Source organism: Ictalurus punctatus, chromosome 4 (assembly GCF_001660625.3).
Source record: "Ictalurus punctatus breed USDA103 chromosome 4, Coco_2.0, whole genome shotgun sequence".
Classification (NCBI taxonomy): domain Eukaryota; kingdom Metazoa; phylum Chordata; class Actinopteri; order Siluriformes; family Ictaluridae; genus Ictalurus; species Ictalurus punctatus.
In genome coordinates this window covers 17,170,381-17,277,658 of record NC_071284.1, presented here as the reverse complement: position 1 = coordinate 17,277,658, position 107,278 = coordinate 17,170,381, and the positions used below count along the sequence as shown (strand labels likewise).

Below are 107,278 nucleotides of genomic sequence, written 5' to 3'. Positions count from 1 at the left end.
TTTCTAAACTATAAAAATGTAATTCTGACTATTCCTGAAAACTCAGGAGAGTGTAAACGGCATTGAGAGCCTTCACACTATGAGAGCCAAGCACCACAGGGGATCCTAGAGGAGATTATGATTACACAATTGTAACTCCTAGGGCTCTAATGTGGACAGGAGATGGGCTTCATACATGCTCAGTGTGGTTAGCTTTAACGTAACCTGCCCCAGAGCAGGTAACCTGTAAGAATACAGTTGCCACGGTGATCTACCCAGATAAAAAGGAAGCCACCTTTATGGTATGGATAATCCAGAGATTAACCCAATTTAGATCTCTAATTTTGAAATCCTGCTTTGTGGTACAACCCTCAAGTGAATGAGCATGAGGATGTGTCTTTGATAGAGACTACAAAGCACTTCTCTAAGTTGTTGGGGATAAAGGCCTCTCCTAAATGCTGCAAATGTACAAAAAACTAATAAGTCGTTTAAACAAGTAAACAACAATTAAGAAATTTAAAGTTGACAGTATAATCCATTCAAATTATATGACTGGAAGCCATTCAATCAAGGTTTACATTAGTAAGTCTTCTTGTTTATAAATTTACACACACTCAGTAGGATACAAAAGTTTTTACAAAATTACAGGATCTTCGAAAACAGAATTTCATTTGTAAATGCTTGTATGAACAATTTACAAATACTTAGTCAAATATTTTGTTTAAGATTACGCCAGATTACCTGATTATTGTAATACCCTGTCATTTGCTGATTCAGAATTGGCAATATTTTTATCATAGAGGTGACTTGGAAAAGACAATTAATGTAAAACTATCATTTGTAGAAGGGATATACTGCCTCCTTATTACTAAACAAATTATGCCTGAGAATTGTTTGAGGCTAACATGAAAGAGTGCATACTGCATTAAATATTCATACTGCATTTTCATGAATCTGAATTAATCCAAACTCTGAGGCCATATATACTTTATGAACCAAAGCACAAGCTAAAGCAAATACAAAATGCTTGGACTGTATAGCGTAGCATTGTTATCATTAGTTACTAATTTAGTAATTAATTTCAGTCCTTGGTTTTCCACAGAAAGAACTCAGACAAAACAGCTGTAATTGTACCATGGTTGTCATAATATATAATGACAGCTATGCATCTGTATTCAAGCATAGATTTGTGTGATCCACTGTAACCAGTGTGGAATTTGGATCCATTCCAAAACCATCTTTGTACTGTAGTAAACTTTCGATATGAAATATTATTAGCTACTGTTTCTTTAATATTACCTTGTAAATGGTGCCATGGAAATATTCAAACTTCAAATAAACAAACAAAAAACTTGTGTACAGTGTGGTTTATTTCTTAGGATTTGTTCAAACAACAGCTTAAATCAATTTCATACAGTAACATGTTTTATGCCACAGATGCATGTGCTATTAGTATGAAACAAAATTTAAAATTGGATTCCTAGACTTGCAACTTGTCATTTTAATCAGGTTTCATATATTTTTTTTATTGGACTTTCATTGTTAATCAGTGTATGGTGCTTTTTTGATGTTAGAAATCTGTAACAAAACCAATAGACAAAAAAACAACAAACTGGATTTAATTGTGAGGGAGTATATATCAATGACTCTACACAAAATAGTCCATAATACTGAATTCAATAATTTGCCAAATATTTTTTCACTCCCATTGCTATGAAACCACTAAATTTGTTCTAATGTGAACAGTTGCCATCAGAAGTCAAACAATGAGTTGAATGGAGTCAACCTTTATGCAATGTTATCTCAATATAAATACACCTCAGATTCTTGATCTTGGCTGACAGCAATGGAACCAAATGCAGCCTTCTGCTGTTGTAGCCCATCCACACTTTTCTTAATTCTGATTTGAAAATTAACTGAAGCTATTGACCTGCATCTGCTTGATTTTTTTTGCATTGCACTGCTGCCACATGTTTGGCTTATTAGATAACTGCATGAATGTGCATGTGTTCCCAATAAATTAGACGGTGAGTGTACCTAAACAATACAGTGGCGCTTGAAAGATTTTGAACCCTTTAGAATGTTCTATTTTTCTGCATAAAAATTACTTAAAACATCAGATTTTCACATAAGTCCTAAAAGTAGATAAAGAGTTCCCAATGAAACAAATGAGATTACATATTGGTGAGTGGCAAAAGGATGTGTCACCTTTGCTTTCAGTATCTGTTGTGACCCCCTTGTGCAATAATAACTGCAACTAAATGTTTCTGGTAACTGTTGAACAGTCTTGCACATCAGCTTGGAGGAATTGTAGCCCATTCCTTAGAACAGAGTAGCTTCAACTCTGGGATGTTGGTGGGTTTCCTCAATGAACTGCTTGCTTCAGGTCCTTCCACAACATTTCTATTGAAATAAGGTCAGGACTTTGACTTGGCCATTCCAAAACATTAACTTTATTCTTCTTTAACCATTCTTTGGTAGAATGACTTGTATGCTTAGGGTCGTTGTCTTGCTGCATGACCCACTTTCTCTTGAGATTCAGTTCACGGATAGATGTTCTGACACTTTCATTTAGAATACGCTGGTATAATTCAGAATTCATTCTTCCATCAATTATGGCAAGTCGTCCAGGCCCAGATGCAGCAAAACAGGCCCAAACCATGATACTACCACCATCATATTTCACAGATGAGATAAGGTTCTTTTGCTGGAATGCAGTGTTTTCCTTTCTCCAAACATAACGTTTCTCATTTAAACCAAAAATTTGATTATGGTTTCATCTATAAACAAAACATTTTTCAATTAGCCTGAGGGTTTTTTTTATGAGGTCCTCAGAAATGTCCTTTGTTCATGCCATTATACACTTCCACAAATATGTGTTGTGAAGATCAAACTTATGATAGATCCCTGTTCTTTAAATAAAATAGGGCTCTCACTCACACCTGATTGTCATTCCATTGATTGAAATCGCCTGACTCTATTTTCACCTTCAGATTAAAACTGCTAAACCTAGAGGTTTACATACTTTTGTCACTCACAGATATAATATTGGATCACTTTCCTCAATAAGAAATGAATGACCAAGTATAATAATTTGATCTAATATATTTAATTGGGTTTATTTGGCTGTTTTAGGTCATTTTTATGCAGAAATAAAGAAAATTCTAAAGGGTTCACAAACTTTTAACCTCAACTGTATGTATGTATATATACATACATAATATACATAATATATATATATATATATATATATATATATATATATATATACATATATATATATATATATATATATATATAGTGCACTATATTTACTTCGTTACATGAACTTGGGTAACTTTTTGAGAATGAAAAAAAGTACTTTTAAGAGTGGGATTAACTGGCCATGCTTATACTCTTAGCTTATAAAAGTAAATTTTTAATCACAGAAATGTACTTTAACTTTGCTACATTCTGGGACTTTCCTCCTGTTGCTGTAAAATGTTAATGAATATATGCAGCTTTAATAATATGTTTATGTTACTTATAATGAGGTCGCGAGTCATGCAATACGCTGCAGTGGTCTGAATGTGGACACAACAGCAGCTCACTTTTTTAGCAACGCAGTCCTGAAGAGGGGGAAGAAACGAGCGTGTCGAGGGAGGCAGAACTCTCTCTCTCTCTCTCTCTCACACACACACACACACACACACACACACACACACACACACACACACACACACACACACACACACACACACGCATTGTGACACTTTAATTGCACACAGGTGGACTGCATTCAACCAATTATGTGATTTTTTATTGTAATTGGCTGCACCAAAATGAATGTGTGTTTATACAAATGGGGTGAATACTTATGCAGTATATATTTTAATATGACCAATTGTGTTTTCTTCATATATGCTGTGTAAAGGACATTAGACACTGGATGCTTAATAACTTCCTTTTACTTAAGTCTGACAAGACAGAAGTACTTGTACTAGGACCACATCCAGCTAGAAGTAAGATTTCTGATTACATAGTAACTCTGGATGGCCTTTCCATTTCATCATGTGCAGCAGTAAAAGACTCTTGGTGTGATTACTGACCCCAAACTTTCATCTGAAGCTCATGTAGATATTACTAGGATTATTGGATTATTATAATGACTTACTGGCTGTTCCAGTAGGTGCATAAACAAGCTCCAGTTAGTCCAGAATGCAGCTGTTCTAGTCCTTACTAGAACCACATTACCTCTATCTTATCCACACTGCATTGGCTCCCAGTAAAATTTTGCATTGATTATAAAATACTACTATTGACGTACAAGTCGTATTGTCTTACTAAGGTAAAGGGTGATCGCACATTTTCTATGGTTGGTGACAACTCTGGAAAAGTCTCCCCTTTCACGTGAGGTCCACTCTGTAAGAAATTACAGACTGCCTCTCAGCAGATTCCACCCCAAATCTATGTTAGGATAAGCTTGTTCCCACAAAAGGCAGAATTTTCAAAGGGACAGTTCATCTCAGTCTCAGCAATATGTGCATAATACCACCTAAAGTGACATTCACACAGTTATAGCATGGGAGCGGTGGTGGGACATCAAGAACGAACCCTGAACAAAGGGCTACATGACTGTAATTAGCATTCAGAAAGACATCTGTCTCGATAAACCTTCCCACCTCACCATTTAGGGTCACACCTATAACAACATCTGTACTGTGAGAACGGAAAGTGATCACATCAAATATTCTCCTTAACATTACATACATTTTACATTACATACAGAAAACCTGGTTCGAAACAAAGTATAAAATATCTGTGCTGATATAGTTCGGGGTTCACTTTGACTCCGACGAACCCGAAGTGCTTCATGTACTTTGTCACTTCCTTGCTGTAATAAAGTTATTCTTCATTGAGGTCTTCAACATCCTCTTCATTTTTTATTACAGCTCCATCTCTAGCTATTTTTAAATCTTCTCTTAAAACTTATTTTTATTCTGTCTAATGATGTTATTTAATGTGCTATTATATGATGTTTTGTACAACACTTTTGATCAACTACTGTTGTGTTTAAACGTGCTTTATAAATAACATTTGACTTGACTATTAAGCACTAAATGGTCTTGTGCCACAGTACCTGAGCAAACTTTTGGTCTTTTATGATCCACCATGTCAACTTCGATCAAAATGTGCAGGCTATTTGTTGGTACCTCGAATAAAGATGGCTACAGCAGGGGGAAGAGCTTTCTCTTACAAAGTTCCACAGTTATGGAACAGCCTTCCAATTAGTGTTCGGGACTCAGACCCAGTATCAGTCTTTAAGTCTAGGCTGAAAACATATTTGTTTAGTCAAGCATTTTGTGAATAGTTTTTTTCTTAGGTAAAGGAGCAGATCAAGAGGACTCATGGGCATAGAGTGTTCTGGGGAACTGGGATGTTTGAATGCTGTCACCCTCCACTTTATCATGTTCATCCAGGTTTTTTGATGGTGGAGTGGCTGGCCGCCATATGTCCCAGGGTGCCCTTATATCTGTGTTATCTTGCAGGAGTCCCTGCTTGCACTCGTGCAAAGTACATTGTCCTTAAGCATTATGGGACAATAAGCATACCTCTCTCTCTCTCTCTCTCTCTCTCTCTCTCTGTGTCAAGCTACACGCGACCCCTTCTGCTCTGTGGACCTGCCTGATCCATCCTGATGCCCTGCTTCTGGTTGTAGTTATCATCAATTGGAAGTCACATGCTGCTGCTGAGGATGGCCCAACATGGTACAGCCTAAAGATCACTGAGATTATTGAAGATGGTACCACTTATAAACCATAAAGATGGCTTTGGACCTCAATTCTAATGAACAGTTTTGTACTCAAGTCTCCCTCAGTGAACAGTGGATAAGTTCAACAAAACAGACTTCATGTAAAAACTGGTTACACAACAGCACTATTTGTTCATGTAGTATTATCACATTTATACAAGGAATGTCACCCAGATGAGGATGGGTTCCCTTTTGAGTCTGGTTCCTCTCAAGGTTTCTTCCTCATATCGTCTCAGGGAGTTTTTCCTTGCCACCCTTGCCTGTGGCTTGCTCATTAGGGACAAATTTATACATTTAAAATATATTCTATATTTAAATATACTCTATATTCTGAATTTATATATTCTGTAAACCAGCTTTGGGATGATGTCCACTGTTAAAAGTGCTATACAAATAAACCTGAATTGAATATATATATTTTTTATTTGTAAAAATCCTTTGCAAACTATACTGATCCCCCCACAGTCTTCAGTGGTTCATTGGTTACTTTGTGTAGATTCATGGCATAAAATCCCAATCAAGTTTATTTCAGTTTGAAGTTGTACCACTAAAATGTGTAAAACAGTAATGGGTAATAAATGGAACTGATCATTGCATCAAAGTTCTAAATTTGTTAATCATTTGTATCAGGGAATATTTTAAATTTCTTTAATTCTAAAAGTAATATAAAAGCAAATAAAAAAATCTGTTGTTTCCATAAACTATACAGTTCAACACAAACTAAATACAAAATAAGGGCTTAATATATACAATAAGAAATACAGGCAGAAAAAGCAGAATATATATACACTTTACAAAAATACACACAGTTTAGCTCAAAGAGAAAATGCTGTGCTTTTGGACTCAGCCAACTTGAGAGAAGGTAGGTCTGAGGAATGGACGCTCAACACTCTGAGGGAGGGGCAGGGCCATGAAGCCAGGTTTCCTCTTTGCTGGAGCTGAAGGAGCATGTTTAGAGACTCGATCTGTACCTAGGTCTCTTCCTTTAGATGAAGACCAGTTTCCACTGCAAAATTAATCCAAATTGAAATGTTCCATATTATTTTGAAAATTTAAGTCTTGCAATATTTCAAACAATTAATCATTAGAAAAATTAAGCTACTTGTTGTTTGGATTCATCAACCTTTAAATATATCTAATTCTATGTAAAGAGATGCTTTCCAGTCACAAAGTCCCAAACTTGGACACATTTCATAAGAGCATAAAAACTGGGATCAGTTATGCAGTGGCATTGTGATAACAATTGTCAAGCTGATTGAGTGTTGTATATGAAGTGATCTAAATCAAATACTGACCGTTTAGAAGAGTTCTGGTTGTTGTAACCCCTGCGCCTTTTGGGGTTCTTTGATAAATGTGTTTTTTTTCTCTTTTCTCCTTGACCTTTGCTGCTCCTGAAGTAGGCAGACATGCTTCCATCTTCGTTATAATAATCAATTGAATGAGAGCCCTCAGCCTGCTCCTCAACTGCAGCGGGAAAGAAAATAATTGTTTACGTATATGAATTATTAGAGATTTGTGTCCGAAACTGTTGTGTATTAATATTTAGAAATTTGAGGCAACAGAACCCCACCTAAAATGAATGAATGAATAAATAAATAAATAAATATAAGAATTTCACTTTTTATTTCCTGATATTTACATCTAGATGTCTTAAACAAGTTTTGTTTGAACCCACCCATTTTTCAAGTGATCAAAAATATTGGAACACGTGACTGACACGTTTCTTGCTGCTCAGATGTGCCCTGTTAGACTAAATGTTTAAACAATTAAGAGCTCTGAATTTCTACTCTTGGTTTGAGCTCTGGATTTCAACTGTGAAGACTGCATTTGTAGTTAAAAAAGATAAACCAACATAAAGATCAGACAGCTGTCTATGGGAGAAAAACAAGTCATTTTGAGCTTAGGAAAGAGGAAAAACCAATCAGAGATGTTGTACATCTGAAATTGTACAAGCACTGGGCATAGCCAATACAACAATCTGGAATGTCCTGAAAAAGAAACAAACAATTGGTTTACCAACAACCAGACAATCAGTGACTAGGGTTGTACAGTATACCGGTACTAAAATAGTATTGCAATACTAAAGCTTCAAAATACTAATAGTACTGTAAATACGGTAGTACCATAAGTAATATTGTCTGTGCGGCAGTTAATACTATTTTCACTAAAACGACACATCTCACTGCTTTTGCAAAAACACAAAGGTTAGTGACACTTCATTTAACCTAAATTCTCCTTCCCCTACTTCACTATCATTAAAGATATAACCTATCAAGTGACCCAACATACTCAAACTAAGGAAGAGACAACCCAGGTGTTGGTCGCAGAGAGCCGTAGGGGAATTTTGTTCCATGCGACTTATAATCCCATGGCTGGTCATTTGGGCCAGCATAAGACACTAAACCCTCTAATGTATCATTTATATTGGCCACCACATTCACAGTGATGTTCGCAGGTGGTGTGTGACATGTCGCGAATGTCAGCTGGTGAATCCAGCAGCCATCCCAAAAGCTCCATTACACATTATCATTAATTGAGGTCCCCTTCAAAAGAATTGGCACGGACCTCGTCGGGCCATTAGAAAGGTACATGTTAGGATAGTCACGTGTTAGTCATAGTGGATTATGCACCGCGATATCCGGAATCAGTGCTTTTTTGCAACATATCAGCACATAGCGTTGTGGAGGAACGCTTCCGTGTTATCTCATAAGTCGGGATCCGGAAAGAGATCCTGACCGATTAGGGCACTACGTTCATGTCACAGACACTTCGAAAACTTTACGAATTATTGGGGATTAAATCGATTCACACCAGCATTTACCATCTGAAGACAGATGGGATGGTCGAACAGTTTAATCACATGCTTAAAAATATGATTTGGAAGTTCGTTCATGATGATGCATGAAATTGGCACAAGTGGCTCCAGCCCTTGTGATTTGTAGTACAAGAGGTCCTACAAGGCTCCAGAGGGTTTGAATTATTGTAGGGGTGCAAGCCTCGCAGTGACTTAGTTGTTATTAGGGAAGAATGGGAGGAGGGACCTTAGAGAGAGAGTTACTTTGTATATTTTGTAAGCTACTAAAAATCACTAATTGGATGTGACAGGTCTAGGTCAAAGGTCATCATCATCATCCTCATCATCATCATTAAATATAGTGATGACAGGTGAAAGGGTCATCATCATCAATCATAATCAATTATAATTATGTTGGTATGTCATCATCAAATATCATTATGTTAAATCCGGCTCCGATGCTTTCCAGACACACACACACACACACACACACACACACACACACACACACAAGTTCTTTCACATAGATTGTGAAACACTCATGAGTCAGGCCTAGGTCAAAAGGTTAATGTTAATTATTGTTGCATGTTCATTCCTATAGCTTTCCCACGAATATCCCCTGTTTAGGCTAACATTCATGAGTCAGGCCTAGGTCAAAAGGTTCATGATAATTATCGTTACATGTTCATACCGATAGCTTTTCCAGGGATATCCCGTGTTTAGGTTGTTATTTGCTTTCCTGAGTTAGGCCTAGGTCAAAAGGTTAATGTTAATTATTGTTGCATGTTCATTCCTATAGGTTTTCTGGTGCATTCCAGACACACACACACACACACACACACATACATAAGGCTGATGAAAAATAAGTAAATGATTACTGATGAATTTCCATACACATCCAACCAAAAATATGACACACACAGACACACACACAGAAAAATACACACTTTTTCCACATTATTTAAAAGGAATTTAAGTGTTATGTACTTAATTGCTATAATTATGAACACAAGTTTTCCAGTAGAATACATCCTGTTAAACCAGGAAAAATTACTAACTTTAAGTTGTATAACAATAGTAACTAAAATCCGGTGTAATTTACAATACAAATATCATGCCAAACATCTCTGTAGATTTTATAGACATAGAAACACTGAATAAAATGAGCAATATAGACAAAAAAGAAACACTCTGCATCTTCTACTTTTGTCCCACTCATAGAACTATCCACAATCCATAGGCTGCTAATTCTGGTCAAAGAGCAAACTGACTACAATGGAACTAGATGGCTATATGTGTGAATGACAAAAGATTTTAAAAAATGTAAAAATAAATAAATAAATAAATAAAAAATTAGCAATACATGAAATTAGATTACACAATGTAGCTAACGTTTACGCGAATAAGCAGAAATGTAATCATGATTTTCTTTCCTATAGCACAAATGAAAAGTCCTCTCTAGATGAGAGGGCTTTTCTAAAGCAATGAATTTGGGACATATCCTCGATTGTGATATGACCAATAGTGGACTCGTGGAGCAGGCTACACCTGCTAAGACAGTTGATAAGACTATTTTGCACTACTATACATAGCTAATGCTAGTTATATTTAGCAGGGTAATTTGAAAATCTACTCTTTATTTTACCGTAGCAGTGGAAAAGAATGAAAAAGTTTCATTTGACAAATCTGCTCATCTAGAGAGGGCTTTTCATTTGTGCTATATGAAAGAAAACCATGATTACATTTCTGCTTATTCATGTAAACGTCAACTACATTGTGTAATCTAATTTCATGTATTGCTAATTAAAAAAATATATATATATATATATATATATCTTTTGTCATTCCCACATATAGCCGTCTAGTTCCACTGTAGTCAGTTTGCTCTTTGACCAGAATTAGCAGCCTTTGGACTGTAGATAATTCTATGAGAAGGATAAAAGTAGAAGATGCAGAGTGTTTCTGGATTTTAGTTACTATTGTTATACAACTTAAAGTTCGTAATTTTTCCTGGATTAACAGGATGTATTCTACTGGAGAAAATCTAATTGGAGCAACGTAATTTTTAAAATGATTGTCAACTTAAAAACTTGCGTTCATAATAATGGTAATTAAGTACATAATACTTAAATTCCTTTTAAATAATTTGAAAAAGTGTGTGTCATATTTTTGGTTGGATGTGTATGGAAATTCATTAGTAATCATTTACTTATTTTTCATCAGCTTTATGTATGTATTTGTGCGTGTTGTATTTTTGGTTGGATGTGTACGGAAATTCATTATTAATCATTTACTTATTTTTTCATCAGCCTTATGTATGTATTTGTGTGTGTGCATGTGAGTCATATTTTTAGTTGAATGTGTATGGAAAATCATTTGTAATCATTTACTTATTTTTCATCAGCCTTATGTATGTATGTGTGTGTGTTGAATGCACCGTAAAAGCTATAGGAATGAACATGCAACAATAATTAACATTAACATTTTGACCTAGGCCTAACTCAGGAAAGCAAATAACAACCTAAACAAGGGATATGCCCGGAAAAGCTATCGGTATGAACATGTAACGATAATTATCATGAACCTTTTGACCTAGACCTAAGTCATGAATGTTAGACTAAACAGGGGATATTCGTGGGAAAGCTATAGGAATGAACATGTAACGAAAATTATCATGAACCTTTTGACCTAGACCTGAGTCATGAGTGTTAGACTAAACAGGGGATATTCGTGGGAAAGCTATCGGAATGAACATGCAACAATAATTAACATTAACCTTTTGACCTAGGCCTAACTCATGAGTGTTTCACAACCTATGTGAAAGGAAAGAACTTGTGTGGGTCTGGAATGCACAGGAACCGGATTTAACATAATTATATTTGATGATGACATACCAAAACAATTATAATTGATTATGATTGTTGATGATGACCCTTTGACCTGTCATCATTATTCTATTTAATGATGATGACCTTTGACCTAGATCTGTCACATCCAATTAGTGATTTTTAGTAGCTTACAAAATATGCAAAATACCTCTCTCTCTCTCTGACCTTCTAAAAGCAAAAATTAAATCCAGTACGTTGTTGACCTCAGAGCAAAACTCAACAGAATGGGGCAATTAACACAGGAGAATTTGCTACAGGAGCAAGAATCCCAGCTGTATAACATGAGAACTCAGCTTCAGTACTTGTCATTTCTGCAGCTCCTTTAATGTTGCTGTTGATCTCTTGGAAGCCAACGTCCTGTTCTTGGTAACGTCACTGTGGTGCTCCATTTTCTCCACTTGTTGATGATGGCCTTCACGGTGTTCCATGGTACATATAATGTTTTAGAAATTTTTTTGTACCCCTTTCCTGATTGATTTCTTTCAACAGTGAGACCCTGTACAGGCTTTGTCAGCTCTTTGCAGACCATGACTTCAGCAATCTGATGGTCTTTATTTGGGGTTAATCAGAATAATTGAAATTCATGACAACTGTATGATAATTATTTTTGAACATGAGATTGAATGTGATTGGTTCATTCTGAACACAGCCACAACCCCAATGATAAAAGGGTGTGCACACTTATGCAACAAGGTTATTGTAACTTTTATTTAATAATGTTTGATTGTTTTTCACTTAATTTTTATACGTTGTAATTTCATATTGAGGGTAGGAAAAGTTCTGACATGATTTATATTTAATTTATTTAATCACAAAAAAAAAAAAAACTTAACAGGGGTGTATAGAATTTTGATATACACTGTATCTTTATGTTAGTTGTAACGCAATCCTAAATGCATATACGTAGCAATATTTACCAACCCCTTTACCATAAAAACTGTGGTGTAGCGAATCAGTCATTGAAGGAAAAACTCCCCTGAATAGTTTGACACCAATTCTGTGATGAAAGGGCAAAAATCCTAGGATAAGATCTCAAAAGTAGGTTTAGCATATTATGCAAATTAGAAATGAAATCTAAGTAGGTGGAGCTGAAGGGTTCTTGTTGCTTTTTCCCAGTTATGGAGAATGCAAGGAATAAGTGAGGGAAAATAATTTTCACTGTAGCACTTATGATTTTTGAAATATGAGCCAAAACTTAAAACAGTTTTAAGTTACAGTGCCACTATAAGGCCCATTGGGCTCATCTCTCTTCCTGTGTAACAGGAAGGAGTACTATATACTGACCAAGTTTCATATCTGTAGGACTTACAGTTTGCAAGGTCTGCAAGGTCAATTTTATCGGGGAAGAAGAATAATCCTAATTAAAACAATAGGGTTCTAAGCATTACATTCTTGGCCTCACAATAAAACAAAACTATACAGATCTAAACTAAACTAATCTGTACTAAACAGCTACAGATAGTGACATTGTGCATAAGATAACCAATCTTTTAAAATAACCAATCTGTTCAGCTTTTCAAGTCCCCACCTGTCAGTTGCCATTTTGAATATTTCTGCAGTAGCTCAATGAGCTCAGATCCATACTTCACCAGTTTGTCCTCAGTCACACCATCGATTTGCAATAGCACCTCAGGGTCAGCAGACAGAGTTTCTGTGCAGCCAAAAAATATATATAAATAAATAAATTAATAAATAAAAAATAAAAATAAAAGTAAAACCATTACTCTTTATGCAGACAACTAATCAAGATGTTGGGGGAAATTTGTCTGTTGAAACAGGAAGCACTAGTAATGCAAGGTACATACCAGCAATATTGCTGCATCATTATAAATTTAATTAATCACTCTAATAAAATCAGTCTTATTAAATGATCCATTTCATAGAATATCCCATTTTTTATTTACAATTTTAATCAGAAATTAAAATAAACCTCAATTGTAGCTGAGAGAAATAATAATCAAAGACATGGTTTCTGAAGGCTTAATGATAAGTTTACTGTAGGTTAACACTCTTCTCTCTCTGTTCCCTCGTTAACACTTTTTCCTCACTGTTCCTTTATTAAGTCTTCCACTACTGCACAAAACCAGTTTCAACCAGGTACGGACAGATAAAGCCCCTCACCATTTGCAAGCATTCATTTGTCTTCTCAAATACCATTTGCGTGCATTTACGTATCTTCACGAATACCATTTGTGCGCATTCCTATGTCTTCCGAATACCACATGGAGCTGTTCCTCTCTTACACTGATATGCTTCCTGTTTTATGCAAATATGCCCTTCCGCTTAGCTAATCAATAGTTAACCCAGTGTCTCTGTTGTGTGTCAAGCACGATACATATACTCCGTTTTTCTTTGAATAAAGAGAGATCTTGCCATTTGAATTTTGTGTGTTTCTGTGTGTCATTTGGCAACTCTCCCAAGCGCTTGATACAGGAAGTTTGTAGTGGGGCGAGGGTGCATTCTTTTATTGTGTACTATAGCTTTCTCTTTTCTTAAAAATCTCAACCTGAAGATCACATTCCTAACAGTTTTCTGGGGGCTCATCCAGGATATATACTGAGAGGTAAGAATAATTTTGAATTAGTTTGTTCTGCTTTTAAATAGATACATCTCATTTATCCCAATTGAACTATATAAATATAATTATATTATATGTATTATGCGTTGCATAAATATTCACTGGTGTTCTATGGAAGCAATTGGGAGTAACGGTTAGTTGAATTTGAACGTGAAAAGGCTCTGGCTGCTTTGGTGGTGGGTCCCCCAGCTTTATTGTGAAAAAGGCTCCGACTGCCATGGTGGATTCCCCCTGGCTTTAAAATGAAAAATGCTCCGGCCACCGTGGTGGGGTTTTCCCTGGCTGTATTGTAAGTGCTTGTTAATATAACCTTATTTTCAAAGAATGTTGAAATAGCAGGATAAACTGAGTCCGTCTCGGTCACGCACTATTACTTTCTTTATCTCTGATCCTCTTGCTGTTTGAACATACTTTACCACCGCGCTGCACCTCCCTGTTGTCTTTGTTGTGTGTTCTGTATGTAAATCATTAGACATGGGTGGAAGTGGTCGATCTAAATCAGTGATTGCACTCAAACTGACAATTTTTCAGGAAGTACAGCTGACTCCATTACAGTAACTCAGTAACTTTGACACTCATACTCAGTCAATCATTCTGGCAGCATTTGTCTAGGTTCATAATTGTTTGGTGGACGAGATGGCTAAGTGAGTTGCCAAAGAGGGTTCACCCTCTCCTCATGTCCATGACGCCACATTCAAAGTCTCAATTATCTCCTTCTGAAATCTTAATCTTAGTTGGGAGTTCGAAAACTCCACACACATCGTAGTGGGTGGCCAAGAACAGAAACTACACAAATATTTCTGATGACAAAATACAGTGCTGTGAAAAAATATTTGCCACATCCTGATTTCTTCTGTTGATGTGTAGACCTCAAACTAAATTGTTTCAGAAATTAAAACAGAATCTAAGATAAAACAAAGACAACCTGAGTAAACACAAAATACAGTTTTTAAATGATAGTTATTAATTGAAACAAAAAAGGTCATCCAATTTCAGCTGGGCCTGTGTGAAAATGTATTTGCACCTGTAGTTACTAATTCCCAAAATCTATGAAACTGCATTCATAATGGGGTTCGGCTGGACTAGATGCAACCAGGCCTGATTACTGCAAACCCTGTTCAATCAAATCAACACTTAAATAGAACTTTTTCAACAGCATGAAGTTGGTTAAAAGGTCTTACCCAGTAACACACTATGCCAAAATTGAAAGATATTCCAGAAATGATGAGGAAGAAGGTGATTGAAATACACCAGTCTGGGAAGGGTTACAAAGCCTTTTCAAAGGCTCTGGGACGCCAAAGGACCACAGTGAGAGCCACTATCTCCAAATAGAAAAAAGCACAATAGTGAACCTTCCCAGAAGTGGCCGACCTTCCCAAATTACTCCAAGAGCACAACAACTACTCATCCAGCAAGTCACAAAAGAGCTAAGGACAACAAAGGATCTACAGGCCTCTCTTGCATAAATAAAGGTCACTGTTCACTATCAGAAAGACACTGGCCCAAAATGGCATCCATGGAAGGGTGGCAAGGTGAAAACCACAGCTAACTGAGAAGAACATTAGTGCTCATTTGAATTTTGACAAAACCCAAATCAAACCGTTTGGGAGAATGATCTGTGGACTGATGAGGCAAAAGTGGAACTGTTTGGATGACAGGGGTCCCATTACATCTGGCATAAACCAAACACAGAATTCCACAAAATAAACATCCCTACGGTCAAGCATAGTGGTGGAACTGTGATGGTGTGGGGGTGCTTTGCTTTGCTATAGGGCCTGGGCAACTTGCAATAATTTAGGGGAAACTTGAACTCTGCATATTTTTTTCCCAAATCAAATAGAGGGGGGGGGAAATTATCACTCAATGTTGAGGAAAATATTATGGAATTACCTTCTAATTTGGAATTTCTAAAACAAATACTAGCATATATCTAAAATGCAAATTAGTCTGCAGTTAAGAGAGTGCTTACAGACCTAAACCTTTGACTTTTTGAAAGGAAACATGGCCCCAACAAGAGAGTTGTCGATTGAAACAACAAAGAATTATAAAACTTGTTCAAGAATGAAATCCAACCAAGAATGTGGCAAAAGATGTTGGTTGCTCTCAGTCAGCTGTATTTAAAATTTGGTGCAAGTAAAAACAAAACATATATATGAATAAATATAAAATAAATAAATAAATGAGTTTTTATTTTAGCACTTCCATCAGTGAAACAACTCAATACAGCCTTGTTCTGTCGTGTTGTTGCAATGAGAGACAGCCTGAGGGCGCTGTGGGATTGTATTGTAACTGCATCAAGCAGAGAGGAGAAGAAGTGGATAATAAAGAGATGGAGTTAAACATGGTCGCACATTTCTCTCACAAATAATTTATTTCTTTTACAATTGTAGTATACCACAAGCCTGTAAAATGTTGACAAGGATGCAATTATTTGTTTCATTATTGTAACCTCCCCAATTTTACAAAAATGTATAATACATTTATCGTAAACATCAATGTGACCATCACAGTTTAACAGTTTAAGCTTTGATCTCTTAGCAACTACATAAGGCAATGTAACTGCGAGAGATAACAGTGGAGAAACAATGGTAGCACTGAAAAGTAGATGACTGAAGGCCATCCTCCATGTTCAAGTAATTTAGTAATTTCTGGTTATCAACAGAGAAAACTGGCACCAAATATCTATTTTAATTCATATTTTAGGCTTTCCAGGGTGGCTTGTAGAACACCATGTTTTAGGGTATGGTTTCTCCACTGACTCAATAAAGCTATACATTAATTTTATTGATGTTATTATAACAAACTTTAGCTCTCAAAATGATGGAAAAGTTGAAAGAGAATAAAAAATACAAATTTTGTTTGCTTCAGGGGTCTTAAACAGCCTTTAGTTTCAGAGATGGAAAAGTGAGGAATTTGTGCTGAGGCAGTGTAAACTTACCAGCAATCTTTTTTAGAGTGGCTGTGGAGAAGATGTTGTAGTAATGAAGACCAAACACTTTCCCAAGCTTTTTGCACAGCTCATTAAGCTCTTCCAGACATTTCTTCACCATTTCCTCCCTCTTAGAGACACTCTTAGTCACAGTGGCTTTCTGCTTTCTAATGCTAGAGGCACTCTCAGTCTCGTGGAAATTCACCTGCAATAAGAACATGTTTAAAAATAAAAAAAAATTAAAACCGATTTAAATAAATAACCAAGGAACCAATTAGTATAATGTAATTGAGACCATGGAAACAAACAAACAAACAAAAAAACTCGGTGTTGCTTGGATTAAATTTTTCTTTCATTAAAAAACAACTGGAAACACTTGCAATGCACTACATAGAAAAAAGTTGATAAAATAACAATGTGGTTTATTAAAGCCTGTGCCTCAAAAAAATAATAATAATAATAAAAAAAAAAACTAGTAATAATGCAACTACTTCCAGAGCACTTCCTAAAGATAAAGAAGTCCTAACCTGCATGATGCCACTGAGGACGTCCATGGCTTTAAGGCCAGCTGATATGTAGGCCACAGCTTGTCCATTATTAGTAATGTACAGGTCCTCCATGAGAATGTGGTCCAGCACTAGTTTCTTAAAGAGCCTTTCTGCATTGTGTTTGGAGTACGCTGCTCCAATCCCATACATGCCTGACTTGATTCGGGCGCTTTTCAAGCCTGTGGAGAGTTTACTGTCAACATTTATTATATGTAATTTCACTGAACTTAAGAACACTAACTGCTGACACACTTACCTAGAAAAATGTCAACCAGCATGTTTAAAGTGAGTCTGCTTTGCTGGAAAGATCTGACACGTTTGCCACCGACCTTCTCACAATTTTCCTGTATGAACCGCACAATCTTCTTCACATCCTCAGTCACATTTCTTGCACTGTATTGCTAAAAGAACAAAATTTATACAATTTTACCATATACATCAACTATCATTTTTATACCAACTACATATTTAGTAAGATATATGAAAGAAATATGATCAAAATAAGCATAGAGAAAACTTTCCTACACATCCCAACCTTTCCCTTTGGTTCTCCGACTCCCATCCAGTTATATTTAAAATCAGGGGAAATAGTGGGTGCTTAATTAAATAAAACAGCAGCCTACTTTCTAGATGACTTAAGGGGCTTACCTGTGGTCGGGCACAGTTGTCACAGATGACCTCTGGATGCTGCTTGCAGAAATCCGTATTAAATTTGTGCTCTCCGAAGTATGCAAGAAGCTGGATCCTCCTACACTCAGTCACATTTTCACAGAAATGTACCATGCTGTGCAGGTTGTTTATGTGAGTGGCTTTGGATTGGTGGTTGCCTTCTTTGTCCACTGAAGTGAAATTATGAAACCATTGTTATTACAATACCATGGTAATTGATCGTAATAAATTATCTGACAGTGTGTGTTTACTATTAATTAGACCACAGCACAATTGAATACTTGAATCAGTTTAGTCAGGTGTGGATTAATTTTATACAACAGTCCTAGCTGTCACAAACAATAGGTTTATAAATGTTATTGTTTCTATAGTAACAGCTCATACACAGGCACTAATATGGTAGACAGTCCACATAATATAAGCCTAATAATTATATATTTAAAAAAAAAAAAAAAGTGTGGTTTAACAAAAAATTTTTTATGAGCATTATGAGACTTTTTTTAAAGAGCCGTTTACGTAACATTTATAGAAGGAGCCTCAGGTATCAGCACTATGTAATGGTCATGGTAATTACATACTTTGTAAATTTTCCAGTCATGTGAAAGATGTTCACACTATTTCTCTGTAAAATTACAAGCCACGTATTTTTGGTCTTATTAACTTCAAGACAGAATACAGCCTGACACTGGGTTGCTGCACACTTAGTAAAATCTAATTCAAGACTTTTTAAGACCCAAACAAAGAAAAAACAATACCATTTTTGCACAGCAGAAAAAACAGCCAATAACACAGGTTTAACATATTAATTTTATTTAATAAAAATTGTTACATAACATCAAAACTGATACATCTCAGCATTATATTTTCTCGTAGCTCAGAAGCCTTTCTCTCAATTTCCTTATCAAAGTCATCTAGCTCCTCTCTCTTCTCCTTGCAGCGTCTTCTCAGTGTTAGACTTTGTAATCAGTTCTGCCATATTTGTCCCTGTCGTACTCTCAGCTTTTTCTGAAAAGCTGTCTACATCTTTTTCTAGGGTCTCATACACTGTGGATGGTTTTTTTCTTCCATAAAACTTCAAGTTCATCTTCAGCCATTTTTCTTCTGTTGATCTTCAGGTGATGAGGTGCTCATGTGCTGATGCAAAAACATGTCAACTCTACAGTTTGATTCTGTGAGATTGAAGTCCTTGAAGCTTGCTGCTCTGGCCTCATTGAAGAGGAATGTCTCAAACTGCTGTGCAATCACATGACCTGTATTTAAAAGAAAGAAAGTCAATATTGGCAGTTGCTTACACGTTGAACCTATTCTAATGCAAAATACTAACCCCATTAAAACTGTTAAGAGCAAAATTCTTTTAGAAACAGTATCCAGACTGTATTGAAAAGTATTTCAAAAGGCAGAATGAGTAGGAATTTCCAAAAATGCAACGTACAGACTTGTACAAAAGTAATCTCTCTCAACCATGACCGACTAGAGGTGTATGTGGTATCTGTACCTCAAGAAACCCTGCCCTCTGCCTGTATTTTCTTACTTTGCTGAGTTCTAGATGTTTTCTAAAATTAACCCTAAAATTGGGAACACAACTTGTTTATATTTTGGCTGTAATTTTCTTGCAGTTTGAGAGTCCAACATGTTTTGCAAAATATATGTATTTCTGGCTTACCTTGAATTTGTCCAATAACTCCTCAGCTGTGGAATGGTCCAGGTTCTGAGAACCATAGTAGCGGGAGCAAGTGTACGTTCCCTTTTCATCTGTGGCTTAGTGGTTAGCATGTTTGCGTCACACCTCCAGGGTCGGGGGTTCGAGTCCCACCGTGGCCCTGTGTGTGCGGAGTTTGCACGTTCTCCCCGTGGTGCGGGGATTTCCTCCGGGTACTCCGGTTTCCTCCCCCAGTCCAGAGACATGCATGGTAGGCTGATTGGCATGTACAAAGTGTCCGTAGTGTATGAATGGGTGTGTGAGTGTGTATGTGATTGTGCCCTGCGATGGATTGACAACCTGTCCAGGGTGTACCCCGCCTCATGACCGATGCTCCCTGGGATAGGCTCCAGGTTTCCCCGTGACCCTGAAAAGGATTAAGCGGTATAGAAGATGGATGGATAATGACGAACGATTAGTCATTAACTTTTGTGGTCAGTTGTCTTTTAATAAATGGTGCCATACCAAAGCTGGCTATGTATGCGTTTAATCTCTGCCACAGGTGAATGTCTTTACATGTTCCGAATCAGGAAACACTGTCCTGAAAATTGTGTGCATATCAAAGTTTGAATTGTATGAATTGTGTTGGCTTATTGTGTGCAGAACCCACAACACTTCAGCCCTCAGAGTACCAGCCTACGAAAAACTTGACAAAATACTTGATTGAACACTAATTATTTCTTTTTGGATACACCTGTGCTGTTTGCGTAATTGTTTGATATACATGAGTGAATTTCTTGAACCAAAGATCAAAAGGTTAAACAAATAATAAAATATTTCACAGCCTTCTTTGCTCATATTTACCAAAAGGTGCCAATATTAGTGGAGAGCACTGGATCTCTGAGCTTTAAACAGTCTCACCTTAGACTTAATTTGCTGGGATGCTCAATCCTGGGAAGATTGGCAACTGTCTTGAAGGCTCTCCATTGGTAAACAAACCTCACTGTCGAATGGTGAATTTCAAACCGCTTGGAGCTGGCCTTATAACCTTTCTGTAGTGATTTTTTACCAATGATGTAGTGCGTTTCGGTCACACGTAACTTAAGGTGGGTGTATTAGTGTGACAGATGACCCCTCCCTCCATTTACCTCAGGGCACCAGCTAAGGAATTTCACCTTAGCAGTGTGAGAACAATCCAAAAAGACTGTTCAATAAATTAGAATTAACGTGAATTGGAGGGAGGTTGCCAACTGACTTATCTGAAGGATTTGTGAGATTCTGGATAACTGATAGAGCCTCTGATCATCAACACAAGGAAAACACAGTTGTAAAAAAATTAATTGTATTAACACTGGATATGCAAGAGTAAATATCACAACTACTAAAATATACTAATAAATGAATATGCACTGCTAATGAATAATAAGCTAATGACTAAACAAAACATGCCAAATTAACATGAAAAACAATACATGAGGTGAACACAGAATGGATAAATGCAATGCTGTAGGGTTGAATGTAGCAATGGAAGAGAATTATATGGTAGCAAACATCTTAGGGAAACCACTTAAAGGTTCTGGCAAATGACGATAAATAAATTCAGGTTCGAAATTAAGAACGAGGAGGTGCCGATCGGGGACCTACCTTTATCCCTTTCTGATTAGGAGGAGATTATAATCTGTTGCGTTTCCATTCACGCAATGTGATTGGCTGTTGTCGCCAGAAATGGCACCTGAGTGCTCCAGAACACCAAACTGCTACAAGTTCTGCTTTTATAGAAGTATTGACACTTTTTGATTAATAACTAATCTTGTGCACTTCATTAGTAATACTTGACTAATTATGGTCTTAATGATTATGGAAGTAGGAAGGGTGTACTTATTTTTCTCCCACCTGGCTTCTGAATGTTGGTTTACTTTTTTGGGGGAAATAACACTGAAATCTGTTGGGGGTTTTTTTGTCACCAGAGGTTATTTGTTTGTTTACAAAAGGTGGTGAGGACCACACAGTATGTCATACAATAATGAATTAAAATCTGTAATCATTAGCAAAACCCTGTGGTATGACACACAGGAAAAACACACTTCAGACCATGCTGTTGTATGAAAATAATATACTTTCGGGTGGTAAGGCATCACAGCATAATTGAATTGAAGCACCATTTGCAGGAGACTGCTTTTTTCTGATGGGTTCAAGCTGACTCAAATAAACACTCTTTAAAACTGGGGTGCGCAGAAAAGTATCTCTGAACACACAACACGTCAAACCTTAGGTGGATGGGCTACAACATCAGATGATCACATCAGGTTCCACTCAGCCTAGAACAGGAATCTGTGGCTACAGTGGGCACAGGCTCCCCAGAACTGGACAGTTAAAGATTGGAAAAAGACCAGGTGGGAGTTTTCCCCCCAATTTCAACTGTCCAGTTTTGGGGAACCTATGCCCACTGTAACCTCAAATTCCCGTTATTTGAGTTACCCGAGCCTTCCTGTCAGCTCGAACCAGTTTGTCCGTTCTCCTCAGACCTCGCTCACAAAAAGACATTTCTACCAGCAGAAGCGCCACTCAGAGGATGCTTTTTGTTTTTCCCCTCACCAATCTGTTTCTGCATATTTTTTTTAATGCATTAAACTGCTGCCCCATAGTTAGCTGAATAGATAATTGAATAAATCTGTAGGTGTAACAAATAACCTATTAATCTCTAAGAGAGACCCCAATTACTTACCATGAACTAACAAAGAAAAGACAATCCATATGCCCTCCAAGAGACAAGGTGAAAGATGGGCCTAATCAGATGGATCCTACGGAAATGACAGGAAAGAATATGGATAATGAGAGGAGCGTGGGGATATGTGGGTGTGGCTGAAAATCGTCAAAATCAGAAAAGAGGGACCAAAAGCCAGGTTGAAAACCACAGCGCCAATGGACCCATCATTGCTGAGGGAAGGCAGGTGGGTGAGGAGGAAGACTCTGTAGTGGAGAGCGACCCATCTTGTGAGCACCAAGGAAACACACCCACATATCCCAATAGAGCAGAGCCAAGAAGAGCAGGCATCAGCTAGGAAGGACAAAATCAAGTGGCCAAAGGGTAGTGAGGCAATTGCATGGCAAAGACTGAATGCGTACCTTAGTGGAATACCGGAGAGATTACTGCAAGGGGGAGGACATCTCCAAAATAATTGGAGGTAGGCAACACCGGGTGAGAAAGAAGGGCTCGAAGCGCTGTGGAAGAATGTCATGCAGAGGCTTGCCAGCCTGTGGAGTGCTGAGCACATCCAAAGGCGCAGGAAGAGGAATGAGAAGGGATGCACCAATTTCTACAAGAATCCCTACACGCATGCCAGGCAGCTGTTGGAGGAAGCAACGGTTGGGAAGCTAGAAACAACCAGGGACAAGCTTGAAGAATACATCAGAAGGCAGTAGAGACCCAGCAAGGAATGAGCCATTATGTTCACCAGGGTACATACCTCGTCCAGCCCTACCCATGTCTCAGTTTAACATCTTGCCCCCCAAGCGGAGCAAAGTCAGATAGATCGTTAAAAAAAGAGGCCAGATCATCAGAAGCTCCAGGCCCCAATGGGATACCCTTCAAGCTCTATAAGAACTGCCCAGCGGTGCTGAAGCTACAGTGCTCATGCAACGACTGGCAACAGCTGAGCAAAGCCAGCTTCCAGGAAAGTTCAAGGTGTATCAGAATAATGTGGCCATTGAAATACCCTTATCCACAATAAGTAAGATGGATGGGAAAGCAAACTCTCATCCAAAAGTGGCTGGGCTTGAAACTGAAACTGGTCTCTTTGGAAAGGACATCTTACAGCTGCTGTTGCAATCAATCAGCATGGGCTACAAGCAGGAGAAGACCAGGCTAGTGCTGGAGCTGAGGGAGTCCACTGACCAGGCAGTGTGAGATGCAAATGTACAGGTTCACACAGGCCGCAAGTGGAAAATCCATGCTAAAGTCTATCTGGCAATTAGCAGGCAGCAGCACAAAGATCATCGGCAGAGTCCAGACAGGAAGAACAGGTCTTGGGTGGGGCTCCACATGTGTGGTCCAAGGCCAGCAGGAAAGAGAGGATGTAACAGGTAGTAACAACTGGTAGTGTCTGAGGTGAAAAGGATGGAGGATGAGTGCTATAAGATCAAGGCTGTAGCACAGGGACAACAGGGTGGCTGGACAATGTATGAAGGCGTTGTTGGCAGAAACATCAGCATGGCAAATCTGGGACCATCCCACAAGCCAGGCTTAGTTTTCTGATGAGGGCAACATAGAACACACTCCCCTGCCCACTGAACCTGCACCAGTGGTAAGACCAGGAAGAATGCTGTCCCCTCTGTAGCAGTAAAAAATGTAAATCTCTAGCACATCTTGTCAGGCTGCAAGATTGCACTCTCCGAAGGGGAGAATCTGTCCTGAGCAGATTGGCCCAGGTGCTGGAGGGGAACAGACAGGTCATAAGCAGAGGTCATCCTCCACCAGTGTGTCAGGACATCCAATTTGTCAGAGAAGGTGGGGGCAACACAAGCACCATTCCAAGAGCTCCATCAAGGATAATTCCTTTAACCCAGGACTGGAGAATGCAAGTTGATCTTGACAAAGCTCCAGTTTGCTAGTGAGAGCACCAATACAAGTCTCCACCCCGATATAGTGATGTGGTCCAGTGTTTAAAAAAAAAAATTAAAATAAATAAATAAATAATTAAAAAAAAAAGGGCCAGATCATCAGAAGCTCCAGGCCCCAATGGGATACCCTTCAAGCTCTATAAGGACTGCCCTCCACCCTGATATAGTGATGTGAACCATCATCTACCAAATAGAAGTAGGATGCCGTGGCTTTTTTGGAACATCAACTGTTTGCCTCCTGAGGGATATGGACGTAACTGGAGCAAACCAGCAGAAGGCCCTAAAAGACCTGGTTGAAGAGGAACGCAGCTTTTGGCTCTGGGTGAGGAGAATGGAGAAGTGGTGGGGTAGTAATATCTAACCCAAGGTCTAGTTGCAGGGGGTGGCAGGGAGACGTCCCTGCCACTGCTCTGCCATCAGGAGATGTTCTGGAGTTAAAGAAGTGAAATGTTGTGCAGTGGTACCCGGCTGATGACCCTACAACTGACCTATGCCATATGGAACCAGTGGCACTGAGCATGTGGTGCCAGTGGGGCTTGTCATAGCCTTAGTTATTGGGAAGGTCTGTGTGGCACTGGTTGTTTTAGGCCAGCATTCCAGAGTGGTATTAGGTGTAACAGAATCCATATGGAACCAGTGGCACTGAGCATGCATTAACAGTGTCAGTGGGGCTTGCTACAGCCTTAGTCTCTGGGGAGGCCTGTATAGTATTGGCTGCGTTAGGCATGGTGGCAAGGCTGAAGGAAAAGCTTGTGGAGGTGCCAAAGGCAGTAATGCCATAGCAGGTCAACATCTACCTGTGTAATCAATAAAGTGGCCGGTAAGTATATGTTATATGTGCACTAAAATTGACTATGTATTAACACATATAAAACTTATAAAACGCATAATACAAAAAGGCATATCTCTGGATTGCGATAAGACATTCTCAGGTTTATGAGCTCAATTTCCTGTTGATTGTCATCTCTGAAGGTGAGCAGCATCTTACATGTACTGTACACTTTCCATGATTTGTGCATACATAATGTTTCTATATACCTATTCAAAGTTATACATACAGAAGGCCCCAAATGCTTGAAACACCTGAAATACAGGACAAAAACCCTAATGAAATAAAGACAAGAACAGTACAACTGTCCTACTAAAGTGTAGGTGTACATACTGGCTATTAGTCGTTTGATGCGAATTACATCTGTGTAAGAATAGAAGAGAATGCAGTGGGAGATTTCTCCATCCCGGCCAGCTCTGCCTGATTCTTGGTAGTAGCCCTCCACTGACTTGGGTAAGCTGGCATGGATCACATAACGTACATCAGGCTTGTCAATGCCCATGCCAAATGCAATGGTGGCACATATGACCTATATAGGATGTAAATTAACCAAACAGATGGCAAATATTAGTAATTTAGATCCACATTAACTACATTAGCATGTCACTTATTAGATACATAGTAAACTTGAATCACATTTGCAATGCATGACAAAAGTTCCATGTCCATAAACATTGTATACACACAAAAATGGATCTGGAATGCATGTACGCAACATCCCAAGCAGAAATTGGGATTATAAAGACATAATTGGAACAAGATTAGGCATATGTATTTATGGAACCTAAGACCCACGCCTAGAGCCATGTGTAACCGTTATTTATATATTTAAAAAAAAAAAGGAAAAAAAAAGGGGGGAAGAGGGAAAAAAAAAAAAGAATTAGCAACTCTCCAGGGATATATAGAGAATTACAGCTAAATGCACAAATCACCACTCTCATTACACTTCATATAAAATTATGCAGCTCCATAATAACTGTATATAGGCTACTTGGACATGAGAAACTTTAAAGCACAATAGCATTTTTGAGTTTCTCTATTATCAATTTGTGTAGACTGGTTAATTAACCTGTTTCTATGTATTGATATTAATTGCTCCAATTAACTATTTGCAGTCTATAGTTGTTTTTTTTTAATCCCCTCTCTGAACAAATAGTAAATCGATATATATTGGTATTGTGAGTAATTGCAGGCTGCAAACAGTTGTGAACTAATTTCACACATTCACAATATAATAATAGGCTATATAATGATCTAAATAGGCTCTGTCTTTACCATAGACAGATCTAAAACGGTCTATGGCACAATGGCATTTCAAGTATTGTTACAAGACCACACCAAACAATAAGATAAGACTGTCACAGATATCCCACCCATCCATAAGCTCAATCATGTCAGTCATATTGGGTGGCATAATTAAATTGGCAAATTGGTACATCAGAGCTCCTTAAATGGTGAAGGAAGAGGTCACCATCAACACACAGTATGCAGCAATGTCTGGTTTTCCAAATGTAATCAGAGCAAATGACTGCACTCCTCTTGCTATAAGGGCACCAAGTCAGAATTTCAACAATTCAAAGCAATTTAATTATATAAATGAGCAACTCATTTTAATTCCCTAACCCAAATAGCGCACAGGACACAAGCTACAATGATGCGCACTCTCTCACACACTCAGGCTGAATCACTGACCTGCTTAATGTGCAATGCCGCTGTCTAGATGCAACAGGTGGAAGAATGCTATACCAACCAGCAAAAGTCTACCAGACTGTGAGATCATTTGAGGTGCTACACAACATGGCCCAGGAGAAAGGGCTCTCCCTCTTCAACTAGATTAACCAATACACATCTCCACCCTCCAGATGAGTGTAATTTTCTCGTTGTGAAACTGTGTGAAAATGTCATGCTTACCGTGAATAGGGAAGACCAATCCAAAGGTATATTTTTAACAAAGTTGCAATTTATGGGTATTTGTGGGAGGTAAGCTTGTAGGGTTTTTCCAACTACACACATTTTCAAGAAGACGGATTTATAAAGCTGAAACTGCATGCAAGTGTGTGTACGCAAGATTTTATAAATCAGATTTCTTTTGTAAGTGCATTCCATTTCCAGGTTTGAGTGCACACTTTCACTCTGGAATCCACACAAAGTTTTAAAATTGAGGCCTCAGATAACATTTGTGTGTAAATAACCAATAAATCAAAAGCCTATTACTTGGCAACCATCCTGGTTGATCCATTTGTTTTGGACATACTCTCGGTCACTGTCATTTATCCCAGCGTGGTATGCTAGTGCTGCAATGCCTGCCCTCTGAAAACTATCTGCCATGCTGTCACAGTCATTCCGTGACAGACAGTACACAATTCCTGAGTCATCTGTGTATGTGAAGAAGTTACATTAATTAGTGTTGCAAGATGAATACAATGGAAAAACCATTCATATTACTTGACTGCTAAGCTTTAAATGCATCATACTCACATGGATAGTGTTTCTTGATCCAGCTAATACAGTCCTCGTCAACTTTCTTGGGTTTTTTAGGTACTATAGAATATTTAAGGTTGTGCCTGTTGAAACTCATAGAGAATCTAGGGTGAAAGCAAACATTGTGATTGACAGACATGCATCAAGACTCTTCTCAGTCCAGGCACTCAGGTGGTAAAATGACCTCCCCCTGGATGTCTTCAAACAAATTTAGACTATGGACCTAGCTCTTCACCAAGCACTTTATTTCGATCTACTATTCATTTTTTAAAAATCACTGTCTTGTGTTTTCTTTTAGAAAACTCCCCAACAGGGTATTTAGACTGATGGTACTCGTAGTCCCTGACATAGTGAACTAGAGGCTACAAAGCACTTCTGTAAATCACTCTGGATAAGAGCATCTAAAGGTTGTAAATGTACAGTAAAAATGTATGCTGTAATTATGAAGACCCTATCTTTGCCTGAATGTTTTTTTCAAGACACTAAGAACAAGTTGACCATAGTACACAACTGTGGAAGAATAATGACCAATTTCCAGTGTCATCCAGAAGAGGATGGATTTCCTTTCAAGTCTGGTTCCTCTCAAGACCCCTTGTCATTAATCTCAGGGAGTTTTTCCTAGCCATTGGCTTGCACATTAGCGATCTAAATCTAGAGCCCTGTTCGAATGGGATTACATTTTTATGGAGTCCTGGGGTAAATTCCTATTTTAGAGGTGCCATTTTATTTCCAAACAGATTGGCCATGTTAGTATTTACTCCATCCTTTGAGAAATTTACAGGCCATACTACCTACTGTTTTTTTTTTTTTCCCCATCTGATCATTTTAGATTTGTGCAGATACATGTCTGTGATTTTCTATGCAGATGTCTTTGTGCGGGGAAAAAAATTGGCTTGACTGCTGCTACTTGCCATATTTGTAGCATGCATATCACACACATCAAGAACTTAAGTTTTTTATAAATAATTACTAGTTGCATCACTGCCAGCTGAATTCTAATGTTAAATGCTTAAAAAAACAACAACAACAAAAAAAAAAAAGTTATATCGCCGAGTAGACGGGTACCTTTTTTTTTTTTTTTTTTTTTCCCCTTTACATATGCCCCCGCGATAAACTAATCCAATCTGAATAAGGATTACATCTGGATTTCTGTAAAGCCACTTTATGGCAACGTCTACTGTTAAAAACATTATGTAAAAATGTTTTTACTGAATATTGAGCACTGTCCAACAAGGAGACTTACACTTGTGGTCGAGTCATAGACAATTGGTTAAGGATGTCCTTCTGGACCCGAGGCGTGGCTGTGGCAGTCAGTGCCATGATAGGAACTTTGGGAAACTTCTGGCGCAGTTCATGCATCCGCTTATAGTCTGGCCTGAAGTCATGTCCCCACTACAAACAGCATAGGATTAAACAAACACTGTAGCATTGCCCATCATGGTTAAAGTGCTACCTTTACTTAGCTATAAATTTATTTAATTTTTTTTTTTTTTTTTTTACATAGAACTTAAAATTTCTTGCATAGCGGTTTTTTTTCTTAGTATGCATAAACACACACACACACACACACACACACACACACACAGTGTGTACAGCATTGAAGGTGCACAAAACTAAAAAAACAAACCAAATCAACAAATGAGTACTGAACTGTGCAATATGCATCTTGTATACCTGGCTCACACAATGTGCCTCATCGATGACAAAACGAGCAAGCAGACCTCGTTCGTACAGATTCTGCAGAGCACTGATCATCCTCCCACTTGCACAGATCTTGGGGCATGCATGCACACATACGCAGACAGGAAGAAGCATAAAATAAGCATAAAAACCCTATTAAAAATCTGCTTAAAGTGTTTAGAGCAACATGTAAAAGACTAGAAAGTTACTGCTTCTTACTAAGAATAAACACAGCATAAACACTATCCGGTCCCTACTAAAATTTGTTTGCACCATTTCTTTTGTCTGTAGTATAATTAGCAATTTTGGTACACTTCTTAAAATATTGAACCTTTTCAGGAGTGGCATAAAGCAGTTTGATGACTGGATCGTTCTTAGAAAGCTGCATGTAGATTCGTCCTGCCTCGTAGTCGCTTTTTTCCCCAGACAAGCTAGTGGCAGGGACCTTAAATTTTTTTTTATAAAATTAAAATCATCAGTCACTACACATTTCCAATATGGCCAATATTGTATTTACTAATCTTAAAGGAGAAGTTTACATCTAAAGTTGTAAGCTTCTGAACTTGATCCACAATAAGGGAACGAAGTGGAGATATCACCACAGTCACTCCAGCAGAGACACAGGCAGGCAGCTGATAGCAAAGGCTTTTACCCCCACCTGTAAAGGGAGTTTAAATTGTGAAATAATCTAGTCAATGGATTTGTATGAAAATAAATAATTTCCACCATATGTAGCCATATTTGTTGTTTCCTTATTTGTTAATTTATTTGTGCCACTAACTAGTTCTTAATTTAGCAGGGGCAGCTGTGTCTGAGCTGAGGTTGTTAAGGATTACAACTCTCAATACATAAAACTGAATCAAATCTGCTAATATACAACAGATGTATTCATATTTGTTACTAGCACCTCACACTGGAAAACAAACCTGTAGGCATTAACACAAATGTGTCCTCTCCCAATAGAGTAGCATTAATGGCTTCTAGCTGATTGAATCTGAACTGATGAAGACCAAACTTCTTGTGGAAAATCTTCATCATCTCTGGAGAGTGGGGAAAGTTGAAGCCCCAGAAACAGCCATGTGCTGGATTTCTGGATGTAACCTCTACAGAGACACACTGAATTCTGTTAGTACTGCAGACGATTAGAAATTAATACGCACAAAGGACAACACAAAAATATATTTTTTAAATATTTTATATATATATATATATATATATATATATATATATATATATATATATATATATATATATATATATATATATATATATATACATACATATATACATACATACACACACACACACACACACACACACAAATGAATTGGCCTTGCAGTTCCAATAGTTTTTAGGGGACTGTTATCAATACTAACCAGGGAAACATGGTTTAGTAGACCTTACAACAGCAGTAGGGTTGGCAACACTCTTTTTATCACAGGAGTTTGAGTGTCCTCCTTCACAAAATTGCTGTGGTAGTGCACTGGAACTCCCAGACACAGATAAAGCTGCAGGTTCCTCACAATAATCTGGCATATCATTTTCACTGAAGTCATCAATGTCAAAGTCACCTATGCAGAAGTCACCCATGTCATCTGATTCCCTGTGATCCTGTAAACCAGCCCCACCAACTAATGTGTCTTTGCTGTCCACATTCTTTCTGTCTACCTCCACTGTATTCTTAGGAGAGATGTAATGTAATGTTTTCTCTTGATTCACAGTCTGAACATTTGACTTATTGAAGGACAGACTCAAGGAACATTCTCCTGTTTGAATGTTTCCATTACCATTGTTCAAGCCTGAAATCTTTCCCTTGTGTTGATTCACAGCATGTATAATGGAAGGATTCAGGCTACAGGCATCTCCCTTAATCACATCACTGATAATGCAGTCTGAATCTTTAAAGATACAATTGTTGTAATCCTGGGACATAACAGAAGCATTGGATTTACTGAGTTGACCGTGTATAGATGAATGGTCGCCTTTGCTTGTGACAGCAGAACTTGCTTTGTGAAGTGATCTGGGGTGAGGGTTGGTTCCTCCTTCTGACTTCCGCTTTTCCACCAATGCAGCACCAGTGATGATGCGCTTCCTAGGGAAACCATAACATATTTCATGCCACTACAAACTGTGTTCAACTGTGTTGATTTGTGTAGCTTAAGACTGCTAAGAATGTGATAAAAGCTAGCTCTAAAGCAAGTACTTATTCTTTTTACCTGTGAGCCCTCAGTAGAAGCAATTCTGTGCCACAACTAAGGGATGCAAGCTCATGTTCAGGGATTGTGTCCATCAAACAACAAATAGACTCCATAACACTGAAGAGGGTATCATCAAACCCTAAACAGATCAACAGATTTAGTCACACACACAGGAAACAAGGATAAGGGGTATAAATTAAACTAGAAGGCTAAAGTTCCTTGAACAAACTTTGATGTTGACCTGAAAGTGTTTTGTTGTCACTGATTTTAAAATATTTAACAGTTAAGTTGATAAAGTTTAAAAGACTAAAAGTTTCTAATCTGTAAAGGGTAACCTGTTAAAAATGCTGTAACATGTTTATATGTTACAGTAACATGTTGTAAATCAGTTCCTCAAGGATTTTGTAATTTTGCAATTGTAGAAAGTAAAGCAAAATCAAGCAAACTCTAATATTTGGAGAAACTTGAAATTTCTCAAAATTATCACAGATTTTTCCACAGATTTGGGCCGACACATCATGTGACGTCATCACAACATGCATTCAGCCAAAGCCCTCTTCATTTTACGTGGGTCAAACATGAGCATAGCTAAAAGGTCTCATTTACCAACAATCATCACTGCAAAGGACCATGCAAAACAATTTTGGCTCTATAGGATCTATGATTGACAAATGTACTTGTTATACATAAAAAATTTTTTACCCATGAAAACAGAACAAATTTGCAGAGAGAATAACAATAGAAAGAAGATTAAGGCTATGTCCACATTAAGCCAGATAAATTTGAAAGCGCATCCTTTTCTTTACGTTGTGGCCACACCGAGATGGCATATTTGTCCAGCGAAAACTGAGCTTTTCAAAAGCACTATCAAACGCTGTTTTCATGTTGTAGTGTGGACTAAGAAAACGTAGATATTCAAAAACATTAACGTATTTTTAGTTTAGTTTTGACCCATTCAACCTTAAACAAATAAGATGGCAGATGTTGTTGTACTGTAGTTGTTATGCCTGCTATCCAGTTTGATAGTGTTCATATAGATTAATGATTTTTGTACAACCTTCAGATTGCCTTTTTTCAAAGTGGACAGAATGTTCACTCTCAATTCCAAGAGACAGAAAGTGGGCAAACGCCAGACAGAAATGACGCAGGCCAAAGGGCCTTACATTTTTACGCATGCACAGTATAGTATATGTAACATTTTCAGACATTTCAGTGTGGATGAGCAATTTTTGGATAACGTTTGAAAATGGCAGTGTAGATCAAGAGCGTTTTAAAATAAAAATGCAGTTTTCAGATGAACACTGCCTAAGAACAACATCTGAAGTCTGAGTACCCTTGATTTTTGTGATGTCTAAATTATTCCATTTATGATCACTGCCTGCAAATCCAAACAAACATGCATTTTCCTCAGTTAACCCCCCCTCCAGCATTGTTATTACTCAAAGTGATAGATATACAAATAAAACAAACCCAACACATGAATAAAGAGTGTCACTGACCTGTTGTACAGTTGCAATTCCCCTCAATTGTATCCGTAGGCTTAATGCCAGTGGCAATGCTTTTGTCACTTAGCAGTAACTTGTGTTTAACTGAAATTAGGCGACCAATTGTATTGATGGGGGATTCACCATCAGTATGTCCTGACTGGGCACCAGGATCAACAGCAAGAATTTCTGTTGAAACAACGCAAGCTTCATCTGACGTTCCAAAAGAATGTACTAATGGCAAGTCTCCATTCTCAGTGTTGCAGGTCTGTGCTCCAGCACCTTTAGGTGACGGATCTTTGTCTGGCCCTGCTCCTTCTCCTTTGACTGGAGTTTCAAAATCATAGCGGTCCCAGTCATCCAAGGGAATAGCAGACAAGATGTAATCCTCAGCTAATGCTACAGCTTTTCCAGCAGTGGTGCCTGTGATTCTATTATTTCGTGGTTTTTGCAATCTGCTGATGGATGGCTCAACAAGGCTAGGTTTGCTCACTGCAAATGGGTTGGCTACTGGGTTGAATGTCTGTGTCTTGGCCTTGCACAGAAGCTAAAGAAGAAGTAAAGAAGCTAAATTTTGGATGTGTTCTCTCTGGGTTTTGAAAATTTCAAAAGCTTTTTTTTTTGTTACTTTACAGTTGTCAGGAACATAGACACATTCACACTAATTACCTTTTGAGGAACTTCAGCTTTGGCACTGTCTGGTGTAGACTTCTTTTTAAAGCAATATGACCTAGGAATGAAGGAAGCAAATGGGATATAAAACACAGTGGGTGCTTGAAAGTTTGTGAACTCTTCAGAATTTTCTATATATCTGCATAAATATGACAAACAATATCAGAAGTCCTAATAGTAGACCCAATTAATAGTAGACCCAATTAATAGTAGAGAACCCAATTAATCAAATGAGAAAAACATTATACATGGTCATTAATTTACTGGCTTAGTGGTTAGCACGTTCGCCTCACACCTCCAGGGTGGGTTTGATTCCCACCGTGGCCCTGTGTGTGCGGGGTCTGCATGTTCTCTAAACATTTTGTTTCCTCCGGGTATGCCAGTTTCCTCCCCCAGTCCAAAGACATGCATGGTAGACTGATTGGCATGTCTAAAGTGTCCGTAGTGTATGAATGGGTGTGTGAATGTGTATGTGATCCCTGGGATAGGAGCATCGGGCCAGGGTCATTCCCTGTGACCCTGCTGGCATATATATGCATATAAGTATTCTTAACCTCTTATACAAATATTAAAAAAATAAAAATAATCTGGGTCTTCCCATAAGAATGTGAATACTATTGCTGTGATTTTGATATAATTCAAATCATTACTTACTTAAATAGAGTATATTGTTTAAAATGAACTTTAAGGATTTAAATTTAACGAAACATTTGTTGCAGTGGCCAAATTACCAAATACCTCACATTTCTCAAAAGTGCATATGTGCTTTAGCCAGTTTGCAAAAAGTTTGTGAACAGCTTAAAAGCATAAATACTGGCTCTCTTCTTCTTCTCAGTGATAAGCAGGTGTCAGAAACGGAAAGTTGTGCAGTACCACCTTGTGTACCGGGGTATTTCTGCTTTTCAATAAGCACCATCTACTGTCAGGGAGTGAATCTGCACTTTCATTCAGTACGTTGCTCGCATTTAACGCGTGGGTGTGAACAGGGAAAAAAAAAGGTCTGAAAACTGGACGGTTTAACACACCGTGAAAAACGTCCTGGTGTGAACAGGCCCCAAGACCCTTAGATTACCCGCTATGTCTGGTGCCCTGGCTCCCGGTATACACCTAACTACAGCTGCCGGAGCCCCTAAAGGCTAATTTAACGTGCCTTAAGATAAGAGTCCTATATCCAGAGTTCTTTCAGATTTCTCAGCTGGTGCTTCACTGAGGAGAGCAAACCAGTTAGACAGGTGAAGTTGAGACGAGTGATGTTCCCATGGGCAAGCCTTAGAGTCAGCTTTGGCTTTGCAATTATGCCACCAAGTCTTCACCCATTCATCCAGCAGTGAGGGCTTTAATGTCAGAGTTGGGGTATTGCTATCTCTGCCTAAGGCATCCAGGCTTTCCCCTACAGAAACTACACTGCTCTCACTAACCATCTCTAGCATCTGGATGCACACCTCTAATACTACAATCATCTCAGTCAGAGAGTTTACTAATATACACTTGTCACAAATAAAGCTATTACTAACGACGGAGGAAGAATGACTAAACATCCTGCACTCAGCACCCTGCACAAGCTGAATGTTTGCCATGTTGAGTGTTTAACATATCTTAGTAAGATTAATTGAGATTATGTAAGAGGGATCTGACATGGATGGCCTCCGCTTGTTGTCTTTAGACAGTCACCACAGTCAAGGTAATTAATGGGAAATACTGCAGTAGCTCTTCTGTAAGAAAGTATGTTGCATTAAAGGTGCATGACATGATTTATATAGTTATTAGAAATAATTTCCTAGCTAAAGTTTTAGCACATTAGAAAGCAACCTCTGACAATCTAAGATTAAGAGGTTAATATTTGCAAGTTTAAATGAAACCTGTAACAAGTATATAAGAAAGGCCTATGCTTGCATGTCAATAGAAACCTCTGAGCTAACAAGATAAATGTTTAATAAGCAAGTTATATAAAAACCTTTGATGTAGAAACATCATTTTATAATCCACTTAGCATGAAATTGTTTTTAGATGAAATATAACTGTACACTGAGATTACAGTTCTATGTATAGCAAGAAGATTATTCTTTGGAATCGGTAACATTAACATAGTAAAATGAAGTTAACACTTATTATTAATTGGAGATAATTAATTAAACGTATACGGAGTAAGATACTTAAGCCATAAAGTTGAAATACATATTTAACCTTCGGCTGCACCTATCCGTCCTCGGTCATAGGAGAGAGTTTGAATTAAAACCCACCTTGCAGTGTTAGTAATATTATTCATTTACTCCGCCCGAAGCCACTGTGTCTACACGAGCAGGTCACAGGTTCAGGTCATTTTGCGTGATCAATAAAAGATGGCAGTTTGTGAGATCTGGCAAGTTGAGAGAAGCAGATAATATACAGTGTTACTTGTCATCATAATGGCTTCTTTTCAGTATTTGCACACTTGTTCGGTTGACTGAGGTGATGAAAATTTTATGAAAGGCAGTGTGAAAGTAACTTGTGCGGTGTAGATGGATTTTGGAGTTGTAGTTTTCATTCCGATTGTATTATACAATTATATTATAACTTCGAACAGGTCACTTGCACTGGTGCAACTAAATATTTTTTCACAGTCACACAAAGTACTTTTCAGTCGCAAATGCAAGTGAAATGGTCGCACTGTAGAGCCCTGCCCAATAACAAAGGGAACTCCGGACACTAGATATGAGTGGTATGAATAAAACAGGCTCCAACTGCACTCCCTAAGCAGGTTCTAAATCACTGGCACCCAATCTTGAACACCTGATTCTAATTAAATGGATTTGAAGGTGTGATAAATGTAGGGGTGTACTTGCTTTTTCCATATGACTCATCTGTTTTTTTTGTTAATTTAAATTGTGAAAATTACTGCAAAATGTCAATTTTAGGTGTCATTTGTAGAGCTGCAACTAACGATTATTTTCATGATCGAATAGCAGGCCGGTTATTTTATTTATTTATTTATTTTCCGATTAATCGGCTGGGCGGGGGCAAACTTTCAGTAACATTTTTTTGTTTATTTAAAATAAAATCCACAAACTGAGTGTTATAAATATAAACTTTATGCAAATATAAAAGCACGACAAGTTTGAAGTACCATCTTCGTACGAAACACGATTTTGCTGATGTTAGCAATGATGCTAGTACTGAGACAGGGTCAACAAGCCGTGCTCGTCAAACGACACTGGCGGAGTGCAGCCGGGGCAAGTTTGTCAACAAAACAACAACAGCAAAGCTAACTAGCACAATCGCTAAATGGATCTATTGTTACGAGAATACATGAACTGTACAATGCTGAAAAAGTTATGAAAGTGAGGCAGTTGGAAGAAGGTACTTTTATTGCACTTACTGGAGACCACCGGGCATCAGTAAGTAACCATTACTACCTCGGTGTAACAGCACACATAATCGATTACAACTGGCAGCTGCACTCATTCACTTTAGGCATGTTAAAAACAGAAGAAAGGCATTTTGCATGCGCTAGCCAGTTTCTCAAAGTTGCAAATGAGTGGGAGATAATGGGCAAGGTCACAACTATAGGAACAGACAGCGCCCGCAATATGATTGCCGCTGCAAGGAGTCTACCATTCGAGCATGTGCCGTGTGTGGCGCATGTGATACAAAGTGTGATCACCGTGGCTTTACGGGACAGCGGATTTGACAGCGTTTAAGCCAAGTGCCGTAAAATAGTAGGACACTTCAGACACAGTCCCGCAAACATAGCAGAGCTGAAAGCTCAGCAAGCCTCTCATGCACTAATAGACGAGTCCCTCGTCCAGGGTGTACCGACGCGCTGGAATTCAACTCTTGAAATGATAAGGTGGATGCAACACAACAAAGATCCACTGAAAGCAACACTGGCATAGGAGAAGTTCAACTTCGCCATGCTAACCATGCTAAAATTTGGAAACGGTACTGGAACCCTGCAGGTAATGTGATTTCTCCGTCTTCTCCAATTTTCCTGATAAAAATAAGTAATCGTAAGTCATCTAGACATAGTTTAAGGCCTATACCCTAAATAGATGCCATCTGAATGAAAACTGTAGTCATTAAGTCAATTGTGTGGTGCTCTGTTTGCACTGTAGGTACATCACTGAGCTCCTAGGTGATGAAAAGTATGTATCCTGCTCCATGGTGCTACAGCGCTATGTCATCTCCTGCATACAATGGAGGTCTGTGATGTTGACCCTGCCTACATAGCGTGCTTCAAGGCTGCATTCACAAAGGACCTCAACAGGCGAAGGGAGAACTCAAACCTGTGGTTAAAAGGAGGCAACCGCTCGAGATCCTAGGTTCAAAAACCTTAGGTGCTTGCCCAGGGCAGAGAGGGGAGAGGTGTGGGAAAAGCTGAGTGAGATGCTGAAGGATAGAGAACCTACACCGCAGACCTCTGGAGAAAAAGTGGAGCCAGAGCCACCAAAGAAGATGGCCCTCCTACTCATGGGATCAGAGTCGGAGTCTGATGAAGAGGTACTATCCACAGTTAAATATCTAGAGAGGTACAAGGCAGAGCCCTGTGTAAGCACAGAAACATGTCCACTACAGTGGTGGTCATCACAAGCAGGTACATATGGTAAGCTGGCCCATATTGCAAAAAGGTACTTGGCTACACCTGCCTCAACAGTGCCATGTGAGAGACTGTTCTCTTTGGCAGGCCACATTCTGCAGAAGAACAGGCCAGCTCTATCATCTGAAAATGTGAACAAGCTAGTCTGCCTGAGCAACTGGTTGAAAGAAGAGTAGACTGTATGATTGGTTGACAGGAGGCATGTTGCACAGATGCACAGTGACTGAAGTAATTATCTTTAACCAAGAATGTAGAGATTGTTCACTCTGTCTCTTCACAGACATTATGGCATTCCATTTCTAAAATAGGCCTACTTATTGTTGCATTCATTTGAGTTGATGTTACTATGCAAAAAAAATTACAGGCAAGTTATTTGTGACTTTGTAGCAGACATTACTTTGTAACAGTTGTTGGTTTCTGCTAAATATGTCTGCAGTTCAAATGGGTGCCTCAACAATTTAAGAGATTGTTATTGAACAATTCTTAAACATGTTAATGGTTTCAATAATAAAACTGAAGAATCTGTTTCTTTAAACCAGTTTCTCATGCATTTATTTATTTCAACACTGCACGTTTACAAGTAAATCTTAGTATTTTAAATTTACGATTACTCATGATTAATCAGCCCATGACCGTGATTAACTCGATTATATATATATATATATATATATATATATATATATCACGAGAACTGATACTTCGGTACCAATGTGGTACCAACATTCATAATTTTTCTGCAATAGTTTTTCTGCATTGGTAATGAAGTTACCAAGGTTGTAATTCTTCCGGAACTTAAGGGGGCAGCAAATACGCTCAAGTGTTTTAGTCGGTCCACAAGTGGTAAAGAACAACGCCTACAAGCACATGGGAAAAACTACAGAAGATGGCGAGAAATTTAGCTCCGCCCCGACTCGTTGATAGGAAAGGTGGGAAGGGTTAAATATGTAAACATTTCGCATTCGGGGCGGATGACAACAAACATAACCGATGCTATCGTTCATTTCAAACAAAGCGAGGAAACACCTCGAATTTGGCGAAGCACCTGAAAGACAGGTCCTATATTATGTTTGTTTGAGGCAGCTGCATTGTGCCATGAAATCAGCTAACATTATGCTCCATGTAATGTTTGCGTTAACCAGTTATTTGTTCACGACGATAACGCATTGCAGTGTTATAAACTACCTCCTACTGGGCCACCATGCATCGCCATTCAGCCCGTGTCCTGTCAGAAAAATGTAGCCTAATGTCACAAATAATTATTCAAATGTTCATGCTTTTAATAAATCTTTTTGGCCTGCCACCATATCAGTGAATTTAAACTAATGCTTGCATTCAGAGTATAAGGGGTGTGTGTGTATGCGCGCATTTAGGAGTGCACCTTAGAATTTGTAGCCTCTACTCTTTTATTAGTCACAGTCAGACAGTGATTGATAACTAAAATATCCTCCTCTCACTGCCAGTATCAGCCAGAGGAGGATGACCTCCAGGAAAGTTTTCAATTTGATTTTTTACATTTTAAAAAATTAATTTTTATATCACACTGTGGTATCGACTTTGGTATTGAGTACTTTTGGTGGTATCGGTACCCACTACTAGATTTTGGTATCGTGACATCCCTAATACACACACACACACACACACACACACACACACACACACAACTGTACGACTTGTGTAATATTGTACTAGTATCCTCCAAAGTAGATGACTCATCTTGATGATAGAGGACTATCACTAAAGTTTAGTTTCAGAAAGCTTTAAGAGAAAATGTAAATATATATTCAGTTGTATCTGGCTGTCTGCCCACTCCAGTGTAAGAAAAACATTTTGTATACTGAATATCCCAATATAAAACAAACCTCACTGCGGTATAGAGACTAGCCATTTAACGAGTGACCCTGCATTCCAAATGGCACAAGTGATGCCTTTGGAGTAGGGCTGCACAATTAAATGAATATCGATCACGATTTTGACTGCCCACGATTAAATGAACATGATCAACCGCAATATTGATGTTTAAAGTTCGTCCTCTGCTAATAGAAAACTCAGCTGAAAACTCAGATCAAATCAAGCGCTTCCTACACTCACAGCCAATCACCATAGAGCGGCGCAGGGATGACATCATTTTATAGTGCCAAAACCCCGAAACGGATTTAGCATTTTAGTCCTCGAGCTGCCAGCTTCGCTTCGAGCTCCAGCGCTTTGCGGGAGAAGAAATCATAACATTAACATGATGCTAAATAGCACTACAGAGGTTATCTTCGACATTAAACGTCATCACGCCGAACGGGAAATAACTTTGCAGATAAACTCAGGGCTCTACAGTGCGACCATTTCACTCACATTTGTGACTAAAAAGTATTTTGTGTGAATGTGAATAAATATTTATTCGCACCAGTGCGAGTGACCTGTTCGGAGTTGTATAATACGATAAAAGTACAACTCCAAAATGCATCTACACTGAGCAACAGTTACTTTCACACTGCTTTTCATCTCCTCAGTCAACCGAACAAGTGTGGAAATACTGCAAAGAAGCCATAATGAATGAATGAATGCCTTTTTATTGTCACTATACACATGTACAATGAAATTAAGAGCCACTCCTTTTTTTTGTTCCGTGCCAACATGTACATAGAATAAACAAGAAGAATAAACAGATAAATAAGATAAATAAACAAGATAAATAACAAGATAAACAAGATATTGGGGCCAATGGGGGAGGTACTATGAAATGCACAGTTTTGAGACACTATATACATATGCTGTGAACTCAGTACATGTATGTGTTTAGAATGGTAATAGCTTTTGGGAAAAAACTATTCTTAAATCTATTAGTCCTTGTTTTGATGCACCTGTAACGTCTCCCTGAGGGCAACAGATTGAACAGATCAAAGCCAGGGTGAGAACTGTCCTTAATGATGGTTTTTCCTCTGCTGAGGCAACGGGAGGTGTAAATATCCATCCGGGAGGGGAGAGGGCAGCCAATGATCTTCTGTGCTGCTCTTACTACTCTCTGAAGCCTCTCCCTGTCTCCTGCGGTGCAGCTACCGTACCCACCGTGATACAGTATGTCAGCAGGCTCTCGACAGACGAGCGGTAGAAGATCAGCAGCAGTTTGGAGTCCAGATTGTACTTCCTGTGAACCCTCAGGAAGTGTAGCCGCGTTTGAGCCTTCTTGATAACCGCTGTGATGTTGTCCGTCCAGGAGATGTCTGCAGAGATAAGGACGCCAAGAAACCGGAAGGTGTGGACCATCTCCACACACTCACCATTAATGAAAAGGGGGGCCAGCTCAGTGTTGTGCTTCCTGAAGTCTACAATGAGTTCCTTGGTTTTCTTGGTGTTTAGAGCCAGATTGTTCTTTGAACACCAGGCTGCCAAGTTTAGGACCTCCTCTCTGTAGGCTACCTCATCTCCTTTTGAGATGAGTCCGACCACTATGGTGTCGTCAGCAAACTTGATAAGATTATTGTTGTGGACTGGACTACAGTCATATGTGTAGAGACAGTACAGGAGGGGGCTCAACACACAGCCCTGTGGAGAACCTGTGCTCAACGTGCGAGTGGAGGAGAGGTGGGGTCCGAGTCTCACTGTCTGAGACCGGTTGGTGAGAAAGTCCTTTATACAGGCACATGGGATGGGGGGGGGCAAGGGTGACCAATTTGGTGATGAGAATGTCCGGAATTATTGTATTAAAAGCCGAACTGTAATCCACAAAAAGCATCTGGACGTAGCTCTGTTGCTGCTCTAGATGTCTCAACACGTAGTGGACAGCTACGGCGATAGCATCCTCTGTGGATCTGCTTGCGCGATAAGCAAACTGATAAGGATCGAAGTCTGGGGGGAGGTAGTCCTTGATGTGCTGAAGAACCAATCTCTCAAAGCACTGCATGATAACTGGAGTGAGGGCCACAGGACGATAATCATTCAGGCTAGTGGTGGGCGACTTCTTTGGCACTGGGATGATTATGGCTGATTTTAGGCAGGGCGGGATGACTGCTTGGGCCAGGGAGAGGTTGAAGATTCTGGTAAAGATGTGGGCAAGCTGGTGGGCACATGATCTGAGCACCTTACCAGGTACACCGTCTGGGCCAGCAGCTTTCCTGGGGTTCACTGCCAGAAACATCCGTCTAACATCGTGTTCCCTCACAGTAAGTAGAGTGGTGCAGGAACCAGGAGGGGATGGAGGCAGGGTTGGACTGGTACGGGGGCCAGATGAGGGTGGAGGTGAGGCTCGAGCAGATGAGTGCTGCTGTTGTGATGTTTCAAAGCGAGCAAAGAAGCAATTTAGCTCTTCTGCCAGCATCGCACTCAGGTCTCCTGTTGTCGCATCACGGCCTCTGTAGTTCGTGATGTTCTGTATGCCCTGCCACATCTCCCGTTTATTTTTGCTGGACAGGTGGGACTCTATGCTCCTCTAAAGAAATAATACAAAAATAAACAAAAAAAATAATAAAATAAAAAATAATGATGACAATAACTCTGTACATCATCTGCTTCAACTTCCCGATCTCACAACCACCATCTTTTATTGATCCCGCAAAATGACCTGCACCTGCGACCTGCTCGTGTAGATACACGGTTAATTCAAACTTCTTTATCAAAAAATTCCTCACCAATCATAGTCAAGAGTAGGAACTGTTGAGTCTGTAAACATAAAGTACACTGCGGCTCTCCTTCACCAACTCCAATTCACTTCATTTAAACTCACCTTTGGCAGAAACAAACAAAAATAGAACTACTAAAATGTAAAGACAGAAAATGTGCTTAGTTATAAATAAATCATTTAATATAAAATATATTACAATAACTTCATAAAACATAAATATACTGAGAAATGAAATAATGTTTAATTACTATGGGTTGCATTTAATATCAATTTGACATTAAGCTTTGTAAGCTATATCCTTAGAAAGCTATTAGCCTTTTTCCTAATATGGATCATTTTTGTGCTACTCTACTTTTAATTAGGACTTACTATTGTTTTTAAGATATTTAAAAATAAATATTTTATGCTCGTTTATACATCAATTAACCAACAGTATCTCACTGCTATTATTTTAACTCAATTAACAGTGACCATGAGTAGAGAGCTTACATTTAACTATTTGTGATAGACCGCCTGATTAACCTCTTTTACTGGTAGCCAAAAAATGGCATTTTTGTCTGTTTTGGGGGTACCTGTGTTCAGCATTGATTTGTTTTGTGATCTCACACACCACAGTAATGGTTAATGGCTCATATGAAAATAGACACTTAAGACTTTAAGAATTAGCAGTTATTTCAAGTATTTCTTCTTTGACCTTGCCTACCTGGGGCAATACATTCAGAATTTTTTTTTTTTTTTTAATTATTAAAAACATTTTTTTTTACTTTTAACACAAATGTTATATCTTCACAGCAAATGTTGATATCAACCCCATTCCTAGTCTCAAATATGCCCCAAGTACTTGTCCATGAACACCCAAAATATGAGGAAGTTCTCTAACCACTAAAATTGTGTGTAAGGTTATCCAAACACAGGTTAAAACCTCTCCAAAATGGCACAAAACCTCTCCAAATGGCAACAAACGTCCCCAAATGACATAAAACCTCTCTAAATGACACAAAGCTCATAAAAATGGCACAAAGCCTTTAAATACTGCAGACTTCTAGAAATAGCAAAAAAAAAATTTTTTAAAAGGCACAAAATAACCGCTCCAAATGGCACAAAATAAAAACAAATGGCATTAGCATGAACTCTGTTACACAATGTGTACTTTCACACACAAAAAAAAGTCTGAAACATACTTATAAAATATAATGTTTATTAAAAATAGTGCCAGAGCCCCAGGTGAAGGAGCACTTGCTCTCCGAAATGGCTCAAATGATAGACACACAAGTGACCCCTCTCCTCTGACTTCTCTAGGGGGTAGATAGAGCCCCTCAACTCAATCCACATTGGGAGCATGCCGCCGCTATAAGACGCTGATAAATCGTACGCTGAGCGAAAACCAGCAGAAAACTAGCAATCAGAAAAAACTGCCAAACATGCAAAAACCTGCTGTATAAAGTTTTGCAGGAAGATGCCATTTCCTGATAGTTTCTCTGCACAGCCCTGTAGCACTGTGCTGATTGGCCTGTACCGCTGACACACAACTCAAGATGCACGCGTAAAAGGTTTGGTTGTGCCGAATACGCGTTTGATTTTATCAGCCTCTGAGTGGTCAATCATGACGGGTTTGGGCTTGTTTGAAAGCTAGAAGTGTCTACAATTGGTCCAAGTAGGTGTCAATCAAGTTTGACTGCCCAATTAAAATTTAGGAGGCGGGTTGTTCAGCATAGCCAAAGCAGATTAGCTTTTTTTAGATGGTGTCTCAGGTTAGTTTATGACTAATTACTAAATTCCAGAGGGGTGGGATAACAAAACACTTAATGCATTTTGAAGAGGACATTTGTGACTAAATATGGAACTTTGCATTTGTTTTCTTCAATAAAGCTGATGGACTTTATACCGATGGAAATGTGCATGATTTATAAAACCGCGCGCGAACTAGATTTTCGTCTATGTAGGTAATGTAAGGTAGTAAACATTTATACAAGTCCGATCTTTGGTTTAAATGTTATAATTTTATTGTGGCAGCTGTATACGGTGTTTTACTATCAAAACAGCTTTAATCGCCCGCTAGTGTCGAGGCGAAAGAGGTTAAAGTTTAAACAAAAAAAGATTGGTATCTGGATCGTTATCGGCTGTAAAAATCCTGGTCAGAGCTTCAGTAATGAACACCATTAAACTAACGCGCTTCCCATCTGATGGGTAAATGAACTAACCCAATCACATTCTATATGAGATTATTCAGATATATACACACAGAATATACACAGAGTGGTTCGAGAACTGAATCCAGCCCAGAACCATGACAGTGGAAAATGTCTAATAGTGGAGGTTTAAATATATTTAAGAGGAGCAGACTTCAAACACTGAACATTAATGTTTATTGTATTTGTTTACAAGGTGGAATAAGTTAACGGTTGTTTTTTTGCATACAGCCTGTAAAATTAACTGAAAATATTACATTTAGTTCATCAGAAGGTAAATTAATTTGTCATGGCTCACCTATGTTCCTAAATTCTTTCATAATTGACCAGCTCAAGTTTTCTCATGCCTACTTGTGTGTTATATCGTGGCATGAGAAAACTTAATGAATGTGAAAGTGCAATAAAAATATGTTGTCACTAAAATCAATTAATAATCATGATAAATAATCAAGACCTCAATATTGATCAAAATAATCGGGATTATCATTTTGGCCGTAATCGTGCAGCCCTACTTTGGAGGGTGCTTTGAAGGGAGAACAATCATGAAACTCATGCTTTAAGATTATTTCAAACTATTTCTAATAAAAAATTGTTGATGACAAAGTCTTTGAAAAGAATTGGGCTAGGATTGAGATAGGGATGATCACTTCTGATTGAGGTTCTCTACAGCCTGTTGCAATGGTTTAGCATCATCAGTCAAGACAGCCCAGGGATGGTATAAATTTGCATGCTGTCTAAATGTTTGGTTCAACATTTATATTAAAATACATACATATACATACATATATACACATATATATACACACACACACACACACACACACACACACACACACATATATATATATATATAAAAAAAAAATGTGTGTGTGTGTATATATATATATATAACATTTGCATTTTACACTTTTATTTAGGGTTATATTAACATTTGATTTAACATTTAAATACAACATTTATATGTATTTTTATATTGGAGAGTTACAAAAAAACATTTAAGATTTACATTTAGATTTAACATTTAGATTTAAATAGAAGATTTAGATAAAACATTTAGATTTTGTGTTGAAGTGATAAAATTGTAATAAAAATGGTACAATGCATACTTGCGTAAATCTTGCAAAACTTAAGTCTGACTAAATTGGACCAGTTTTTTATTACACATTTTATTTTACAAACAGCACCCCATATTCTGCACACCACGGTTGTAAAGAGTGATTATACAAGTTACTATATCCTTCCTGGCAGCTCAAACTAATCTGGCCATTTTCCTCTGAACTCCCTTATCAACAAAGCATTTCCAACCACAGAACTATCACTCACTCAATGTTTGTGTGAAAAGTCTAGAGACTGTTGTGTGTGAAATTCCTAGGAGATCAGCAGTTTCTGAAATACTCCAACCAGCCCTTCTGGTACCAGCACCCATGCCACAATCACACTTTTGTTCATTCGATTGTTGTATGTGAACATTAACTGAAGCTCTTGAGCTGTATCTTTATTTTATTTTTGCATTGAGCAGCTGTCACATGATTGGCTGATTAGATAACTGCATGAACGTTCCCAATAAAGTGGACAGTGGGTGAATACCTTGGCATCTACGCACAGGCCACACATTGAAAAGCATACCAAAATAAGGTTAAGACAAGTTTACAGGGCAGCAACTATAGCCGAGTTTATACTGTACGATTTTGGCCACGATTTGGTCGTCTGAGACAAATTTTGAGAACCCTGAAAGATTCCTATAATCCTAGGCCAAAATCTGTAGTCTTTGATCGCTAGTTTGACATGTTCTATGACAGCCGATTAATGGCCGGTGCGATCAAACTTTTCCTCTGATTAAATTATGGGAGTCTCCGAAGACTTTAGGCACAGTCCTGTAGTGTGGCTTCCCTACACAGTAGGAGTCTTCTTGCATGCGACCTTTTTTCGCGTCTTGACTGTCATTAAGTTGACATTGACTGTCATTAAGTCATTAACTTGACATGAATGACAACTGAGATTCTACTGTGTGACATGGCTCGAGTTTGTACAATCTGACAAACAATAGTCCCAAAGAACTATTAAAAATCGCATAGTGTGCACCCAGCTTATCCCCAGTAAACTTACCCAGACTTTGCTTTGGCCAGAGACTTGCTTCTGGCAGCTACGCTGCTGTGCCGCTCGAGCTGTTCTTTTAAATTGTTCAGAGGAAGTGTAGGCATAGCGTGGGCAGCGATGAAACTTGCGTGTAAAAAATAATGATGTTACACGGTAACTATAACATAAAATACGAATTAAATAAAGAAGAGATGCAAATAATCATATCATACTACACTTGACATTTGCAGAAGCTAGCTAAATAGCTAATCCAAATGCAATTTTTGCATTCGTGTTTGCTAACTGGCTACGTAACAGACTACCGTTAAAACTTTTTCCACTGATGCAAAAATAAGAATCACTCGCGACCATTAATGTAATATTCTATACCGAAAAGACTGACAGAATTAATATGTGAATTATTATTCATTGCGAACATTCGTTAAACATATTTTCCCATTTGAGCGTGGTTATCCGCATTCCCTGTCCGATTTTAAGGTTTACAGCACAAGTCAATCTGCTGCGCGTGCGCGAAAACGTCGCAGGACGTCACACTTGAGCGCCACAAAAATGCAAATCCCTGGCTACGTTCGAAATCGGGTTGGAGGAAGGCGCGACGCCGTTTGGCAACAGCTGGACTGTGATTGGGCAGGAGATGGCAGAAGGAAGTGACGAGTCAGGAAGTGAGATGGGGTTCGAAGAGGATGGCGGGAGAGATAGGAGTGTATGGAACACTGAAATAGAAATACATTGAAATAGAAATGGCCGTAGGCCATAGGATTAGGATTCCTGGCCGCCATCTTGCTCAGTGCTTCATAGAGACATGGAGGTTTAATCTGCAGAATTTTATTCCCATTCATTCTAATCAAGCAGTCTCTTGACCATTCAGTTAATATGTACATATAATAAATATTAATATTATATGCATAAATATAAATCAGTATTTATACATACTGTTATTAATGTGCATATTATTAAATTATCCATTACTGATATGATTTGTAATTAAAAAAATGTTTGCATGACAATGTATAACATTTGAAAATGGAGGGGAAAAATTATTACAGAATGTCTGTATATACTTCAAGGACCTCAGCAAACAGACTAACTTATGTAATACAAGCCATCAGGGTTGGTTAATAAGCAATAGATTCAAAACATTCAGACAAAAATCTCACACATTTCTAAGGCACTACCTTGTGATAAAACCTTCCAAGTGACTTTACAGACTACCTTTAGCTATTGTATTAATCACATTTTTATTTTCATGTTCATATTGTTAAATGAAACCAAGCAATATTGTGATATTCATCTGATCAGTACTAACATGCAAAAATGGATGTAAAACTTGTCATTTAAATTAGTGTATTTACAGTTCACTGTCCTAGAAAGATAACAGTCCTATTCAGGGTCTGTCTCACTGATTGATTTAATCCAAGGTTCTGAAGTTGGGCAATGTGACGATGTCTTAAAGTAAAGAATATTTCTACCAGAAGCCTGATCAGGTAGATGGTATGATTGGTATGATTGTCAATGCCATCTTGAGTTTCAGCAGCATAGTCTGCCATGTCATTTCCAAACACACCCCTGGCTCCAGTATCTGACAAGACTCGGTACTGGACATGGGAGAAGACACTGATCCTTGGTAGGACATTGCTATCTGTTAGTTCTCTGAGATGCATTTCCGCAGCTCTCACTATGGTAATGACTCCCTCAAATGGCATAATAAGTCCTCCATTGATCTTCAACTGAATAAAGTAGTATGAGGAGCTGTATCTTGGAGGTGGTTCTGAAGTGCCACCCTGCAGGTGGAGCATGAGATTTTCAGCAGCGCCTTCCTAACCACCTAACCTCCAATGTATACAAGGAGGTTGTCCAGGATTGCCAGGACTTCCTGGTTTGGGAGAACAAAGTCCTGGTCCATGCACATATTTTCTATCTCCTCATCTCGCCTGTTAAACAAGAAAGTAAAGTAATGTCTTATATTATGATATAATATGTTAGCTAGTTAAGTTTTTAACAGACATAGTAGTCAAATATTTAAGTTTTTTAAGTAAAGTTTAATATGGGAATCCTAGGTAATAGTAGGTGTAATTATTGAAACTAGTTCTGCAGTGTTTCATTAACTGATTAGAGTTGGAGGCACAAAAGAGCTGGTTCCTGCCTGTACCAGGTCAGTAGAACCAAAGGATAGGCAGTTCCCTGATGATCCTGCGGCTAGGGCCCCACATCTTGTGATCAGACGTTTAAATGTGGCTTTGAAATGTGCAGCAGCGGGATTGTTACACCAGCCTCCTAGAAATTATGATGCAGGTTATAGGTTCATATGTATGTTAAATATATATCTGTATTTTTCTACATTTTTAAATTTGAAAATCATTATGTATGATGTACATAACCAATTATCACCAATGAATTATAAAACTTAAATTCAGGATATTTTCAAGTACTGTTAATAAATTAGACTATACCACCTCTTATAACAGTGTCACTCCTTTGTAAATGTTTATTGTTATCAATGAAACTTATCATTACAGTTTCAGTATCTTATGGCTATACTTACGTTATTATACTGCAGATATCTTCCTTTGTGTATGTATATGTATATATAACATTCATCAGTATAGCAACTTAAATCAAAGATCAAATGTTAAAATAACAACAACTGAAATTATAAATCTAAGTTCCAAATTCAACGTTAAACAAATAAACTTGGAATATATGAAATTATAATAATTTGCTTACCACAACATCATACCACATTGAAAAATAATTCAATGTGGTCTTGGCTAAATTTGTACTTAAGGATATCTCTCAATATCTCAATATCGCAGTATAAAGGATATATCCATGTAGCACTGAGCAAGATGGCGGCCCGAGATCTCGCCTCCTTATCACCAGTTGCGCTATGATTGGCCATTCCAGTGTATTTCTATTTCCAGTGGTATGGAACATAATACGATCGAGAAAAAGGAAAAAAAGGAAAAGGGAACGTCTAACACAGAGGAAACAGATAGCGAGCAAAGTGTTAGCTTAGCAACAAAACAGGAAGAGGAACACAAAGTGATCATAAAATTATCTCAAGAAGGGACAATGTTTGGTGAGTGGAATCCGATTCAGCTAACAAAATAGATAGACAATCTGCTGGGTGTGTTTAAAAGTGCTAAAATATTGAGAAGTGGATCACTATTGATTATTTGTAGAAATAAAGTCCAGCAAGGGAAAGGAATGCAACTGAATAAAATAGGTGGTAAGAGAGTTATTTGTTCGTTGATTTGGTATAAAAAATGGGTTCGAGGAGTTATTTCAGGAATACCTACAGGTGTTACAGAGGAACAAATAAAAGACAATGTTTCAGGGGCAGACTAGAAGTAAAATGTCTTAAAACAACTAGAAATAGGGAGAAATGCGACAGCCTGGCTGTGATGTTTGATGAATCAAGACTGCCAAGTAAGGTGGACATAGGATAAACGAGCTATGAGGTCAGGTATATTGATGAACCACTGAGATGCTTTAAATGGCAGAAATATGGCCATATAACAGCAATATGTAAGGGCAAACAGAGATGTGGTATGTGTTCAGGCGAACATGAGTATGGGAAGTGTGGAGAAAGAGTAAAGCTCAAATGCTGCACCTGTGGAGGAGAGCAAAGCTCAGCTTACCATGGCTGTGAAGCCAACAAAAAGGCAGTGGAGGTGCAACAAGTGAACACAATGCAAGGAATAACGTATGCGGAAGCAGTTAAGAAAGTGTCCAGAGAAAGGAAGGGCTATAAACCAGAAAATAAAGATTAGACCTTGCGGGAGCTGTGAAAAGATTGTGGTAAAGAAAGATATGTTAATTATGAGTTTGTATTGTTTATGGTTGAGTTTATAAATTACTCAGCACAGACAGAGAGAAAGACTGAAAAGATCAAAATAGTAGTTAAATCAGCTGAAAAAATACCTTGGTATTAAAGGACTCAGCTGTGACTTAGTGGAAGAAATGCTAACTACAGGAATCTCTTAACTCTCAGTCATGGGCTGTCAGTTTTTCATGATCCTAGTTATATTGCAGTGGAATGCCAGGAGTCTTATAGCTAGTGGACAAGAATTCAAAAAGTTTGTGACTGATTTATTAGATAAACTGCATATAATATGTGTGCAAGAGACATGGTTGTGTTGTGGATAAAAATGGCATGAAATAAACACGAGGGAGACCTAGTATGAGTAATATGTAATTTTATTGAAAATTCACAGGACTGGTTGGATTCACACTTTAAGATCTTTAAGAGTAACACACTATGGTTTATTAGTCACAGAGAAATATAAGAGCTGAGGAGGGCAGCCTGAGAAACACACACAGTCTCGTACAGTCAAGGGCGGGTGTGCAGACATAACACACACAGAGGCCCCAACGCATATACATTATGAGATAACTACATGAGACTAAGGCCTCTCTAAAATTGTTTTCTCTCTCTCCCACTTTCAATCCTAATGGTAGTCAGAAAGTCCTCTTTCAAAACATCATGGTAAATTTGATAAGCCTTTTTTTAAACATCATGGTAATGTAGGTGGGCTCTTTTTAACCCTATTGGTATTGAAATCATAGCCTTTCTAAAATATATTGGTTATCTACTGTGTAAATACAGCATAAATACTGGAGCTTGAACTCCAGGTGTCAGATCACTTCTGAGAGTTCTCATTGGTGTGGATCTCGTGAGGTGGAAATAAAATCTGGACCCTTGCTTCTTCTCACTCACGGCTGGTGTCTTTTTTTCTATCTCCAACTGGGTTCACAGATGTGAGTATTTGCTTCTATGTTGAATTTTATGTGTCTTTGGGTAATAGGCTAAATTTGGGCCAGCATTTGAAACCACAGTTAGACTTTGTAATTTATGGATATACTACAATCAGAAATGATAGGGAAATGGGTAAAGGTGGAGGGGTAGCAACTTTTGTAAGAAATTATGAGGTATAAGCTAATCAATAAAGGGAAAGAACATGAATCTGTGGTAGTCAAAATATGGACAGGAAAAGACAGTATAAGGATAGTCAACTTTTACAATCCCTGTAATAGTCTGAGCACTGATACACTGAATGCAGTATGTGGGTTGACACAAGGGAAAATAGTATGGTGTGTGGATTTTAATGCACACAGCACAATATGGGGGAGTGAGAATACAGATATAAATGGATCAGTAACAGAGGAATTTATATAGACCATAAAAATTTGGTATGTGTTAATGATGGGAAGCGCACATGGTATAGTAGTTCCCATAACACAGAAAGTGCTATTGATCTGACAATAATATCAACTGAAATTGCAGGAATCAGTGCATGGGAGGTTTTAGACCAGTCGACAGTAGGTAGTGATCATTATCCAATAATAACCAGGATTGGAGTAGATATACACCAGGATATCAAAGTGAGAACACTAAGGTGGAAGTTAGATAAAGCTGATTGGCAGACATTCCAAATGCTGAGTGAAATTACAGTATCTCACAAAAGTGAGTACACCCCTCATATTTTTGTAAATATTTGATTATACCTTTTCATGTAACAACACTGAAGAAATGACACTTTGCTACAATGTAAAGTATTGAGTGTACGGCTTGTATAACAGTGTAAATTTGCTGTCCCCTCAAAATAACTCAACACACATTAATGTCATTAATTTATAAACCCCTGGCAACAAAAGTGAGTACACCCCTAAGTGAAAATGTCCAAATTGGGCCCAAAGTGTCAATATTTTGTGTGGCCACCATTATTTTCCAGCACTGCCTTAACCCTCTTGGGCATGGAGTTCACCAGAGCTTCACAGGTTGGCAGTGGACTCCTCTTCCACTCCTCCATGATGACATCACGGAGCTGGTGGATGTTAGAGACCTTGTGCTCCTCCACCTTACGTTTGAGGATGCTCAACAGATGCTCAATAGGGTTTAGGTCTGGAGACATGCTTGGCCAGTCCATCACCTTCACCCTCAGCCTCTTTAGCAAGGCAGTGGTCATCTTGGAGGTGTGTTTGGGGTCGTTATCATGCTGGAATACTGCACTGCGGCCCAGTCTCCGAAGGGAGGGGATCATGCTCTGCTTCAGTATGTCACAGTACATGTTGGCATTCATGGTTCCCTCAATGAACTGTAGCTCCCCAGTGCCAGTAGTGTGACGCTTACAAATGTATTGTCACAATTGTTAAGTTGTTTTGTGTATTGGCCTGTATGAAAGGAACAATTTGAATGTATTTTTGCAATGAATTTTTGAGTAGTATTTTTGAGGGTGCAATTGCTTGAGTATGCCACAAGTTCATTTATGTGAGCACTAGTAAGGCTGCGCGATGCTTCCGCTTCTCAGACAGAGAACAGCCTGCTGAGCGATCACAATTAACATCTCCTGTGTCTGATTTTCCCGTACAAAATAGGACACAATATCTGTTTACAGGTTACTCATGCTTGAGGCCTGTAACAGTAGCACTCATGCAGCCCCAGACCATGACACTCCCACCACCATGCTTGACTGTAGGCAAGACACACTTGTCTTTGTACTCCGCCACACACGCTTGACACCATTTGAACCAAATAAGTTTATCTTGGTCTCATCAGACCACAGGACATGGTTCCAGTAATCCATGTCCTTAGTCTGCTTGTCTTCAGCAAACTGTTTGCGGGCTTTCTTGTGCATCATCTTTAGAAGAGGCTTCCTTCTGGGATGACAGCAATGCAGACCAATTTGATGCAGTGTGTGGCGTATGATCTGAGCACTGACAGGCTGACCCCCCACCCCTTCAACCTCTGCAACAATGCTGGCAGCACTCATACGTCTATTTCCCAAAGATAACCTCTGGATATGACACTGAGCACAGGCACTCAACTTCTTTGGTCGACCATCGCGAGGCCTGTTCTGAGTGGAACGTGTCCTGTTAAACCACTGTATGGTCTTGGCCACCGTGCTGCAGCTCAGTGTCAGGGTCTTGGCAATCTTCTTATAGCCTAGGCCATCTTTATGTAGAGCAACAATTTTTTTTTTCAGATCCTCAGAGAGTTCTTTGCCATCAGGTGCCATGTTGGAGTGTGAGAGCGATGACACCAAATTTAACACACCTGCTCCCCATTCACACCTGAGACCTTGTAAAACTAACAAGTCACATGACACCGGTGAGGGAAAATGGCTAATTGGGCCCAATTTGGACATTTTCACGTAGAGGTGTACTCACTTTTGTTGCCAGCGGATTAGACATTAATGGCTGTGTGTTGAGTTATTTTGAGGGGACAGCAAATTTACACTGTTACACAAACTGTACACTCACTACTTTACACTGTAGCAAAGTGTCATTTCTTCAGTGTTATGACATTAAAATGTATAATCAAATATTTGCAAAAATGTGAGGGGTGTACTCACTTTTGTGAGATACTATAAATGTGTGGAATTAGTGAATAAGGATGTAACAGATGTAGAAGAAGTGAATGCAAAAGTGGCAATTATACAAGCAGGTGAAGAAACAATTCCAAAAAAGATAGGAAGTAAACGAAGAAAGAGCGTGCGATGGTGGGATGAGAACTGTAGTATAGCAATTAAAAAGAGAAATAAAGCTTTTAGGCACCTCAAATCTCACCATACACTGGAAACTTTGATTAACTATAAAAGGGCACAAGCAGTAGTTAAGAAAACAATTCGATCCAGCCAAACGTATATATTGGAGACAATTCTGCAATAAAATTGGAAGAGAAACCCAGCTATCAGACATAAGGAGAACAATTAGGAAAATCAGCAGAATAAAAAACAGTGTGGAAATACCAGTGTTAAGTAACAATAATAAAAATGCGATTAGCAATGCAGAAAAAGCAGAACTTTTGGTAAACAGATCCACAGTACTGAAAATTTATCCTCAACAGCCAAGCAGTACTAGACACTTGCCCAAAATCCAGGGATAGTAGAAATAAGGACTACATCAGGGGGAGAGTTGGACTTGACATTTACTCTATTTGAAATAAAAAGAGCTATATTAAATGCACGGCAAACGGTATCAGGGAAAGACGGAAAAGTTAAGTCTCATGAGAGACATCACACTTGATGTAGTATTAAGACTGTTCAATATGGTATGGAATACAGGAAAAATCCCACTATTATGGAAACAGGCAGTTATAGTGCCAATACTCAAACCTGGCAAAGACCCATCAGATCCATCAAGTCAGTCAGGATTTCATAAAGGGAAGGGGAGAATGGATTCTGTATTATGCCTGGAGTCAGAAGTCAGGAAAGCTCAAACTAACAAAGAAAGTGTAATTGCTGTATTTTTTGATGTTGAAAAGGCATATGATATGCTTTGGAAGGACAGACTTCTTATTAAACTCGACAAATTTAGATATAAATGGTAAGATATATAATTGGGTATTAGACTTCCTGTACAGAAGAACAATAGAAGTTAGAGTAGGTGCAGAATATTCAAATAGATATGCAGTGGAAAATGGTACTGCACAAGGCAGTGTATGTAGCCCAATACTGTTTAATATTATCATTAATTACATATTTGATCTAGTTGGAGAAAATATAAGAGAGAGATAGTTTGTATATATTGTAACCGTAGTTTTGACAGGTATAGGTCAAAGGTCAAAAAGATACACATTCTAACTCTCTATATCTAGATCAAAGGTCATGATCATAAAAATATGAATAGTTATGTTAAATCTGGATCACATCCATTCGTGACCATATATGGTGCTGCCATGTGTGTTTTTCCGCCCCACACACGTTGCGCACACATGGTACATCTTTTCACATAGAATATGAAACTCTCTGTGGTAGGTCATAAAAATATATATAGTTATGTTAAATCTGGTTCACATCCAAATCGTGACCATACCTGGTACGGCCATGTGTGTGTCCCCCCCCAACCCCCACCCCACCACACACACACACAAGTTGCACACTCATGTTTTTTTCTAACACTCTGTGGTAGGTCATAAAAATATATATAGTTATGTTAAATCTGGTTCACATCCATTCGTGACAGAAACGTTACCATACCTGGTACGGCCATGTGTATCCCACATCCAAACAAAAATATCACACAAACACACACACACACACACACACACACACACACACACACACAAACACACACGTGCATGTACAGACAAACGCATGCATACGAACCTGCTTATAAAAGTTGAGCATCCCTCTAGGCTTTATAATACTCTGTACTTAGAACAACGTGTGCGATCTTACAACATGGCTGATGTTTGTCCTAACGCGCCGAAAAAAGCTCACCCTTTTTTGGGAATAATAGAAAAAATGTTAGAACATGAAAAGATTCAATATTGGGTAATGTCAAACGGATGTACAGCCGGGTTTTTTTTCGATGCAGAAAAAGGAACCGTTTTGCTTTTCAAGTTCTCGGTCCCGGGAACACATGATCTTTTCCTTTCACGTAGAATATGAAGCACTCCGAGTCAGGCCTAGGTCAAAAGGTCAACAACGTAAAACCCCCCTTCTGATGCATTCCCGAGCACAAACACACCCCACACACACACACTCGAATGCATACGAACCTGTTTATAAAGTCGAGCACTTCGAAAGTTTTAACATCGGAAAAGGTTCGACCGAATTTCCAGAGTCAGTTCTTCACTACTTCGAAAGTTTGAACATCGGCAAAGTTCAACAGAATTTCCAGAGTCTATCCTTCACTACTTCCAGACACCATGGATTTCTCGGCAGGTAAAAATTTGTATTTTAATCAATTAATAGTTAAATATAAATTGAAATACAATGTTTATGTAATTATCCAGTAGGCAATGATATTGATATAAACTTAGAACTAATCATTCTGAGTACAAAAATCATCATCCTTATCTGGTCATTATGTAATCTGGTACGATACTTTATCTAAATTGTAAATATTCATTACATTTATATTACAGTGCAAGACCGAGTTAAGCTCATCTGATTCTAGTGTATAGGTAATTAAAATTTGTCTCTTAGATCTATGTAGTGATCTAAAATGAGAATGTTAAGTTATTAAAAGTATGTTTTACTGTTTTATAGACAGCTTGGTGATTATTTCTGATGATGAGATTCCCGAAACAACCACTCATGACCTTTTGAATCTGAGTTCCACACGTAAGTCACAACATAAAATTGTGAATGTTTCATGCTGTAAAAGTCTTTCATACGTGAATATAACATTGTTTGTATCATATTCAGAATTTGAGGGAAACGTGACTAACAGTGATTATGACGGAGATATTTCAGGTGAGTTGTAGTATATTTACATTCTATTTACACAGCACAAAAAATAAATAAATAAAAGCTCTTTCACATGTTCTGTGACTTATAGATACGAGTGCTGCAATAGAAGACCAAGAGGAAATCATCTCGGAAACCGACATTCAACAAGACATCGAACTACAACAGATCTGCGCAGTGTGGCGTGAATTCTTCGAAGCAAAGACTGATTTATTGGAAAACTTTGGACAGATTGATTATACACTTGATTCTGGTCGAGGTACAGATTTTATCCCTTTACTGTACAGCACGCTTGAAAATGTGAATAGATGTCTCACAGTGAGCATAAAGTTGATTAGAAAATTGTATGATAGATATGGCGCAGAAACGACTGAAATGCAGTTCGGATATGGAGACTAAAAAAAAGAGAACCGAAAATTCTCCATTATCACATGATTTCTTTTATGACGGAAACCAGAGTTTTTCAAATGATTCGCACACACCCCTGAACCCATGTTTAACTGAAGCGATCAACCGGCTGAACGAAAGTTTAATTCCGTCACACCAAGTCGTTAGTGAGAGACCTAATCAGAGTCCAAATCACGTCGTATCAAACACAACGGTGACGCCAAATGATATATTTTCTGAATTAAATCAATGTCTGTTAGAGTTGCATAATAACCTAAATGAACACGGTCATTCAGTACAAATAAACCCTGATCTAATCGATGCAGTCAATCAGGTGAATGAAAATTTAAGATCGTCAGAACAGAGCAATACTCAAAATGAAAACCCCAGTCGAAATTCCATTCAAACTGTATCAAGTACACCGGTGACGTCGCACGACATATTTTTCGAATTAAATCAATGTCTGTTAGAGCTACAAAATAACCTAATTGAACAAAGAGAATCTATGCAGATAAATCCATGTTTAATAGACGTGGTGAATCAAATCAATGAAAATATGTCATTATCTCCCGTTCAGAATATCGTCTCGACTCCAGAAAACGCTCAGGAACCTAGACCGTTATGTTCTCATGATATGATACACGAACTTAATCAAAGTCTTATGAGGATAAGTGACGGTCTTGTTAACTTAATCGAAAACCCTGACAATATTGCACAAAATTCGGAAAACGATAATGAACGCAACCGCCCAATGGAAAACATACACTCACCTAATACCCAAGATTCTCAAATGGAAAACACACATTCGCCCGATACCCAAGATTCTCAAATGGAAAACTCGCCCGATATCCAAGTAGAGCAAGAGGGTGATGGATTAGATCCTAATATTAGAACAATTAATCGGGAAAGATTCAACAACACTGAGATTAGGAGAAGAGTGAATTTTTCTTCTATCGCGAACGTTGACAGCTTTGCAGATTTTTATAATTATGTTTTAGAGATTTTAAACAGCGCGATTGAAATCGCTAACAATTTAATTTCTGCCAAGGATGTAGTCACCGTTGAAATTAGAGGTGATACGATCAATGTTTCATCACGCGTTCAATTAGACAATGGTGTCATCGATTTAGGTTCTTTTCTGACCATGCTCGAAAATGCAATTCAGAGTAAACGTGAAATTTTTACCGATAATACCCTTGAAATAGTTGTCCAAATCGTTCGACCACCTCGGGGTGGTGGAATTAGAAGGAAAATAGGCCATATATTCAAAACAGAAACCCTGCAGAAGAAAATGCAGCATCTATACATTTTTCACAACAGAGACAACATGTGCTTCGCCAGAGAGAGAAATAGTTGGTATAGATTGTAACCGTAGTTTTGACAGGTATAGGTCAAAGGTCAAAAAGATACACATTCTAACTCTCTATATCTAGATCAAAGGTCATGATCATAAAAATATGAATAGTTATGTTAAATCTGGATCACATCCATTCGTGACCATATATGGTGCTGCCATGTGTGTTTTTCCGTCCCACACGTTGCGCACACCTGGTACATCTTTTCACATAGAATATGAAACTCTCTGTGGTAGGACATAAAAATATATATAGTTTTGTTAAATCTGGTTCACATCCAAATCGTGACCATACCTGGTACGACCATTTGTTCCCCCCACCCCACCCCACCCCACACACAGATACAAGTTGCATACTCATGTTTTTCTAACACTCTGTGGTAGGTCATCGACCATGTGTCGTCCCCCCCCCCCCACCCCACCCCCCACCCCACCCCACCCCACACAGACACAAGTTGCATACTCATGTTTTCCCTCTTCACATAGAATATGAAGCTCTCTGTGGTAGGTCATAAGAATATATATAGTTTTGTTAAATCTGGTTCACATCCAAATCGTGACCATACCTGGTACGACCATTTGTTCCCCCCCCCCCACCCCACCCACTGCACCCCACCCCACACAGACACAAGTTGCATACTCATGATTTTCCTCTTCACATAGAATATGAAGCTCTCTGTGGTAGGTCATAAGAATATATATAGTTTTGTTAAATTTGGTTCACATCCAAATCGTGACCATACCTGGTACGGCCATGTGTATCCCACATCCAAACAAAAATATCACACACACACACACCCACACACACACACACCCACACACACACACACACACACACAAACACACACGTGCATGTACAGACAAACGCATGCATACGAACCTGCTTATAAAAGTCGAGCATCCCTCTAGGCTTTATAATACTCTGTACTTAGAACAACGTGTGCGATCTTACAACATGGCTGATGTTTGTCCTAACGCGCCGAAAAAAGCTCACCCTTTTTTGGGAAGAATAGAAAAAATGTTAGAACATGAAAAGATTCAATATTGGGTAATGTCAAACGGATGTACAGCCGGGTTTTTTTTCGATGCAGAAAAAGGAACCGTTTTGCTTTTCAAGTTCTCGGTCCCGGGAACACACGATCTTTTCCTTTCACGTAGAATATGAAGCACTCCGAGTCAGGCCTAGGTCAAAAGGTCAACAACGTAAAACCCCCGTTCTGATGCATTCCCGAGCACAAACACACCCCCCCCCCACACACACACACACACACACACTCGAATGCATACGAACCTGTTTATAAAGTCGAGCACTTCGAAAGTTTTAACATCGGAAAAGGTTCGACCGAATTTCCAGAGTCAGTTCTTCACTACTTCGAAAGTTTGAACATCGGCAAAGTTCAACAGAATTTCCAGACCCCATGGATTTCTCGGCAGGTAAAAATTTGTATTTTAATCAATTAATAGTTAAATATAAATTGAAATACAATGTTTATGTAATTATCCAGTAGGCAATGATATTGATATAAACTTAGAACTAATCATTCTGAGTACAAAAATCATCATACTTATCTGGTCATTATGTAATCTGGTACGATACTTTATCTAAATTGTAAATATTCATTACATTTATATTACAGTGCAAGACCGAGTTAAGCTCATCTGTTTCTAGTGTATAGGTAATTAAAATTTGTCTCTTAGATCTATGTAGTGATCTAAAATGAGAATGTTAAGTTATTAAAAGTATGTTTTACTGTTTTATAGACAGCTTGGTGATTATTTCTGATGATGAGATTCCCGAAACAACCACTCAGGACCTTTTGAATCTGAGTTCCACACGTAAGTCAAAACATAAAATTGTGAATGTTTCATGCTGTAAAAGTCTTTCATACGTGAATATAACATTGTTTGTATCATATTCAGAATTTGAGGGAAACGTGACTAACAGTGATTATGACGGAGATATTTCAGGTGAGTTGTAGTATATTTACATTCTATTTACACAGCACAAAAAATAAATAAATAAAAGCTCTTTCACATGTTCTGTGACTTATAGATACGAGTGCTGCAATAGAAGACCAAGAGGAAATCATCTCGGAAACCGACATTCAACAAGACATCGAACTACAACAGATCTGCGCAGTGTGGCGTGAATTCTTCGAAGCAAAGACTGATTTATTGGAAAACTTTGGACAGATTGATTATACACTTGATTCTGGTCGAGGTACAGATTTTATCCCTTTACTGTACAGCACGCTTGAAAATGTGAATAGATGTCTCACAGTGAGCATAAAGTTGATTAGAAAATTGTATGATAGATATGGCGCAGAAACGACTGAAATGCAGTTCGGATATGGAGACTAAAAAAAAGAGAACCGAAAATTCTCCATTATCACATGATTTCTTTTATGACGGAAACCAGAGTTTTTCAAATGATTCGCACACACCCCTGAACCCATGTTTAACTGAAGCGATCAACCGGCTGAACGAAAGTTTAATTCCGTCACACCAAGTCGTTAGTGAGAGACCTAATCAGAGTCCAAATCACGTCGTATCAAACACAACGGTGACGCCAAATGATATATTTTCTGAATTAAATCAATGTCTGTTAGAGTTGCATAATAACCTAAATGAACACGGTCATTCAGTACAAATAAACCCTGATCTAATCGATGCAGTCAATCAGGTGAATGAAAATTTAAGATCGTCAGAACAGAGCAATACTCAAAATGAAAACCCCAGTCGAAATTCCATTCAAACTGTATCAAGTACACCGGTGACGTCGCACGACATATTTTTCGAATTAAATCAATGTCTGTTAGAGTTACAAAATAACCTAATCGAACAAAGAGAATCTTTGCAGATAAATCCATGTTTAATAGACGTGGTGAATCAAATCAATGAAAATATGTCATTATCTCCCGTTCAGAATATCGTCTCGACTCCAGAAAACGCTCAGGAACCTAGTCCGTTATCTTCTCATGATACGATACACGAACTTAATCAAAGTGTTATGAGGATAAATGACGGTCTTGTTAACTTAATCGAAAACCCTGACAATATTGCACAAAATTCGGAAAACGATAATGAACGCAACCGCCCAATGGAAAACATACACTCACCTAATACCCAAGATTCTCAAATGGAAAACACACATTCGCCCGTTACCCAAGATTCTCAAATGGAAAACTCGCCCGATATCCAAGTAGAGCAAGAGGGTGATGGATTAGATCCTAATATTAGAATAATTAATCGGGAAAGATTCAACAACACTGAGATTAGGAGAAGAGTGAATTTTTCTTCTATCGCGAACGTTGACAGCTTTGCAGATTTTTATAATTATGTTTTAGAGATTTTAAACAGCGCGATTGAAATCGCTAACAATTTAATTTCTGCCAAGGATGTAGTCACCGTTGAAATTAGAGGTGATACGGTCAATGTTTCATCACACGTTCAAATAGACAATGGTGTCATCGATTTAGGTTCTTTTCTGACCATGCTCGAAAATGCAATTCAGAGTAAACGTGAAATTTTTACCGATAATACCCTTGAAATAGTCGTCCAAATCGTCCGACCACTTCGGGGTGGTGGAAATAGAAGGAAAATAGGCCATATATTCAAATCAGAAACCCTGCAGAAGAAAATGCAACATCTATACATTTTTCACAACAGAGACAACATGTGCTTCGCCTTGTGTGTTAGCCAACTTTTGAATCGTGAAAAAAATGATTTTGAAACCGAACAAATCGCTAGAAAATTACAACACGATGTGGGATTATCCGTAAACACCGCGGTCAGCTTTGCTGACGTACCGAGATTTGAGAGACATTTGAATTGCAAAATCGTAATCGTATACTGTTCTGCTAGCAAAGCCGGATACTCTTTCTTTCAAACTAGCAAGACTCCCCACGAAAAAACCATTTACTTGTTTTTACATGACAACCACTATTATGGGGTTAAAAGTATCACCGGACTTTTAGGAACGAGTCATGTTTGTCATTTCTGCCATTCGGGGTTTGACGTTTTATGGAAACATAAATGCGCTTATAGCTGCAACGTTTGTCACGACCCCGATTGTTACAAACACCCTAAGAATGTTACTAAATGTCCAGAGTGTCAGAGACTGTGTAGCTCCCAATACTGTTTCGAGAGGCATAAAGCAAAGATTCAATCGCACAAAGGCGAATATTCTATGTGTGAAACGGGATTCCACTGCGGTAAATGTAAACGTGTGATAAGGGATAATCCTTCTAATCGTGAGAATCACGTATGTGCCCATTCGAAATGCATACTCTGTGGCCAAAAACTCGATGAGGATATCGAGCATAGATGTTTTATACAGAGGGCCAGGAAAGAAAGCGAAAATACGGATTATGTGTTTTACGATTTCGAAACTAGGCAGGAAACAGGAACACATGTAGCTAATTTCATATGCTGTATTGATTTTAAGGGAGAGGAGTGGGTGGCTGAAGGGGATGATTGCGTCAGTGCCTTCTTTAAAAAGTTTCGGTGTAATGCATACCACGGATACAAGTTTATAGCCCATAACGCTAGAGGGTTCGATTCATACCTTTTGTTAAACCATTTAGTGAAAGAAGGAATCACACCTGAAATCATAGCACAAGGCGGTAAAATTTTGTGTTTCATCGATACCGCGTTTCGTCAGTCCTACATTGATAGTCTATCGTTCTTACCCATGAAATTGAGTAGCATCCCAAAAGCCATGGGTTTTTCGGAAAGCAAGAAAGGCTATTTTCCCCATTTCTGGAACACCGTAGAACATCAGGATTACGTAGGGCCGTATCCTGACCCTAAGTTTTACGGTGTAGATGGCATGATGCCTAAGGATAGAGAAGAATTCTTTAAGTGGTACAGAACGGTTTCTGACAAAGTGTTTGATTTCAAGAAAGAGATGGCGGAATACTGTGTGAACGATGTAGAAATTTTGAGAAAGGGTTGTATAGCTTTCAGACAAGAAATTCTGGATAGTACAAAGGTCGATCCTTTTAAATGCATAACGATCGCGTCTGTGTGCATGAAAATCTTTAGAACCAACTTCCTGCGTAAAGACACTTTAGCTATTCCGCCTCTTGATAATTACATCACCACTCAGAAATCTTTCTCAACACCATCCATACAATGGCTCGAATATGTTTCAAAAACGCAAAACCTACCCATTCGCCACGCGTTGAACGAAGGTGAAGTCAGGTTCGGTACTTATTACGTAGATGGTTACTGTGAGGAAGGGGAAAACCGTAAGGTTTTTGAGTTTCTTGGGTGTTTTTATCACGGCTGTGAAAAGTGTTTTCCCTCAATGACCCCGCATCCTCTTACCAAATCAAACGCAACCTTCGGAGATATCCGTCAAAAATCGATGGAGAGAATTAAGAATTTGCAAGACACTCTCAATTTGCAAGTCACTCTGATGTGGGAACACGAGTGGAATGAAATGAAGAAAAACGACAATCTCGTGCAAAATTTTCTAAAAGACTTTGACTTTCCTGAGCGTTTAAACCCTCGAGATGCTCTTTACGGCGGTCGAACAAATGCGTTAAACTTGCATTATGTAGCTCAACCCGGTGAGAGAATCGATTATTTCGACTTTACCTCGCTTTACCCATTCGTAAATAAGACAAAGACATACCCGATCGATCACCCTATCATCATTTATCGTGACTTTCAACCTCTGAAAAATTACTTCGGTATCATTAGAGCAAAGGTATTACCACCTAGGGGTCTGTGGGCACCTGTTCTACCATTTCGTGTAAAAAGCAAACTCCTCTTTCCTCTATGTAGAACGTGTGCCGAACATCAGTTAAAACATTGCGATCATACGGCTCAGGAGAGAGCTCTTATCGGAACATGGGCATCTATCGAAATTGAGAAAGCCGTCGAAAAAGGTTACAAAATTCTAAAAGTGTTTGAAGTGTGGCACTTTCCTAAAAGGTCTGATAAGCTTTTTACGAGATATATTAAAATGTTCCTCAAGACCAAACAGGAAAGTTCAGGTTATCCGTCCTGGGTCGTTGATGAATCATCTAAACGTGAGTACATTCGCAAATATGAGGAGAACGAAGGGATTACGTTGGATCCGAAATTTATCACTGTTAATCCTGCCAAAAGATCCGTGGCTAAACTCGCACTAAACTCGTTGTGGGGTAAGATGTGTCAAAGACCAGACAGATCGAACACGACCTTAATTCGAGATCCTGCCGAGTTTTTACAGTTCATGTTCTCCGATATTTATAATGTGAGTCAGTTCTCTTTTTTGAATGAGGAGGTGGCGATGGTACAGTGGCGTTACGCAGACGAGAGATTGATTAAACCGCTAAACGCTAATGTATTCATCGGCATTTTCACTACAGCGTACGCTAGACTTGAGCTGTACAATTTGATGGATCGATTGGATCAGCGTTGTTTGTACACAGACACAGATAGCGTCATTTTTAAAAGTAAGGAAGGTGACTGGATGCCACCCTTAAGCGATTACTTGGGTGGTCTTACCAGCGAACTAGATCAAATCGTGGAATTTGTAAGCGCAGGTCCTAAAACCTACGGTTACAAAACCATGAAAGGAAAAACAACCATGAAAGCTAAAGGCATTACTTTAAATTATATCAATTCTGAAATTGTCAATTTGAAATCACTAACAGAACTGTTGGACGAGCGAGTGAAAAATCCGGATCATACAGGTCATCTCATAACCACGCATAACCAAATCGTGAGAGATAAAAAGGGGTTTCATTTGAGAAACAAATCACAGTTGAAAAGGTTCAGGGTTGTGTACGATAAGCGTGTTTTATTATCTGATTTTACAACTCTCCCTTACGGCTATTAAGACTATTCTTGTATATATGTGTATATAGTTTCTGTTGATGTGTTTTGTAAAGGAAAATATGAACGTGACTGCTTTTGACGCTAGGATGCAACTTCCCTTTTCATGTATCGTATGTGGACCGAGTAATAGTGGAAAATCTTTTTTTATCAAAATGCTGTTGGAAAACTGTAAAGAGGCAATGTCGGTTGTTCCGGAAAACATTGTCTGGTGTTATACGTGTTGGCAGCCTCTGTACGATGAATTATTGACCAGAATAAAAATAATTTTTCTTCAAGGAATCCCTGATTCTTTGTGTGATGACGAACTATTTCCTCCAAATAAAAAAAACTTGTTGGTAATCGATGACTTGATGGAAACCGCCAGTAAAAATGACGAAGTAGAAAAGGCTTTTACAAAATACACACACCACAGAAATCTGAGCGTCATCTACCTCGTTCAAAACTTGTTTTTTCAAGGAAAGACCAGTAGAACAATCGACCTGAACACCAACTACATGGTTCTTTTTAAAAACCCTAGAGATAAATTACAGATCAGCATACTGGCTCGTCAAATGTATCCGGGTAACAGCAAGTATTTTTTAGAATGCTTTCTCGATGCCGTCTCTAGACCTTACGGGTATTTATTTGTTGACCTGAAAGCACAAACGCCAGAAGAACTTCGTCTCCGTTCAGGGTTGTTTCCGAGGGAGAAACCGGTTGTGTATGTTCCGAAGAAGAAGAAAAAACTTTAAAGTATCGACAACAAATGTCTGAGCGATTGAAAAAAACCCTCCCGTTGCTGAATTCATTACACAGGTCTCCATCCCGAAGGAGAAAGGATATATTACGCGATGCGCCCACAGATCTCATCCTGAGCATATGTGAACTAGCTTTAAACGTGCTCAGGGGAAACATACCACTGACGACAAAACAGTATCGGGTTTTAAAAAAACAAAAAAAATGGATCAAACTATTTGCTGATAAAAGAGCATCCGTTGAAAGAAAAAGGAAAGTTATTAATCAATCCGGAGGATTTCTTCTGCCTTTGCTCAGTGTAGCCATTCCTTTTATAAGCAGCTTAATCGCGTCCCGCAACAATTAACATGGAGACTGCTGAGAAAATGTATTTAGTCCCTCAACATCAGATCGATAAACTTAGAAACATCACCGCGGAGAAGGAAACCATAAGAAAGACTGTTGAAAACAACTTGGACGATGCAATACGTGGTATTTTATCAAGGACTGATCTGAATGATTACGATAAGGCAAAACTCTACGCGTCTGTGCTGCAAAATTTTTTAAACTTGGTTAAAGTAGGAGAGCAGGAAACCGCCCAATTGACCCTGTCTCTACCTAAAATATCGGAAAGCAAAACGGAAGCAGCTGTGACCGAACACCCCAAAGACGAGATCGTGCAAGAGGTCCTCGCTAACATTTCTGCTAGAAACAAAAGAAACGCTTCGTACGTTATGGAAAAACTTTTAAAAGCCGGGGCTGCGTGGAACGATAGCGGTGAATTTATTTTTAAAGGAAACACTATCAAAGGATCTCACATGGTGGATTTGCTAAAAAATCTCACGGCCCCTCATCGAGTATCCGACGAACGGAGGCCTTTAGGTTGGAAAGAGTTCTTACAGACAGTAGCCAACCTAAATATACCCTTTTCAGCAATACCTAATGGCGGTGTTCGACGCAAAATATCTGACATAAAAAGATCTAAAGATATCTCTCATCTTGTTTCCCCACCTAAAAGCAAAGACTACGATTCTGAGCCAGTTTTCAAATCCCCCGTTTTTAACCGTACTGACTGGTTTGATTTTTGAAAAGGACGAGGGACAAAGCATGTTATGTTATGTTATGTTACCCTTTATTTCAATAAAATAACTATTGTTTAACATTTTTCTTGTGAAGCATCGTCATTTAACATTCCACTACATATGCAAATGAAACATATCTAGAGAGTTAACACATTGTACACATGTAATTGAATGCTTTTTATTTACTCTAGGGTACATTTTTTTAACGAATGACACAACAGTGTTATCATTTCTAATTAAATCTTTGCTATACATAGACATAATACGGTTAAATGAATAACCTTTAGCTTTGTGACACAGAAAAAACACACAGTGTTGCCCGCAGCAAACCGACGTAATGTTTTGAACTTGTACAGGGTTATATTTTATTTTGCAACAGTTCTTTGTCAAAAAATAATGAATCGATCGAGGAAAGAGTTCGTAGTCTGGAGGGTTTCCGTACGAGTCAAAAAATTCTCCTGTGTTTTCGTCATTAAGGCATAACGCTAGCCAGTGCTCACCCGGCATGTGTCTCGGATGTGTGTTTACGATGAATAAAGCTGGAAACTTTCTCAGAGTACTTGTAGGTAGCTCGTCACAGGCCATCACGCCATGAAATATTTTATCTATTTCAGGACAACTTCTCATAACCTCCGTTAGTTCTCTGGTATCCATGAGTTACTGGTAATCGATGAGCACGTTTCTTCGATTGTTTATTTCTAGAATGCTGTCAAAACTGGCATACACTATTAGATTCACCGTGATCGGAAGTGGTTGACGAAATCTGAGTTCCAATCGCATATTGCCCGATTTTATTAATGACAAATGTTGCCCACAATAGTCATCGGGATTCATGTTGAAAGCGAATAAAGTATATCCGTTCAGGTACTCTTCTCTGTTTATCGACAGTGCCTGATCTTTCAGCTGCTTTCCTGATGCTAAAATTAGAGAATGGAATTCACGGACCACGTTACCGGACTGAAAAACAGGCTGAAACGGTTTTGCGGGATATTGCGTACCATCTACGTACAGCGCGATAAACTCTGCATCGTAATGTTTAAAATTAAAAGGGTTTTTATTGTACGACCCGCTGAAGGCGTCGTTGTCAACCATCCCAAAGATAATGGTTTTAGGTAAGGGACCGAGGAAGAGGTTCTCTTGTGAACAAATGCGGCTCCCTGCAGCTAGACTGAAGGTCTTCAAACAGACTCTTTCGATCGGATACTTGGCTGTGGCGGTGAGGAGTGCTTGTCCGTGACCGATTTTTACAGACGGTGAGACGGTTACTTTCTTCACAAAAAGAGAAGCGTTGAGTATTTTCAGATTGAAATTTGCATTTCCTTCCTTCATCAAACAGAATTCAGCTTTGCTGCGAACCATTTTAATCCTCAAATCGATCCCGTTCAGTAAAAGTTTATCCTGAAAAAATATATCCGAGTGAATGTGTCCAATCAGGTCGAAGGTGTTGCTTTCAGCACTGAAACTGGCCCTTTTTTTGAGGCCTTCGTTTCGTCCGTCCGGGTCTGTGGCGTCCATATGCCCCGCTGTGTCTTTGTAGAATAGCCCGGTGCAAAATTGTGTTTCCAGTGTATCTTTTCCATAGTTGATAAGACTTTCAAAGGTGGCACGGTATGGGTATGTACTGCTAGATTGAGAAATAAGACGATCCCCGAGCATGACATCCACTTGTGAAAAAAGTGAGGCTACGGGGTAGTTAACGACCCCAACCTTTGCATCGTTAGCTATATTGGAACCGTCGGGGTTCACGATTTTACAGGTCAGATGTAAAAAAGTGTTGTTCAAGTCGAGGTAATCCTCCCCGTTTCCAGCCACATAGAACTCCAGGGGCCCGTTGTCAGTAAGAGCGGAAAGTGGTGGTATTTCGACATAAGTGTACTTTTCGATACTCGTTTGGGTAAAAGGTAATGTGAAAATATCCAGTTCTGTCTTGGTACACTCTGAGGATAGACTGTGTAAGAACGCCATGATGTTAGAAAATGTTCAGCCGATTTCTCTTGTGAGAGATGTAAGGGTGCCTGTTGCCTCTCTGCTCGGTCTTTTTCACACTGTTCTTGATTTTAGTAACCTTACGTCTTTTATTAGGAACCACATGTCGACGCCCTGGGAGCCTTTTAGATTTTTTACGCGCAGTCAACGCAAGCCCCGATCCGTCTTGATTCTGAGCTTGTGTCTTGCTCATAATGTTGTTGAATACGTCACTTACGAACCCTTTAGCAGCTGTTTTTAAATGAGGCTTTGCAATAGCAAAACCCCTTTTGAGGAACGGAACCGCCATTCTAAAAAGACCCTTGAACAGTCCTCCTAGCCCCGACCCATACATGGTGGGGGCGCCTTGAAACCCAGGAAGACCATTTCCAGCCTGGTGGACATAATAATCCACGTAGGTCTGCGGATGAACGTAGCCCCTATCCATCATTTTACATACGGAACGAATGTTTAGCGGGTCTAAAGTGTAGTTTAGCAATAAATTTCCCGTAACTAAAAGGTATAGGCTTGTTCTGATCCGTTTTGACTTTGATTACTATATCGGTAATGTGGTTCTTGGTGAGAGGTACGTAATGCAACTTATCATAAGTAATTGTGACGACTTTGTTGTTTTCACCCGTTATATGTATGCATCTCAGTAACGGAGCAAAACTGTCACCAACTCGTTGATACTCGATAACGTCTGTATATACATACATCGTATAAAAGCCTGCGTGAATATCAGAGGGGTTAGGCGCTTCTGGTTCTCGGGCCGTTATCGGAACACCGGGGTTCATACCGAGCATATATGCTAATTTTCCATTAGCTTTGAACGCAAAATGTTTTTGGGATACGATGCGTATTTTATTTTTCATAGGGTTATAGAATAGCTCTATTCCGAGCTCCATTTTCTTTATGTTGTTGTTGATTTCACTAACCACTTCATCGATATTTTTATAATATCCTGGAGTGATATTAAAGTTACTGTTTAGTGTTCTCTTTCCATCCCTCTGAATAATATGACACATACTGTCTTCCTCCGTTAACGAGTACCAACTCTGGATATATTGAACCTCTGCGAGCGATACTTCCCATATTCCGTTCAAATCGATTGGTTTGGCGAATTTAGTAGTGTAATGCGAGATCTTATTATTAGGGTAAATATCCAAAGACGCGTTGCTTGGAAGGGTCACAAAGAAACCACACTCTTCCATGGTTTAATTAGTATAGTTTTCAGTTTTGTTCACGGTGATCCTTTTGTTATGTTAACTACGTCTTCGACCGGAACCCACGAATTAAATTTATCGGGCCAACCCACCCATTTCACCAGGCAGATTTTTTTCTGGTTTCGGGTCTTTTCAGACAAGATTTTCTCAATTTTAAACGTCTTGTCCTTACCGATAATGATCTTTTGTAGCTCGGGTTCATAAAATGTTCCGTCAATTTTTTCACCATCATAGTCTCGTAATTTATACACTGGGGGATCTCTCGGTATCCGTTCGGAGATTGTAAAATATTCATCCGTAAAGTTTTGCTCGTATCCTTTCTCAAACTGTCTTTTTAAACGAGAAATTCTAACGATATCACCAACTTTAAACTTGAAATTTAGTTTCTTTAATTTAGGTGTGAACAATCCGTAAAGGGTTTTAAATACTCTGAAGGAATTGGATTCGTTGACCTCGGCAGGTTTCATTTTGATGCTGGAATGGTAATTGTGATTGTACGCTTGAATCAAATCCTGAACTATGTCGATGTATTTTCTCGTGTTAAAAGCGGTAAAATATCTCCACATCCTGGTCTTTAGCGTTCTGTTGAACCTTTCACACACCGATGCTTTTTGCCCCGTACCCATAGCAAAGTGAATAATGTCATGTTTTTTCATTAATGTTTGAAAATTTTTGTTAAAAAACTCCTCCCCTTGATCAGTTTGTAGTTTTTTGGGGACCCTACCTTCATTTAGAATGGAATCAAAAGCTTTAGTTACTTCGATTCCGGTCTTGTTTCGTAACACACGTACCCAGGCATATTTGGATAAAATATCTATACACGTGATCATAAATTTCGCATTGTCGTTACTCTCTGACAAGTTGCTCATATCGACTAAATCAGCTTGCCATTGTTCATCGATGTTCTTCACAAAAACCTTGTTTCTTTTAAACTTTGTAGATACTGGTTTATGTAGACTGTATGCATCCTGCTCTGCTAACCAGTTTTTTATTTCAGTATCATTAGCTCTTTTACCTATTTTCTCAACAATAGCTCTTTGCAAACTCTCAACACCACCGTACGAACCAGGTTCTGACGGTGTATAATATATATTCTTCATCAATCGTTCAGTCATTTCGAGTGTCAAGGCAAGAATGATCAAATACCAGTGTAGATTAAGCATTTATCTCAGAACACGTGAGTAAGGTATTACATATTCAATCAAAGTAACATTTTCCATTCTAAACACACGCAGGTTTAGATACATGTTTAGTTTACATTCAATTGATTCAGCAATACATATAAAAAAAAAAACTTGTTACACACCTATGTGTTAAGGACACACGCTATTTACGGATGTCTTCAGCATTTTTGTTTTAATCGGCTTCAGCCTTTTCTCGCAGTTAGAATAGACGTGGCTTGTTTTGAGGTTTCCCATGTATGCGATGGTTCAGCAGGTTCCAGAGATGAGTGAAAGTTCCAGTAATCTACGACGTCTTCGCACACTTGCTCGTTGAAAACGTCTTTGGTTTTCTCCTTGACCTCGTTCAGCACGGTTTTGATGTGAGGCTCGTCTCGCCATTCACACACGGTGGCTTCAGCGATGCCTTGAATTTTTTCCAGGGAAGGAGTGTGTTTGATTCCACACAGTTTCAGACCTCTTGCCAATGTGTATTTGAACCATGGTTTAAACAGTTTTTTCAGCAATCGGTAGGTGTTTAGGTGTAGATAGTACTCTTCAGGATCGAACAAACACGCGTGTTGGAGTTGACTCGGGTGATCGATCGCGCAGCCGTGACAGTTGTCCTTCAGATCTTGTTGGATAACTCTGTCCAGCAGTTCCCCCGTAACAGCACGTATGATGGTTAGAACAGTGTTGGTTATACACCCATCGGCTTCATCGTTCGTTGTCAGATAGGTCAGATTTCTTTTTCCTAGGCTTTCACCGTCTTCAAAACCCGAACTGGTCACATCATCATCATCATCATCATCATCATCAGCAGCATACAGGGTTGCATCAGAGGTGTAGAAAACGGGGTTGATTTCACAAGACATATTGCTGGTTGACGTTCAGAATACTTTGGCTCGATATGTAATCAGACTCATTTATATAGCGTGTGGGAGGAGTCTTGGGGAGGTGGAGTTTCTGATCAAGAATAGTATATTGACGATCTCAGAATAAGACTTCTTCTAGCCTTTTTTTTATTTGCATCATTTCTTTGTCTCTTCCAGTTTTTTGGAATAATTCATCGATTTGCCGGAAGTAGCGTTGCAGATCGTGCCAGCTGGTTCGGTCATATCTCACTTCACAATTCTCTTTGTTATCAGGGGCGTTGTCACCGGTTAATACAGCAGCACAGTGCAGTGAAACTTGGTTCTTGGAGAAATTTGTTGCTCTGATACAGTATTTGCATTGAAGAGACGTACTGTTCCATTTACGTCTGTACGCATCCGGGGAAAAGAAATCCATTCTAAAAATGTAGTCAAAATCCTTGCACCATTTTCTGAACTTTTTCCAGTCACCTTTGTTAAAAGTTACGTTCTCTGTAGCACGGCTCCAGTGGATGTGTCCCGGGACCGAGAACTTGAAAAGCAAAACGGTTCCTTTTTCTGCATCGAAAAAAAACCCGGCTGTACATCCGTTTGACATTACCCAATATTGAATCTTTTCATGTTCTAACATTTTTTCTATTCTTCCCAAAAAAGGGTGAGCTTTTTTCGGCGCGTTAGGACAAACATCAGCCATGTTGTAAGATCGCACACGTTGTTCTAAGTACAGAGTATTATAAAGCCTAGAGGGATGCTCGACTTTTATAAGCAGGTTCGTATGCATGCGTTTGTCTGTACATGCACGTGTGTGTGTGTGGGTGTGTGTGTGTGTGTGTGTGGGTGTGTGTGTGTGATATTTTTGTTTGGATGTGGGATACACATGGCCGTACCAGGTATGGTCACGATTTGGATGTGAACCAGATTTAACAAAACTATATATATTCTTATGACCTACCACAGAGAGCTTCATATTCTATGTGAAGAGGAAAATCATGAGTATGCAACTTGTGTCTGTGTGGGGTGGGGTGGGGTGGGGGCAACAAATGGTCGTACCAGGTATGGTCACGATTTGGATGTGAACCAGATTTAACAAAACTATATATATTCTTATGACCTACCACAGAGAGCTTCATATTCTATGTGAAGAGGAAAAACATGAGTATGCAACTTGTGTCTGGGTGGGGGGTGTGGGGGGGGGGGGGGCACATGGTCGATGACCTACCACAGAGTGTTAGAAAAACACGAGTATGCAACTTGTATCTGTGTGTGGGGTGGGGTGGGGTGGGGGGAACAAATGGTCGTACCAGGTATGGTCACGATTTGGATGTGAACCAGATTTAACAAAACTATATATATTTTTATGTCCTACCACAGAGAGTTTCATATTCTATGTGAAAAGATGTACCAGGTGTGCGCAACGTGTGGGGCGGAAAAACACACATGGCAGCACCATATATGGTCACGAATGGATGTGATCCAGATTTAACATAACTATTCATATTTTTATGATCATGACCTTTGATCTAGATATAGAGAGTTAGAATGTGTATCTTTTTGACCTTTGACCTATACCTGTCAAAACTACAGTTACAATCTATACCAACTATTTCTCTCTTTCGCCTTGTGTGTTAGCCAACTTTTGAATCGTGAAAAAAATGATTTTGAAACCGAACAAATCGCTAGAAAATTACAACACGATGTGGGATTATCGGTAAACACCGCTGTCAGCTTCGCTGACGTACCGAGATTTGAGAGACATTTGAATTGCAAAATCGTAATCGTATACTGTTCTGCTAGCAAAGCCGGATACTCTTTCTTTCAAACTAGCAAGACTCCCCACGAAAAAACCATTTACTTGTTTTTACATGACAACCACTATTACGGGGTTAAAAGTATCAACGGACTTTTAGGAACGAGTCATGTTTGTCATTTCTGCCATTCGGGGTTTGACGTTTTATGGAAGCATAAATGCGCTTATAGCTGCAACGTTTGTCACGACCCCGATTGTTACAAACACCCTAAGAATGTTACTAAATGTCCAGAGTGTCAGAGACTGTGTAGCTCCCAATACTGTTTCGAGATGCATAAAGCAAAGATTCAATCGCACAAAGGCGAATATTCTATGTGTGAAACGGGATTCTACTGCGGTAAATGTAAACGTGTGATAAGGGATAAACCTTCTAATCGTGAGAATCACATATGTGCCCATTCGAAATGCATACTCTGTGGCCAAAAACTCGATGAGGATATCGAGCATAGATGTTTTATACAGAGGGCCAGGAAAGAAAGCGAAAATACGGATTATGTGTTTTACGATTTCGAAACTAGGCAGGAAACAGGAACACATGTAGCTAATTTCATATGCTGTATTGATTTTAAGGGTGAGGAGTGGGTGGCTGAAGGGGATGATTGCGTCAGTGCCTTCTTTAAAAAGTTTCGGTGTAATGCATACCACGGATACAAGTTTATAGCCCATAACGCTAGAGGGTTCGATTCATACCTTTTGTTGAACCATTTAGTGAAAGAAGGAATCACACCCGAAATCATAGCACAAGGCGGTAAAATTTTGTGTTTCATCAATACCGCGTTTCGTCAGTCCTACATTGATAGTCTATCGTTCTTACCCATGAAATTGAGTAGCATCCCAAAAGCCATGGGTTTTTCGGAAAGCAAGAAAGGCTATTTTCCCCATTTCTGGAACACCGTAGAACATCAGGATTACGTAGGGCCGTATCCTGACTCTAAGTTTTACGGTGTAAATGGCATGATGCCTAAGGATAGAGAAGAATTCTTTAAGTGGTACAGAACGGTTTCTGACAAAGTCTTTGATTTCAAGAAAGAGATGGCGGAATACTGTGTGAACGATGTAGAAATTTTGAGAAAGGGTTGTATAGCTTTCAGACAAGAAATTCTGGATAGTACAAAGGTCGATCCTTTTAAATGCATAACGATCGCATCTGTGTGCATGAAAATCTTTAGAACCAACTTCCTGCGTAAAGACACTTTAGCTATTCCGCCTCTTGATAATTACATTACCACTCAGAAATCTTTCTCAACACCTTCCATACAATGGCTCGAATATGTTTCAAAAACGCAAAACCTACCCATTCGCCACGCGTTGAACGAAGGTGAAGTCAGGTTCGGTACCTATTACGTAGATGGTTACTGTGAGGAAGGGGAAAACCGTAAGGTTTTTGAGTTTCTTGGGTGTTTTTATCACGGCTGTGAAAAGTGTTTTCCCTCAATGACCCCGCATCCTCTTACCAAATCAAACGCAACCTTCGGAGATATCCGTCAAAAATCGATGGAGAGAATTAAGAATTTGCAAGACACTCTCAATTTGCAAGTCACTCTGATGTGGGAACACGAGTGGAATGAAATGAAGAAAAACGACAATCTCGTGCAAAATTTTCTAAAAGACTTTGACTTTCCTGAGCGTTTAAACCCTCGAGATGCTCTTTACGGCGGTCGAACAAACGCGTTAAACTTGCATTATGTAGCTCAACCCGGTGAGAGAATCGATTATTTCGACTTTACCTCGCTTTACCCATTCGTAAATAAGACAAAGACATACCCGATCGATCACCCTATCATCATTTATCGTGACTTTCAACCTCTGAAATATTACTTTGGTATCATTAGAGCAAAGGTATTACCACCTAGGGGTCTGTGGGCACCTGTTCTACCATTTCGTGTAAAAAGCAAACTCCTCTTTCCTCTATGTAGAACGTGTGCTGAACATCAGTTAAAACATTGCGAGCATACGGCTCAGGAGAGAGCTCTTACCGGAACATGGGCATCTATCGAAATTGAGAAAGCCGTCGAAAAAGGTTACAAAATTCTAAAAGTGTTTGAAGTGTGGCACTTTCCTAAAAGATCTGATAAGCTTTTTACGAGATATATTAAAATGTTCCTCAAGACCAAACAGGAAAGTTCAGGTTATCCGTCCTGGGTCGTTGATGAATCATCTAAACGTGAGTACATTCGCAAATATAAGGAGAACGAAAGGATTACGTTGGATCCGAAATTTATCACTGTTAATCCTGCCAAAAGATCCGTGGCTAAACTCGCACTAAATTCGTTGTGGGGTAAGATGTGTCAAAGACCAGACAGATCGAACACGACCTTAATTCGTGATCCTGCCGAGTTTTTACAGTTCATGTTCTCCGATATTTATAATGTGAGTCAGTTCTCTTTTTTGAATGAGGAGGTGGCGATGGTACAGTGGCGTTACGCAGACGAGAGATTGATTAAACCGCTAAACGCTGATGTATTCATCGGCATTTTCACTACAGCGTACGCTAGGCTTGAGCTGTACAATTTGATGGATCGATTGGATCAGCGTTGTTTGTACACAGACACAGATAGCGTCATTTTTAAAAGTAAGGAAGGTGACTGGATGCCACCCTTAAGCGATTACTTGGGTGGTCTTACCAGCGAACTAGATGATGGCGATCAAATCGTGGAATTTGTAAGCGCAGGTCCTAAAACCTACGGTTACAAAACCATGAAAGGAAAAACAACCATGAAAGCTAAAGGCATTACTTTAAATTGTATCAATTCTGAAATTGTTAATTTGAAATCACTAACAGAACTGGTGGACGAGCGAGTGAAAAATCCGGATCATACAGGTCATCTCGTAACCACGCATAACCAAATCGTGAGAGATAAAAAGGGGTTTCATTTGAGAAACAAATCACAGTTGAAAAGGTTCAGGGTTGTGTACGATAAGCGTGTTTTATTATCTGATTTTACAACTCTCCCTTACGGCTATTAAGACTATTCTTGTATATATGTGTATATAGTTTCTGTTGATGTGTTTTGTAAAGGAAAATATGAACGTGACTGCTTTTGACGCTAGGATGCAACTTCCCTTTTCATGTATCGTATGTGGACCGAGTAATAGTGGAAAATCTTTTTTTATCAAAATGCTGTTGGAAAACTGTAAAGAGGCAATGTCGGTTGTTCCGGAAAACATTGTCTGGTGTTATACGTGTTGGCAGCCTCTGTACGATGAATTATTGACCAGAATAAAAATAAATTTTCTTCAAGGAATCCCTGATTCTTTGTGTGATGACGAACTATTTCCTCCAAATAAAAAAAACTTGTTGGTAATCGATGACTTGATGGAAACCGCCAGTAAAAATGACGAAGTAGAAAAGGCTTTTACAAAATACACACACCACAGAAATCTGAGCGTCATCTACCTCGTTCAAAACTTGTTTTTTCAAGGCAAGACCAGTAGAACAATCAACCTGAACACCAACTACATGGTTCTTTTTAAAAACCCTAGAGATAAATTACAGATCAGCATACTGGCTTGTCAAATGTATCCGGGTAACAGCAAGTATTTTTTAGAATGCTTTCTCGATGCCGTCTCTAGACCTTACGGGTATTTATTTGTTGACCTGAAAGCACAAACGCCAGAAGAACTTCGTCTCCGTTCAGGGTTGTTTCCGAGGGAGAAACCGGTTGTGTATGTTCCGAAGAAGAAGAAAAAACTTTAAAGTATCGACAACAAATGTCTGAGCGATTGAAAAAAACCCTCCCGTTGCTGAATTCATTACACAGGTCTCCATACCGAAGGAGAAAGGATATGTTACGCGATGCACCCACAGATCTCATCCTGAGCATATGTGAACTAGCTTTAAACGTGCTCAGGGGAAACATACCACTGACGACAAAACAGTATCGGGTTTTAAAAAAACAAAAAAAATGGATCAAACTATTTGCTGATAAAAGAGCATCCGTTGAAAGAAAAAGGAAAGTTATTAATCAATCCGGAGGATTTCTTCTGCCTTTGCTCAGTGTAGCCATTCCTTTTATAAGCAGCTTAATCGCGTCCCGCAACAATTAACATGGAGACTGCTGAGAAAATGTATTTAGTCCCTCAACATCAGATCGATAAACTTAGAAACATCGCCGCGGAGAAGGAAACCATAAGAAAGACTGTTGAAAACAACTTGGACGATGCAATACGTGGTATTTTATCAAGGACTGATCTGAACGAATACGATAAGGCGAAACTCTACGCGTCTGTGCTGCAAAATTTTTTAAACTTGGTTAAAATAGGAGATCAGGAAACCGCTCAGTTGACCCTGTCTCTACCTAAAATATCGGAAAGCAAAACGGAAGCAGCGGTGACCGAACCTCCCAAAGACGAGATCGTGCAAGAGGTCCTCGCTAACGTTTCTGCTAGAAACAAAAGAAACGCTTCGTACGTTATGGAAAAACTTTTAAAAGCCGGGGCTGCGTGGAACGATAGCGGTGAATTTATTTTTAAAGGAAACACTATCAAAGGATCTCACATGGCGGATTTGCTAAAAAATCTCACGGCCCCTCATCGAGTATCCGACGAACGGAGGCCTTTAGGTTGGAAAGAGTTCTTACAGACAGTAGCCAACCTAAATATACCCTTTTCAGCAATACCTAATGGCGGTGTTCGACGCAAAATATCTGACATAAAAAGATCTAAAGATATCTCTCATCTTGTTTCCCCACCTAAAAGCAAAGACTACGATTCTGAGCCAGTTTTCAAATCCCCCGTTTTTAACCGTACTGACTGGTTTGGTTTTTGAAAATGACGAGGGACAAAGCATGTTATGTTACCCTTTATTTCAATAAAATAACTTTTGTTTAACATTTTTTCTTGTGAAGCATCGTCATTTAACATTCCACTACATATGTAAATGAAACATCTAGAGAGTTAACACATTGTACACATGTAATTGAATGCTTTTTATTTACTCTAGGGTACATTTTTTTAACGAATGACACAACAGTGTTATCATTTCTAATTAAATCTTTGCTATACATAGACATAATACGGTTAAATGAATAACCTTTAGCTTTGTGACACAGAAAAAACACACAGTGTTGCCCGCAACAAACCGACGTAAAGTTTTGAACTTGTACAGGGTTATATTTTATTTTGCAACAGTTCTTTGTCAAAAAATAATGAATCGATCGAGGAAAGAGTTCGTAGTCTGGAGGGTTTCCGTACGAGTCAAAAAATTCTCCTGTGTTTTCGTCATTTTTTCTTGTGAAGCATCGTCATTTAACATTCCACTACATATGTAAATGAAACATCTAGAGAGTTAACACATTGTACACATGTAATTGAATGCTTTTTATTTACTCTAGGGTAAAAATGACACAACAGTGTTATCATTTCTAATTAAATCTTTGCTATACATAGACATAATACGGTTAAATGAATAACCTTTAGCTTTGTGACACAGAAAAAACACACAGTGTTTCCCGCAACAAACCGACGTAAAGTTTTGAACTTGTACAGGGTTATATTTTATTTTGCAACAGTTCTTTGTCAAAAAATAATGAATCGATCGAGGAAAGAGTTCGTAGTCTGGAGGGTTTCCGTACGAGTCAAATAATTCTCCTGTGTTTTCGTCATTAAGGCATAACGCTAGCCAGTGCTCACCCGGCATGTGTCTCGGATGTGTGTTTACGATGAATAAAGCTGGAAACTTTCTCAGAGTACTTGTAGGTAGCTCGTCACAGGCCATCACGCCATGAAATATTTTATCTATTTCAGGACAACTTCTCATAACCTCCGTTAGTTCTCTGGTATCCATGAGTTACTGGTAATCGATGAGCACGTTTCTTCGATTGTTTATTTCTAGAATGCTGTCAAAACTGGCATACACTATTAGATTCACCGTGATCGGAAGTGGTTGACGAAATCTGAGTTCCAATCGCATATTGCCTGATTTTATTAATGACAAATGTTGCCCACAATCATCATCGGGATTCAGGTTGAAAGCGAATAAAGTATATCCGTTCAGGTACTCTTCTCTGTTTATCGACATTGCCTGATCTTTCAGCTGCTTTCCTGATGCTAAAATTAAAGAATGCAATTCACGGACCACGTTACCGGACTGAAAAACAGGCTGAAACGGCTTTGCAGGATATTGCGTACAGGACATCTACGTACAGCGCGATAAACTCTGCATCGTAATGTTTAAAATTAAAAGGGTTTTTATTGTACGACCCGCTGAAGGCATCGTTGTCAACCATCCCAAAGATAATGGTTTTAGGTAAGGGACCGAGGAAGAGGTTCTCTTGTGAACAAATGCGGCTCCCTGCAGCTAGACTGAAGGTCTTCAAACAGACTCTTTCGATCGGATACTTGGCTGTGGCGGTGAGAAGTGCTTGTCCGTGACCGATTTTTACAGATGGTGAGACGGTTACTTTCTTCACAAAAAGAGAAGCGTTGAGTATTTTCAGATTGAAATTTGCATTTCCTTCCTTCATCAAACAGAATTCAGCTTTGCTGCGAACCATTTTAATCCTCAAATCGATCCCGTTCAGTAAAAGTTTATCCTGAAAAAATATATCCGAGTGAATGTGTCCAATCAGGTCGAAGGTGTTGCTTTCAGCACTGAAACTGGCCCTTTTTTTGAGGCCTTCGTTTCGTCCGTCAGGGTCTGTGGCGTCCATATGCCCCGCTGTGTCTTTGTAGAATAGCCCGGTGCAAAATTGTGTTTCCAGTGTATCTTTTCCATAGTTGATAAGACTTTCAAAGGTGGCACGGTATGGGTATGTACTGCTAGATTGAGAAATAAGACGATCCCCGAGCATGACATCCACTTGTGAAAAAAGTGAGGCTACGGGGTAGTTAACGACCCCAACCTTTGCATTGTTAGCTATATTGGAACCGTCGGGGTTCACGATTTTACAGGTCAGATGTAAAAAAGTGTTGTTCAAGTCGAGGTAATCCTCCCCGTTTCCAGCCACGTAGAACTCCAGGGGCCCGTTGTCAGTAAGAGCGGAAAGTGGTGGTATTTCGACATAAGTGTACTTTTCGATACTCGTTTGGGTAAAAGGTAATGTGAAAATATCCAATTCTGTCTTGGTACACTCTGAGGATAGACTGTGTAAGAACGCCATGATGTTAGAAAATGTTCAGCCGATTTCTCTTGTGAGAGATGTAAGGGTGCCTGTTGCCTCTCTGCTCGGTCTTTTTCACACTGTTCTTGATTTTAGTAACCTTACGTCTTTTATTAGGAACCACATGTCGACGCCCTGGGAGCCTTTTAGATTTTTTACGCGCAATCAACGCAAGCCCCGATCCGTCTTGATTCTGAGCTTGTGTCTTGCTCATAATGTTGTTGAATACGTCACTTACGAACCCTTTAGCAGCTGTTTTTAAATGAGGCTTTGCAATAGCAAAACCCCTTTTGAGGAACGGAACCGCCATTCTAAAAAGACCCTTGAACAGTCCTCCTAGCCCCGACCCATACATGGTGGGGGCGCCTTGAAACCCAGGAAGACCATTTCCAGCCTGGTGGACATAATAATCCACGTAGGTCTGCGGATGAACGTAGCCCCTATCCATCATTTTACATACGGAACGAATGTTTAGCGGGTCTAAAGTGTAGTTTAGCAATAAATTTCCCGTAACTAAAAGGTATAGGCTTGTTCTGATCCGTTTTGACTTCGATTACTATATCGGTAATGTGGTTCTTGGTGAGAGGTACGTAATGCAACTTATCATAAGTAATTGTGACGACTTTGTTGTTTTCACCCGTTATATGTACGCATCTCAGTAACGGAGCAAAACTGTCACCAACTCGTTGATACTCGATAACGTCTGTATATACATACATCGTATAAAAGCCTGCGTGAATATCAGAGGGGTTAGGCGCTTCTGGTTCTCGGGCCGTTATCGGAACACCGGGGTTCATACCGAGCATATATGCTAATTTTCCATTAGCTTTGAACGCAAAATGTTTTTGGGATACGATGCGTATTTTATTTTTCATAGGGTTATAGAATAGCTCTATTCCGAGCTCCATTTTCTTTATGTTGTTGTTGATTTCACTAACCACTTCATCGATATTTTTATAATATCCTGGAGTGATATTAAAGTTACTGTTTTGTGTTCTCTTTCCATCCCTCTGAATAATATGACACATACTGTCTTCCTCCGTCAACGAGTACCAACTCTGGATATATTGAACCTCTGCGAGCGAGACTTCCCATATTACGTTCAAATCGATTGGTTTGGCGAATTTAGTAGTGTAATGCGAGATCTTATTATTAGGGTAAATATCCAAAGACGCGTTGCTTGGAAGGGTCACAAAGAATCCACACTCTTCCATGGTTTAATGAGTATAGTTTTCAGTTTTGTTCACGGTGATCCTTTTGTTATGTTAACTACGTCTTCGACCGGAACCCACGAATTAAATTTATCGGGCCAACCCACCGATTTCACCAGGCAGATTTTTTTCTGGTTTCGGGTCTTTTCAGACAAGATTTTCTCAATTTTAAACGTCTTGTCCTTACCGATAATGATCTTTTGTAGCTCGGGTTCATAAAATGTTCCGTCAATTTTTTCACCATCATAGTCTTGTAATTTATACACTGGGGGATCTCTCGGTATCCGTTCGGAGATTGTAAAATATTCATCCGTAAAGTTTTGCTCGTATCCTTTCTCAAACTGTCTTTTTAAACGAGATATTCTAACGATATCACCAACTTTAAACTTGAAATTTAGTTTCTTTAATTTAGGTGTGAACAATCCATCGAGGGTTTTAAATACTCTGAAGGAATTGGATTCGTTGACCTCGGCAGGTTTCATTTTAATGCTGGAATGGTAATTGTGATTGTACGCTTGAATCAAATCCTGAACTATGTCGATGTATTTTCTCGTGTTAAAAGCGGTAAAATATCTCCACATCCTGGTCTTTAGCGTTCTGTTGAACCTTTCACACACCGATGCTTTTTGCCCCGTACCCGTAGCAAAGTGAATAATGTCATGTTTTTTCATTAATGTTTGAAAATTTTTGTTAAAAAACTCCTTCCCTTGATCAGTTTGTAGTTTTCTGGGGACCCTACCTTCATTTAGAATGGAATCAAAAGCTTTAGTTACTTCGATTCCGGTCTTGTTTCGTAACACACGTACCCAGGCATATTTGGATAAAATATCTATACACGTGATCATAAATTTCGCATTGTCGTTACTCTCTGACAAGTTGCTCATATCGACTAAATCAGCTTGCCATTGTTCATCGATGTTCTTCACAAAAACCTTGTTTCTTTTAAACTTTGTAGATACTGGTTTATGTAGACTGTATGCATCCTGCTCTGCTAACCAGTTTTTTATTTCAGTATCATTAGCTCTTTTACCTATTTTCTCAACAATAGCTCTTTGCAAACTCTCAACACCACCGTACGAACCAGGTTCTGACGGTGTATAATATATATTCTTCATCAATCGTTCAGTCATTTCGAGTGTCAAGGCAAGAATGATCAAACACCAGTGTAGAATAAGCATTTATCTCAGAACACGTGAGTAAGGTATTACATATTCAATCAAAGTAACATTTTCCTTTCTAAACACACGCAGGTTTAGATACATGTTTAGTTTACATTCAATTGATTCAGCAATACATATAAAAAAACTTGTTACACACCTATGTGTTAAGGACACACGCTATTTACGAATGTCTTCAGCATTTTTGTTTTAATCGGCTTCAGCCTTTTCTCGCAGTCAGAATAGATGTGGCTTGTTTTGAGGTTTCCCATGTATGCGATGTTCAGCAGGTTCCAGAGAAGAGTGAAAGTTCCAGTAATCTACGACGTCTTCGCACACTTGCTCGTTGAAAACGTCTTTGGTTTTCTCCTTGACCTCGTTCAGCACGGTTTTGATGTGAGGCTCGTCTCGCCATTCACACACGGTGGCTTCAGCGATGCCTTGAATTTTTTCCAGGGAAGGAGTGTTTGATTCCACACAGTTTCAGACCTCTTGCCAATGTGTATTTGAACCATGGTTTAAACAGTTTTTTCAGCAATCGGTAGGTGTTTAGGTGTAGATAGTACTCTTCAGGATCGAACAAACACGCGTGTTGGAGTTGACTCGGGTGATCGATCGCGCAGCCGTGACAGTTGTCCTTCAGATCTTGTTGGATAACTCTGTCTAGCAGTTCCCCCGTAACAGCACGTATGATGGTTAGCACAGTGTTGGTTATACACCCGTCGGCTTCATCGTTAGTTGTCAGATAGGTCAGATTTCTTTTTCCTAGGTTTTCACCGTCTTCAAAACCCGAACTGGTCACATCATCATCATCATCATCATCAGCAGCAGCATACAGGGTTGCATCAGAGGTGTAGAAAACGGGGTTGATTTCACAAGACATATTGCTGGTTGACGTTCAGAATACTTTGACTCGATATGTAATCAGACTCATTTATATAGCGTGTGGGAGGAGTCTTGGGGGAGGTGGAGTTTCTGATCAAGAATAGTATATTGACGATCTCAGAATAAGACTTCTTCTAGCCTTATTTTTATTTGCATCATTTCTTTGTCTCTTCCAGTTTTTTGGAATAATTCATCGATTTGCCGGAAGTAGCGTTGCAGATCGTGCCAGCTGGTTCGGTCATACCTCACTTCACAATTCTCTTTGTTATCAGGGGCGTTGTCACCGGTTAATACAGCAGCACAGTGCAGTGAAACTTGGTTCTTGGAGAAATTTGTTGCTCTGATACAGTATTTGCATTGAAGAGACGTACTGTTCCATTTACGTCTGTACGCATCCGGGGAAAAGAAATCCATTCTAAAAATGTAGTCAAAATCCTTGCACCATTTTCTGAACTTTTTCCAGTCACCTTTGTTAAAAGTTACGTTCTCTGTAGCACGGCTCCAGTGGATGTGTCCCGGGACCGAGAACTTGAAAAGCAAAACGGTTCCTTTTTCTGCATCGAAAAAAAACCCGGCTGTACATCCGTTTGACATTATCCAATATTGAATCTTTTCATGTTCTAACATTTTTTCTATTCTTCCCAAAAAAGCTTTTTTCGGCGCGTTAGGACAAACATCAGCCATGTTGTAAGATCGCACACGTTGTTCTAAGTACAGAGTATTATAAAGCCTAGAGGGATGCTCGACTTTTATAAGCAGGTTCGTATGCATGCGTTTGTCTGTACATGCACGTGTGTTTGTGTGTGTGTGTGTGTGTGTGTGTGTGTGTTTGTGTGATATTTTTGTTTGGATGTGGGATTCACATGGCCGTACCATGTATGGTAACGTTTCTGTCACGAATGGATGTGATCCAGATTTAACATGACTATACATATTTTTATGACCTACCACAGAGAGTGTTAGAAAAAAAACATGAGTGTGCAACTTGTGTGTGTGTGTGTGTGTGTGTGTGGTGGTGGTGGGGGGGGGGGGGGGACACATGGCCGTACCAGGTATGGTCACGATTTGGATGTGAACCAGATTTAACATAACTATATATATTTTTATGACCTACCACAGAGAGTTTCATATTCTATGTGAAAAGATGTACCATGTGTGCGCAACGTGTGTGGGGCGGAAAAACACACATGGCCGCACCATGTATGGTCACGAATGGATGTGATCCAGATTTAACATAACTATTCATATTTTTATGATCATGACCTTTGATCTAGATATAGAGAGTTAGAATGTGTATCTTTTTGACCTTTGACCTATACCTGTCAAAACTACGGTTACAATATATACAAACTATCTCTCTCTAATATAGGTAAGTCGCTTGATGCGGATGATGTGGCACTCTGGGTCAGGGGTCGAATTATAGAACATTTAAGAAATTAAATGCAACATGCAATAGAGAAAGTAGAACAGTCAGCAAATGGATAGGGATTTAAACTATAAATTCCAAAATCACAAGTTATATGTTTTTCTAAACATCATAAAACAGTACCATTTAAACTGTATGGGCAAAATCTTGAACAGGTCAAGGCTGAGAGATTTTTAGGAGTGCTTTTTGATGAGAAGTTGACCTGGTGTCCGTTTATTGACAAACTTAGGAAAAATGTAAAAAAGATTAATAATGTTCTGAGATGTATGTCAGGGCGAGACTGGGGATCAAGTAGGGCATCACTCATAAATATCTATCAGGCTCTTATAAGAGCCGCCTTTGATTATGGTTGCCTAGCATATATGTTGGCATCACAATCAAATCTTAAAAAGCTTGATGTGGAACAGGTGCAAGCACTCCAGATCTGTACTAGAGCATTTAAATCATCACCAGTGATTTTAGTGATAATCATCACCATTACAGGTTGAGACGGTATAGATGCCATTGTGTATCAGGAGGGTCAAGATCATGCTGGCATATTGGATAAATCTACAAGGGTATAGCAGGGTGCACCCCACGAAAGGCATCTCACAAGAATGCTCAGAGTTTTATAGGACTAACTTTAATAGTTTCGGATGGGTAGGAAATGCAAAGGTGCAAAATGCAGGCCTCAGCCAGCTACAAGTAAGCCCCATTGTGGCAATATCAACTGTACCACTTTGGAGATTCATAAAACCATATATAGATACAAGATTACAACAAATAATAAAAGAGAAATCTAAAATAACACCACAGTGGATAATAATTCAAAACTATTTGGACCATTATCAGGATAAATTACTCATACATACAGATGGGTCAAAACATCCTGAGAAAGGCAGCAAATGGCTTTTTTCATTCCTCATTATGAAGTAGCAGTCAAAAAAAGGGCAACCGATCATTTGTCAGTGTACACTGTAGAACTATTAGGAGTCCTATTGGCACTGCAGTGGTTGGAAAAAAATCATCAGGACCAAGATGTCGCTATAGCTTCTGACAGTCTATCCGCACTATCAAATATACACTCTAGGAAAACATCATGTACACAAGATATTGTTTACCAAATACTATATCTGCTTCTCATATTCCATGCTAGGGGTCTGAATGTTTCCTTCTTTTGGGTTCCTGCACATGTAGGGGTAGAAGCATGAAACAGTTGATATACAAGTTCCATTAAATAGGGCAGAGATTAAAACCATTATAAAGGGTTTGACCACACATACCACAGACCACACATAAAATATGGCAGGCAGGAATACTGGGACATAGCTGACACCGGACGACACCTATATACTATACAAAAACAAGTAGGCATGAGTATGAGGCAGGGCAGGAACCCAAAAGGATGCGATGAAAATTATGTGTCTTAGAATAGGTCGTGCTATCTTAAATCTAACATTACACAGAATAGTAAAACACCCCACTGGACTCTGCACCCGCTGCAATACACAAGAAATGGTAAAACACATTCTGTTAGACTGCAAAAGATATGAGAAGGAAAGAAATGAGCTAGAGATGCAAATTGGAAAGCAAAACATGACACTAAACAATTTGCTGGGGAAAACATCTGGGAAAATGCACCATCCCCTAATAAACTATCTAAAAAACAGTGGGAAAGTGAGAGACTTTAGTAATTTAGTATGAATATCTAGTATATAGTTATTTTTTTGTTTTGTTTATTTATGTATTATTGTTATTGGTATTATTATTATTATTATTTTATTTATTTATTTATTTTTTTATTTTTCCCTGCCCATCGGCTGCCCACACTCCAGTCCAGTAGATGGCGGTAATGCAGCTTAAGTTGGTTTGCCAACCGCCATTAAAACAAAAAGAAGAAGAAGAACATTCGAAATCGTGTTATATCCTACTGCCCTTGAGAGAGAGAAAGAGAGAGAGAGAGAGATCGATCCGTCAACTCCGTTCACGCCAATGGACCAGATTTTGGACCAGCAATGGCGGATCGTGAAGACTCTCAATAGTTCCCGGAAGTTAAAACTAAATATTAGCAGTGCAGTACCGTTGCAGCAGAATACACATTTGTGATGCACTTATGAAAGGTCAGACATTTAAAGAATAAGATTGCATATTGTCAGTACGTCTGAATCAAATTAACTTGTACATTAAAGCATGCTAGTGAATTATTCCTCACTAAATTAGTAGGTTTAGGGGATGTTATCAGATAACAGATTAGGCTAGGATACTAAAAACAATGTGATTACAATGTGATTATCATTTCACTTACCATTAAATTCTACTAAAGCAATGAATTTGGGGGCATGTTCTCAATTGTGATATGACCAGCAGTGGACTCGTGTATAGGCTACACCTGCTAATACATTTGATGGACTATTTTGCACTACTACACGTAGCTAATGCTAGTCATATTTAGCAGTATAATTTGAATATCTACACTTTAGTTTACCGTAGCAGTGGATAAGAAGGAAAAAGTTTCATTTGACAAATCTGTTCATTTAGAGAGGGCTTTTCATTTGTGCTATAGGAAAGATAAGCATGATTACATTTCTGCTTATTCATGTAAACCTCAACTACATTGTGTAATCTAATTTCATGTATTGATACATTTTTTATTTTATTTTTAAAATCTTTTGTCATTCGCACACGTAGCCTTCTAGCTCCACAGCCTTTGGACTGTGGATAGTTCTATGAGAGAGATAAAAGTAGTAGACACAGAGTGTTTATTTTTTGTCTATATTGCTCATTTCATTCAGTGCTTTAACGTCTATAAATCCTGCAGAGATGTTACGTATGAGATTTGTAATGTAAATCACGCTGGATTTTACTTACTACTGTTATAAAACTTAAAGACAATCTAAATGGAGAAACGTAATTTTAAAAATGATTGTCAACTTAACAACTTGTGTTCATAATTATGGTAATTTAGTACATAACACTTAAATTCCTTTTAAATAATGTGAAAATAAAGTGCGTTTGTATGTGTCATATTTTTGTTTGGATGTGTGATACATATGGCCGTACCATGTATAGTAACATTTGTGTCAGGAATGGATGGGAACCAGATTTAACATAACTATATATATTTTTATGACCTACCTCAGAGAGTTTCATAGTCTATGTGAAAAGAAAGAACATGTGTGTGCAACTTGTGTGGGTGGAAAACACATGGCCGTACCATGTATGGTCACGAATGGATGTGATCCAGATTTAACATAACTATATATATTTTTATGACCTACCACAGAGTGTTAGAAAGACCATGTGTGCAACGTGTGTGGGGTGGAAAACACATGGCCGTACCATGTATTGTAACTTTTCTGTCACGAATGGATGTGATCCAGATTTAACATAACTATATATATATTTTTATGACCTACCACAGAGTGTTAGAAAGAACATGTGTGCAACGTGTGTGGGGCGGAAAACACATGGCCGTACCAGGTATGAGAACATATGTGTCTGGAATGCATGGGAACCGGATTTAACATAACTATATATATTTTTATGACCTACCACAGAGTGTTAGAAAGAACATGTGTGCAACGTGTGTGGGGTGGAAAACACATGGCCGCACCATGTATGGTAACGAATGGATGTGATCCAGATTTAACATAACTATAAATATTTTTATGATCTTGACCTTTGATCTAGATATAGAGAGTTAGAATGTGTATCTTTTTGACCTTTGACCTATACCTGTCAAAACTACGGTTACAATATATACCAACTATTTCTCTCTGGTCGATGATACCCCCATACAAATTTCTCTTTCCCTTCCACATGGCTTTGGACCTCGGGATGTTGTTTAGCAGTCTGGTCATCAGGAGTAATTTGATTTTCCTGTCCCACTGAAACAGAGCAAACAACATACGACTTCATTTGATTAAAATGCACGACACTCTCAGAACCCCCCTCGGAAAGCTGCAATCTATACAGCACATCAGACAACATTTCTAAGATTTTTATTGGCCCCTTAAAACAGCTCTGCAACATAAGACACACACCCCATTTACAAGCTTTCTTTTGAATCCAAACTAATTCACCAACTACATATTACTGGAAATTTGCTCGAAAATCAGCACATGTCTTCCGTCGCTTAGAACCTTGATTCTGATGCCTTTTTACTGCTTCCACTACTGTAGATAAACTTTCTGCTATTCCTGCCACATACTCATTTACAGATTGAAATTTCTGCATATCATCTACCCCCAACATAATATCCATTGGAAGAACCATTTCCTGCCCAAATAACACCTTATACGGTGTAAACCCAATGCTTGCCTGCACAATACTCCGATAGGCCATCATCACATATGGCAGCAACCTATCCCAATTCATCTGGTTATCATCCACAATGAAAGCATTGATAATAGAGTGTGATTAATCCGTTCTACTAGCCCATCAGACTGAGGATGATAAGGAGAAGTACGAGACTTGTTTATTTGAAACAATCTACACAACTTCTTAAACAGGCTAGACTCAAAGTTTCTCCCTGGAGAATGCAAACTCCGAGGTACTCCTACTGGCACACCCACTCCTCCACCTACACTCTAGCAATGGACTGACCCTCTTGATTAGGAAAGGGAAATGCTTCAGCATATACTTGAGAAATAATCAGCCTCCACTCCAAGTGAGTTTAATCATTCCTGTCTTCAGTCAGTGGGAAGAGAACATGCTGTGGAGAGGTTCAGATAGGCGGGGCTAATGCCAAACAAAGGGAAACCCCCAGTGTTCATCACAATAATAACTCGGGGATAGCATTAAAAGAAAATCAGTGCAAAAATTCCTCAGTCGCAGACCTTGCCTTCATACCAAACTCAATTAAGAAAATTAACTACTTTAAAAATATCACAATCGCTTCAACTCTGACAGCCTGGTAGAAAGTAAACAGAATTAATAAATCACCACTATCTCCCTGCAGTTACACCCTAATATGACACAATCCCAAATTTCAACTGTACAATAATCCTGCCCACTTTCCATTATGACAGCACAAAGTCACTCACCTCCATCATTTATTCCAAAATAACCAGTTCATATCATTTTATACACTCGTCCAAAAATACAGTCTAGGGAGGGGACAGTTTCTCCAGTATCAACAAATAAAGTCCATAATTAAATAGATTAAAGATTAATATAACCAATAACCCACCCTTCTCAGTTAATGGAAGAGATAATGAAAATAACAAATTAAAAAAATATATATATCCCAACGCTATAAATGTATATCAAATACTGATGTAGCCATTGGCACTATCAATAATCAAATGGGAAAATGATTTGGCTCTCTCCTCCAACCCCGAACTCTGGAAAGAAATATGTAATAATATTTTCTCTATAACAATACAAATTTACAACAGTACAAGATCATTCATAGGACCCACACCCCCCCCCCAATTTTTTTTTAAATGGGTTTAAGTGACACAGACACCTGTTCACAATGCACTTTTTAGGTAGCACTGATGATTACTTCCATGCCACATGGACTTGTCAGCCAGTTTACTCTTATTGAATAGCAGTGACTAATAAACTTTCCACTATCATGGGTGTAGAATCCCTCCATCGCCATCACTTTGTTTACTCAGTAACACCATGGAAGTCGTTAATCTTCCAACCAAATATAAAAATCCACTCCTCATTCCTCTAACTATCGCCAATAAAATAATTCTGTTAAACTGGAAATTAAACAAAATCTATACATATCAATAATTGGATCAACCTTCTTTTAGAATACGTCACATTAGAAAAAATAACATCCACCCACAAGAACAATATATTGTCGCGACGGACCGACAGCCGGCGCACATAATAAGAAAGTCGCGACGGACCGACAGCCGGCGCACATAATAAGAAAGTCGCGACGGACCGACAGCCGGCGCACATAATAAGAAAGTCGCGACGGACCGACAGCCGGCGCACATAATAAGAAAGTCGCGACGGACCGACAGCCGGCGCACATAATAAGAAAGTCGCTCCTTCCCCGACTGCCGCACCGGCACGAAGCGGACAGCCTCGTGCCAAACACACCATCAGCCGGAAGGACCGTCACGGTGGGGCGGGACCGTCGACGCTACACCGGCCGGCGATTGGGGAGTCTGTCGGGGAAATTCCACCACTCAGGCGACGGCGGAAGAGGATAAAAGGACGCGCTGCCGCCCGCGCGAGAAGAACGGCTAAGAGACAGACTCCGTGCGCGCTCTTCAGCAGTATAGAGGCACGCCAACCTTTAGCACGACGGTATCCTCTCGCTAATCTCAATCTCTCTCTCTCTCTCTCTCTCTCTCTCTCTCTCTTTTTCCTTCCCTCCCCGAAGGTGCGAGTGCGGACGAGACCGCCGGGTGATGAGATCGCGTTCGACGGTGGATGACGGCACGGGAAACCCACGCACACGTCTCGGGAACCCCGACACGCCCTCGAGAACGTCACAACGCCAGCCACACCCCCACAAAACCCCTCACACTCACACACCCTCACCTCCTCACTACAGACAGCTCCCACACAGACAAATAAAACACCCGTTTTGACTGCAACCTGTCTCTTGTGGGTCTGTGCTCCGCCCTCCCCCGGGCTAATTCCCCTACAATATTTAAATTTTATCACATCAGGAACCCATTTTAAATTTATTTTAAGCTAAATCAAACACCTGGAACCAAGACCCACACACTCTCCCAATCGTATCCCTTCAAACTTATAAGAAAGAAGGGGAAAGGATAAAAATATTTGAAAATATTCATTCATTTCTGTTTTTATCTGTATATATACATCAAACTTCTATTAATCAATACCAGTAGCACTTACAGTTCTGGGGAAAAAACTTCAGAGTGTCCCCTTTCCAAGCAGACCAAAACCATGCATGTACTCCAAATGGTTCAAGAACAGCTTTAATTTTACTTTGGGTATGCCTTGGATAGGTGTTTTAGGCTAATTTTACTGAAACTCTAAGAGGTTAGGTGATTAACAGTTTTGGACATGACAGTCAAGCCTCAATCAAAGCACATGCACTTTCCAGCATGTATCTGAAGCTCTTGAAAATTCTGTAGCAAAGCCCTATTTTGTTCTGTCGTAATTTGTTGTAAATGGCTCTAAGTGGGAAGTTCATTGCAGTTTTTCCAGTATGTTGCTTATTTTGAAGTCTAAACTATAGCTGCTTGTACTATTAGAAGTAGCAGACCAATGTGAGTAGAATAAATTATGCCATAAACCAAGGCACCCAACACAAGCTAATTTTAACAATAATTTACTATATAGTGTATCGCTATGGTTTAACAAGTCCCTGCTTTTTAAGCAATCTCCACTGACAGAATGAGCAGAGCATAAAAGAATACTTCTCCTTTCAGATGTACTGCAGGTGTCACAGCTAGATGAAAATAATAGGCAGCATTTTTCCTCAAAAAATAGGTTGTGTTGAGTGTAAATTTACTGTTGTTTAAGAGTATATTCTTAGTTTGAACACTGCATTAGCTACTTATACTTACATTACTTTGATTAACATGATATTTTAGCTAATGTCAGTTAACAAATTATAGTTCAGTCAATTCTTTTCGTGACAATTGTAAAATCAATATACTTCCACAAATTATACAACTGCAATTTAGCATTTTACATATTAATTAATAATGATGTAGGTACCACTTTGAGATAATGTTTGATGCACCATCTTAAGTCATACCAGGTAATAGCTCTCAATGTTTATGCTACTCTCATGAAGTACATGAAGCCATCGCTCCTGAGGAATCTCCCATAGCAGAACACTGCCTGTTATGATGTGCTGGAGAATCCATTCATAAATGTTAAATAAATGTCTGTCTACAGTAAGCTTCACCATATCAGTGATTCTATCTTTATCTTTGTCAGATATCAGCAAATTTTAACCCATTTTTATTAAATTTAGATTAGGGTGTCCAATCTTATCTGCAAAAGGCTGGTTGTGGGTTTCATTTCAGCCAAAGAGTAGCCATATCTGTTTCCAAAAGGTGAGCTTTGGTCTTCAATCAATCAACTTCAATCTGGCTCCTGCTTGGTTGCGAATAAGATTGGACACCACTGGCTTAGATTATGTGCAGCTTCCACCATACAAATCAATGTAAATGAGGTGTTACAACAGATATGATAATGTTATGAAGTGCATTTCTTTAAACCTGTGATTTACCTTGCCTATGCTGAAAAAAAATGGAATATGTGTTCGGTCAGATTTGGGAAAAAATATTCAGTTTAATATACATATAAAATATAATATTTCTCATCAAAATGTGATTTCGTTGCTTATACTAAACTAAATTTAAATACGTTTCTAATTACTAGATTGAATAATGTACAGGGAGTGTGATCAGTTCACATTATTCATGGTATTACCGTAAACCAATTACATTATGAAATCTCATGAGAATGTTGGCACTGTTGAGAATAAGTAATTATAGTATTAAATTAACACACTTAAACATGTGCAGTGGTAATGTGACTGTGTCATGTATCAGAGAAGGAACTCTGGACTTCAGTTCCCAGCAGCCACTGCACCTTACTACATCAGTCACGTGACCACATGCACCTGAATCACTTTCTTGTTAATGAGCACTTGTGTGTATATAGCCACAGTTTGCACTGGTTTGTTTGTTTAATGTTTGTTTTATGATACCTTTGCCACAGTTTGCATTGGTTTGTTTGTTTAATATTTGTCTTATGATACCTTTGCCACAGTGTTTTGCCTTAGTCATAGTTTGTTTTTGTTTGCTTCTTTATTAAATGTTTAAAATTCTGCACCTGTATCTGTCTCAGCTTTGAATTGTGACAGACTGTTGGAGCACACCAGTTCAATCCTTAGTTCAGGTGAGAGCATGGTGTTAAACTTTATTCAGGGCTTTAAAAATAAATGATCTAATCATCTTTTATGTACAAAAACAATGTATTAATGTAACTGAATTAGGTATTTGAATTAAGTAAATTGAATCTGCTTTTTTTGTTAGTGTGCTGTCAAAGCTATGACCCATATCGGAACACTGGGCGCAAGGCAGCAATACACCTTGGGTGGGGCGCCAACCCATCGCAGGGCCCCATGCACACATACGTTCACACACCCATTCACAGCTGTTCTATTATAGAAAATGAATTAACACCTGACAAATCAGATTCAAGCACTGTGATGCTTATTTGGTGTTCAACCTCACTGTGTTATGTATATATGCAAATCCATTAAAAGCTGATATGATTGAAATGAAATGCTCAGCAAGTTCAGGTATGGATAAAATGTTTTGGTCATTTCAATCAGTCAGTTCAAATGTCAGTCTGCAACTGTCTTAGCAATGTTTAAATTAGTTGTTTTTATTTGTGATAATTGAACCAGTTAAATTGTGCAATGGGGTGCATAGAAACAACAGGGACATTGTCTTGCATTATAGCATGCTTTTGTTAAGTAAATTGTAAATATACACATCGATTACTTTGAATTCTTCACATACATTTGTCACATAACCAGCTCTACTAAATAAAATATTTTTTTAAATACTGTTTCCTTCATTAGTTTCATAATGCCTCACAATCAGCAAATAATACACTGCCTGTATCTCTTGATATATGTGTAAAAATATATAATTAACGATATATAACAAATAGGGAGAACAAGGTGTCCTGGTGCAGTAGGGAGTATTGCTGCCTCACAGCTCCAGGGTCTCCGCTCCGATCCTGAGCATGGGTTAATGTCTGTGTAGAGTTTCTATGCATGTTCTCCCTGTGTCCTTGTGGGATTCCACATTATCCACCACATACCTTGCTGATAAAGCCCCTTCCACTCTCACCATTATTGATCTTTGATATTATTCTATCTGTTCTTAATCTAATTAAAAATTATTATTAATCCATCTTTTCACATCAAATATGCTGTGAAAAGATGGAATAATAATAAATTTGAATAATAAACCACTTTCTCTATATCCATAATGGCAGCTACCACTGTGTCCTGTTTCCTTATTCATAGCCTTCAAACAGACAAATGAATGTAGTACCATCTATACAAATGCTATTTACGTCCTGGTTAAATTACTCCAGCCAGCTGTCCCAAACCTCATCTGTCTCTTTGGTTATGATCATAGTGATAAAAATAGAGAGACCACATTCACATAATTACATTCTTTCATGAAGAGTCTGCTGCTACTGCCAAAATAGGAATCATCTGCACTTGCGAAATGCCTGATAGCCAGTTAGCTCCAGATCACAATTACCAATGCACCATATTTTAACTGTTAAAAATGGAGCTTCAGTAGCTTTCAATCTTTAACAGAGTTTATTGTGACTGAAAAAGAGGTGATGTAATCTGCCATTTTAGCTGACTTTGGAGATCTATTTCTTTGCTAAAAATGACACCTCAGGTGCTGCCACAAAGCCGTCTATGTTTCAATAAATCATTTTCAAAGTCCCCAGTTCACAGACTTTGTTTATTCAATCAGTAAAATATTTTGGAGACCCGAACCACAGGAGTCTGGGAGCCTACCATGACCAACTTCAGTGCACTCTCCTTGGCTTGCCCTCTGGCCACAGCCACATTGTAAACAAATGCTCGTGGACCACTACTCAGCAGTAGCTACCATTACTAGTGGTAGTTTGAATGTATATAGTCACATAGAGCCAAAAAATATGTGTATATGCTTTTGACTTAGTGTGTACAGTGCCAGCTGTCTATTCTATGCATCCTGACCGGTTTTGTTTCCTGTCTTAGACAGCATATTAATAACTCAATGAGAGAAGAAACTGTATAATAGACAAGTGCATCCATCATACACTTTAGTACTATATGAAGGTTTGGGTATAAGGGCATAGTGTGATCAGGCACAGGCAGATTTGAAACCATATGACCTTATTAAGGATTTGATATGATATGCAGATGATATGATCAGTTTCCGCTCTGAATACCCACCTGTTATTTGTTTGCTATGACAGACAGTTGCTTATTTTTTACAGTTGAACCTTGAGGCTATGTCCTCACATGGTAAAACTGAATGACGAGTATGTACACATTAATTTTTCAACCATTGTAAAATTTCCAGTATGGATTTACAAGCAAAACATCTAAAATGCAAAACAAACAAGATATTGAAAATTGTTTAAACACTATCACAGACTGTCACAGATTTTATTAAGCTTTTTTCCTTTCTTTTTCTTTCCCAGGCCTAGAATCACTGAGGGACAGTGCACACTCCACACTCATGAGTTCCATCTCACACAGTGATTCATTCACACCTCATTCCCACAGCCAGGTGAATGAGTGCAGCAACAGTGCAGAAGTAATCACTAAGGACCTCTTCAGACCATTGGACAGCGTTCTGCCTACACCAGTGACCGAGCTCAGTCTGGAGCCAGCTGCTCTCACCACAGGGCATGCTAATGGCACTCGCTTCAGTACTGAGGAGGAGATGGAGGCTGAACAGAGCACAGTGGCGGTGAGAGAGCCAGGTGAACCAGGAACAACAACAAGATCTGCTGTGATGGTGCCTGTCATTACAGAGGTCTAAGAATTGAACAAGTTTGTCCTAAGTGTCCTCTGTTTGCTCCACGTAACCATCAGAGTCCTTTTTGTTTTGCTTCTCCTCTTCATCATTTTCATAGAGTCTGATTTGGATGTGGCCTTTTTGCATGACATCCGTCAAACACCTAAGTTTGAGAAGTTTCATTACGAATATTTTTGTCCCCTCTGACGATGATTTGCCTGTAAGCTGCACTGGGTGGGGGGCCTGCTCATTAGAAACTAAGAATAAAGTGCAGAAAAGAGGAGAGAGAGAGAGAGAGAGGGAGGGAGAGGGGGAGAGAGAGAGGGGGGAGAGGGAGGGAGAGAGAGAGAGGGAGGGAGGGAGGGAGAGGGAGGGAGAGAGAGAGAGGGAGAGGGAGAGGGAGGGAGAGGGAGGGAGGGAGAGAGAGAGAGGGAGAGGGAGAGGGAGGGAGAGGGAGGGAGGGAGGGAGAGGGAGGGAGGGAGAGAGAGAGAGGGAGGGAGAGGGAGGGAGAGGGAGGGAGGGAGGGAGGGAGAGAGAGAGAGGGAGGGAGGGAGAGAGAGAGAGGGAGGGAGAGGGAGGGGGAGGGAGAGGGAGAGGGAGGGGGAGGGAGAGGGAGGGAGAGAGAGGGGGAGGGAGAGGGAGAGAGAGAGGGAGGGAGAGGGGGAGAGAGAGAGGGGGGAGAGGGAGGGAGAGAGAGAGAGAGAGGGAGAGGGAGGGAGAGGGAGGGAGGGAGAGAGAGAGAGGGAGGGAGAGGGAGGGAGAGAGAGAGAGAGGGAGAGGGAGGGAGAGGGAGAGGGAGGGGGAGGGGGAGGGAGAGGGAGGGAGAGAGAGAGGGAGAGAGAGAGGGAGGGAGGGAGAGGGAGAGAGAGAGAGGGGGGGAGAGGGAGAGGGAGGGAGAGAGAGAGAGGGAGAGGGAGGGAGAGGGAGGGAGGGAGAGAGAGAGAGGGAGGGAGAGGGAGGGAGAGAGAGAGAGAGGGAGGGGGAGGGAGAGGGAGGGAGAGAGAGAGAGGGAGGGAGAGGGGGAGGGAGAGGGAGGGAGAGAGAGAGGGAGGGAGAGGGAGGGAGAGGGAGGGAGGGAGAGGGGGAGGGGGGGGAGGGAGGGAGAGGGAGGGAGGGAGAGGGAGGGAGGGAGAGGGAGGGAGAGGGAGACAACAAAACGCAGCTCCTGATCTGGAAAGGTACCAATAGCTCGCTGACTTCTTCATCCCTTTAGGCCCTCTATTTTTATGTTTTGACATTGTTTATACATTTGTTATATATTTTAATACTTATTCTTTTATCATTTTTTTTTCATTATTTTCCTTTTTTGGAACAAAAAAAATCCAGAAGAACAAGTCAAGCCAAAGTCATGTCAAAGTTTATTTATAGAGCACTTTTAAAAACAATGTGTTTACCAAAGTGCTGTACAAACATCATCAGAATAAAACAGTAAACACATAATAAAACATAAAACAAGAACAGAATCAGAAAAATAGCTCTGAGTTAAATGTCAATTAGTAAAAATGAGTTTTAAGACTAGAAACAGAAAGTGTCTGGGCCTGCATAACATGTAAAGGCAAAGTATTTCAAAGTTTTGGGGCTGCAAATGCAAAAGCATGGTCACCCCTGCTCTTCAGCCTTGCTCGAATGACGACCAATAGTAACTGCTCAGCGGACCTAAGTGCTCTTGATGGACCATGTGACTGTATTAAATCAGACTAAATAAGTACTAAAACTAAAATATTAAAATCAATTCTAAAATGAACAGGAAGCCAGTGAAGGGATGCCAATATTGGTGTAATATGTTCTCTTTTGCAGGTTCCTGTTAATAGATGAGCAATAGCATCTGTACCATCTGCTACCATCACGTGTTAGGGAGGCTTGGCTAATATCTACATAAAGCTCAGTGCAGTAGTCAAGGCGAGTCAAAAATAAAAAACATGTATAACCCTTTCAAAATCATTAAAAGGCAGAAAAGACTTGACACTGGATAATTGCCTCAACAGAAAAAAAAAAACTAGATTTAATTACTGAATTAATCTGCTTATCCAGTTTAAAGTCACTGTTCATAACAACACCCAGGTTTTACAGTGGGCTTCACTTCACTCTTTCACTGTGTCCTGTTTCTGTGCTATGAAGGGATTTAAAACCAGGTTGGAATATGTCTTGAAGACCATGTAGATCTAAAAAAGATTTGTATTTGCAATTGTATAGATACAACTTTCTCCAATATCTTAGAGAGGAACAGAAGTTTTGAGATGGGTCTGAAATTAGCAAGAACTGAGGTATCCAAATGAGATTTTTTGATCACTGGTTCCACTATTGCATGTTTCAAATTCCCAGGTACAACACCTGGGGCAAAACTGCTATTTATAATTATTTTAATTCTGGTACTTATTTTAAAAATTGTTTTTAAAATGAGGAAGAACAACATCTATGCAACAGGCAGATGATTTCATTTTACCAATAATATCTCTCAAGAAAGAAAGAGGCACAGGCTCAAACTGGTTAAAAACAGCAGAGCATGAAGTGGTGAGAGATGGATCAAGAAATAACTTTATTTAGTTTATTTATCATGTTTGCCTCACACCTCCAGAGTTTTGGGTTCAAATTCCGCTCCCACCCTGGAGTTTGCATGTTCTTGTCAGGCTTCGGGGTTTCCTCCAGGTACTCCAGTTTCCTCTACCAGTCAAAATACATTCACTGAAGGCTGATTGGCATTAAAAAAAAAAAAAAAGGAAAATTATGAAGAAATTGATTTGAATATTTTTGATAGACAAGCAATTCCTACAACAGAATTCATTCATTCAAGAAGTCATCCCTCATTTGGGTGTTAAAGAAGTCATATCACAATTTTTAAAAATGTTTTTTTTATTTTGTTTTAATTATTTTGTTTATTGGGTTTAATAAAATAAGTTAACATGCTTTACTGTTCAAGAAATGCATTATTTGTCAAATACTATATATTATCGCAGTACTTCTATTCCCAGGCTGCCTGAAAGGCTCCGAATTTTCCCAAGTCCCTCCTTCCAAAAAGCCCAGTGACGTTGTGACTGGTCAAAAGCATCAAGTATTTGTCGGAAATGTAACATCCCTTAGGTTAGCTTTAGCCTCCAAAGCTTATAAAGCAGTTCTAAGCTCTTAAGCAACATGTCATTAGTTTTACTGTATCAGTGTGAGCCTGCGCCAGATTCAGAAAATGCGGATGATCAAGCAGAACCAACTTTGCAAACACGACTTGAGCAGAAAGTTTCACGGTGGTAAGTTTTTATTTTGTAAATCTGCTGTTGAGACGTGATGATAGTTGGGGGTAAGGGGAGATCCATGCATCAATAAGTAAATGGCAAAACATTTGCAGGATTCAGCCTCTTCAAAAGCACAAAGAATTTCTTTGATGCTGAACCTAATCCTACAGAAGCCGTAAGCAGCCCTGCGTTATAATTTTTTTCTTTGCCTTTATCCTAACCACAACGAGTGTCAAATCACTCTGCTTGATATGTTCAGTGCCTGTGGCACTAATAAAAAGTACCAACGTGAAGTGCCACTATGAGACAAAGCACATATCTTTTGAGCAAACATATCCCCAGCAGTCTGAGATGAGGGCATGCAAAATATGCAAACTCAAAGCCCAGTATAATCAGTCCACCAGAGTCTTCCCCCATGCATTCACTGCCCAACAGGCACTTTTGATATTTTTTTGTGAAGATGCAGTCTTGTTTTGCTTGAAATGAGAACATTTATGATAGGCTTACGTTTAATTATGGATAGGCTGCATATTTATTTTACCTCTTGTTTAATGTATGTAGGTACCTCCCAAAATACAGCTAAAAAATAACGTGCTTACTACATATTTGGGTAAATTCAATGGCATTTCCCATAATCCTTTGTTTTGGGGTGAATTGTAATTTGTTTCCAGTGGAATAGTCTAAGCCAATACGTTTCCTGCTCAATTGCATTTTTAGCCAATTGGAGATCGCCTTTGTTGGTGAGTGGAGAAAAGGGGAGTGGAGAAATGAGAGGACAGGTGAAGAGGACTTGGAAGGAATGACATGTGGGAGCAGCGCGGGAAAAGAAAACTGAGTTTTTATGCCGAGGTGACGATGTTTGTAGACTAAAGTACTGTTACAGTAGTGGTACAAATATTATTTTGTTCAGCTAAGAGTCGTGTGCAACTAGCAGTTCGGTAACTTTGTGAACCGTAGGTTTAAGGGAAGTGCAGCTAGGTTATCTGCGTTTGTTGTTTTTCACTAGCTTGAAAAGGGCTAAGTACAAACTGTAACCCTGTGAACGTTTAAACTAATGTCATGAAAGATGGACAGCTGTAACCTCCAGCCGTGGAACTGAAGGACTGTGGAGAATTGTGCTAAGTAGCACGGTAACTACACCTGTATAAGGAGGGACTCTAGCGCCGAACCTGCATCGCTAAATCGACTATTACCTGCTGGAACAGTAGGTACTAACTGGAACTAATTCTTCTCTTCGAGATGCGTGTGTAATTGAGAGTTTTGAGTAGCAGTTCATTAAAGGAGCCAATTAGTTTTTTTTTGTATGTGCACCAACTCACAGGCCCCAACAGAAAACCAAAGCGCTTGGTAAAGTTTTGAACATTTTAAAAAAAGGTTGACGTTGTTAAATCCGGAACTATATTGTTAATTGTGTTAAGCTAAAACCATCTGAGGCATTGGTTAACTCTGGTATGTTCTTTTGTGAGGAAGAAATGAGTATTTGAGTTTACTTGTCTAAATGTGTCTACTATACATTCATACAGTTTGAGTTTTTGAGACTAAAGCATAAGGGGATATTTTATGAAAAAAAAAACATAGAGAAAAGATTTGAATACAGCACAGAAAAAAAACAGAATATAAGAAAATACATTTATTTTTTGTTATACATATTACTTGGCTTCTTTGAACTTTTTAATTTTAATAAGGTTTGTATATATTTGACATACTTGATATTTGTTTCTGGGGAATACCCATATAGCTCATAGTGTGTGAGTGAGGTAATTCTTCAGTGGAGGCACAGCGCTGTTATTTCTTGATTAAATCTTTTCTATACATTTATACCTGGGATAATATTGTCTACTGATAAATAGAGGCTAAGCCAATTCACCACCAACTGCTAAATACTCAGGATTCTGTTAATTAAAACCTTTTAAAGAAGTAACCTCATCTAATATTACACTTACAGCACCAGGAAGGGGTTACATGTGTCTGCATTGAAAATGTGCAATAAATATTGTTGAAATATTATTGAAGTAGTACTGTGTTTGTAGTACTTTGTTTATGAGCTATAAATATACAATGACATATGCCTCCAAATCATAGCGCACAGACATTTTAAGTGTGGAACTTTGGGGGGTTAAAATGTTAGTCACTGGACCTCTTTGAATTCTAATTGTGCACCCTTGTTATAAAGAGATGGTCATCTCTCTGAGCTGTACCAGTTCCAGCACTGTGAATCTTTCTCTCATGTGAGTCCAGTAAGAGTAGGGATGGGGGTCTTTGGCTAGTTCAATGCTGGGGGGATATCTATGCTCATCTGAGGGGGAAGTGGAAACAAGTAGTCTGTCTCCTCTGTGGTGTGCTCTTTCCTTGATCTTGAAGTTTTGTTCAATGAGCCCATTGATGAAATGTGCAATTTTAAGGAAAAGCATAAGAACATTATCCCATCTGTGAAACATTTGCGGTGGTAATGTTTGGGTTACCACCGCATGGTTTGACCCATGGTTTGGGCCTGTTTTGCTGCATCTAGCCCAGGATGACTTGCCATCATTGATGGAACAATGACTTCTGAATTATACCAGCAAATTCTAAAGGAAAATTTCAGGACATCTGTCCATGAACTGAATCTCAAGAGAAAGTGGGTCATTCAACAAGACAACAATCCTAAACACACAAGTCGTTCCACCAAAGAATGGTTGAAGAAGAATAAAGGTAATGTTTTGGAAAGGCCAAGTCAAAGTCCTGACCTTAATCCAATAGAAATGTTGTAGAAAGTCCTGAAGCAATTTCATGTGAGGAGTTGAAGCTGTTCTGTACTGAAGAATGGGCTGAATTCCTCCAAACCGAAGTGCAGGACTGATGAACTATTACTGGAAATGTTTAGTTGCAGTTATTTCGGCACAAGAGGGTCACACCAGATACTGAAAGAAAAGGTTCATATACTTTTGCCATTCACAGATATGTAATACTACTTGATCATTTTCTGCTATAAATAAATGATCGAGTATAATATTTTTGTCTCCTTTGTTTAATTGGGTTCTCTTATCTACTTTTAGGACTTGTATGAAAATCTTATTACGCTTTATGTCATTTCTGCAGAAATATAGAAAATTCTAAAGGATTTACAAACTTTCAATCACCACTCTACATTTGTTTCTTTGCAGCTGGACCAGGATTATATCTCTGTGATTTTCTGTGCATGTCAGCAGAAAGTTCTGCCTATAAGACCACCCAGAAAGTTTGTCCCTCAAAGAAACCCCTGTGATGAATGGCATTAGTATTATTTATGGTGTTGAATTTCCTCCATTTGTACACAATCTGTCTAAGTGTGGATTGGTGGAGTCCAAACTATTTAGAGATGGTTTTGTAACCTTTTCAACTCTTTCAAGTCCTCAGAACTCTCCTCTGTTCATGCCATGATACACTTCCACATACATGTGTTGTGAAGGTCAGACTTTGATAGATATCTGTTCTTTAAATAAAACATTGTGCTCACTCACACCTGATCATCATCCCATTGATTGAAATTATCTGAATGTAATTCCACCTTCAAATTAAACTGCTAATCCTAGAGGTTCGCATACTTTTGCCACTCACAAATATGTAATATTAGATCATTTTCCTCAATAAATAAGTAATCAAGTATAATATTTTTTGTGTCATTTGTTTAATTTGGATCTCTTGGTCTACTTTTAGAAAATCTAATGATGTTTTGGGTCATATTTATTCAGATGTATAGAAAATTTCTTTCACAAACTTTCAAGCACCACTTGAGAATACACCATTTCAGAATTTGTGTTGCAAGGTAACGTTTGGGTGCTTCTTTAAATATATTTCAGTCAAGTTCAATCAAAGATAAATAAAATGTTATTAGCGTTTGTCATAAGAAATATTTTTATCACCGAAAGATTTTTTGTTAGTGGAAAGATTTCTTGTTCTCTGCTGTTTGTTGTGTTCACAGACCTGTTGACTATTTTATTTATGTTTATTGACACATTGACTGTATGCAAAAAAAATGTTAATTAAACTTTTGTTACTTGATGGTGAGTAGTTATATCATACACTTTCTGTCAAACTGTCAATCAAAGTGTTGTGTGTGATAATTTATGACCCTCTGTGCTTCCCTGACTGGCAGATCTGTAGGGGTGGTGAGGGGGGTAACCCTATGGAGTTTGTCAGCTGGTCAATCTGACTCCTTTGTGTCTGGGGGTGTTGTGGAGAGGTGTGTGTTGGGGGGAATAGCCCCCCTCCCAACAAAAGGTGTTTATGTTAATGAGTTTGGTTTTTGATGGGGTGAAATACGTCTGAAAATAAATAATGTTTTTAATATGGGGATGTGTTTGTGTTACTGTGTGGCGTTATTTCGTTTGTGTAAACACATTGTTAGAAAAGCATGATGTTTGAATGTGTACATATATAAGTAGAATATTTGTTTTGTGAAATAAATGAAAACAATTGTTGATTATGTTTTTAGGGATCCCGGTTTACCTTTGAATAAAAAGTTTAGGAGTTAAAGCGTCTTTTTAAAAAAAAATAATAATCTGTTTAAAATAATCGTTTGTATTACATACATTCTAAACACAAACCTTTCGGATGTAAATGAATGGAAGGACACAACCCAGACATACAGGTGCCAAAATGACCCACTGATACAGTGGATAGGGTTACCCCCATCACCCACGGCCATAAATTAGGTGTACCCACAGAAATGTCGGTCAGGAAAAACACAAACCATAAATTAGCCCTCTAGTTCTACCGCCGTGATTGACATTTTGACAGAACGTACTGGCTACGATGAAAACACGTGTATGGGTGTGTTTAGAGAGAGAGAGAGGCGTGTCTGAAAACACGTGTGTGTGTGGGCGGGGTTTAGCGAGAGTGAGGTGTCTCAGTTTAATTTTCATTACTGCTTAACACAGCGACTGGAAGACATCTCTGGAAAAAACTTATCTCCTAGTTTAAACATCTTTTAACCAGCACTTTAACATTTTTACCTCGTAAGGATCTTTGTTTAGAAGTCATGTAATATGCACTATTCTTTTTAAACAGCTCTTTTAACCATTTTTACCTCCTAAAGTTTTTATGTTTTTTTTTTTTGGAAGCCTAGTAATACGGATTCTTTTTAAACCGCTCTTTTAATCATTTTTACATCCGAAAGGTTTGTGTTTAGAATGTATGTAATACAAACGATTATTTTAAACAGATTATTTTTTTAAAAAAAAGACGCTTTAACTCCTAAACTTTTTATTCAAAGGTAAACCGGGATCCCTAAAAACATAATCAACAATTGTTTTCATTTATTTCACAAAATAAATATTCTACTCATATATGTACACATTCAAACATCATGCTTTTCTAACAATGTGTTTACACAAACGAAATAACGCCACACAGTAACACAAACACATCCCCATATTAAAAACATTATTTATTTTCAGACGTATTTCACCCCATCAAAAACCAAACTCATTAACATAAACACCTTTTGTTGGGAGGCGGGCTATTCCCCCCAACACACACCTCTCCACAACACCCCCAGACACAAAGGAGTCAGATTGACCAGCTGATAAACTCCATAGGGTTACCCCCCTCACCACCCCTACAGACCTGCCAGTCAGGGAAGCACAGAGGGTCATAAATTATCACACACAACACTTTGATTGACAGTTTGACAGAAAGTGTATGCTATAACTACTATGGTGTAATTCTTATATAAATAAAAATTTCAGCGTTTTCTCACAGCTGTAGTAATTAACATTTGACCAGAATTATGTTAATTTGTCTGGTAAACTGCAAAAATATTGCAGTAACCATTATTTACATAGTTCCTAATTTCACCGGCTCAAATGTAATTGGGCAAGTTAACATGACAATAAATATAAGGATTATTTTTAATACTTGGATGAAAATCGTTTGCAGTCAATGACTGCCTGAAGTCTGGAACCCATTGACATCA

At 38.9% G+C, this 107,278-nt stretch overlaps 4 protein-coding genes across 8 annotated transcripts; 3 read left to right on the top strand and 1 right to left on the bottom strand.

Annotated features, from left to right (window-relative positions):
- Nucleotides 1–6,174: 6,174 nt before the first annotated feature.
- blm (BLM RecQ like helicase) lies at nucleotides 6,175–47,764 on the bottom strand. Of its 3 annotated transcripts, XM_047154503.2 has the most exons (21): nucleotides 47,257–47,760; nucleotides 36,020–36,135; nucleotides 33,777–33,837; nucleotides 33,123–33,654; nucleotides 31,642–31,762; nucleotides 30,802–31,517; nucleotides 30,352–30,528; nucleotides 29,965–30,083; nucleotides 29,757–29,870; nucleotides 29,420–29,518; nucleotides 28,989–29,137; nucleotides 27,743–27,849; nucleotides 27,479–27,639; nucleotides 25,598–25,793; nucleotides 18,156–18,346; nucleotides 17,764–17,908; nucleotides 17,487–17,686; nucleotides 16,969–17,164; nucleotides 12,981–13,103; nucleotides 7,066–7,234; nucleotides 6,175–6,776 (listed from the first exon to the last, which is right to left on the bottom strand). In XM_047154503.2, exons 2-21 carry the CDS (start codon nucleotides 36,043–36,045, stop codon nucleotides 6,614–6,616), a joined length of 3,765 nt encoding a protein of 1,254 aa, XP_047010459.1. In that variant the 5' UTR covers nucleotides 36,046–36,135; nucleotides 47,257–47,760; the 3' UTR covers nucleotides 6,175–6,613. The 3 variants fall into 3 exon arrangements, with proteins under 3 accessions (XP_047010459.1, XP_017320775.1, XP_053533989.1); XM_017465286.3 differs by lacking the exon at nucleotides 36,020–36,135; XM_053678014.1 differs by lacking the exons at nucleotides 6,175–6,776; nucleotides 7,066–7,234; nucleotides 12,981–13,103; ... (3 more) ...; nucleotides 18,156–18,346; nucleotides 36,020–36,135 and adding exons at nucleotides 18,353–19,426; nucleotides 19,840–20,242 and having other exon boundaries at nucleotides 47,257–47,764.
- A 6,825-nt stretch (nucleotides 47,765–54,589) lies between these two features.
- Nucleotides 54,590–59,514, top strand: LOC128629538 (uncharacterized protein DDB_G0288805-like). 2 transcript variants are annotated; one of them, XM_053678013.1, is made up of 4 exons: nucleotides 54,590–57,160; nucleotides 57,246–57,320; nucleotides 57,405–57,452; nucleotides 57,538–59,514. In XM_053678013.1, the coding sequence occupies exon 4, from the start codon at nucleotides 57,793–57,795 to the stop codon at nucleotides 59,200–59,202; it is 1,410 nt and encodes a 469-aa protein (XP_053533988.1). In that variant the 5' UTR covers nucleotides 54,590–57,160; nucleotides 57,246–57,320; nucleotides 57,405–57,452; nucleotides 57,538–57,792; the 3' UTR covers nucleotides 59,203–59,514. The 2 variants fall into 2 exon arrangements, with proteins under 2 accessions (XP_053533988.1, XP_053533987.1); XM_053678012.1 differs by having other exon boundaries at nucleotides 54,590–57,320.
- Nucleotides 59,515–59,775: 261 nt separating this feature from the next.
- On the top strand, nucleotides 59,776–66,300 carry LOC128629537 (uncharacterized). Of its 2 annotated transcripts, XM_053678011.1 has the most exons (4): nucleotides 59,776–60,863; nucleotides 60,949–61,023; nucleotides 61,108–61,155; nucleotides 61,241–66,300. In XM_053678011.1, the coding sequence occupies exon 4, from the start codon at nucleotides 61,496–61,498 to the stop codon at nucleotides 66,020–66,022; it is 4,527 nt and encodes a 1,508-aa protein (XP_053533986.1). In that variant the 5' UTR covers nucleotides 59,776–60,863; nucleotides 60,949–61,023; nucleotides 61,108–61,155; nucleotides 61,241–61,495; the 3' UTR covers nucleotides 66,023–66,300. The 2 variants fall into 2 exon arrangements, with proteins under 2 accessions (XP_053533986.1, XP_053533985.1); XM_053678010.1 differs by having other exon boundaries at nucleotides 59,776–61,023.
- Nucleotides 66,301–97,606: 31,306 nt separating this feature from the next.
- Nucleotides 97,607–98,396, top strand: LOC108264043 (FERM domain-containing protein 5). The gene is made up of 2 exons (XM_053678238.1): nucleotides 97,607–97,619; nucleotides 97,799–98,396. The coding sequence occupies exons 1-2, from the start codon at nucleotides 97,607–97,609 to the stop codon at nucleotides 98,140–98,142; spliced, it is 357 nt and encodes a 118-aa protein (XP_053534213.1). The 3' UTR covers nucleotides 98,143–98,396.
- The last annotated feature ends 8,882 nt before the right edge of the window (nucleotides 98,397–107,278 follow it).

Coding starts and splice junctions, on each gene's coding strand:
- blm (XM_017465286.3), bottom strand. CDS start 47,351: ATGCCTACACTTCCTCTGAACAATTTAAAAGAACAGCTCGAGCGGCAC. Junction 31,518..31,641: donor CTTCTACTGAGGGCTCACAG/GTAAAAAGAATA, acceptor TGGTTTCCCTAG/GAAGCGCATCATCACTGGTG. Junction 17,687..17,763: donor GCTGGTTGACATTTTTCTAG/GTAAGTGTGTCA, acceptor AACTCTCCACAG/GCTTGAAAAGCGCCCGAATC.
- LOC128629537 (XM_053678011.1), top strand. CDS start 61,496: ATGATAGATATGGCGCAGAAACGACTGAAATGCAGTTCGGATATGGAG.
- LOC128629538 (XM_053678013.1), top strand. CDS start 57,793: ATGATAGATATGGCGCAGAAACGACTGAAATGCAGTTCGGATATGGAG.